This window comes from Microtus oregoni, unplaced genomic scaffold (assembly GCF_018167655.1).
Source record: "Microtus oregoni isolate MIOR12 unplaced genomic scaffold, Mior012 000033F_ref0000390, whole genome shotgun sequence".
Lineage (NCBI taxonomy): Eukaryota > Metazoa > Chordata > Mammalia > Rodentia > Cricetidae > Microtus > Microtus oregoni.
In genome coordinates, this window is record NW_024543092.1 from 8691836 (window position 1) to 8836014 (window position 144179).

Sequence of the window (144179 nt, forward strand, 5' to 3'; positions counted from 1 at the left end):
GCATACCTGTCTGTATTTTAGCAGGAAACTTCACAAATAAAGTAATGAGCTACAAGTACCTTCAAACGCCATTAGACAGATCTGAGAGGGATAAATGAGCAAAATCTGAGACAGCTTTTTTAGCTACACAGGCAATCCCAAATCCTCTCCTTGGTCCTTGGAAAACACCAGTCTTAGAAGCAGTGCTTTGCCATCAACTGCTGAGTACAAGAGGCCCAAAGAGTTTTCCTGTGGGGAGGGGAGATTTAGTCTACCTGTCTTGACAGGATGGGAAGATTGATTCCTCGAGTGAAGCATCCAGGAAACTGAAGAGGTGGAAAGCCACGTTTTTCCTGTGTGGGTGGCTGCCAAACCCAAAGGTAAAGCCAGAGGCAGAAGGAACCATACCTCTTCTTGGAAGAGCTAAAGGGTGCTGCTCTTGGAAGAGCTAAAGGGTGCTGTGGAAGCTGGCGTGTCTGTGTTAGAAGCTCTTTTGTTAAAATACCATACTCTTAGATCTGTAAGGCACTTGAGAGTCAAGGTACCATTACCTGTTATTTTAAACTGGGCATATAAGCTAAATTTAGGTGTGTATTTTATCCAATTAGTTATAGTTTATCAATGCTAGTAGATGCAAGAAGATGAAAATGCATATTTTAATAAGTCAAAGAATACTAGCATGTGTGGGTACTCTTACCAAACATGGCAGACTAGCACATGTGGGTACCCTTATCAAAGATGGCAGACTAGCACATGTGTACCCTTACCAAAGATGGTGGCTGTGAAAACTGAATGGCAGGCATCCCTGGTCACACAATCTTCACCTCAGTGAAAGCCTGGCTTCCACTGCACGAGTCAGGCTTTTGGTGCATGACGCGACATCAGTGAAAGCACTAAAATCAAATGGGTCACCCCAGGAACCATATCAGCTATGCTCTTTAAAAGGGGAACTCACCAAGTGAAGCTGTTCTTGCCTGGCAGAGAGGGCACGTGGGAAGGTGTTGTTCAATACGCGGCCCTGAGCCCTGGGCCCATGGGGAAAATGGACCCTTTTGATGGGAATCCTCCATCTATTAGGAAAAAATTCTTAAGAAGAGCCTCTCCGCCCATGCAAAATAACTCCAATTAGACCAGATTAGGCCAAATCAAAAATGCCCACGTTTAATAAATGCAGCGCTCTTGGGTGGCTGGGAGCATGAGTGGGGTAGACAGAGAGGGAGAGCACATGCAAACCCGAAACCACATGTTCCTTCTTCTATGTGTGAGCCTAAATAGCCTGGAGTGGTCAGCATTTGGTGGGATTTCCCGGAGGTTGAGTCCGACCCTAGGCAACTGGGGGGGGGGGGGGGGGGGGAGAACCTGAGATGGAGCTTTCCACTCTATTGTCGCTCCATTGGTGCCCCAAGGATGACTGCAGGGGCTGGGGTGACGCCCCCAACTTAATATTACAGTACACAAATATTGATTTTAGTAAAAAGGAAAACTTTAGCTTCTTAGTTTATACTTACTGTGCAGTTTGAAAATATTTTTCAATAAATATAATACATTGTACATGATTTTTAAGTCAAGAAATATTGAATGAAGGGACATATTTTAATTAAAAACCACATTCATGAGATAGCAATACTTCTGCTCGATATTTTTCTTACTATATTGGTTTTTGCCTATTGTTAAAAGATTCAATTTGTGTGATAATATGTTGAATTTTGGAAATGATTACCTTATATTTCATGATATGATTGTCAGTTTACTCCGCTTTATCTGAAAATAAACATCATTTAAGTGTCAAAAAAAAGTCATTGATAAGGGAAGGGAAAAAGCAAGCAATATCAGGGGATTTTAAGGGATTGTCTTAATTTTCCATTGTTAGGGAAAGTTACCAAACAAAACCAAAAAAAATCCTGAAACCAAAATGAGTACACAAAGTTGGGAGGAAGAAGTGGTGGGCAGTGTATAAGAAGCTGAAGAGGAAGAAGTAAAGGATGAGTGGAACGAATTTGATTAAAACACATTGTATATACACATGAAATTCTCAAATGAAAAATGGATCAAAAACTTTCTGATAAAATTGGAAAGTATATTAATACATCTCTCAGTAGTGAATTACAAAAAAAAAAAAGTCCTAAAGCTGGGTTCTTAGAATGAAAAGAAGCTGGTTCACTCATACTTTTAGAGGTGGAAAGTCCAAAATCAGTGACCCTATTGTTCAGCCTCCAATGGGGTGCTCTGGCAGGGGTACATGCAAGATGGATGATAAAACAAAAATGCAAACTAGGAACTATCTTTTATCATGACCCACTATTGTGAGAACTAACTGGATTTTATCAGAACCACATTAACTCCACCAAGGCCAGTTACCACAACAACCTCAACAATGCTTCCTCCAAGTCCCTACTACCTCTGTACCCCAATTCTGCCACACAGAACCAAGACACACACACACACACACACACACACACGATCATTGTGGGACAAACTATATGCAAATATACCTAGAATTAGTTCATAGTTAACTCTGGTGTTTTGTGATAAGTTGGGTCCTGTTCTAGGTTTCTCTGAAAATAAGTGTCACGCCTTAGGAAGACATTTTTGTTGGAGTAAAACATGCGATTTTAAAGTTAGAAGGACATAATTTTAGATCAAGATTCTTGTGCTTGCCAGACATGGTGGCTCACACCTTTAATCCCAGCACTCAGGAAGCAGAGACAGGTGGATCTCTGTGAGTTCCAAGCCAGCCTAGTTTGTAAACAGTGAGTTCCAGGCCAGCCAGGGTCACACAGTGAGACTCTGCCTCAAGAAACAAAGAAAGCAGCAGTAACAAAAGAATCTACTACTTACTCCATGTGTGATCTCAAATCAGTCACCTAACCTCTTCAATTTGTTTGTCGATTAGGATTGTAAGAGTTCCCTATTTAGCCAAAAAAATAATTAAAATAGTGAATATGTTTTTACAAAGTCTAGGCCACATAAAAGCGGTTTTCTTATTTTAGCAGCAAATACCATAAGCTATCATTTTCTCCCACGTGACAAAATTTAAGAAACTTTAAGATAATCCCAGCTACAGGGGCTAATTCCATAACTGCCTAGGTGCATTCTTTCAACCTCTGCTGTTTTTGAATTTAGAAAAGAAAATGAAAAGCCCTTTGCTACATTCCTATCAATCATAACTTTCTACTGAACATTGGATTAAAATATCTCAGATCTCACGCCAAATGAGGATGGGGTTAATTTTTATTCCTCGGCTGTACAATTGTTAACATTTTTATACATTTCATATTTAGCAGAAAATGAAAAGCATTACAGTGGAGGAGAAAACTATGTTAAGAATCTGAATCCAGTGGAAATATTTCCTCCGAGAGCCCAGCACTGGTTTGAAGTATTTGATGCTGGTCAAGAGATGCTAACGATTATGTTAGTGTGTGTTGGTCAGTTCCAGCTTATAGCATTCACAGCAGGAATGTAGTGAGCCTGAGAGTGTGACAAAATCAACGTTATTCTGCTCCCAGGTGTCTGGGCTACATAAAAATTCAGGCTCTGAATACAGACAGAAGGGTTTCTTACTATTTTTTTGAGTTTTGAATCTAGGCATAAATAAAAAGAAACCCGGATCATGCTAAAAGTTGTTAACTGTGGACGGACCTCCTTTTCCAGTGAGTCCAAATAAGAGCCCATTCTAAAATACCCATCGATTAGTGATAGTTAATTAATCCTGTTGAATATTAAGCTCATACAATGGGTATGTGATTCTAGGGTCTAAAATGTCCCATTTCCCTGGAATCAAAGCAAGAATATATGGATAAGACAGACACGCTCAATTTCAGGCATGAGGTGGTATGGTTGGCGTAGGTCTTGACTGTCCAGTTTAGTCTACCAATAACCCTGGCTTTGAGCCAAGCACTGCAGTCTCCACACAGGTAAACCAGGAGAATTGAATAAAACAGCCCTTGAAATCTCCCCCAGGTATGAGATCTGACAGTTCTGTAGCTGTTTTAAAATTCAATATAACCCTCTAAGTAGATTGTTGTAATCACTCTCTTCTCTTCAGCCTTCTCCTGACTGGATGCTAATCTTTGAGACTAGCTTGATTCGACATAGCAGAGTTTTGCTTTGTTTTGTTCCAGGTCTGGCCCTGGAACCATCTTTTATCTACTGCCACCACCCTCCCCTGTGGTTAAAAGGTAGACCCAATGTTAGTGTGTGAGAACAGACCCTAAGGAGGCAATGGCAGGAACTTTTAACTTACCTACCAGAGAATGTTCCTCTGCTGAAGAGCCTATTTCGTAAGGATTCCATGGGTAAGAAGGAAGGTAGAGTCCACCACCACCATCAGCATGCATGTTCTACCAATATGTCCTACCCAGCTGTTGTATTTCTGGTGTGGGTCTTCGTTCACGTGGGTTCCAGAAAGAAGTACAGAGGCCCCTCGAGGATGATTTTAGCCTTTTCCACCTGCAGTGTAGATTTCTCTTTGTGAACTGAACCCCGAACTGAGCTAGACAGGCTTCCTTATAGCTCTCCACTTTACACATTTAGCAGGCTGATTTCCATATCCCCAAAACATCCCGAAGGATCTTCCAAAGGGATGATACGAAATGCAAATTCTCGATTAGGGACTATCACAGTGTGCAGGATTTTTCCCAACCAAGTTTTGCATAGGTTTTATGCCCTTGGGAAACTCTCTGGCAAGGTTCACCAAGAGGGCAACAAGAGAAACAAAAGGTAACTGCTAAACATGAGGTAGATTTAAGGTTCAGTGCTAGCCCTCTGGAGCCAGATCTGGTGCAATTCAGGGGAATTCTCCCATCGTCCCAGTAATATAAAGGTTTCACCTCAGTAGTTCTGGTATCATGTTAATCACAGCTGATTCTTCAGCCCCAGCTAACCAGAACCACAAAATCTTAAATCAAAATGCAAATGGCCCAGATAGAGGTTTTAATCTTCCCTCTGAAATTTCACAAGCCAGGCCTCTATATTCTGCACCACTTTCAACGTTTTTATCTTCCAAGCTCCCACAGAATAGCCCACTGAGCTCTCAACACTCAATAGCTTCTCTAGCCTCAAATTCCAAAGGCCTTCAACCATTCACCCAAAAACATGGTCAGATCTGTCATGGCAATACCTCACTACGCTGGTACCAATTTGTCTTAGGGTTTCCATCACTGCAATAAAACACCATGACCAAAAGAGCAAGTAGGGAGGAAAGAGTTTATTTTTCTTATACTTCTACATTGCTGTTCATCACTGAAGTCAGGACCATAACTCCAGGATCCTGGATGCAGAAGTTGATGCAGAGGTCATTGAGGAGTGCTGCTTACCAGCTTGCTCCCCCTGGCTTAATTAGTCTACTTTCTAATAGAACCCACGAGTTCTAGCCCAGGGATGGTACCACCCACCATGGCCTGGGGGCTCTCATCTTAATCGTTAATCAAGAAAATGCCTCCACAGACTTACACTCGGGCCAATCTGACAGAATCAATTCATCAACTGAGGTTCCCTCTTCCTAGATAACACTAGCTTGTGTCAGGTTAACAGAAACTAACCAGCATATATGATATATAGTACAACTAAACATTGAAGAAATTGGGGAGTTTTGTTGCTGTTGTTATTGTCTTCATCCTTGTAGCTGTAGTAATGGGGGCAGCGGGCTGCGGCCTGGCTCCTGGCCGCCTGGCTAGCTTATGCCCCGAAATAACAACACACAAATTGTATTCTTTTAAACACTGCCTGGCCCATTAGTTTCAGCCTCTTATTGGCTAACTCTCACATCTTGATTAACCAATTTCTATTAATGTGTGTAGCACCACGAGGTGGTGGCTTACCGGGAAGGATTCTAGCCTACATCTGTCTTGGGTCGGAGAATCATGGCCACTGCCTCACTTCCCTTCTTCCCAGCATTCTGTTCTGTCTACTCCACCCACCTATGTTCTGACCGATCAGGCCAAGCAATTTCTTTATTAATTAACCAATGAAAGCAATGCATAGAAAGAAGACCCACCTACATCATGTAGCCATTGGTTTTTGTTGTTTGTTGTTTTGTTTGTTTTGTTGTTTGGATTTTGAGACAGGGTTTCTCTGTAGCTTTGGAGCCTGTCCTGGAACTCGCTCTGTAGACCACGCTGGCCTCTATAGGATCCAGCCATGACAAGCTCAAAAAAGGCCTGAGTCTCAGTAGTTTACCCTAAGGCAATACCTGGTTCCAAGGAAGACCATGAGCATTCTAACCATTGTGGATAGGATCACCTGCCAACACACACCCATTGCTTTTCACCAAGACACCCCTAGACAAATGTTAGCCAATCATGGGTTCTGAACCTTAGAAATCCCTCTCCCCAACCTCTGCTATAATAAAACCCAACCCCAACTGAGTTTGGAGCTCTCCGATCATGCCAATATGTCAGATACGTGGAGAGTTCAAGTTCAAACTTGAACTTTTACTTACTTTGCTTTTACATACAGGACTCAGTCTCCTAGTTGGTTGAGGGGGCTCCATGATCTTGGCATAACAGTCTCAAACTCACAAGGATCTGCCTGTCTCTGCCTCCTGAGTGCTGGGATTAAAGGCATGCGCCACCACCACTCAGCTTGTTTTTGTTTTTCCCTTTTGAACTTTGTCTAAACAACTTAGCAGTTTGGATCTTAGTTTGAAACTGCTTAGGAGTTCGTGGCTCAATGTGTTTAGCTATCATATATTATGCATTATTATATATGTTATTCTATATCAAATATATTCTGCCTCATTAGGTAGCTTTGTTCAGGGTTCTTTCATTACAACTTTCCCGTCTACCAACTTAGATAGTAGATGGTGGGCTGAATTGAGCCAAGGAAATATTATCTAAGGTTTCTAAACTTGTTTTTCTAACTATACACTGTTATTTTATAAAAAGAAAAATTTCATTCTCTTTAAAGATGTTTTGGAGCCAGGAGGTAGTAATGAACACCTTTAATTCCAGCACTCTGGAAGCAGAGACAGGAGGATCTCTGTGAGTTCGAGGCCAGCCCAGTCTACAGAGTGAGTTCCAGCACAGGTTCCAAAGCTACAGTGAAACCCTGTCTCAGTCTCCCTCCCCAAAAAAGATGGTTTTGGAGTGACTGTAGCTCCATTGTTACTGATGGGCAGAGTTGATTTTTCCAGATCACCAAGTTTCTCACAGGTTTTCCCTGTTCTTCCAGTCACAAAAGTCTTTCCATTCAATCTGTTCAAAAGGTCCATGTTCATTGGATCAGCTCTCTTTCTGGAGATTCAGAAGTGGGGTATGCCCAGGGTCACCAGGGGAGGGTGCATTGTGGGATAAGTCACATTCTAATAGGCAAAAGAAGGAATGGCAGGAAAAGAGTAGAGGGCCAATGACAAGCTAGTTGATGCTGCAGATGTGTAACAGACACGTGATAGGTCCACGGTCTGCACGGGTTACACCATGATAATCCCACTCCCCTGTCTAACATACCTTATCAGTGTACTCCGCAAGTCTGAAAACCTTCTTTGAAAAATGGAGAGAACGAATTTTAGCCAAAAATAGGATGTCTCAGAGCTATTGAGATGGTTGTTCAGGCAAGGCCAATTGCATCTATGCCTGAGAACCTGAGTTTGATTCCTGGGACCCACTTGGTGGCAGGAGATGTCTGTTTCAAATTGTCCTCTGACCCCACAAGCATGCTGTGGCATATATGCACACATAGAACGATGATAGGTAGATAGATAGATAGATAGATAGATAGATAGATAGATGATAGATAGATAGATAGTAGGTAGATATCTTCTTGTTCAAATGTCTTTCTGAAACACTGATTTTAAGTGGAGTAGGTATGGGGTGAGAATTTTCATTACTCACATAATCTACTGTCAAATTCGGCTACGTGAACTCATTATGTAACTTGGCTCACCCCAGTCTTAGAATTCAAATATTGCCATAATTGTCACTATGAATATGTTTCCTTTTCTGAGGTCCTATTCAATCTCACAAGACTGCTGAGATTCGGGAGCTCTTAAATATAGAAAACCTGCTCTAATCGTGTCCTTAAATCTCCTGCCTGCTCTTTGCTGTTAACAGAGAAAATGTTAGAAATCAAAACCCAGGAGGTCATCATAAGGAGAGAAAAGCCGTTCAAAGGAAACCGAAACCATAGAACACAGAGTTCCTTGCTGCCGCTGACTTTGAGCGAGACATAGACAAAACAGTTATTCATAAATCTGAGGTAACATCCTTTTCAATTTTATTTAACGAAATGCTATAGTTGCTGAAACCGGAGTCTACCAGTATTCCTATAACATGTCATTTTTCCTCCAGTTCAGATACATAGACTTATGATTATAAAATTCTTCAGGACTCATAAACTTTTCCATGTTACAATAGCAAACATGAAAGAAAAAAAAAGATGTTTAGAAAAGTTTGTGAATTTTTCTAGTAAGTAAACCAACAATTAGGTCTAGACATATGAAAATTATCTAGTGTCTCTCTCTCTGATCCCACCTCCAGCACCGCAACAATGTCTGTTTTCAAATTCACATTGGGATTTTATTCTAAGAGAAATAAGAAGAATGAGAGTAGAGGTTCCTCTATAGATCTATAGACATGGAACTAGCCAGTCTTATGGAACACACACTTCTGGGATGGCCAGAGCAGGCAAATGACAGGAAGGGTTGGTGGGAGAAAGCGCACCATGGACACACAAGCATGCAATTCACCATGCACAGTGGGTTATCCCCATTCTGTACTTTGTAAACGTTTTTGAGAATAAGAGCTCCCTTTTGTGGGTCCTCACACTGCAATTGCGCCATTGTCTATTTAGGTTGGGGCCCATAGGAAACCGTAGGTTATTTACAATAATGCCACAGTCCCCAGAGCCTACTTCCTGCCCGGGGGCCCCAAGATCTGAGGCATAACTGCTAACCCTTTTGTGGACTGGTAGCATTGTGGGTCACCGAACAGTTCTGTCTGAAATATGATAGACATGCTTTAGGCCCCCGAGTCTCACAAGAAAAGAGCTGGGGTGGGGGGAGGGCGTTGAGTTGGGGAATTTTTCTGCCAATAGCATTTGTAGATCCCCCAGATCAGTTCTACATCTAGTTCAGTCCGGCAATGCTGGGAGGAAAGTAATGGGGAAGAGTTGTTGCTCTCTGGGACCCTAAGGCCTGGTGTATTTTGAAATGCCTGCTGTCTGGGAACAGCAATTTGGTGGCAGTCACCTCAGTTCTCTTCCAATCCTCCCACCCAGCCCCCTCCAGGGAATAGACTTTGAAGCCAGCGTTGCTCAGAATTCTTGTCCCCTATCCTGCCAGGGTTTCTTTCCCTTCGGCTCTTTTTTAACCATCTTGGAAATGAGGTTAGTACTCTGTGATTGTCATTTTGTTCTAAATTCTTGGGATATTTTATGATTTCCAAAGGTTTCCCTTCTGACTCAGGACAGGGAGAAATACGGATGTGTGAAGCTCAAAGTCTTAGTGAAAACCTTTAGCATCCCGGTTTTGGTTAAGCAAAGGCCATGGAGTCGGTGGAGGGAGAGGGGAGGAAATAAAAAACAACTTTTGGATTGTTTTGCTCTGCTAATTGACCTATACATAATCTTATTCATCACTAAAAACTGAGAAAATGCCATTTTATTAAAAGGGGGGGGTATAAAAATAAGGATTACCACTGGACAGCACACACCTTTAATCCCAGCACTGAAAAGGCAGAAGTAGGCGGATCTCTGTGAGTTCGAAGCCAGCCTAATCTACAGAGCTAGTTCCAGGACAGCCAGGATTGTTACACAGAGAAACCCTGTCTCGAAAAAACAAGAAATAAATAATTAAATAAAAAATTTTAAAAAAGGATTACTCCCAAAATGCCCTTACCCAAAGACAGTCTCTTTGCTGTTTTAGAATCTGTCTTTTCAGACTTTTCCATGCATATTCCCATTCAACATAGTCATCTCTCGAAGGCGACCGAAGGATGTCGTTTTGTTTTTTTGCCATGCATTGTGACGTTTACCTAACTTGTTCACTCACTCACGATGTGCCATCTTTTCCCGCCATTGTGTATAGCTCGACATTATCCTTTTTAACCACTGTATCGTATCCCATCACATCAATGGGCCTTACCTTAACCCATCGCCTGATTATACCCATAATCTTCTTTCTTATCTTTCAACGATTACAAGCAATGTTGAGGTTTATATCGTCAAATACATATCCACTTCTTTTTCCTTCCTTCCTAGGAAGAGATCTGTTGGGTCGAACTGTTGCATATTTTAAATTCCAACGTGTGTTGCTAAACTGCCTTGCCGGAAACTGATGCCAATCACACTTCCCCGACCAGGACGTAAGACTGCCCATGTTTCCACCATGCTGGCACCAAGGCTTGTCTTTACCTACAAACAAATCTCCTCTGATTTCGCTTCAGTGAAAGTGATTCTGCAGCAGAATTTATTTTCTGTATTTGTTGGCCATTAGCAATGTTTTCTTGTTTTTTATTCTGATTTTTTTAAAAGCCCTCTGGCTGATTAGATTTAGGATCTGAGAGATGGGGGAGTGAATTCTTTCTTAATATTTATTTACTTTTCATTTATGTGCATGTGTGTGCATTTGATTGTATGTGCATGCTCGTGTCCTCAGAGCCCAGGGCAGAAAGTCTGCACTCCTGGAGCTGAGGTTACAGCTGGTTTGCAAGCCACCCAGTTTGGGTGCTGGCAACCAAACCCAGGTCCTCTGAAAGCACCATTAGCATTTTTAAATGCTGACCCATTTCTCCAGCTCAGCAATTCTTTTCTTTCAGTTTCTTATTGGCCTGTGAATTCTTTTTTCTTATTACTTCAATAATCTTTATAATTTGGGATCTGACTCAATCTCTGTTCAATATAATTTCCACAAAGGCCCAAAATCACCTTCTTTATCACAACATGGGCAGCCTTCAGCCCGGTGGTTCTCAGCCTTCCTAATGCTGTGACCCTTTAATACAGTTCCTCATGTTGTGGTGACCCCCAACCATAAAATCATTTCATTGCTAGTTCATAACTGTAATTTTGCTTCTATTAGGAATTTTAGTATAAATATCTGATACATGTCCCCTGTGGGGAGTCGTGACTCACAGGTTGAGAACCATTGCTTTAGCATGATGCCTAACCTGAGGAAGATACTGAGAACATGTGTAGAATGACTGACCCTGCCATTGCACATGTTCTATTTTCCCAGCGCTTTGTGTAACTTTTAAGCTTATTCTAAATCTGTCATTAATATTATTATTGCTGTGAGTGTAACTGATGTGGGAAGAGGGTGTATGTGGTAGTCAGTCAGGGGACAACTTTGGGGAGCTGGTCCTCTCCATCTGCATTGACATGGATCCTGAAGAGAGCACCTTTACCTGATGGGCCACCTTGCTAGATTTCACCTTATTCTTAAAGATGTACACACACACACACACACACAATGGCTCATGCTTGTAACCTCAGTACTTGGGAAGCTGAGGAAAGAAAATTGTTGGGCCATCCTGTGCTACATAATGAGCCTCAGATCATCTTAGGCTACAGCGTGAGACCCTGTCTCAAATACAAACACAAGCAAAAAAACACCAAAATTGCCCCTTACAACAGTTTTGAAATATCACTAGTTATCAATATATTCCTTATTGCAGATCAGGTCATATAGTTCCCATGTGAAGATTATGAAATTACAACAGATATCCAATGCATACTTGTGACACTTATGCATGTCCATTCATTTCGTCCTCCTAATAGAATCTTCGTCTGGTAGAGCTTGTCATGCCAATCCCCAGCTATTTCTTCTTTAAAAGCCTATTTGTTGTTGTTGTGTTTTTACTCTTTACTCTTTTGAGGGGTCCACCACCCAACTCCCAAATAAATCACATACACAGAGGCTTGTTATTAAATGTCCAGTCTGAGCTTGACTTGTTTCTAACCAGCTTTTCTTAATTTATCCCCTCTACCTTTTGTCTCTGGGCCTTTACCATTCTCTAGTTCTGCATTTCTTTCTCTTCTTTTCTTTTCTTTTCTTTTCTTCTTATTCCGTGTTGGCTGTGTGCATGTGTGGCTGACCCTTCTTTTCTTGCTCCTTGATCTCTTTTGCTTCTTCTTCTCTCCTCCCAGATTTCTCCTTCCAGTTATTTTCTCTGCCTGCCAGCCCCCACATCCTTTCTCCTGCTTCACTCTTTATTAGACCTTCAGATGTTTTAGACCAGCAAAGAATCACAGCTTCACAGAGTTAAACAAATGCAACATAAAAGAATACAAGACATCTTTGCTTCACTAAAACAAATGTTTCACAGCATGTTTTAAACAAATGTAACACACCTTAAAATAATATTCTACAACACCTCTTCTCGGTATAACTCTGTGATAGAGTGTTTGCCTAACATGCACAAGGGCCAAACCTCAGCACAACCTGACAACAACAAAACTCCGAACAACAGCAATAGCAAAATCTGTTCTTTGTTCTGTGTTAATAGTTTACTTTATTAATTTGAATATACAGTACCTTTGTTACTTTTCTATTGCCATGATAAAACACTATGACCAAAGCAACTCAGAGCGAAGAATCTAGTTGGGCTACGTAGTCTTGAACTGGGGAAGCTCTGCATCTTCAAGACCCTAGATTCTATCTGCAAGCCCTCAAAAAAAAAAACCTGTTGTTGTTGTTACTGGTAGTTTTTCGAGACAAGACCTCACTCACAATGCAGGCCAGGCTAATCTCAAATTCTCCACTTCCCTGTTGGAGCTCCCCTAGTACTGGTTTTAATGCACAAACATGAAAGGAACTGAGTGCATGCAATATTTACAAATTATACACCAATTACTACCACTAATGCCAATAATTGGAACCACTTCCAGTCTGAAACTAAAGACCCCGAGGTTCAGGAAGTTGTCTTGCCCAATCAATGCAAGCACAAATATTCGGCACTTGAGTCTAGCTTTCAGATGGTTAACAAAACCTGTAGGCCATTGCTTTCCCCACTAGAAACCATTACAAATGATGTCGAAGGCCTTTTGGAGAAGACAGACCAGAATGAAAACACAAATTAATGTGTTTTCAAGTCTATTCCCAATACAACTGGCAGCTGACAGGCAAAAGGGACTGTTGACTTCCCATAGACGTAGTTTAATTATTCTCTAGAGGTTTTAAACTCATTTAGTACACAACTTCTGGTACCCCCCTCCATAGTGACATCACAAAATATACATACACTGTGTCCTCATTGATTTTCTTATTGGTTGATTGATTGATTGATTGATTGCCAACTTGACACCGCTACAGTAATGGACAAATGAACCTTGAGAAAAAGCCTTGGTAATATTGCCCACCAGCCAAGTCTGCAGACCATTTTCTTGAGTAAGAATTAACATCCAAGGGATGACAGCTCACTGTGATGGGTGCCACCTCTGGGCAGACAGTCCTGGGGTGGATAAGAGATAGTCCTGGGTAAGACACAAGGAGCTAGACAGTAAACAGCACTCCTCCATGGCCCCTACACAAGTTCCTGCCTCCAGGTTCCTGCCTTGAGTTCCTGATATGACTTCCCTGGATTGTGGACTACACGCTATCCTCAATAAAATAAACCCTTTCTTCCCCAAGTTGCTTTGGTCATAATGTTTTATCACAGCAATAGAAGCTCTCACTAAGATGTGCCTTATTGTGTACACCCAAGAGAATGGGCACACCAGACACCTGCTCTATTCTAAAGAGCAGAACAGGGGTGAACGGGTACTTCTCTGCCTTCACATCATTTTCTTCTCTCCATATATTCTAATCCCTTTCCTAAGAGAAGATGGTGGCCCCCAAGATCTTTATCCTTTTTGTTTCTTTGGGTGTTTTTTTTTGTGGGTTTGTTGTTGCTGTTGTTGTTGTTGTTTTTCAAGATAAGACTTCTCTGTGTAGCCCTGACAGTCTGGGAACTCACTCCATAGATCAGACTGGCCTCAAACTCAGAGATCCACCTGCCTCTGCCTCGTTTGTACTAGGATTAAAGGTATGTGCTACCACTACCTGGATCACTCCTCTTTTTCTAAGCTTAACTATTCTGTTACTATATGTATTCATTCTTACTAAAATACGAAATAAATTTAGTAAATTTACTTGCCTTTAAAGGTATAACTCAATCAACTTTTGCATATATGTAAACATAAATCACTGGTCAGATGGAGTGATAGAACATGTCTGTACGCCAGTTAGCTCCCTCATGACACTCCTTGATCCACACTTCTCATCCTGCTCCCCATAGAGGGGACCACTCTTGTAGCTTACGTCATCATGGTTAATTTAATCCATTCTTGAACTTCAAACAGAGAGAATTGCGGAAGTTTGAATGAGAATAGCACCCCCCCATAGGCCCATACATTTTCATGCTTAGTCTTCAGTTGATAAAATATTTAGAAAGGGTTAGGAGGTATGACTTTGTTGGAGAAGGTATGTCACTGGGGCTTTGATGTTACAAAAGCCCACACCAGGTGCAGTCTCAGTCTCTCTCTAGGATATAGCTATCAGCTACTTCTCTAGCACCATACCTGCCTGCCTGTACACTCCCACACTCCCTGCCCTGATGCTGATGCACAAGCCCTCTGAAGCTGTAAGCCAGACTCCAGTTGAATGCTTCCTTTTATAAGAGTTGCCTTGGTCATGGTGTCTCTTCACAGCAGCAGGACAGTATTGGGATCATGTTCCTGTTCATACCTTATTCATATCTTCCCACCTTCTCACAATGTCTAAATGAATTCATTTATTTTGTTGAATATCTTACTAATTTGTTTTTAATGTGGAACCATTTATGATATAATTCTTTTGGGGGGTGGGGATTCGAGACAGGGTTTCTTTCTGTAATAATCCTGGTTGAGATCCGCCTGCCTCTGCCTCCCAAGTGCTAGGATTAAAGGTGTGTGCCACCACAAACTGACTAAGATATAATTCTTGTAATTGTAAAAACCACCTTTTTAAAGTGTAAAATTAAGAGGTATTTTTTAGTACACACATAGCTGTAAAGCCATATCCAGCATACAATTCTAGGAATTTTCATCAACCAAAAAAGAAAAAAAAAAGGAAAGAAAATCAGTACAAATGAACAGTCATACTAGCATTTCTTTCTTGTCTAGCTCCTGGTCACTACTAATCCGTGTGTGTGTGTGTGTGTGTGTGTGTGTGTGTGCACGTGCGTGTTGACCTATTATGGACAATTCTTGTAAATATGATCATTCAATATTTGTATTTCAATATGTAATTTTTAACATGACTGAGTTTTTTCTTTGAGTCAAATGTGTTATCCAAATTTGTTTATGATGTAATACCTCATTTCTCTTATTATTAAATAATAGTTTACTGATGGATGTGACACATTTTATTATCCACTCATCAGCTGATGAATTTTTGAGTTATTTCTACTTCTTGACGTTATGAGTAAAAATACTACAAACAATTGTGTTCAGATTTTTGTGTGGATCTATACTATCTTGATTATTAAGGAGTTTAAATTTTTGATAAAAATCCAACCTATCTGGTTTTCTTATTAGTTTATGTTTTTATGGAATAGCCAAGAGACCATTGCTAAGTCCAGGAAAGATTTCTATGTTTTTATAAGAATTTTATCTTTTTATCTCTAAGGTTTAGGTCTATGACCCATTTCAAGTTAATTTTTGTATCTAGTACAAACGCATTGTTTCAGATACAAATACTAAGTTTTAGATGCATCCTTTTGCACCTGAAAACCCAGTTGTCCCAGTCCCTGTTTAAAAAAAAAGTTTTCTACTACTCCCTTGAATTTTCTTGGCAGTCTTTTTGAAAGATCAATTTATCATTAATAAAGGAATTAGTTAATTCTTTTTGATTGCTGATTAGTATTTTACTGTATAAATGTCTATTTATTCATCTTTGTCTTTTGAAATACTTATGTCATTGCTATTAAAAATATTGCTATGAAGAATAAGGATGCTGGGCAAGACGGTTCAGTGTTTAAAGTACTTCCAGTGTTTAAAGTACATAACTAACTATGTCTTTATTTTTTAATGCTGCAATGAAATACCAGACCAAACAGCAAGTTGGGGAGCAAAGAGTTTATTTGACTTACACTTCTATGTTGCTGTTCATCACTGAAGGAACTCAGGACAGGAATTCAAACAGGACAGGAACCTAGAGGCAGGAGCAGGTACAAACAGAGGCCATGGAGCGGTGCTGCTTACTGGCTTGCTTTCCCATGGCTTGCTCAGTCTGCTTTCTTATAGAACCCAGGACCACCAGACCAGGGATGGCACCACCCACCAAGGGCTGGGCCCTTCCCCATTGATCACTAATTGAGAAAATGCCTTACAGCTGGATCTTATGGAGATATTTCCTCAACTGAGGCTCCTTCCTCTCTGACGAGTCTAGCTTGTATCAAGTTGACACACAAGACAAGTCAGCACACTGTGTAAGTCTATTAATGACCTGAGTTGAATCCCCATAACTCATGCAAAGATTAAAGTTGGAAAACTATTCATTGTCTCTTAATCATCCCTGTTGTACCATGTGTACACACACACACACACACACACACACAATTTGTTTTAAAGAGTAAAAATATAGCTAGCAAGATGGTTCCGCAGGTAAGGATGCTATGAACATTTTGGGTTTACTGTTATAAATAAATGTTTTATGAATATTCGTGCATGTGTTTTTAATGCACAAATGACAGCCAGATGTATTAGAGTCCTCTGGAGAAACAAAGCCAATAGTTTGGGCTGTTCCATGTCTTTCACTGTCATTTTCATCATGATTTTCATTTCTCTCATATTAAGACGTTATATTGAGCATTTCCCCAGTATTTATTGGCCATTTAGGAACCATCTTTGTAGTGTTCTTGTTCTAGAGTCTTCCTTAGACAGGCACAAGGATGTCTATCTGCAATCCCAGCATGTAAAAGAGAGGCAAGAAGACCAGGAGTTCAAGGATAGCCTTGACTGCATAGTGAATTCAAGGCCAGATCACACTACAATAACACCCTGTCTCAAAATTAGAAAAAGCAAAGCCTCCAATAACAACAACAGCCTTTCTCACTTTAAAATCTGATCTGCTTGGCTTTTCTTATTGATTTACAAAATTCTTTTGCTGGTTCTGGATACGAGTCCATTGCCCAGATGTGTGTTTTAAAATACAGTCTCTCTTCCCAATCCACTCTTTTGATCATATCTTTTGATTAATACAAGCTTATTTGAAACTTTCCCGCTTAGGTCCGTGATCATCTTGAATTAATTAGTGTATATGGAGTGAGGTAGGAGTCAAATATCCTTTTTTTCCAGATGAGTAGCCAATTGCTCCAGTACCATTTGTTCAAAATATTATCCTTTCCTCGCTGCACTGTGGCAGGGACTTTGCTGTAAATCAAGCTCCCTCGTTCTATTTCTGGATTCTCTATTATATTCCTTTGGTATATTCATCTAGCCCTCTGCCAATACCACACTGTCTCAATTACTGAGCCTCATAATGAACTTTGAAATTTTGTTGGGTAAGCCTTCCAGCTTTGTTCTTCAGAATGGTTTTGTTATTCTAGGCCTTCGCACATCTATATAAATCTTGGTGACCACTTTCAGTTTGTATATGCATACACACACACATGCACACGCACGCACATACATACTTTACAGTTTTCTTCCTTCCTTACATTTGCCTCCTAAAAGGCAAGCATTCCTGTGCCTTCCATGTTTTTTTTATATATTTCTCTTACATGGTCAAGACTCATTATTTCTTTCCCTTTCCCCTCTTGCCACCATCTCCAAACCAGAGCTGTTCCAAGAGTCACGATCTGCTCCTTTTTCTGTTTCTGAGTTATTCAGCTCAAACCTTCAGAGCATCTTTGACCCTGACCTCTCCATCTTTACTCTTCAAAACTTATTTCACCATGGGAAGCAGAGACTGGTATATGGTTCAAATATGGTCCAAGGGAAGGGAAGAGAAGTATTTGGAGAGAAGACCTATATTCGTTACTTTCCTTATTGTCATAACAAAATATTTGACAAAAGCCACTTAAGGGAAGAGGGGGTTTTGGTTAAAGTTTGGTTTGAGTGTCTAGTCCATCACCCCAAGCAATGCATAGCTGGTCCTGTTGCAGCCACGGTCAGGAAGCAGGGAGAGATGAATGCTGGTACTCAGCCTGCCTTCTCACTTAGATTGTCTGGAACTGCAGCCCAGGAGATGGAGATGGTGCCACCCACATTGAGGTAGATGTTTCCACCTCAGTCAATGTCCCATAGAGATGTCCAGAGGTGCCTCATAGGTGATTCTAAGTTCCATCAAGTTGACAATCAAGATTAATCTTCACAGGAGGAAAACGGAGAGCAGTTTTGGAAAACATTTTCCCTCTCCTTCCTTCTTCTAGATATTAGCATTCCAGATGCCTGGAACTACTAGGTCCATCTTGTTACGAGCCTGAGAATGATTTGAAAGCCCAAAGCCGCAGAGCAGAAATGGAAAGAGCCCAGACCTTGACGACATTATTGTACTTTTATGCCTTTCAGACTGAGGTCTGAAATCTCCAGATCACTGGGGTATAAGTTTTTATTTTATTTAATAAGATATTTTAGGTTAGACTGTCCTCTAACCTACTCCAGAACTGAGGATGACTTTGAACGCCTGGCTCGTCTGCCTGTGCCTCTCACAGGTGCTAGGATTATAGGTGTACAGCAACATGTCTCACTACTTAAGCCATTTTAAATTAAGATTTGTCAAATGCCATTCAAAACAATTTTACTAATAGTCCACACTAGAGCGGCTTCTTAGTGTCTCCCATTTGGGCTACTGCAATGCTGTATGATCTATGACTTCACTCCTAATCCAATGTCCCCAGGGGGAGGGGGTGGGAAAGAGTGTGGGGGGGGACACACAGAGGTCAACATCTTGACGAGCTTGCCAGCAAACTCCAGGGATCAGTACATCTCTGATTCCCCAATGCTGAGATTAGAGGCACAAGCTGTCTTGCCTTGACTTTATTGTGTGGGGTCTGAGAATCAAACTCAGGTCTTCACGTTTGTCCAACAAGCGCTTTACCCACCGAGGCATCTTGACAGCCTTAAGAGCACCCTTCTTAAAGAACCATTTGCTTAATCTCATCTTCTCTTCTTATCTAAACACAAGTCGCTTCTCATTGCCCGAAGAGCGGGTTAGGCTCAGCGCTTGTGGTTTTATGCCGCCCTGCCTTCCTTTACAACTTTTATGCTACAGATGTGCAGAATTAAGTGCCTCTCTCACACAAGTCTCTCTAGCTTTGTTCAGTTGTCACTGCCTGAAACCCTCTAGCTTCACCTGCTAATATGCAATCTTCCTCTTGAGACTCGCCCTGCTTTTCCTACTTCCACGCCCTGCAAAGCAATCTCACCTCAGCTGCTGTGGTGACTGTCACCCTCTTCCTTGCAGATGCTGTTCATACAGTGTAATCTCTTCCACTACCGGTTCTGTTGAACAGCATTTTCTGTGAAGATGGAGCACGCCGGTTATTGCACACTTGAACAGTGCAACTGAGCCTATGAATTTTAATTTGGTTTAAATAATCACAGGCAACTAGTGTTACTGTGTCTGAGAGCACAAAACCACACTAACATGCTCTTGAATGCTAAATGGGATTTTAGCCAGGTTCCTGTAGCCACTATGGAGAACAGCTGGAAGACTGTCCTCTTTATTTCTATCAGGCTTGTAGACAGAGATGACTATTCACCAACTCCATAAACACAGAAATCGCACTTATCAAATACATAAAAGCATCCCTCACTATTTATATTACAAATCAAATAGATTGAAAACTGAAGAAGAAATACCCAGATGAGCCAGATTTCCAGTGTTAGTGGGGAAAACAAAGAGGCCAATCATGTATCTCTAGTTCTAATCACGTGCCTTCCCTTGCCGAGGTCAGGAAACTCCTAGGAGTTCACCCAAGTTCTCTTATTTTGTTCTGCTATTGCTGTGCTGAGGATCACGCCCAGGGACTCACACCACACGGGCGTATGCTCTATCTCTGAGCAAAGCATCTCCAGCCTAGTTTTCAAAAAGTGAATATTGCAAAAATGTCAACCCTATCAAAAATGCAAGATTGGGGGGGGGGGGGCTTGACAAATGAGAGACTGTTTGAGCTGGAGAGATGGCTCGCCTTTTAAAGGCTAGGCTCATAAGCAACCTTTCAAAAAAATTGCAAAATAACACAAATGGTCTAGAGTCATCCAAACTAACTCTAAAAATATCTCTGATAGTCCAAGATTTAAATTTTACCATCACCTTTTCTGTATGTGCATGGCAGAAGTGACATATACACGTATACATATACGATGTACATGCTCATTTTTTTCTTGGAAAAAGTTTTATGCATTATGTCCTCTTCCCCCATCAGTACTTCGATGTGTTTAATAATACTACCCATCAGAACAGATTCAGGAAAGTTAACAAAAACCCAGTACTTAATGTTGCACCTGTAGTTCATACCCAACTTCACCAATTATCTCATTGATATACTTTGTAACTTTTTCTCTTCCAATAAGGGAATCAACTTCTGGTCTGTGCTACAATGCATTTAGATGTCACGTCCCTTTAGTTTCCTTTAATCTGAGGTCTTTGTTTCTTACAACATTGCCATGCTGTTTAAAATAGGTTGTTTCTTTCATAACATTTTCTTCTCACAGCTGCCTGAAGCCTGCTCATTATCAGACAGAGGCCCGAGCCCTTCAGACTTTGTGCAAATGTCCTATTACATTCCACACATCTCTTCCTTTACTGGTCCTTAGACCAGACCTATTGACATCCATTAAAGTTTATATAGAACACATTAGTTTCTATTAAAACATGTACATGTACATTTCGTAAAACAAATTTCTAACAGAAACTATTTTTTACTTAAAGCACCTAATTCTATTATTTTAAAAGTATATGTTGGCGTGGTGCCTTAGTTTATTAATTGACTTAAAACTGATTCAATTTATCTAAAATCATTGCTTCAGCTATACGGAATGTGAAAATAATTCCTCAGGGAACTTCTGTGACATATTAGGGTTTGATGACTCCTATTACTGTGAATTAATGTAAATATCATCTATTATGTAAATCATAATTTACTTTTACTTCACACACACAAATAATTTTTTAAATCATATACTTCTTTGTCATCTCCAACAGAGAGAAAAAAATGGAAGCTCCAAAGTTGTAAAACATTAGCACTTGTGACTTCTGAAGGGCTAAAGGTTTTTAATTGTAGCTAAACCCCAATACTTCAGGGATTGTTTGTTTGTTTCGGGTTTTTCGAGACAGAGTTTCTCTGTGTAGTCCTGGCTGTCCTCGAACTCACAGAGATCCTCCTGTCTCTGCTTCCAGCATAAAGACCTGTGCCATCGCCACCCCAGGCTGTTTTTTTAAAAAATTAGTATGAAAAAGGAAGTGGAAGGGTTATATTTAAATGTTAAGAAAGAGTTTTTAAAACAATAAACTCTCACACCCGTGGAGTTTATACTGGAAATGGAATAATAAAAACAGTCCTTCGGGATTTTTCTTGGGAGTAAGAATTTCTTCAAGGAAGAAACTGGCAGCGATATGCACGTTTTGGACAGGGTCAGAAAAAAATGCCTTTTTTTTTTTGACATATGAAAGCGCCAGGAGTTTTAAATAAATTTATCTTACTTTGTGAGAAACATCTGAACGTTAAACATCCCCCCCACCCCCGAGGGAAAATTAATCCCATATATCTTTAAGAAGATAGAAACTCGAAGTGTCCCCCTCTCCCCTCCAAGCTAAAGTGTCTTTGGCTCGGCTTCTAGGACTTCTAGGAACGCGCAATTAAAATCGAAACGACTCCCTTGCACTAGTGAGATCCTTTGTTTTTTCTCCCCTCCACACAGCGGCTCAAGAAAACTCCAGAACCCGATCCAAACTCCGCGGCTTCCAGGACGCGTCCCGCAACGCCCGGGCTCCGTCCCCGCGCGCGGTCCCTCCCGGCTGAGCCGCGGCCTCGGCGCGGCCGGGCTCCAAGGGGGTGTGTCCGGCTCGCAGGCCCGGAGGTCCCGCAGGCCCGGCGCTCGCCTCCGCCGCGGGCCCACCTGCTCCGCGGCGCACCCCGCCTTCGGAGACACCCCCGTGCGTGGCCGCCGACCCACCCGGGCGGCCTGTCACCCGCTTCCGGCCCCGCGCGCGAGAGCCCCTCGGCGGCGAAGGCGGCGGCGCGCGCGCGGGTCGGGGCACAGTGCCTCCCTCTCCCGCCCGAGTCCGAGGGAAGCCGCGCTCGTCTCCCCAGCCCGCGCGCGCCCCGGCTCGTCGTTCCCCCACCCCCGCCGCCCCACTCAGCCACGGCGAGACAGACGGGCGTGGGGACCGCAAGCGAGCGCCGGAGGTGGGGCGGGGAAAAGAGAGCATCCCCGCCACCCGGCGGAGGGAGGCCTCGTCACAGCCGCCGCCTGGGCCGCGGCCGCAGATCTCGCGGTGTTTGCCGGCCGCCGCGCCGCCATATTGTGTGGCCGTATTTTGATGCGGACTGGGCTGGCGGAGCCGCGGCGGCGAGAGCGAGCGAGAGCTGGGGGGGTGGGGGGAGGGCAGGCGAGCGGCCGGGGGGTGGGGGCGGAGGGAGTCAGGGCGGCCGTGCGAGCCGGAGCCGAGCAGCGGGCCGCGGCCACGGCGCCCCGGCCATCGCTTTGATCCGCGGCAGGCGCCCCAGGCCGACCCCCTCCCCTCCCCCTCAGCCGCGACCAGCGGCAGCGGCCGGAGGGAGTTGGCGGCGGCAGCGGCGGCGGCCGGACGGAGGGGGCTGAGCGGGGAGGGAGGGAGGGCTGAGGTGTCCCCCCTGCCGGGTGGAATCGGCGCTGGCGGCGGCCGTGGTGGCGGAGGCGGCGGCGGCGACGACGGGGGAGACGGCTGCCCAAGTGGGAGAGGCGGCGGCGGCGGACGAGGAGGAGGGGGAAGCCGCGGCGGCGGCGAAGGGTAAGCGGACGGCGCTGCGGGGCCTCGGCGGGATCCCCAGCCAGCTTCCCGTGTCTGCTCCGGGTAGGAGACCGGCTCTCCCCGGCGCGCGAGGCCCTTGTGGGGGCGTCCGCGCCTTCCTCGCCTTCTTCCTCGCTCCGCCCGGGTCCTGCCCGCGGTGGCGAGGCGCCGGGAGGCCCCCAAGTCCTGCAGGGCGGGTGGGGGCGGGGAGCACAGGGCCTGGCCTGGGCTCCGGGGCGTCGGGGGAGGGGGACCGAACGGGCCTGTCCTGGAGCTCAGCGTCGGGGAGAGCCGGGGTGGAGGTGCCTTGCCCCCGGCCCGCCCCCAGGCCTGTGATCTGGAAGCGGGAGAGAGGGAGCCAGACTACTTTTTTTTGGGGGGGGGGGCCCAGTCTGGATAAAGCTGACCCTAGGGGCCCAAGAGTTGAGGGAGAACCAGGGAAGTTATGTGTGTGTGGGCTGAAGAGGAAGCACATCGCTCCCTTTCCTTTCCGATTTTGCTTTCCTGCCGCCTTTCTCGAAGTGGGGAGCGCGCCCCGCTGTGACTAGGTGGCCCCCTTAGAGTCACCAGCCCCACCGTGAGACTGTGGTTAAAAGCGGGAGACTGGCGAGGGTCTCTGGGCGTAGCTGACAGGTGACAGGTGGATCTGTCTGTTGCAGATGCTGTAGAATTGTCCCCTGCAGGGTTGTAGACCAAAAGTGTCAGGGAGCGTGTGAGTTTGTATTTACGTGTTTGGCCAAGTTTCATTCCATATATAGTATATTTGAGATGCTGAGTTTCCATTCAAGTCAGCTTAATTGTTAAAGAGGAATTCTTCAAATGTTTCTGATAAGAGGGGTTTCCAGGAGACTGTAGGGGATGTGCAGCCACACAGCGCTTTTCTTCTGGTCTCTTGAAATTTGGGTTCCTCGAAGCATAGGAGGCTGTTGGTAGATGGGCTTTTATTCATTGGAAAGTTCTCAGACATTAACGTTGTATTCAAGGCAACAGCCAGGCAGTATGGTTTTGCATCCATTTTGTCGGTTCTAGGTAAGTTAGTAAAGCGCCAAATTTTAGGGTCAGGTTGATTGACATTTTATATTAGAAGTTCGTTTCTGTCGTAGCATACTCAAAGATGTTGCTCATTATGCAATTTTAGATTTCGCTGGGAATTTTGGTGGGTACAATTTAGACTCTTTTGGCTTTCGGTTACCACTGTTTAACGCTCTTGGTACAATAGCAGATTTTTGACACCTTTTCAAGAATACTCTTAATAAGTTTCTGTGAAGGTGACTCCGGAGTACTTTTTGAACGTGACAATTTGAAACTTTTTTGAAGACATAGGCGTTTCTAATAAGTGAAGAGTTGCTTTTTATATTACTGTGTATGCTTTAGCTGTCTAATTTGACTCCTTAGGGAGAATTAGATTCATGAGTTAAGAGCCGAGTTAGTAGCCAGATAGTCCAGGAAGGGTTCTGTAGCTTTTAAGATGTGTGTGGAATGAGTGTATTGAATGGTGGGACTATCCGTGTATTAACAGGAAATAGAACAAAAATTCCAGTGATTCAGAACTTCGGTTTGCCGCCCCCCCACCAGTTTGTAATAGAGAGGGCTTTATGTTTTCAATCTTAAAGAATCTAACTGAAAGTTGAATATGTTAATTATTATGTTATCCACTGAACATACACCATCACTTCATTTTTATTTGTTTCATGAGGTATCTTTTTCTGAGTTAGAAATGGTTTCCAAAGGACACTATGAAACATCACTATTCAAAACCTTCTGTGAACTCTCACAATAGAACCTGTGTTTGTGTAATTCATTTAATTAATAATAATAAGTGGATGAAATGATCAGAGGTGCAAATGACATGCTTCCTGAAAAGCAAATTTTAAATCAAACCCATTTAATTGAGGGAGCCACCTGTGTTTGGTATTCCATGGAAAGAAGCCCTTGCCTTTAGCTAAGAAGGCTATGGTAAGTTATGACACCTAGTAAAATGAGGGAAATTCTGCATAGTTAGGTGGGTACTACATAGACCCTAATTAAGTCATTATTGAGTGTTTTCTACTCTGGCAAAAGTGAACATGATTGGTTTTTTGCCTCAACAGAAATAAAAGCTTTATTCTACTTCTATGTAAGGAAAATTACAAAGAACTGTGTAGATAGCTGTTAAGCACCAGTGAGCTGCATACATTTTGTTAGATAGGCGTAAGGTATATAGATTGCATGATTTTATGAGTTATGTGCTAGCAAAGCCCCTGTAGGATGAATTTTCTAAAACTGAAGTTATACACATACACATTAAATGTTTATTTTTATGAATATCAGAATACTTTTGAAAAGAAACTTTGCTTTACTCTAGTTTTTTAAGTTCCTAGAAATATTTATAATATATGAAGTTCATAGATTTAAGTTTTATTTCATATCTGCTTAGCCGGATTCACATGCCCCAGGAACAGCAACAATGGTTTTTTGTTTTGACTGACTTTTGCCATCTTTCTTTAGTAAGAACTCTTTAAATCAGGGGTTATGCTATGATAGAGACAAGTGTGAAGAGAAGTACGGCGGGAATAGGAAGATGCTAGGAGAGGATTGGATTCACAGTTTGCAGAAGTGTAGAAAGGTGGGTAGCGATGGCTGCAAGCACAGGAAAGTGACGCCTGGACTAGAAGTTCCTTTCTGACGGGCTCTCACAAGCTGTGTTTGTCCTCATTTGCCACTGTATTCAGATGCTAACAAATTTGGAGATACTGGCATTAAATAAAAATTAAATATATGTTCTTATTGCTGACTTCTGGCTTATGTTTCCCAAGTATTTAAAAATATTTTAATATTTTATGTCCCAATTCTGATTTTTAAAAAGTCAAGAACACACACTTTCTCAGAAAGGCAAAATCCCTAAGGAAATGCTCTTGGAGTTCCTAGGGACTCTACCCTGCGTTCTTTGGTTAATCTCATCTGTGACTGTTAAAAGTTGGAGACCAGCATTAAGGGGAAGGCTCTGTCTTTCATTTTCTAAGTATCCTCATCTTTCAAAACAGCCTGTTTCTTATAAGTGGTGCTTTACCTTCTAGTTTCTGTTTTTCAAAGGAAATGGGAGGGGGTTACATATTTCACTTAAATTCTCTTGATTCTTTGCAGTGTTTCTGATTGTATCCTGAGCATGATGAGAATTGATAGCTGATAAGTTGTTGAAGATTTCTGTGAGATAGTTTTAGGTCTTGGCAGTTAAGTTTATTAATTCAAAACTTAATTTATGTAGATCCCCACCTCCATCTTCCAGTGGTGTTTGATAAGTAAGGCTTAATGTGACTGCTTTATTGAGCCCATTCATTTTATTTGTTTGAGATGGTGGTCTTCATTTGAGCCCACGCTGGCCTCAGTCTCCTACTGCAGTACTTACAGGTGTATAGTTGGCCTGTCTCATATTTTTAATCATAAGTTCCATTTCAGAATTTGGTACAACACACATGGTATCCTGGTTAGCAAAGAGAATGATACTAATGATCATTGAATTCCCACTGTGTACCCAGTTTTCCTTCACTTTTTGTGTATTTGGTAAGCCCTAGTAGTATCTGGGACTCCTATAGATCCTAGATATGCAGTACTAAATAACAGACAAAATCTTCTGTTCTCATGTAGTTTACATGTTAGTGGTAGAAGATACAATAAATGAATAAAATGTGTCTGGGGGCAAACACTGGAGAAAGAAAACAGGGAAGCTGAACGATGCTTGTTTGGTCTGAGATCTGCAATGAACACCAGTTTTGATTTCAGAAAATAGAACTATCCAGTGACCTTCCTTCTTAGAAGAAGAATATCCTTTAAATCTTGGAAACAAAATTATATTTGTGCTTCAGTATTACAAATTGTTACAGAGCTTCAATTAGTAGGGATTGCCTATTGTTAGTATTTTAAAAAGCTACTTTGTGACTCAGTAGAAAATTCTGGAATTTACCATCCTTGTTTGAACCCTACTTTTGGCCACTTACCACTTTGCCACTGTATTTAGGGCCAGTTATGATTTCTTAGGTTCTCTGAGCCCATTTTCTAACCAACAAATTGTCTAAGGTTTCTATGGTGATTAAGTGGGACATTTTATATGCAAGTCATAAGCAGTAGAGTGTGGGTAAATTGTACCATTTTTGTTTGTTGTCTTTCTGGAACTCTGAGTTGGTGACTGCAGCTCTCCCAGCACTATTGGACATTGTCAAATCTACATTTCATTGGCCACTTAAGGCAGCCTCACCTGTAGTATAATGTTAATTAAAGAACAGTCTGTCCCTGGTGCTTTCTGGAGAGTTGATGTATGTCATGTATGTAGTCATTGTAACAGAGGAGTACCATTATAGCCTTCAGTGGAGGAGCATTGTGGACCTGGCATCTAGGTTGATAAGCTGTATCTAAACACTTTGACAAATGGACAGCAAGTACTGTATAAAATTCCAAATCATGTAGTCACTTGACATTTAGCACAGTGCTTGCGTGGCACATAGAAAAAGTTCAGTAAAATGTTCACCTGTCAGTTTTTCCTTTATTTCAAAGACTTCACAAAGTATTAAAGAAAACATTTACAAACGTGAAATGTACCACTTGTGAATGATATTTTGAAGAAAAACTGAATAGCCATTCAAACTGCAAATCTTTATAACACTGGGAGATCATTAAACTGAGCTCCTGGGGTAGAGCATGTCTTCCTTTCATTGTCTCCTTTGTCCACGCTGGACAGTGCTTGCCCTGTAACTAGTTCAGCACGATGTATCTTGAGTGGTTTGTAATGGACATCTTTTGTTCCACCACTACTATTTTTGTGTTTTTGAGACAGGTTCTACTGTGTAGACTGGACTGGCCTTGAACACACAGGGATCTGCCTGCCTCTGCTGCCAGAGTGCTAAGATTAAAGACATGCTTTGCACCACTACTCTTTTTATAGTAAACTCCTGCGTTTGAAAGGGTAGATGTTACACTAGATTTTGTTTTGAAGCAGGGGTTTGCTGTGTACCCCAAGCTGGCCTAGAATTCAGTGTCATCCTTCTGCTTCTCCTTCTGCTCTGATTATGGATGTAAGCCTGGTTGAACTTCTAATCCTAAGCATAGCCTAAATTGTTAAGTAAAATTTTTTAACTGTCATGTTTTTAAACCTAGCAAAACTTTTGAGAAAGAAAAATCCTGGAAATCTCAAGGAATGGCTTAATTATTTGCATCAAGGCAATTGTTTATAAACTGTTCCTATGCTGTTGGCATGAACGTGAAAAGGGTAACAATGCTTCTTCCTACATGGAGGACCAAACCGTGCATGCTAAGCAAGTACTCTACCATTAAGATGGAGCCCCCATCCTTCTTTCTTTTTTAGTTTGGTACAAGGTCTGGCCAAGTTGTACAGGCTGACCTCTAACTTATACTTCTGCCCCAACCTTAGGTGTAGCTGGGATGGAGGCATGTCTACCACATGATGTAGGATGTAGCAGCTTTTAAAGACAAAACAAAACTAATTCATGGATAATTATATACCTTAACTAACTTAAAGTTCAAGCTTATTTAATCTCTTTGAGGTAGTTTCAGTGGTATTGTTGATCTGTATTGAGTTTATGAATTTAAATGGCCCAGTCATTTACTTCAATTCCTGAAACTGAAGATAATGGTGTTTCCTCAGAAACAAGAGAAACATCCCAGCACTTTTCTTAGCAGCGACCGTTCTTTGTATGTTTAAATGTTCACACTGGTCAGCTTTTTCCTGTTCTGATACAACCTACCCTCTACCTGATGGATAACAACTGGATTTCCTAAAACTTAAACCTGTCTAGGTCAATGACCCTTGAGCCATTTCCACAAAACATTTCTTGGATTAAGAAAAGGGGAAAATTCACTGGGCTGGAGAGATGGTTCAGCAGGTGAAAGCACCTATGTGTAGACAAGCTTAACAACCTGAGTTTGAGCCCATGGACCAACATGGTAGGAGAGAACCGAATCCTACATGTGTCCTCTGTCTTCTACAAATGTACTGTCGCAGGTGCGTGCACATGAGTGCCCTCAGACACACCCAATAGTGATAAAGCAAACAACAACCGAAAAAACACCCTCACAAACCATGTACACACTGCTGTCTGCTCGAATCTGAATACCAGATGAAGTGCCAGTTGACTGGCTATGATTCCGTGGTTGTTACTCGTCTGCTAATCAGCTGTGGAAAGAAAAAAGCACGAGGTGTCAGTCAGCTGCTGAGGCTCTGGGAAGAAAGTCTGGTTCACACACAGGTACAACAGAAGAGGGCAGAAATAAAAAAATTTGTACTAGTTTATTTGCCTTTTTTTTTAAAAAAAAAAGTGACATTCTTGTTGCACTTAAGGAAAATACGTGTGTTAAACCCAGGTGTCCTAGTTGAAGTCCCAAAAGCTAAATACTAATGTACAGGTGGAAAGGTCCTTGGAGGAGAGAAAGAGGTGAGACAAGAATGTAATAAGAATTTTAGTAGAATTGTGTGGATACTGATCACATGAATCCATTATAGACTAGTTTTGATTAGTGAATTTTTACTTCCCAGTTTATTAATTACTGTGAGTTATTAAATATGACTAATTTTGAGTGTTAACATTTTACTAACCTTTATTTGCATTAATGAAATTTTCACTTGACCTTGTATATATTAATGTTAGCTTTATAGTGTTAGCAGAATTGAGCACATCATGGTGGTTTCTTGACTGTTAAGTCAGGTGGTCCAGTGATCCTGTAGGTCATATCAGTGCAAGGCCTATGACAGCTCAGCGAGATGCGAGAAAATATTTGTAAATACAGATGAAAATTTCAGCTGGACAATTTGATAGTGCAAATCCAGGTAGGGAGTGTTTTCAGCAGAGAAACCAGTGAAGTCTGAATTCTAAAGAACTGGGGCTATGGGTTTAGAAAATTCACCTGATTTTGTACCCCTTAGAAACTGGGTTAACACTGCTTTTGAGTTAATCTTTTTGTTAATCTGTCAGATTGTCAGTCTCTGTCATATCAATTAAATTCCTTAATTTTAGTGTATTGGAGGCTTGATAAGAAAAGATCTGGCATTAAAAATCACTTGAATCAATTTCAAATTACTTAGTTATTAAATAACTTGTTCTATTATCATTGGAGTTTGTGTGCTAAATTGTCATTCAGACTTTTATTTAAAGTTTTTTAATTATGTATTCAAAATTTTTTAAGAATTATTTGTACACTTGAGTGAGTCAGAAGCTTGGGAGCTGGAGTTAGAGCCACTGGTTGAGAGTCATGTGATGTGGGTATTGGGAACCAAGCTCAGGTGCTCTCCAAGACAAAATGTGCTCTTAATGGCTTAAGCCATTCCTTCAGCCCCTCTTTCAAACTTGTCTTAAGAAAATGAATATTGTATTACCTAATTTACTTAGTAACTATATTTTCTGTATTTCTTATTTTACCTAACAAAGTATCTATCTACCTGGAACCCAGTAGGCATCAATGAGTAACACCAAAATTGTAAAATGAATCCTATACTTTTTAAAAATAATATTTAACTGTACATATAAAGCTTCTTGTATAGATAAGTATTTGCTTTTATATTCTCTTTGCAGGGGGAGGGGGAGAGTAAAGCATGTTGTGAGCCTAGTCTTGAAGGGTTGAACCATCTTTCCAATCCTACTTCCTTATTCTTGACATTCTGTGGACTGTTTGTATCTCCACTTTTACTTTATACTAACCTTTATAGATTATAGGTTTTTATGGTGCTTATCATAAGTAGACATAGAGAAGTAGACAATGCAGGCACAAACAGTTTTGATTTTAAAAAAGGGATTTAAGAGTACCTGTAATCCCGGTACTGGGGCAGCAGGCATCAAGGAGGCTCAAGGTTATCTGTAGGTTCGTGGTGAGTTTGAGTTCAGCTTGGAATGCATAAGACTGTCTCAAAAAAGGAGAGAGAGAGAATTCAGAACAGACTGCATGTTCAGTTTAAAGCCACTGAGCACAAACACCAGTATTCTTTCTATGCACTAAGGTAATGTTCACACTGTGACTGGCATGTTGCAGAGGACTTGATAAAGTATTACTCTGCTATTATTCTGATAATTTCCCAGAAAAGGGGGGGTGGGGAACAACATGTATACATGCACACGTGGAAATGGGGATTTCAAAAGAAAATTCCCACTTCCACATATGGTGACTCTACTTACATAGAAAAGTGTACTTGCATGCTTAGAGATTTTCAGACTGTAGTGATTGGTTGGCCCGAGTGAGACACTCATTCTCTTCATGAACAGTGACATACATGCAGAGGATGACTGTCAAGGGCCAGTGTTGCAGTTTTGAAAGTGGAACAAGTACCTTTTGAGGGAGATAACTAGTCCATGGGAAAGTTAAGCTAATGATCATAACTAAACCTAGGTACTAATTAGTATTTCAGTATGTTTATTGTGTCACATTAAAAGAACACCAGGATTACAGCACAGTCTGTTGGCTATCCACTTATTATTACAGCTAACTCAGAAGTTTTGGATTCCTGCTGTGCATCAGGTACTTACTAGGTAAAGGGGATGGTCAGATTACTAAAATGTTCTTGTTCTAGAGATGTGTGCAGAAGAGTGTGATACATTGTGATAAATGCTCTAGCCTGGTTCAGCAAAGCCCTTTAGGAATCTACTGGAGGGATCGCCTGATTCAGTAAGCAATAAAACAACACAAAAAGACTGCACTTAATCTCAGAGTGAGTAAGACGAGGGTATGCCATTTCACGCATAAAGAAACATGCCTAAAACGTGGAGGTTGGAAGGTCTGTAAATTGTGAATAGTTCCATGATACACAGAACCCTGGTGGTGTTGGAAATGGAAAGTGAGGGAGAAAACAACATAAAGATCCTTGTGTACTCTGTAAAGAAGACTGGCTTCATCTTGTTACTGATGGACACAAGTACTGAACATTCTAAAAAGCCTGGCTGCAGTGGAGCTGGGTTAGAATTGACAGGGATGGGATCGGAATCCAGGCTGTTAAATTAAGGAGGGAGTTAATAATGGACTTGAGGGAATACTAAGTGGGAAGTAGAGGTAAAGATCACACATCCCTGGCTTGTGTTCCTGGTAAATTCTGACAAAGTTCACCAGTACAGAACAGACCAAGGGAACAGTGAATTTTGGAAGTTGTTTGAATTTTCTGTATTGAATTCAAGATTCTTTTGTAGGGGGAAAAGAGAGCATGATTTCTATGTACATGGAAGAAAATGGGAATTTTTGTGTAGATAGTTTTTGAGCAAGTATTTGCATAAGAAATGATGATGATAAGTGTTACCAAATATAAGAAGTAGCAAATGCAGAAACCTATGCACGGGAGCCTATTTGCTATCTCCCAGGAACTTGGGGGTGTGGAAAATAGGAAATGATATATGAGTATGTACTTTCCATGTAGATTTTGATTGTGCTAAGGACTTCAGATTTTATTCAAGATGAACTAGGAAGCCAACAAGAGTCTTAAGATAAAACTTAGTTTGCATTTCCCTTATTTCGTATAACTATTAATTGGTGTTTCTATATTAATCTTTCTATAATGTATACAGATTTTGTAGTCATAATTAGACTGCTGTCAGTACTTTATAATCGTCACTAAGAAACTCTTTTGTCTTCCTTTATAGTCTAGCTATTTCCTTCAACCTTAATCCTAGCAAACACCAATTTGTTTCCTTACCACACTATAATTTTATCATGGAAAATTGCATAAATGGAATTATACATTGTTACCTTTTGAGATTTGCTTTTTATTTTGACTTTACCTAGTACCCTTGATCCATGCAAATTGTTGTATGAATCAATAGTCATTCCTTACTGAGAAGCATACTATTGTTAGGGTGTTCTACAGTTTACTGAAGCATTTATTAGTTTGAAGGACTCTGGGGTCTCCAATTTGTCATTATAAAAATAAAGCTTGGGATTATGTGTTGAGTGTGCACATGAATGTACCAAGGTGGGAAGTGAAGAATCAGTCTGGACTTCCTCATTCATGAGGAGGATCCCAAGTTTTCCTTACTGTTCTCTGTATTGTTGGATGAAGTACCACTTTTTACAAAAGACACATTGTCTATTTCAGCAGAAAAGACCAACTATTGGAAAAGGTTTATTCTTGAAAAGAAGCTGAATTGTGTGCAGTTTCTTTGGTGAGCTGGTCAGGCAGGACTTTGAATGAGACAAGTGAAAGGAAGGGAGGGAGGAAAAAAAAACTTATTTTCCGTAACAATAAATGAGATCAGGGGACAGCGAAGTGTACCAAATAGTCAGTATTCATCGGAAAACAGCATGATACAGAAAATCAGGGTTCCAGCTAGGCCTCAGAGATGTGGCATATCAATATGTAAAAGTCAAATACATGTGGAAAGGCAAATAGATTGGTGAATACATGGACAAAAAGAGTATGAGGCAGTAGCAATAATCGAGGCTTTAACATTGAATTTCTGTGTGAAATACAAACACAACTCCCAGCTTAAGTTTATAACCCCAAATTAGAGAACCCAGTCCTTCAGATTAGCATATGATTAAACTGTGGTATACCCAACAACAGTATAGTTTTCAACATTAACGAGAAATGAACTATTGATACTTGTAACAATTTAGTTGGACCAAGGGCATTAGAAAAGGCAAACCTCTGTTTGTACAAGCTCCTCTCCAAATCATGTTTATAGCCTTTAGTTCCCAAAGGTTGATGTGTATATATATGTGTGTGTGTGTGTGTGTGTGTGTGTGTGTGTGTGTGTAGATAAGGAGATTTATAGTCAACAGTTTTGTACATGTTTTCATGTGAAAATACATTATTATAAGAAACAATTAGACCTTTCCAGAGTTATTGTCATTTTACATTGCATTTAGTAATGTATGAGAGATCTGGTTTCTTTGCATTTTCACCAGCACTTGGTACTGTCAGTATTTTTCATCTCAGCCAATCTAATAGTTGACATCACATAGCTTACTTTGTATTTCCTAATAGCTGGTGGTATAATAACTGTTTTCATGTGCTTCTTTGCTGTCTGTGTGTCCTTGGTTTGGTATGGTGCCTATATTCTAACTGGGTTGTTTTCTTCTGCTGAGGTTAAGAGATTCTTTATGCCATCTAGATCCTTGTCTCTTATTAGTGATTTGCAGACATTTTCTCCTAGCATGGGACTTCTCTCTATGTCTTCTTAGCAGTGTCTTTACATAGAGGAACTTTTGATTTGGATGAAGTCTAGCTGTTCATTGTTTCTGTTCATTTTATCTTTTTGGATTGTGCCTTTCTTGCCACCCCTCAGAACTCATCTGTTCTCAAAGATTTTCTCCTGTTACGAAAGTTTTCTAAAAGCTTTATATATAACAATAGAGATGTATCATCTATTTTGATTTAATTTTTATATTAAAATCTGATGTTCAGGTTGAGTTTTTTGACTCGTGAATGACTATTTGTTCCAACATTATCGGCTTTTAAAACTATTCTTCATTGACTTGCTTTGACAAAAATCACATGGCTGTAATTGCAAGGGTCCATTTCTGTTTTTTTCTCATCTTTTGCTCTTTGGATCTGTCCTTCCCACTAGTATTATACTATCTTGATTGCTATAACTACATGGTAACTTGTCAGATTTCTCTAATTTTATTCTTTTTTAAAATTTATTTTGACTATTGTTTCCTTTTTATATTTAAAACACACATACACACACACACATACCCCACTGGGATTTTGTTAAGAATCACATTACATTGTGGTCAGTTTTGGAGAAAATTTAGATTCCTACTCTATTGACGCAGTTCATGAATGTAGTATCTTTAGCCTTTTAAAAACGTTTTTTATGTCTTTCCTCAGCATTTTGTAGTTTCCAGAATGTAATTCATACACATTTTGTTAGATTTATTCCTAGACTGTAAAGCAATTAACTGTTATGTTTCAAATTTTGACTTTTAATTGTTCATATGCTAACAAATATCAATATAGCTGATGGCTGTGGATGTACATTGTGTTCTGAGACTTTTGAACTGTTTTTAAGTAGATTTTGTGAGCACAGACTATTTTAATTGCTTCTCAGTTTTTGTGCTTTTTATTTCTTTTCTTGCCTCACAGCTCTGGCTAACTTTTTTGGGGTCTTAGGATATATTCAGTCTTTGACCACAAAGGATGTGTTGGCTACATTGTTTTTGTAGGTGCTATTTATCAGTTTTCTTTCTAGTTATAGTTTGATTAAAAGTTTTTATCGTTTTTATCATGACTGGGTCTTGGACAATATCAGATACTTTTTATATATCAGTAACTGGTTTTATGGTCTTTTTTTTCTTTAAACAGGTTACTTCCTTTTTTAAACATTTACTCTGAAATATATGGAATAGATAATGAGACTAGAACAAAGATGTAAGAAAAAAGACTATATTGAAAATGATTGCAGTGATCCAGATGAGAGGCTGTGGTGGCTGGAACTGGGGTAGTAACAGTAAAGGGTGAGAAAAGGTCAGATTTTGGATGTGTTTCAAGCCCTGTGTAGGCAGGAATTGCTGATGAATTATATGTGGAGAATGAGAGGGAATTCAAGAATGACTCCCAAGAGTTTTGGCCTAAGCAGTTGGAAGCATGGAATTGCTGTTGACTGAGTTGGGAAGAGTGGGGAAATGGCAAGTTTAGACTGGGCTAGGTAGTCAGGAGCTTGCTTTTGAACACATTAGCTCTGAAATGTTTTCTAGACTTACAATTTATAAAATCAAGTAGGCAATTCATTCAATACTTAAAATGGAATTAGGTGAGGAATTCAGGCTAGAAATAAAAATTTATCGGTGAGGTAAAATAGATAGAGTTGTTACGGATTGTAATTCCTTTCTGTTTAGTACATTTAGTCTGTTAACAAACTAAAAAAATTCGTGAAAGTGTGAACTGGTTCTGTTTACCAACAGACAGTTGAATATCCGATGTTAAGAACACCAGAAATTATATGGTTGGGAAAGAATTTTGAGGATAGATATTTTGAAGATTACATTTGTCTTGAACCATACTTAATTGGTAGATGACTATTGTACTATTACTCATCTAACAGTTTTTACTACTAATTGGGAGCTTTGTCCTAAGCCTTTATAAACTGAAGGAGCCCTGTACCTATTGTGAAGAGCTTGACATTGCTATTCAGTTCCCAGGTGGCATTCCCTGACAGCAGTTCTTGTATATGAAGCCACCCAGAGAGATAGGAGAAACCAGGATGTGAAACAGCTGACAAGGAGAAGTGCAGCTCAGAATCAGCTGGCGAAGTGATTCTGGGTCCCACCCAGATTTCTGCACATTGAACCTTAGGCAGTATTTTTAAAACACCATCATTTTTTTTCTTTCTATAACTAATCAGTAGCTCTAGCATAGCATTTTCTCATTGGTGATTTGTATATTGTTAGCATTGCTTTATTTACTTCTATTTGCACAATTTACCATCTTGTATTGATAATTATCTGCTAATTTTTCAGTGTTTTGTACTAAGTTGTTTTAAATGTTTCTTTTTCTTTTGGAAAAAAGAAAGTTCACAGAGTATACTGCAAGGATACAGCTGGTGTGGCAGTAACAGCTACCTGTCCCAATAGTCCTTTAGCACATGGACAATTAATAAATATTTGCGAATGAGTGATGCACACATCCTACCAAAAGTTTAAAGCTAGTTCATTAAACTTTGACTTTGAAAACAAATGCATTTACAATTCAGGTTACAATTGCATGTCTTTTAGGAAATTTCTGTGCTCTATTTTCTATCTACTCCTCTCCATTTTCAGGTAAATAGCAGAAGTAGGTATAGAACAAAATTTTCTTTGTTAGTTATTATGCTTATAAAACATTACCATACACTTTTTTATTTTGAGCTATATGAGGCAAACTGTGAGCTTTTACTGTTCTATCATACGTTTAAATAGCAAGGAAGTTAGTAATTTCTAAGTACTACTTATACATGGGTACACATGCATGTGGAGGCCAGAGGATCACCTCCAGTGATCCTTATTCCTCAGGAATTAGTCACTGTGTTTTTTGAGACAAAAATCTCTCACTGGCCTGAAACTTACCAATTCAACTAGGCTGACTGGACATAAAGACCAAGGGATCTGCTAGTCCCTGCCTCCTAAAGGCTGGGATTGCAAAGTCCCATCACCATGCCTGGCTTTTCCAAGACATCTATCTATACTGGGGATCAAGTTTGAGTGCTTTTAAATGAGCTGTCTAATAGCACTAAAATATCTTTATTTGCAGTTGTATAGTGTGTTGTGTGTAGGTGTGCATGTGTACATATCTATACACATTACAGATAGTCAATCTGTGACAAACTAATAGAATATATATGGTGCCCTCTGATACTGTTGACACCAAGATAAAGATATTTAGTGACCTTATTTAAGCATTTTTTTAACATTTAACTTTATTTTATGTGTATTTGGTATGAAGGTGCCAGATACCCTGGAACTGGAGTTATAGACAGTTGTGAGCTGCCATGTGAGTGCTGGGGATTGAACCCAGGTCCTCTGGGAGAGCAGCCAGTGCTCTTGACCGCTGAGCCATCTCTCCAGCCCCATTAAGCATCCTGAATAAGGGAAAATAGTTGCATATTCATATTTATTTTAATGATGTGAATGAAACAATATATATGCTCAACTGAATGATTATGTGGAGCATTAAATGAGCAAACACATTATAAGACATTTGGCTATGTACCTGACACTTGTTATCAAAAGCTTTAAACTTGTTTTCCTTGGCCTTCTTGATACTTTAAAAAACAAAACAAAGAAACAAAGTGGTCTTATATAGCCTAAGCTGGCCTTGTATTTTACAAGTGTTGGAAGGCGGGCATGAACCGGTACAATGAGCTTGATACCAATTCTTTCTTGCTTTCATGGAGCTAACTTTCTTGGCTTTGTTTTTCAAAGTTTCCTTCTTAGCTTTCTTCTTTTGCATTTCTTACTTAGGTCAAATCAACTTTAAAATCCCTTGCTTCTCATAGGAAAGATATGATGTGACCCAGTTTGTATTTTAGGCAATTAGGCTTGTTGCAGTTGTAAAGTACAGCCTAGGAAAGCTGTTCAGTAGGACAGGGTATCAGATAGGAAGCTGTTAATTGGTTATCAAGGTGCAACTGAATCCCCTGAATGGAGGGAATGGGAGTGGATACAAGGCCTTGGGAGTGATGAGTGAAACTTTTGCCATTGGTTATATGAAGATAGCAAAGAATCAGAGATAGGATGCTGGGGTTGCTGACTTCAGAGCCTCACAGTTATACCTAATAGAAATGCATTGTTGAGCAAGAGGTAGAGTTGTAGTTGAGTTGTTTAGGATGGTGGTGTGTATTGTGGGGATGTTGGTTTACTTGTTCCAGACCCACCCTTTCTCCCTCACTGTCTGAATTCCATTGCTGTTAGTCGAAGAGCTTCCTTTAGGAAAAACTATGTTCTTTTTAGTCATAGCCAGCAGCAGAGCTTATTACATGTGGAGAGAAATGTATTTCCTACCCTCATTCCTAGTCTCTTGAGATCTCTGTGCCCTGTGTGAAGATGACTTAAGAGACTGTACCATCGTTGTCACCCCACTTACAGGCCGTAGATAGATTGGTTTTATTTCACTTAAGTGAAATAAGTGAAGCAAATTGTTAGAGCTATTTGAAGAAAGCTGCAACTATATGCTGTGTTTACAACCAAAGAGTAATCAGTCCCAGTAAATGAAGCATGATTCATCTCATATCACTAGGTAAGACCTACTTGCATAAAGTAATTAAAACTTAACCCCCAAATCTGTATTTATAGATTTTCTATAGAATTTTGTTTAAATCTCCATCATGTATGTTATATAAATCTAATTAATAAATATGTTTTATTCCAAGTCTATTTGTTTATATTTCATGTTTCTCTGCCATCTGAAATAGGGACCCTTATATACATGTACCTATTTTGCATACTAAATCTTTTTGTAGAAGATAGTGTTTGCTTCATAGCTTCAGAATGAATCAGAAACCCAGATTTTAATCCAAGGCCTGCCACTAAACCATGTGAGAACTTAGTTCATAGAATCTAGGTGCATGTTATAGGTGCTTAGCGGACACTGTAGAATGAAACATTTTATTACTACTTTTAAGGTATCTCTTCCCTAATTTACTAAGTTAATAACTCATGAAAGTTCTTACTGCCCAGTAAATAAGCTTGTCAGGGTTTTGTTTGTTTGTTTGTTTTTTGGCCTGTCCTGTCCTGGAACTTGTTCTATAGATCAGGCTGACCTTGAACTCACAAGAGATCTACCTGCTTCTACCTCCTGAGTGATGGGATTAAAGGTGCCTGCCACCACCAGACAGCCTAAGGTTGTCGATTCTTTAGTAGTGCTACCTAGGTCCTCATTGGGTGTTAGAATATCTCCTTTATCTACTCAGTGGAAATTTGGCCTTTCAATATATTTTCTAGTATTTGAAGTTGCAAAACAAGTCTTAATATTGATTTATTGAGTGTGTTTTACTTATTTTGTATACATTATGTGTCTATATTGTATATAGGCAGTATTCTATATTTAAGCACATAGTCCATGTCTCCAGAAGAGCAGAACAATAAGAGAAAAAAATGATGAATCATGGTGTTTATTGGTTCACAGGAGCATTAGTAATTCTGAGTGTAGAGCCCCTGTGGACTGAATCAAGGGAAAGATTCAAGGTCAAACTAGAGCTGTTTTTGAAGAAGTGGTTTTAGTGTCAGTGTGGAGAAATCGCATTCTAAGCAAAAGCATTGGTCATTGAGGGGGGAAAAAAGGAGGTTGAATATGTTCACCAAGCCTGAATGGATACCTACCTATATAGGGGCTGATGGGCAGTAAAAGTAGGTAGATTTTAAGTAAATAGATAAAAATGAATGCTGGTGAAGATATGAACAAAAGGAAACCCTTATATATACTGCTAGTGAGAATGTAAGGTAGTCTGGAAACTGAAAATCAGTATAAAAGCCTCTCAAAAACCTAAAACTAGATCTACCATAGGATGCAGCCAATACTGCTCCAGTGTTTGCCCAGAGACGTCCAAGTCAACAGTCACAGAGGTAAAGAGGCATGGATAAAGAAAATGCAGAATATGTACACAAATGGAATGTTTTCAACCTAAAAGAACAAAGTTACATGATTTGCAGGAAAATGAGTGTAACTGGAAGTTATCTTAGTTACTCAATCCAGATTCAGAAAGACAAATACCATTTGTCTTACATATATCCTCATTTTCAGTTTCTGGATTTTATAAAGATACATAAAAACCACGTGTTTCTCCTCTTTTTTTGTTTTTTGTTTTTTGTTTGTTTCTCTGTGTAATTATGGAGCCTGTCCTAGAACTGTGTAGACCATGTTGGCCTTGAACTCACAGAGATCCACCTGTCTCTGCCCCCACCCCTCATGCTAGAATTAAAGGCGTGCATAACCACTGCCTGGCAAAACCATATATTCTATGTAACATAAAAGTAGATGTGAAACATTGTAGGAGGACAAAAGGGCTGTTTTCTTTTTGTGCTGGTGAGAGGAGAGGGTAAAGAGGGGAGATAAGGAATGTGCTCAATGTTCAGAATGGACTTGTATGAAAATGTCCCTCTCTAACAGGACCATGTATGATGAATATGCTCAAGGATTTTTTTTTTTGAAATATAAAGGAATATATTTCAAATAGGTAAATATTTAGGGCTGAGTGTGTGTGTGTGTGTGTGTGTGTGTGTGTGTGTGTGTGTCTGTCTGTCTGTCTGTCTGTCTCAGTAGGTAGAATGTTTACCTAGCATGTCTGAGGCCCAGAGTTCAGTCACAGCACAACATAAGCCATGCATGGTGATGCCCACCTGTTATTATGCAACTGAGGAGGTGGAAGCAAGAGGATCAGCTACCAGAATTTGACCCAGCCTGGAATATATGAGATTCTGCCTTTCCTTTTTAGATTAGAGTCAGTAGAGAGATTTTAATCTAAATTATATGTTCCTAAAGAAACTGAGGGTAGAACTTGAGGGAGAGGTGCATGTGGCGGTGAAAAGGGTTCAGTTTTTATTGAGTTCTAATGTAACTTTCCCATTTCTATCTGTTAGGGTTTTAGAAGAAGCAGAGCACAGCAGCATCAGCAACACCTTTTTCTTTAGCACTGTGAGACACTTCTCATGTTATGCTCTAGATGTGGATGTGTAGTTATACATATTATCACCTTGGAATTTAGGTATATAATTGTTCGGGGCTCCTGCTAGGACTTCTTTTTTTTTGTTTGGTATTAATTTTTTAAAAATCACAAATAAGCCTAGGCTAGTCATGGTGACTCTTGCCTTTGATCCCAGCACTCTGGGGGCAGAGACAAGCAGATCTCTGTGAGTTCAAGTCCAGCGTGGTCTACATACAGTGAGACCCTGTCTTTGGGGGAAAAAAGGTAGCTGTGTTTCACTTATCATTCTCCCTTCTTGTCATTTATCTTGTGCTTTTGAAACCTTGTTTTCACACACCACCACCAACTCTTCTTCTCATTGGTCTACTGGATCAGCCTCTGGTGTGATTGCTATTCCCAACTCCAGTATTAAGCCTGTATCCATGTTTGGACACGTCACATTGTAGCTGATAATATGACCATATTTCAATAAATTTAGCTATCTTTATAATCATGAGTATTTTACGCATTCAAAACCACTCTGAGGGAATCTGTAACTTCCTTGAGACAACGAAAGGGCCCATGACCTCTGATAGTAGACCCAAACTGGAGAAGGGATAGGAATAGGTTTTAGTGGGAGTGGCAAGCAGGACAGGAGCCTAGTGAATATGGTTTCTTATTCATGTCTTTTCAGTTGTGGTTTCTTCCATGATTCTTGCCTTCTTCCTACTAGATAGACTAGGGTGTAGAGGGCAAAACCTGTGTCAGCAATTTGGATAACTAGCTTTGTGGATTAATATTTGCTAAATAGCTTTAAGACTTAACTGGCAGCTTTGGTGTATGAACGTGACAGTGTGTTTAAGATGATGAAGACTCCACACATGTTCACAAGTTAAGGGGAGATACTGAAAAGCGAGATGGGGGAGCGGGGGAGCTTCCTCAAGGGAAGTATGAAGGAATAGGGTCTGGTCTCACATAAGATGCAAATGATGAGAGACATTCCCTTACAAAGAGTAACAGACCTTAGAGATTTTAAATTCTTTTTTGAATTTATAATTCTTTTAAAACTTTTAGCTTCAGGTAACTATTTCAGAACATAAAGAAGAAAAGGTGAACTTTGAGTTCTTTTTTACAAAGCCAAGCATACAAGGATAGTAAAATAGATTTAAAAACTGCAGACCGTCTTAGGAAAGTTGATGGAAAAATGCTTATAATGAACTTATCAAATGGACTCCAGCATTATATCACTGGAATAATACTGTAGATTAATTCACATTAATGGTAAGCATGGGTGTGGATATCTTGAGGGATGCCATAAGGTGGAATAGGAGAATTTCAGCATTTATTTTGACAAGAGTTCTTAGTAAAACAAGAATAGAGAGATATTCCTAAATTTTCACATCTCAGACCAGAAATCACCATTTTGTTACTAGAAATGGTAAGATGCTAGAATTCTCATTTTCTTTCGTCTTTAGTAAAAAGCTAAATAACTAGTAAAAAGTCACGAATCAAAGCCTGTTGGGATGTTACTTATAATTGCACAGGAGGCTGAGGCAGACTAACACATTTCAGGCCAGCCTGGCTATGTAATGAGACTGCCTCAAACCTCCCTGCTGTCCTCCTTAGCCCAGCGTTACTGTTACATAACATTGTCATGGAAGTACTGAGTAAATACAGTTAGACCAGAAAAATAAAATAAAATTGGGTATTATTTACTACTATTAACATTATATATATGGAAATAAGCAAAGGAAATAACTGAAATGTTACTACTAGTAATGAGATTTCAATGTGATAGCTAGTTATGAAATTAAAAATACATAATGTTGCTGAGAGGTGGTGGCACTCTGGAGGCCTTGAGGCAAGTTGGTCGCTGTGAGTCTAGGGCCAATCTGGTCTACAAAGTGAGTTCTAGAACAGCCAGAACTGTCCCACAAAGAAACCCTGTCTCAAAAAAACAAACAAACAATACTGATTCGTTTACAGAATTTTCCTTGGTAGTCTTTAAAGTGAAAGCCCTCCATGAGAGTTAGTGACAGAGACTATACAAATAGAATTTTATCTCTCCATTTTGAGTGGTATATTTTCATTTTAAGTTTTTAAACTATTTTGAAAGAAAGTTGTAATGAATACATTTTGAGTAACTGTATGTTTTTTTTTTCCTTAAATTCCTTGTGGCTTGTGACACTTTATACTTGGTAAATGGCAGAGAAGTTGTAATCTGATCTTCAAGCCATATTTGGTAAATAATAATTTTCTGTGGAGCCCGCTGTTCTATCAGTAAGAGGGAAATTATTGCCCATATGTAGTAGAAGGCTTTTCTTTGCCTTAACTGCAAAAAGACCAAGTTATGTCATGGACTAATTACTTTCCTGGGGTTTTGGTGATGGTGGTTTTGGTATTTAAGCTCAATATCCCAGAGGTACGTTTAACAAGACTGTTGTTGTACCTATATTCTACTTTACTGGGAGAGAAATTTTTGTTCTTGTTTACTACAGACTATCTTTGTATCCTAAATGTAAATTTTTACATCTCTGAGAATTGAACTGTCTTCTAGTTATTCTGAAAACAGTGTCAATCGATTACTTCTCTTAGAATGTGATGCAGTTTAATTACACATAAAGCTTATTAAACATGCCTGTTACTTTAGCACTTGTGAAAATAAGCTTAAGTATACCTATGTATTCAGAGCATACATAAAGCAAACAGGAAAAGAATGTGTTTCATCCTTTAGTAATGCAGAAGGATGTGTTGGAAACCTGATATGCAGCAGACTTTAGGTGCTTATGTCCACAGTGAAGTTGCATGGCAGCCCAGTGAAATGAGCAACTCTCTGCAGTTTGATAAAAAAGGGACTTAGGGTGGAAGCCATATTGAAGTGAGATTTGAACCAAGGTTCCTATCTTCCAGGATTCTTTTCTCTACAGCATGCCATCACAAAACATGAAAAGCTTACACACGCACACCCGCCACCACCAAAGTTACTTTGACTGTGTTTTTGCTGTGTTGGTATGCACAGAAATGCACAGAGTTTACTTGTTAGTAGTATTTATCCATCCTGTTTCGTCTGTGTCCCATCACAGTCCTCGTGTTTGATAGAACAGAGATTTCAGTTTACTACTGTGGGGTTCATTTTTAGAGGAATTCCTAAAGGTGCCAGCCTACTGAAAATCAAGTATAAGGATGTCATTTGAGGTTTCTGGAAAGCTAATTAGTACATTGTCTACCACTGGCCTCCCATTTCTCTAACTTTGTAGTTGCCAGTTCGTTTTTGTTTTAATATTGGCCTAAGAATTTATTTTAATGAATGAATCTATTTTGGTAGTGGGAAAATAATTTCCAGTGGGTTAGAAAGCACATCTTATAAATTGTTCTTTGCCACCTTCTTTAGGCATTACCATTATTTTTGAGCCAGATGGGGTGGCGCATGCCTTTAATTCCAGCACTCCGGAGGCAGAGGCAGGTGTAGCTAGCTCTGCATTCGAGGCCAGGCCAGCCTGGTCTACTGAGCGAATTCCAGGACAGCTAGGGCTGTTAGAGAGAAACCCTATGGAACTTGGAATTGAGTTTGTTGCCTGAATCTATCTAAAACATTCCTAGGAAGCCTCTGCAGCATCTCTGACCAAGGAAATAAAGAGAGCAGTTAAAAGATGACAGCGAGGGAGGAGTAAAATAACCTGAGAGTGAAGGGTTTCTAGTTCCAGTTTTATCGCTCAAAATGGGTATTGCTGCTCCTGTGTTACAGTTGCACTGACCTCTGGCAGGCAGGCTTCTATCCAGAATCGTGGGAGATTTCCCAAAGGTTACTTTTCACTTCCTGGAAGTGAACTAACTGGGCAGGTGAAGAGTATGTCTCTCTGAAGTAGTTTCTCCTTTGTGTTTCGGGAACCTTGTCCTGCTTGAGAAAGGCTTCAGGAAAACAGCCAAACACCTCCCCCATCCCACCCCTGTGCGCGCTTTCGGATCTCAGAGTGTTGTCTACTCACATTCCTTATTCTGCCTACCTCTAGTTTTACTGTAGTTTTTCTTCTGCTTTCAAGGCTCCAGACCGAGTTCCTGGACCTGCCCTGGAAAAGAAGTATCCAGTAGAGATGAGCTCACTGCAGTTACTTAATTAAACATTTGTAAGCTGCAAATGAGCCAACCAAGGACAGCTACAGTTTGAATTTTTCTATTTCCAGGTATGCGAAAGTTGGGGCACTCAAGCATAGACTGTGTGATCTGTAACAACACACAGTTCACAACTTAACAGTTCTCTGGCTTTAAAACCGAGTGACACAGTAACCGCCCTAACATCTAGTAACACGTGGCTAGCATCGACTTGTAGCTTAACTTTTGCCTGAGTAGTTCTAGTTTAATTTGTTTGCTAATTGTGACAAACTAATGTAAAAACATTTTAAGAGAAATAATGCTGAAGTACTATGTAGTCAAGCCCTGCAGATGTGCAGAATGGTGCTCTGGTCTCCACTGAAAGTGACCATTGACAGCACCATCCTGCTCTAAGGTCACGTGTGTGGCAAGCAATTTTGGAAATTACATGAATGAAGCAGGTTTTCCTTTCCAGTGTCCTTAACTGTTATAACTGATACATTTATGAAAGTTAGCACATTCTCCAGTCACTGGAAAGATAGGCTTTGTTTACAGATTAGACCAAATACTGTATTTACATGGTATTTACCAAAATTTAATTGTATTTCAATGTAATATTTCATATATATGCAAATATATATACATACACACATATATTACTTGATTGCTTGAAAGGAATCAAATGGGAAAGTGAAAAATGATGATTGTCCCAGAGTATAACTAAAAAGGTGAAAATAGAGGTTTCCTTGTGCATTAGATTCTAATCAGGAAAAGCATTAGGGAGTCAAGTCAGTTGGGTTTGAGACTTTTAAGGGCTTTAATTAATTTCACCTGTTTATAGAGATTTGAAACAGTATTTATAAAACATTTACTTAATGAGTATATAGCCGTGCATATCTTTTGATTTTTAACTTCATCTAAGCCAAAGATAATCCAAAATTGAAGAAGGGGATTTTGTATCCCAGCTGTGGGTAACCAGTGATCCTAGTGCTCCAGCATGTATTTGACTCCTTCTTCTCCAGTGTTAATGCATAGTGAGTTACTATAGGAGATTATAGAACTGGTATTGACAGAACCGTGGCTCAGTGATGTTGAATTACAACTATAGCAGCTATATGAATGTCATTACCCTATTAAGTCAACTAAAGGGGAAATTAAGGAAGGAAATGTTCATAAGTACCAAGTCTTGCCATTTTCAGAGATGTTATTAATAACAGTGAAATTTTCTCTGCTGTTGAATACGCATTGTGTATAAGACACTGCCATGGTACAGTAGAGATAGAAATAAATGACCATTGCTTTCAGTGAGCTTACAGACAGATAAAGTGGGCTCTCCACTATCTCCAATACTGTACCAACCATGGATCAGAAATTTGTTAGGACTGTATAAGTTGCCTATGTGCTTTACCATATAGAGGTTGTTGAAGAATATTATTCCCTAAACAATAGACTGACAAATATTTGCCTGGGGTTTACATTGTATTTGGGTATTAGAAGTAATCTAGGGTGTGTGTAGGTCATATACAAAAACATGTTCCTTTTTTGTAAGATATTTAAGCATCTGCTCATTCCAGTATCTTAGAGGGACGGGAGGGGGCGAGTCTTGAACTAATCTTCCTTGGATATTGAGGAAGAAATTATAATATAAAATATCAGAATAGAGATATAAACCACATGCTTGGTAGTGCCCTAGAGAATCGCCTTTGTGAAGAAGGCTTTCTGCTGAGCATTGGAAGATTAGATTTTAGCAAGAATATTTCTTAGTACAGATGTTCTAAAAACTGTAAGTAGTAGTTCAGTGTACTTAGAGAATAGTTGAGATCTGGTGAGAAACAGAGCTACATTATACATGTTTCAACTTGCAGTGCAAAGAGTTTGGACTTGATTTAATAGGCAGTGGAAAGTCTTCGTTGAAGACTTCTTAGAGCTGCATAAAAGTCGGTGAGTGCTTTGGAAAGGCTGGAGTAGAGTGTTATTAATGTTGAAGATTGTGCAGTAGTGAGCCTTTGTCCACCTTTGCATATGATAGTTTTCTATAAGGGAGTTGTATACAACTTAACAAAAGGGATGGGTCGTAGTTTTTCACCAAAGGCTGTCTTAAGGTGAACTGTTTACTCGAACCCTGAAACTCAGTAAGTTGTACTCATCTACTTATTAGTTTAATTGGTTAAAAGAAAGGTAAAGAGTAATAAAGAGTTCCCCCAGTGAAAACTGCTGAAGCTTTGTTCAGAGACCTGAGGTGGCCAGCTGGTACTATGGCCATTTGGAGACTTCATTAAGATCACATTCGTAGCCGGGCGGTGGTGGCGCACGCCTTTAATCCCAGCACTTGGGAGGCAGAGGCAGGCAGATCTCTGTGAGTTCGAGACCAGCCTGGTCTACAGAGCTAGTTCCAGGACAGGCTCCAAAACCACAGAGAAACCCTGTCTCGAAAAAAAAACCAAAAAAAAAAAAAAAGATCACATTTGTATATTTTAGGAAGTTTCTATTGCACTAGGTTTCCATACCACTCCACAAATGCCCTCGTTCTAGCTGCCTGTCCTCAAGTTCCTTGCCCTCCCTACCTGATCCTCCCATTCCAGCCCCATGTCCCCTGCCCCCAGTCCACTCAAAATCTGTTTCCCCCTTCCCAGGGAGATCCATGTCATTTTCACCCACTGCCTCCCACCCCACCCCTGTCCCTTCCTCTATACCTAACCTCTCTGGATCTACAGATTGTAAATCGATTACAATTTACTTAATAGCTAATATCCACTTATAAGCAAATATATACCATATTTATCTTTCAGGATCTGGGTTACCTCAGTATGATTTTTTTTCTAGTTCACCGATTTGCCTGTAAATTTCATGATTTCATTTTTTTTAACAGATAGATAACACTCCATTGTATAAACATACCACATTTTCTTTATCTATTTTTGTGTTGAGGGACATCTAGGTTGTTTCCAGTTTCTGGCTATTGTGAATAGAGCATCAGTAATCATTGTTGAGCAATTGTCCTTGTGGCAGGGTGAATCGTCTTTTGGCTATATGCCCAAGAGTGAAGGGAAAAAAAAAGAAGAGGAGGAGGAGAAAAGAAACGAACCTAGGCAACTGGGTATGGTGTCCTATCCTGTAATCAGAACCGTTGGAGACTGAGACAGTAGGGTCATGAGTTTGATGATGCCAACCTGGGCTACATGGAGAAACTCTTTATCTTCCAAAATGAAAGCAAGCAAGAAAGATTATAGAATTGAAACCATATCTTTTAAAATTACCTTCAAAACCTTTTTTATGTATTTATTTTTTAAATCTCTTTAGTGGATATATTTTGGACTTATATATTGAAGGCTTTATAATATGTGTGGGTTCTGTGTCTTGATATTTTCCATCAGTTTCTTATATATAGTAATTTGGATGTCTTACTCCACTAAGAAAAAGACTGATGATTTTCCTTAATGTGGCTATGAAAAATTACTTTCTCCTTGAAAGTAATTGTTGTTTGGGGTGAAGGGGAGGAGAATTAAGATGGCTCTGTAGTTAAAGGCAGGCTCTTGTCACCAAACCTGATGACAGGAGTTTGATCACAGAGATCCAAACAGTATAAGGAGCAGCCCAACTCCCAAAAGTCAACCTCTGACAGTAATGTGTTAATAAATATTTAACTGTATTATCATAGTTTTCATGTATCAGGTTAATTCATTTCTTACAAATGTTTATGGTTAGAAGACCAAAACATGAGTTTTCCCAAATATTCTGGTTTTATTTTCTCCTCTTTTTATCATAAATAAGAATTCGTTAACATGCTTTAGTCCTTGTTTTCTTTTAGATGATACTTATGAACCGTATAGATTATCTGAAAAATTGCAGTGAAAGGAAGCACTGGAAAATAACTTTGTTTCAATACTTAAATGCTAAAGAATAGGAAAAATAATAAGATACGAAGTGGAAAATACACACAAGGTAGTCAATTATATAATATGTTTGTCTCAGATTTCTTGCACTTTTCTTAATCCATAGAAAATGGCAGCGTCCACCACAAAACCACAGAACACCAATTGCCAAGTGTGGCTGACTTGCACATTCCTTTAAGAAAAACTTGTAACTTAACTACTGAGGCATAAGAAATAGTCAGCATTTATATCCTTAAGGCAGTGCATTAAATGAAGAAATTGGAAAGGTTTTTTTCCCTTTTTTTTCCTTTCTCCATCCCACCCCCTCCCCAGCCTCATTTTTTAAGATTAGGTTTCTCTAAGTAGCCCTGACTATCTTGGAACTTGCTCTGTAAATCAGGCTGCCCTCGAACTCAGATCTGCCTGTCTCTCGCTTTCCAAGTGATAAGATTATATAGGAAGTTTGTTTTTAAAACAGAGAGGGCATGAGTCATTCTGCACGACTATTGGTGTCTATTCTTTTTCTTTGGAAAGTTAATTCTGGGCTTGTAAAGTTGTCCAGTTTTTGGTAATACTTAATTTCTCTCTTCAAGTTATTAAATATATTGGGTTAGGCCATAATAGCTAACTTAAAATAATTAGCATTTGGATGACTGGTTTGGTGTATTGTTGTCTTAACAGTTAATTGATTTTACAATGTGACTCCATGCAAATTCTGTGATAAAGTTAATGCTGAAGATTGTTTATAATCTTTTCTTATGTTTTTTTTTTGTTGTTGTTGTTGTTGTTGCTTAATTTTTTTTTCTTTGAGACAGGGTCTCTTTACATAGCTCTGGTTGTCCTAGAACTCAATACACAGACCAGGCTGGCCTCCAGCTCACAGAGATCTGCCTGCCTCTTTCTCCCAAGGACTAGGATTAAAGGCGTGTCTGTCAATTATTTTTATATTAAGTGGTGATAATATTTGAATTTCAGATTTTTAGTTGAATAGCTATAATTTTATTTCTTTAATAGAAAAATATTGACAGATATTTTGATATTATGTTCCTAAAATTGTAACATTATACTTGAAGAAATAAAATTCCAATATTTGTTAGAAAAATAATGTTGATAACCCAGACATGGTGGTTCACCCCTTTAATCCTAGCACTTGGGAGGCAGAACCAGATGAAGTGAATTGGAAGCCAGCCCGGTCTATATAGAGAGTTCCAGGCGAGACAGAGTGATGTAGTGAGGCCTGTCTAGATGAGAAGAGGAAAAAGAAGAATGTTGACTTTTTTAGGCTGATTAATGACATTTGTAAATTCTTTAAAAATGCATCAAATATCAGTTGTTACCTATCTGGCCTATACTATTGCAACAATGTAAAAAATATTTGAATAGAGTCTGTGCTTAGATAATATGATTCTGTCTTAAATTGGAAATCTTCATTGAGATGAAAAGATTTTATAACTTCCTTTAACTTTAAAAGCTGGTAACATCATCTAGCTATTCCGGCTGCACATGAGTCTTTTTTATGGTTAAAGACATTATTTATTTCAGAATAACTCACTGAAGCCTGCTAATGTCAGCCAGTCCACAGAAGCAGCATGGAACTGCTGACAGGGAGAGAGCAGCTTTCTGCCTTTCTTTGGACACCTGGAGGTTACTGTTTCAACAGCTGGTAAAGTCAGAGGAGTTTTGACAAGTATCTAGTTCTGTTAACTTTTGATGCTCGTGTTCCTAAAAATCACTATGAATTATAAAAGTATCCCTCCCTAAAACAGCACAGAATGATAGGGGGAAGTGAGAGTAGAGATACAGCTCTCAGAAACTTTAGTCATAAACATTTTTAAAAGCTAAGAACCTTTTTTAAAGATAGTACAGTTTTATTCATGTTAAAGTCAAGAAATGTGTATAAATATTACAATAAATAATTATACTTTATCTCGAACAAGATCTGAAATTTGCCTGTGGAAGTGAGCTTTATGAAATAGTGAATTTTGAAACCAAAGAAAACTCTTGACACAGGATGTGACTGGTGTAGTTAATAACACACAGAGGCAAAAGCTGGTAAATGTTAGGGCTGTGTTTTTGTGTTCTTGTGTGCAGCTTTTCTCAGCCAGAGGTTGTTTGAGTTTTTTTAACCTTGTGCTTCTCCCAAATGAAATTGTAGAAAAACACACTTAATGTTCAAATAATTGTCTAATAAGTCAATTATGTTAGAACAGATTTATCACTTCAAAATAGATGTTACAACCAAGCTGATTTCTAGCTGAAGGGAAGGGAAACATTGAACTTGAAAGATTAGGTACTGTTTTAGTAGCCTTCAAAATTGGGTGTAGCACAATCTTTAGAGATTTACTGCAAAGTGTGTGTGTGTGTGTGTGTAAGTGCAGTGCCCAAAGAGGTGTCACATCCTCTTGAGCTAGAGTTACAGGTTGTTATAAAATGGACTTGGGTCCTCTGAGTTAGCAGTACATATTCTTAAACAATAGCCATCTCTACATCCCCTCTATATACTTTAAAGTATTTCATATAGAGCAGTTAATATGATAGTGTCACTACTATGAAACAGTGAAACTGATGTTTTTATGTATACAGTGTTGTTAGCAATTGGGGATTGGTTCTAAATGGAATTGGATTGTGGGTAGCACAAGCCCACTGTGATTTTTCTGACCTCTTAAATCCACTCCTTTCATCCAGTAGCTTCCCAGGACTCTGTCCATGTCAGCATTTCGTGCTTTATAGAAAGTCATCCCAGAGTCAATTTTAGAATATAATCTCCTCACCTTCTTACTCATAAACTGAGGGAGAATCCTAATGTGATTGAGAAGTGAGATTTGTGTATTTCTTTATATTATTGTTTTGTATTCAACAGAAATATGTTTTTCTTTTTAAAATAATTAAAATTGTTCCAATTAAACTCATTGTTATGTAAGAATAGAACAAAGATAAACCCTGCACTTGGAAATTTGAGGCAGGTGGATCCTGAGTTCAAAGTCAGGCTGGGAATATATAGCAAAATCTTGTCTCAAAATGATATATGTATATTTTTATGTAATAATATTAAAACTGTACTGTAGGTGTATCTCAGGGTCTCTAAGAGAAACCACCCTACAGATGAAGTTTTCCTTCTGTCGTAACAACTCCACACCCATGTGCCCTCTTCCTAGCCCCCTTCTTTCTTCAACTACCCTTTCTCCCTTTCTTACTCTTCTCACACATCATCATCCCAGAATCCACCTACTATTTGGTCTTCCTTCATCTCTATCATTATTTACATAGCTGTCCTTTAAGACCCAACTCCCTCAGTTGAGATCTGTTTAAATACACATAGCATAGTTTATACTACTCCAGCACCTGGACACAGGCTTTTGAATAGTGATGGGGTCTTCATTTAGCCATCTCTGTTTCTAACATACACTAACTTGTTCCATGAACACTGAAAAGGAACTCTTTGAAAATTAAGTCAGCTTCAATATTCTGCAGCCAGGGTAGCATGAAACCCTGTTTACTAAAAGTTTGGTCCTTTCTACTTTAATAATATAATTAATGTACACCGTGTAATCTTGGAACTCTTGCTTTTTATTCCATTGTGTTAAAAAGAAAATTGTAGTATCACTGTCTCATTGATACTTTCCTGTGTGTTTTTGCTGTCATTGTCATCTTAACATGAATTACCCGTTTGATTCTCATGACAGTTGAATGACGTCTTATAGAGGAGGAAACTGAAGGATTGAAAAAGAGGAAATCTCAGGAATCCTCAGATTTCTACTTAGCAACTGCTATGTGTCAAATATGTGTTCAAGTATACATTATTACTTCATTTAGTTTGAGATAAGATGGTGTTGGTTGCTTCCATTTTTAACTATTAACATTTTTCTTTTTATTTCTTTACCCCTTTTAACTAAAAAAAGAATCCTCTAGAAACAAACATGGCTATTGTTTCTTGTACTCTTAGGAAAGTTTGTTCTTGTCACAGCTGATACTTGTCATGTTTGAATTATGTGAATCTCTTAAGAAGCTTATAGAAGGTACCTTACCAGTTTCTTTTATTTTAAAAGATGACTTTGGGAGCTCAGTAGATGGCTCAGTGTGAGTTCAGTACTCAGAACACATGTAAACATGCTAGGCATGGTGGTGTGTCTTAGAATTCCAGCAATGGGGAAGCAGACAGATGGCTCCTGTGGCTTACTGGCCAGCCATTCTAGTTTAATGGGTAAGTTCCACGCTAATGAAGACTCTTTTAATTGCCATATCTATAGGACAGTATTTTCCTCAGGTGTTTGTACGTAAGATATTTACCAATATATGGCAGGATGCTCCAATGATTGGGATATTTGGCGTTTTCTTTACCGCCTGTAGTTTACACTGCATCTTAAAGCACTAAAGAAACCATTAACTATATCGATATATCAAACATATTGCCACCAAAAAACTTACTTTCTGTATAACAGTAACATTCCTTGAAATGTACTTAAATGGTAATAACAAAATGAGTGACACAGTCTTCAAATAGATAACTTAAAATTGGAATTGTTAAATTTGTTCTTGTTTCTTATAAACTTGATCATAGTACCTTTCGATGTCTTAAGAATTCTGTGTGCTTATTTCCTGCTAACCAGAGACCATAGTAGCTCTTTACAGCACTGCAGTTCTCTGTGTGCTTAGTGTGGCTTTATTAGAAACAGGCATCCGGCTGTGTTGTATTTAGCACCTGAAGGTCCATCACAAATATGGTTTACCTTTGATATCAGTTAAAGAAACTTCAGAAAAGATATGTTGTAGCTGCTATGAACTGGGTAGCAGTAGCATCTTACCTTAGGAAGTAGTCTCTATTTGCTGTGAGAGGTAATCTTCCAGAAGAAGGTTATTAGAATGTATCTTGTTTTTCTATACTGAAATTCAGTGAATGCCATTAGTTTGGGTTTTCTTTATAGTTTAATTTTTCTACAAGGGCTTTAAAATGGTTACCTGGTTATTTATTCGCTTGTTTAAGGCAAGAAGATTTTGAGTTTCAGGGTAGGCTAGGGCTGCATAGTGAGTTCAGCACCAGCCTGGGTCTCAAAAACTAAAACAAAGAACATTATATTATTTAATTATTTATCTGCTGGCCTCCACTATTACTAGTAAGTCAGTAGTCAGATGGACGTGGTAACTTAACTCCTGTAATACCAGAACTCAGAATGCTGAGGCAAGAGGATTGCACCAAGTTCAGACCACCTTGGGCTAGAGAGTGAGCCTTGTCTATAAACATACTGTTCCTCTGGCTATAGGTGTCATTTCTTGGGTGTGTTCCATGGTTTATAGCAGTTAAACATATTGGGCCTCTGTATGATTTTCCTTTTAGTCACAATTCCATCACGTTTATTTTTTTGTCTTTATCCCCAGCTGATGTACCCTGTGTTTTGGTCTCTAGCCATAAGTACATGAAAGCTTTTGTTACTAGCTGCTGGACCCTGAGGAGCTGGATGTCCCACTCCTACTTGTCACTCACCGTCTTCCAGATTGCTTTAGCTTCAAGTTCACTGGCTTCTTTCCTACTGTAGATAAGTATGTCCAGTGAGGTTTTTGTTTCAAGATGTTCTAGTTCTTAAACAGAAAATTATTATATGCAAATTTCATATATATGAATACATAAATATAATTCTGTTTATTTCCTGAGAAGTCCAAGTATATTTGCCCCTACATTCATGAGTGTAGTTAAGTAGCTACTTTTAAGTTCATTTTGCTAATTCCAGTAGCCAAGTTTGGGGCTTATTCTCCTTTGGTTGCCTTTTTCTTGAATATGGATTGGGTTTTCCTGTTTGATTTTAATTGTTTGGGATGTGATTAAAGACAGAAATGACAAGTAGAAAGTCTGGATTCTTTTGTGTTTCCCCAATGGATAAGCATGTTGTTGTGAAGACAGTTAACGTGACTGAACCCAAACCCTGGAATCTCAGATGGGTTATTTGAACTTGATCCTGTCTCTCATGTGTGGAGTCCAGAGATCTAACTAGTGGGCAGAGTGTACGCAATTGGGCTTCTGACTTGTGGTCCTCGTTTTTCATGAACCTCTCTGTCCTACTGGGGAGTGTAGTTGTGCATTTGAGTAATGTTTCTCATTTGATGTGGGAAGGTCATGTTTCTATCTGTTGCTTTCATTGGTCAATTAAAGAAAACTGCTTGACCCTGATAGGGCAGAGTTTAGATAGGCGGGGTAAACAGAACAGAATGCTGGGAGGAAGAGGAAGTGAGGTAAGACGCCTCAGACAGACGCCATGCTCCCCTCTCCCGGGCAGACGCGATGAAGCTCCCACCCAGGATGGAAGTAGGCTAGAATCTTCTCGGTAAGCGCACCTTGGGGTGCTACACACATTATTAGAAATGGGCTAGTCCAGGTGCAAGAGTTAGCCGAGAAGAGGCTAGATATAATGGGCCAAGCAGTGATTAAAAGAATACAGTTTGTGTGTTGTTATCTCGGGTAAAGCTAGCCAGTGGCAGGAGCTGGGTGGCGGAATGCAACCCGCAGCTCCCACTACACTCATTATCTAGAAAAGCAAGTCAGTAGTAACATGACTGCACACTTTAATAATGGAATAAATTAGAATTTGTTTTCATTCATCTTTTTAATTAATGAAGGTGTTTCTCATTTGCATATTTATTTGCCCATTTCTAATGTTGTGTGTAAATTATTTTTTCTACGTCTAAATTATTTGAAATGTTTTAGAAACTAATGTGAAAGAAGCTTCACAATAAAATTTCCATCCAACAAATGTTGCCTGCTGTGTGAGCCTAGAGTGAGCTAATCTCAGGAATACGATGGTGAACTTCAGAGTTCTTGTCCTCAAGAGGTCACTTATAAATGTGACAATGGAAAAAGTAGTGTGCAGATGGGATTTTTTTTTTTTCTTTAACATAGGCAGAGTGGTCAGGAACTGTCTTTTAAGTGAGTGGCATTTGATGAGTGACTTTCAGGAAGTAAAAAAGAGCCTTCAAATAGCTGAGATAGAAAATGTCAGAAGCAAGAACCTTAAAGGAAAAACATGGTTGACTTCTTTGAAAAGATACCAGAAGCCCATTAGCAACTGAGGAAAAGGAATGTGGTAGGAAGTGAAATTAAAGGGTTAACAAGAGGCTTTGTGGTGTGCCGTTGTTTGAGCTATAGGAATAAGGTGGATACTTCCTGTATTTTTCACAAAGGCTGCGAACAGGGAAAGACCATTGGTGTGAAAGGCATGGATATTGAATCATAGAATGGAGGCGGAGAAGAGACCAATAGGAGACTTTTGCAGTAATAACTAAGGTGGATTAAGGTAGCTCAGACAGAAGCCGTACAGGTGAGAAAAAATTGTCAAATAAAAATAGTTTTGCAGTTAAAGACAGCCAAGCTTAGTGGTAGATAACCATGGAACAAGAGGAAGAACACCTATGTGTGTGATACAGTGGAAAACTGAAGTAGAAAAGACTTATTTTGCATAGTGGAGTTGATTGTGCATTTAAGAACTGAGTATAAAGCAAGATACAGACTGGAGTATCAAGTTTTAGAGAAAAAAAAAACATAGTCTTCTATGGAGCCACATTTTCAGAATTTTTGTTTGTTTTTTTGGTTTTTCGAGACCAGATTTCTCTAGCTTTGGAGCCTGTCCTGGAACTAGCTTTTGTAGACCAGGCTGGCCGCGAACTCACAGAGATCCACCTGCTTCTGCCTCCCGAGTGCTGGGATTAAAGGTGTGCATTTCAGATTTTTAAGGGTTTTAAGTAAACAAGGTTTTGTGCCCAAGGCTCTTCTGTGGTTCTGGCTTCTCCTTAGAATGAGAAAAGACATCCTCGCCGCAGCTTCTTCATCTAAGGCACTGGACACTGCCGCTGTAGAGCCTGTGGACAGAGAGGAAGTAGAGATCATTCCAGAGTTTGCTATTAGAAATGGTAGTTTGTATAGCTATGTGGAAATCATTAAGCCTAAATAATCCTTTCATGGTCTATATTGTTAGGCACTAAGGCACAGACCCTTTCATACTGTAATTATAAAGTCACAGCAGTATTCATTCTAAAATGAGTTCTCATTTGAAAAAAATTTTTTTTCTTTTACAGAAAATGCTTGGCCAGAAGAGATGAGTACTAATTCCACTCAGGCCTAGAATTGCCTATTAAGACAGGTCCTGAGCAGGTGACACACGAATGGCCCAAGGAAGCCACCAAATTGATTTTCAGGTTTTACATGACCTGCGACAAAAATTCCCTGAAGTGCCTGAAGTTGTTGTATCCAGGTGCATGTTACAGGTTAGTGTTCAATGATTTCTAGATTTATTGATAAAAAATTACTAACTATAAATTATTAAGCTGATTTTTTTTATATATATCAGGAAAACTCTTTGTCATTACTGTGCTGTAATGAAAAGAAATGATCTTTGGTGTCTCATAGTAATGTGGCCTGTGGCAAAATGGGGCTCTCAGTACCTACCTCTGATGTAGACATTGTCTGTGGTGTAGATAAGAGAGCCAGATGTGTGCTTATATGCTGTCATCTCGCTCTTGTTTCCTCAGTCTTGTGAGATTTTTAAGATCCCAGATTGTTGTGTAAGAATGAGGAAAAAAATCATTAAGGAGTCAAAAAACCTTGTTCTTCTATTGATTTGGTACTTAAAGCATTTGTCACCCCTGTTTGTGTGTCCGTTTCTTATCTCTGCCATGAGGGATTTGTATGAACAGTGCATAGTTCCCAATTGTAAAGAAAAAGGTGTTTTATATTTCTGAGTTTACTTTAGATGTTTTCCAATTAATCTCTTCAATTTCTACATTGTTATTAGTATACAAAAATTCTAGAAATCCTAATTCTAAATATTACTGAATATTTAGTAATGGTTCCAGTGGGCCATTTATTTAACCTGGAAATTTTTTCTAATAAAGGTATTCTGGGATCCTTCATATATATTTACAAATTTGACAAGTTATTTTTAAAATTTGATCAGTATGAAAATTTTTAGCAAGTCTGTATTTTATAGTGACTATATATGCTTTGTCCACACCCTTATCTTTTATCTGTACTTTTAATTGGTCTTGTATGCCTTTAGCCTTAACTTAGTTTGGGTTTCACCAATCTAGCTTACTTTCTAGATGAAGATATTGCTGTTTCTTGGCCTTTTAGCTAAGATCAAGTATAAATATAGATTGCTGTATATTTCCTTAAATTTTTCCATGTTCTTCAGGATGAATGTTGGGTGTCTTGACTGAAGTACACTAGTCTGTGGTCTGGAATCCCAGCTTACTGATGTCTTACCTTATACTTTACACTGTTATTATCTCGGGTACATGGGATTCTTCAGACTTACTTAGTTAAGTGTGTGTTTTGGAGTCTTAAAACAAGCAGACTTGAGTTCAGGTTTTGATGGTTACCAACAATAGCATCTTTCACCCTTATTTTTAACCTCATTTCTTTGCTGTTCAGTGAGAATAACAATCGCCACAGAGAAGTATAACCCAGGTAAATTCACTAGTAGGATATATGTATGACTTACTACTAAAAAGAGAAACAGTAGTGAAAGTTCCCCCATTATAAATATTTAGTGAATGAATCAGTAGTTCATATTTGTCAATATAGAATGTAATGGGGAAAAGAAAGTGTCTTAGTTAGGTCTGTTGCTGTGGTGAAGACCAAGACCAAAAGTAACTTGAGGAGGAAAGGATTTAATTTCATCTTACACTTCCAGGTCATAGTCCATCACTGGGGGAACTCATAACTCTAGGCAGGAACTAGAAGCCATGAAGAGGAGTGTTGCTAACTGACTTGTTCAGTCGCTTTCTTAAGCACCTTAAGTACCTACCTGCCCAGGGCTGGTACCAACTTCAGTCATTAATCAAGAAATGCCCAATGGACTTGTCTATAGGCCCATCTGATAGATGCAGTTCCTCAGTGGATATATCCCCCCTCCAGATATGTCTAGGTTTGTGTCAGGTTGACAAAACCAAACTGCATAAAGAGTAACAAGGTAGAAGTCAAAGTTTTAAGAAGGTGGGGAAAGATTTAGGTAGCGAGGGATAAACCTTCCCTTAGAAACCAAGACTAGCTTCAAATAAAGTAGAAGGAAAATAAAGCTATACTACGGGTGCTCTGAGAGCCATTGAAAAGCAATAGGAAAATAATGTTGGTTAACAAACTTCATGACTTTATGCTGGAAGAACCGTCCAGAATACTTCACTTGCTCATAGCACAGTGCCCTCCATCCCCAGTTTTTTGTTTTGTTTGTTTTTCTTGAGATGAGGTTTCTCTGTGGAGTCTACCTGGCCTCCACTTGCCTCTGCCTCCTGAGTGCTGTGATTAAATGCATGAGCCACCACTGCCTGGTGCTCAGTAATGTTTTAAAATCTAGCCGGGCGGTGGTGGCGCACACCTTTAATCCCAGCACTCGGGAGGCAGAGGCAGGCAGATCTCTGTGAGTTCGAGGCCAGCCTGGTCTACAAGAGCTAGTTCCAGGACAGGAACCAAAAGCTACGGAGAAACCCTGTCTCGAAAAATCAAAAAAAAAAGAAACAATAAAAATCTATTAGCTGGGAATGAAACATAAAGTCCTTTATAGAACTGCTTAAGGTATTTTCAAAAGATAAAAAATACCTCTAATGTATACTTCAGTGTAATATTGATGTATTGAGAAAACAAACCAAGCATTCCGGAGGCAGAGCACTGGGGGATAAATCAACCATTTTTCACTTCTTGTTTGTTCATTTCTTGTTCAAATGGTGTAGACTATCCTTTTTTCCTTCCTTCCTCCTTCTTCCTTCCTTTCTTGTTTTTTCTGTTTTACATCCCAGCGCAGTTTTCTCTCCTCCCAGCCCCTCCTCCACACCCTCCCCTCTGTTTCCACCCCCCCCCCCCCATCCACTCCTGTTTCTGTTCTGGAAAGGGCAGGTCTTCCATAGATATCAACAGAACATGGCACATGAAGTTGCAGGAAGACTAAGCACCTCAGGGACTGTTGTTTCTTAACGAGAGTTCTGGGGTGATTTTTATCAGACTGGAGACATTTTAACGCCATTGCTTTTTCTCTGACTCCTAATCCTCCAGTTCTCTGAAGTTTTCCTCTGGTGTTGAGTTGTGTTGTTTGGTCTCTTGTTACTCGTTAGCAGATGTTTATTATTGCCCATCTTCTGATTGGCCCCTTGCCAAAAGAGTATTCGTCCCCTTGCTTCTTAAGTATGAACAGAATTGTCATCCCAAAGTATTCTTTTGTTTGTTTCTTTGTTTGTTTTCTTTTTTTTTTTTTTTTTTTTTTTTTGGTTTTTCGAGACAGGGTCTCTCTGTGGCTTTGGAGCCTGTCCTGGAACTAGCTCTGTAGACCAGGCTGGTTTCGAACTCACAGAGTCTTTGTTTTCGAGACAGTGTTTCTCTGTGTAGCTTTGGCGCCTGTCCTGGAACTTGCTCTGAAGACCAGGCTGGCCTCAAAGTCATAGAGATCTGCCTGTCTGCCTCCTTAGTGCTGAGATTAAAGGCGTGCACTACCACTGCCGGGTCCCAAAATACTCTTGTCTTTACTTCTCTGTTGTCTCTGTTCAGTAGCCTTCCCACTTAATAAAGACCAAACTGTAGTGTTGTTTATTTTTTTAATCCTCCACTACTTAATCCCAGTCTTCATGTGTTTCACGAAGTTCCCAAATGTGAGCCTTCACTTTAGTGACGTGGCTCAGCTAATTGTCAGTTATGCCATTCTATTCACATAGAACTCGGGGCGAAGGGTTGTCTGTTTTCTACTCATTTAAATTTTATGTGCCCTGTGGATCATCATGCTATACCTACCTCGTTAATCTAGTCTCGTGTGTGTGTGTGTTAATGTGTCTCTCCATGTGTCTTTGACCATGTGTATACATGTGCACATGTATAGGCTGAGAGAAGCCTCGAGTATTGTTTCTCTGGAGCTTTCTATGCTGTTTTTTGAGAAAGGGTCACTGTAATTGTTCTAATGTGCATGTGTTTAGGGCTGAACACGTAGAATTGGGGGGCTCATCTCTGGAGAAAACTGGTTCTCCCTCTCAGCAGCCATCTAGTGCCTATAGCTCCTCCTCTAGGGGTGGCCTTAAGGAGTTTTCCCTGTCCACATTGGCGTGTTGTTTGATATCCCATGTCTTATTTAGGTAGCCATATTGTTTTGATTTCATGGGTGTAGCTTCCCTGTCATGTCCAGAAGACACTCACAGCAGGCATCCTGGTCCTCTGGCTCTTACAGTCTTATCATCCATCCCCTCTCTATGGTGTAGGGGCTGTATTGTAGATGTACCGATTGGTGCTGGGCACCTCAGATTGTTCTATGCACCACTTATAGATTTCTGTAATGGCCTCTGTCTGTTGCAAAAAGAAACTGCTTTGATAAGGGGTGAGACCTCTCCCTCTTTGTGGCTTTTAGTATAAATATTTAGAATTTAGCTGGGGTATTATAAACCTAGCTAACTGTCCTTGGCTAGAGAGATTGTAGACCCTAGAGAACTGACTACTGCCATTTTCCAAAACTGTCTACCTGATTGAGTGACTTGTTCTTTGACGGGTGAAAAGCTTTCTTTTCTTTGTCATTAAGTCTTCCACGGGCTCAAAGATTAGTGTGTGTGTGTGTGTGTGTGTGTGTGTGTGTGTGTGTGTGTGTGTGTGTTTGGTATTTAGTAAGCATATGTGGATGATTTATGACTAATGATGTAGCACTTTATTTTAAAACAAATGTTTTTGGGTTTTGCTTTTTTGTTTTGTTCTCTGGAATGGGTTTTTGTGGTGCTCTGTTGAAGACAGAGACATGAACTTGTTCTTTAGGTAGCTGCCATGTGCTTGCATGTCATTTGTAGATACATGTTTTATAAAAGAGGAAGCATAGTGGAATTGATGACTTGGTACTAACTTTAAATTTTTTTTAAAACTTTTAAGCACTAAAAATTCACTTGCTAAATGATTTTTAGTTTAAAAGAATTTGTGTAACGATTGACTATATAAATACTTATTTTTCTAAGTAGTTTGAGGAACTTTGTATTTTATCATTTCACTTTAAAAAGAAATTTAATTATACCATATTATATTCTTAAGTTGATTATGTTGTTCAGCATAAAAATTGTATTTTTAATTAGGCTGTACTTATACTGTATTTGGATGGGTTTATTTTACTAAGTAGCTTCTAAGACAATGGTTTTTATTTATCGATTGCTGCCCAGTTTTTCCATTATACTAATAGTAAGAATTAATAGTTCATATCCATAAAGTAGTTTTCAAATCAGAAGATTTAAGTCTCTTACAATTGTATTACAAATTCACGTGTTAATTGTATAGTATTTCTGTGGTAATGATAGTCTTTGTGTTCACTTCTGGTGACTAAGAGTGACCTGTTTTTATTTTGCCCTGTAGAATAATAACAACCTGGATGCCTGCTGTGCTGTTCTCTCCCAGGAGAGTACAAGGTATCTTTATGGTGAAGGAGACCTGAATTTTTCAGATGAGTCTGGAATTTCTGGTCTGCGCAATCACATGACTTCTCTGAACTTGGACTTGCAATCACAGAATGTTTACCACCATGGAAGAGAAGGAAGTCGAGTGAATGGAAGCAGGACTCTAACACACAGTGTTAGTGATGGGCAGCTTCAAGGTGGGCAGTCCAATAGCGAACTGTTTCAGCAGGAGCCACAGACAGCACCAGCTCAAGTGCCTCAAGGCTTTAATGTTTTTGGAATGCCCAGTACATCTGGTGCTTCAAATTCAACACCACATCTTGGATTTCACCTAGGCAGCAAAGGGACATCAAACCTCTCTCAACAAACTCCCAGGTTTAATCCTATTATGGTAACTTTAGCCCCAAACATACAGACTGGTCGTAGTACTCCTACGTCTTTGCACATACATGGTGTACCTCCGCCTGTACTTAACAGTCCACAGGGAAATTCTATCTATATTAGGCCTTATATTACAACTCCTAGTGGTACAGCTCGGCAGACACAACAGCATTCTGGCTGGGTATCTCAGTTTAATCCCATAAACCCTCAGCAAGCCTATCAACCTTCGCAGCCTGGTCCTTGGACTACTTATCCTACGTCCAGTCCTTTGCCACATACCTCAACCCAACAGCCAAATCAGCAGGGCCATCAGACCTCTCATGTCTACATGCCTATCAGTTCTCCAACTACTCCACAACCGCCAACAATTCATTCGTCTGGTAGCTCACAGTCTTCTGCCCATAGCCAATATAACATTCAGAATATCTCAACAGGACCTCGAAAAAACCAGATCGAAATCAAACTTGAGCCCCCACAAAGAAACAGTTCTTCAAAATTACGTTCTTCTGGACCTCGAACTGCCAGCACTTCCTCGTTGGTCAACAGCCAGACCTTAAATAGAAATCAACCCACTGTTTACATAGCTGCCAGTCCTCCAAGTACTGATGAGATGATCTCCCGTAGTCAACCTAAGGTCTATATTTCAGCCAATGCCACCACAGGAGATGAGCAGGGCATGCGGAATCAACCTACACTCTTCATATCCACAAACCCTGGGGCATCTGCAGCCTCCAGGAGTATGGCTGGGCAAGTGAGCATGGGTCCTGCCTTCATCCATCACCACCCTCCCAAAAGCCGAGTAATAGGCAGTAACTCTGCAACATCTCCTCGAGTGGTGGTCACTCAACCCAACACAAAATATACTTTCAAAATTACCGTTTCTCCCAATAAACCCCCTGCAGTTTCCCCAGGGGTGGTGTCCCCTACCTTTGAACTTACAAATCTTCTAAATCATCCTGACCATTATGTAGAAACTGAGAATATTCAGCACCTCACGGACCCTTTATTAGCACATGTGGATAGAATAAGTGAAGCCCGGAAATTGAGTATGGGATCTGATGATGCTGCCTACACGCAAGGTAATGCTAATGTTAAAGAAGATAATGTTCCATGCTACATTTATTGTCCATGTGGTTTCCCAAAAGAAATGGGCATCAGTGTGCCTTCTGTTCTGTTTTGTAGTACTTGCCATGCTAAACTAAGTGCTCTTCCAATGGGACTGTCTCCCTGACCCAACTTCCATCTTTAAATGTCCCAAATAATATTATTTTAATATTTGAACATATTCATATAAATTTTAATTTCAATTTTATGATCATATAATCTGGAGTGAAGTTTTGTAGTTATTAGCTCTTCAGAATATCAACTTAGGCTTGTTTGTCTTAAAATACTTTTTAAAGATTATTTGTTTTTTATATATGAATAGTGTTTTGCCTGTGTGTGTAGCACGTGCTTACCTGGTGCCCAAAGAGGTCTGTAGAGGGCATCAGATCTCTGTAACTGGAGTTAAGGATGCTTGTAAGTTACCACTTGGGTGCTGGGAACTGAACCCAGGTCCATTGCAAGAACAAGAAGTGCTCTTACCCATTGAGCCATCTCTCTAGCCCCTCATCCTGTTCTGATACACTGACTTTATGACTAAGTTTCTTAGAGGAGTCTGACTCTTCCATCTCATTGTGTTTTCTAATTCCATAATCATCTACAGAGATGTCAAAACATCAGGTACCCAGGACCCGGTTAGCATCTTGGTATAGTGAGTCAATACATATGTATATTTTAGATGATTCTGTTTACACTAGAAATTATTTTAAAACAGATAGCTCCCAATACCTGTGATTAACTGAAGCTGTTTTTCTTTGCTTTCAGTACTGTCTGAGTTTCTGTAGATTACTAACTTTTCCACCAACACTAAATTATTCTTCAGTCAGTCCTGGAGAATGGCAGACTAGTATTTGCTGATTCTTAAATGTAGAGCAAAATTTCTATGAAGATAAGATACAATAATGGATTTTTTTTAACAAAGTAGATATTCATTCTTATTAGGCTGGACATCATAAATATTAAAGTTATTTGTATTTAACTTAAGTAAGAAAGCAAAACTGTTCCTTAAATGCACTGTCTCCATATTTTTTCTTCCCATTCTCTAGAGACATTTGTATTCAAATTTACTGAATCTGAAAACAGCTTCTGGCCTTCCCTCCAGCCTATTTCTTCCCTTAGGCAGTTACTGGCAACTTAATTTTCTAAAACACTCTTGATTCCTTTATAATACATCTTATTTGGCTGAAAATCCTATCAGGTTATCCTTCCAAGTCTATCCAGAATTTTGTCCTCCCGCCCACGTGGTCTCTTTTCTCATCTAATCACCACTCGAATGAGTGCAGTAGCTCACCCGCTGTCACCTGTGCCTCCTTGTGGCCCCCATGCAGCTCAGCAGCCAGAGGGGTGCTGTTCAGAACTGCATCGGGTCCTGTCACTGTGCAAGTGACAGCTGTGGAGTAAGTCTCTTCACATGCCTGCCATCCCTGCTCACCTACCTTTTGACTTTTATTTTTAATGTTTTTTTACATTTATTTAGAGAATGAGTACGTGTGTTTGTGTGTGTTTATGTTCACGCATTCATGCATGTAACATGGTATGAATGTATATGCTTCAGCATTTGAGTGGAGCTCAGAGGACACACTCGAAGTTGTTTTTCTCCTTCTACCTTTATGTGGCTTAGGGGCTCAGTCTCAGGTCACCAAGTTATCATGTCAAGTGGTTTCCCCACGGAGCCACCCTGCTGGCCATGCTTTTTCCTTTCAGTACTACCTTGCTTGCTTGACCCAGCCCTGCTGGCCTCCGTAGGCTCCATAAACATGGAAGAAAGGCATCCCTTGGGCCTTTGTAGATGCTGTTCCCACTGTTCAGATGTTCCTGGGGATATCACTGAGTTGTAAGCTATATTCTTCTTCCCTCCTGATTGAAACCAGAGAGAGAGCAGCTTCTGGAAAGCAGAGACACCTCCTGGTCCTCTCCCCATAGTGGCATACTCTTAGTAGGGATGGCCACTCAGATAGATGGAGAGAATAAACACTTCGGTTATTTAGACCAGTTTTCATGATGAAAGAAAAAATACATATTGTATGTGTTAGAAAAGCCAGGCTCAGCAGAGTTGCACAGCTGCCAAAATGACTTACCGATATTTCTTCTCCAGAAACATCTCTAAGAGAGTTTAGATGGCAAACTGCTTTTGTTGTTTACAAACACACATACATAAGTTGTTCTTTTAATAATACTTTAGTGTCTTGTCTCTGGTTATACTTGTGATTCTATTTTCCTATTAATATTAACAGAAGTTTTGATTTTGTTAAGCAATAGCCTTGACTTTGAACCTAAAATAGAAATCCAAGCTAAAAAAAAAAATTGGGAATTAAAAATAAGTTTATTGATTTTTATGTTTCTCATTCCTTGTCATTTTTCACCAGTGTTTCATTATAAATCATAGCACTTCTATTTGAGACTTAATAAAATTCTAGTTGTGATACAAATTAAGTGATTTTTTTTCAAAAGGAAATATAATTCAAATTAGTTATAATTTTTAAGTTGGTACTTAATTTTATGAGTTGCTGTTTAGAAGTCTCCTATAGAACTTTGTTTTGTTATTGTAATAATGTTATTAAATAATCACCTCAATAATTACAAATTGACATCAAACTGCTTATGGTTTGGTTTTTCTATTTGTTTTTTCAAATAAGTCTTCTACCCGTCAGCCCCTCCCACTCTTTACAGGAACCATTTTTTTAATTTGACATCAGTCTTAGAGAATTCCTATAGAATTCTCTACCCGGGGTCATCTAGAGCACTTGCTCATCCAGCACCGTCTACAGCAGCTGCAAGTCCATTCTCCAGCTGCCGCCTGAGGCAGCATATCCCATCCTTGGAGAGCTTGCCTTAGCAACTGGTATCTTAAAGGATATGCAAATCATTAAAAGGTCTGACCAAAATAGAAGATAAAGTAAATATGCCTCCACATCTAACCATTTAACTGTTAAATACAATTTTTATTAACATTTTAGTCTTTCTCCTTAGAGTCACTCATATATATAAATATACATACATATAAGCACATTTTTAGTATATACTATATGCATACGGATATCTGTAAGTACACGGGGGGGATCAGATAATCACATCTAATCACAGATTGATAAATTTGACCTGTCAGGATTACATCTATATTACAGAATATAGCTATATATGTAATGTTTACATGATATTAGGTATTATCACAAATAATCCAGAGCCTCTTTAAAGTATAAGATGTGCTTCTGTGAAAATAATTAACTTTTTTTTTTTTTTGAGACAAGGCCTTTCTCTATGATGCCCAAATAAGCTTTGACTTCATGTTCTCCCTGCCTCACACTCTATAATATGTCCTTACAGATGAGCTGGTGGGCTCTGTTCTGCATCACCCCACCCAAGAACCAGATAGTAAAAAAATCCCATCTCTACCCCATGACAGGAGAAATGCTAGCAGACCAGCCACAGCCCTAGTTTCTGCAGAGAGACATCTGTGGGTAAAGCAGGTCTTAGAGCCATACCTAGTTCAAAGTAAACTGCAGTTCTGCATCCCGCTGTGCTGCACAGTAAATGGGGCCGGTTTCTGCATGGAGCTTCCGAGACCTCTTGTGCTCGTCTGTGCTCCCCGTTTATGAGCAGAGAGCACTTTGACAATGATCACGAGATCTTTCCTCCCCTTTTGTGGAGGGAATAAGTGATTGGGTAAAGAAAATACTTCTTTGTTCTGAGACATACAAACGTATTGTTTGGAATTTTTTTCTTTTTATGAGTGAAGATGAATATCTTGAAGACACTAATATTTCTTACTTCATGAACATGCCTGTTTTTGAAGGGTGCTGAGTCTACTTTCCTAACTTGCAGTAACAGGGCTCACTTAATGTTTTTAAATGCTTTACTTTTACATATTTAGATTTGCCGGTCTTTTTCCCTTCTTGTTTTTGGGGTTTGTATCATAATTAGAAAACCTTTCCATGTTCATTATTTGGAAAAGCAGACAGCAGAGATCTTGTGCTGTGTTTCTCTTTACTTACGATGATGATACTCCTTGAAACCACATTGAACTGGCCTCATGACATCCCATCACTAACTTGAAGACTGCCGCCCTGTCTGCTTCTAAAGGGGAGATCTGTCTGAAGTAAGCTTTAGACAGTTTCTGGACCTAATGCTGTAAATTGTACGCAATTTTAGATACAAAGAATATCAACAAGGTAGTGCCCGGCACTGGCCTCTTCAGTACGGATATAAATGACGTGGATGTCTTAGGTACAGAGATCCGCAGTAGCCTCAGTTTTCTTGTGTCTGTTCTTTGAATTACAGGCCCTACTGCAAGATCTGATTTCAGCTAGCCTTAAAAATGGCAAAATAGATGAAGAGAGGATGCTTTAAAAAGCTGCCATCTTTGAATTTTTGCTATTCAGTCACCAAATAAATGTCTAGTAGTAATACAGCAATATATAAAACAGATACAGTCTCTGCTGCCAACACAATTGAAGTCTAGAATAATTTAGATTTATTTTAAAAGCTGACTTAGACATATGCCTAATTTAGGCACATTAAATCATATAAATTTAAGACTTGAAAAATAAATACCCATTACCTTTTAGTGGCAAAAATTACCTTTTTTTTTTTTTGAAGAATTCTAAAACCTTTATATCCATCAATACTTGGGACATTTTACAATGGATTGTCTTAAAGTGCATTCTCTTCTAATAGTTTTGAGTTATATGTTTCTAGAAGAATTAGGCATTATTTAAAGTGCCTAAAATTATTAAAACTAACACCATCTAGAATTTGAAGTGTCTTTTTACGGTTTCCAATAAAATTAAGAAACATTGGTGTCCACCAGAAGCTGGCAGTTGTTGAGCCAAGGCAGCTTTCTCTGAGATGCGCATACGCCAGAAGCAGTGCTGGTCATTAACTTCTCCCATTTGTGGTTGTCCCAGCAACAGAAAGGGGTTGCATACCTAAATTACTTTTATCCATTAATTTAATTTTGGAAAAAAGAGGGCTTAAATGACGCTTACTGAGTTCTGTAATTCCCCATTTCTATCTGTATACGGTTCCTTCAAAGAGTCCTGGTCTTACTGTCTTGTCTTACCCTATTCTCTCTGTTTCTGTGAACTCACAGGGCCTCTTTGTTTATTCTGTCCCTGCATTGCCTCCGATGTAGTAGCCTCTCTGCTCATTGAAAGAATGGATGAGTGGAATGTTTTGTTATAAACAACATATATCTGAATTATTTAAACTGCTTTGTGGAGTAGAGAGATTGCCCAGAAGTGGTTTTACTACAGACTTGGACTCAGTTACTAGCGCCCACAGAGGCTCACAACCATCTATAACTCCAGTTCCAGATGATCCTCTTCCCTCTCCTGACCTCTGCAGGCACAAGGAATACACATATGTGCAGGCAAAACATATACATAGTAAATAAAAAATATTTTTAAGAATCTTTTTTTGTGTATCTCTGTCCCAACAAATACATTTAAGATTGCATTTATTGTGGTCACTAATAATAGTTTAAATTATTGCCAAATTTTTGTTTTCTATGTTTTTCATGTTCTTCCCTGCCCACTTGGTTTAAACCATATGTTCTTTATTTTTCTTTTTGTTATTTTAATTTAGAAATTGAGTATTTCATTTAGAAATTGCACCTTTGTTCCTTTCATTAGTAATTTCTAAACAGTTAGCATGTTAACATTTAAGAATAGGTTTTCATGTAAATATAAGCATAGCCCTTAAGGAGAAACACAGATGTTCTTGGGTCATTCTTTCCAAGACCCAGGCATACTTCTCAGATTTTGTACTTCCTAAATCTTTTTTATTTTCTAGAATTTTAAACACCTGGCTTCCAGCCATCTCTGCCATCCTCACACACTCACCATAGTTGACCTGCGTGGTTGTTATACTCAGCTCTTGGTAGTTTGTCATCATGTGCCATCCTTTTCTTCATTTTCCTGTTTAAAAAATTATTGCAGCAGCTACCTGTCATTGATAAATTCTCCCAAACTTTGAAAGTGTTTCTACTTCTGTACTCTTGATAATTTAGTTAGGTGAACAAATTGTTCCTTTATCTTCTAGTATTATAATTTTATTTTCTTCAGTTTGGGTACACTTTTAAGCATTGTCCTTCAAATCCTAACTTTCTCCATACTCTATCTTTCCCTGGAATTCAATTTTAAATGTACAGATATACAACACTTAGCAAGTGATTCTGTCTGAAAATTGTGCCATGTAGCTATCCCACTCATGCAATTACCATGGAGTTCCCAGGCCTGAATAGTAATGTTACTGCATCCCTAGCCTCTGGTATAACCTGTACAGCATGTCACTGTACAGCATGGACACTTCAGGCAGTTGTAATACCATGGTAAGTATTTGTGTATTCAAACATTTCTAAACATGTGGGCTTAAGGTATTTTCTTATCTTCTCAGGGTAGCAGCATCCCAAGGTGTCTTTTCAGTCAGCTGTCCTAAACGACAAAGCTCCCATTCACAGGGCTGGCTCCCGTCAGCATACACCTTTTGACAGTTTGATAAGCTTTCCCAGCAGCTCAGCATGTATGCTGCGAGATTTATTGCTTATAGAAATTCTGCTAAAGTAGTTTCACAAAATGTAGTCTGAGAATGAGAAAATAGAGTGTTTATCTAAATGAGTTTTTAATGTGCATTTTGACAAATTTGTTAATATTTGTGATTTTCTTGTTTGTTACATATGTCAAAGTGTATTTTTTTATTCCTTTACATACTCCCTTAGAAAATATCTGTAAAATTGTCGTGTTAGAATATCTCATGCAGTGTGTCACGCAAGTGGAAAGAGACTTGATCTTCCCAAGAGTCAGATGTGAACTATAGAACAGCGAATGGATTAGTTGACTGTGCTAGAACTGTTTAAAAAATACGAGACTACAGACATTGTCTTCAGCGGTGCAGTTTAAGTGTACGGTATTTGCTTAAATGATTAAGACGGTTTCCAGATTAAGATTTTTGAAATTGTAAGTGCTTAACAATACTTTGTTTTAATGTAGCTCTGGGGTTCTTTTAAACTCACACAGAAATGTTTGTTGGATTCCTTTGCCACGTTTGCTCGGGGTCGCTGCTGGAGTGGGCGGGTGCTCATGCTTGTCATCGTGTTGCAGCTCTGCTGGTGCACCAGAAGGCCAGGATGGAACGGCTTCAAAGAGAGCTCGAGATGCAGAAGAAAAAGCTGGATAAACTCAAATCTGAGGTCAATGAAATGGAAAACAATCTAACTCGAAGGCGCCTGAAGAGATCAAATTCCATATCCCAAATACCTTCAGTAAGTCTTGCACAACCGCTATGGCCTCTGCGCTTACACAGGAGAGTAAGCTGGCTGCCGTAGTGTAAAGGCTTGCTCTAGTTTGCTGCAAATGCTCTTAATTCCTACTTGGTTCTCTGTCGTTACCTCCCCTGCCAAACTCCATTCTTTCTTAACTAATGACATGATAATTCAATACAAACCTTTTTTACATGGAATTATTTTTCAGCTCGAAGAAATGCAGCAGCTGAGAAGTTGTAATAGACAACTCCAGATTGACATTGACTGCTTAACCAAAGAAATTGATCTTTTTCAAGCCCGAGGTAAAGTTCAGTGCATACTCAGCTGACATTCATTGAATTGATCTGCTGGCTCTTTTCCTGTCCCTGAGAACAGACTTACCAGTCACGGTCTCAGAGGATTCTCCTTTGAGCCAGATAGTGATGAAGAACAATTGGCTTTTTAGCACCCCCTTCCCCCCAATAAGTATGCAGTTCATTCAAGAAGCCAGATATACTAAGTAACCTTTAGATCTGTAGCCTTCTTGCTTAGCCCTGTGGTAAGGGAAGACAAGGATTGTGTGTCTGGCTGCATGGTCAGCAGTTTGGCTTCTGTGTGTAGAGAGTCTGTTAACAGGATTTATTACTATGGATATATCCATGTAACTTTATTTTACCTTTCAAGAATTGTGTATCCTCATTTCACTGAGACTATCTTTAATTGATAAAATAGAAAGAACATAAAAGTAGAGTTATATCTTCTTAGGACCATGATAGGGCTTTATACTTTTTTGAGCAATTAGTAACCATCAATAATTTCTTATTGTAGTAAAACATACTTATATTTAAGTCAGTTCCATTAAAAAACCTAAATAAAATTTTATCACTGAAATCTAATTCTGAAGTTGGGGAAATAATAGAAATATAGAAATTTAAAAAGAGACAAGGAAACGTAACAAAGAAGTCTTGAGTTACACTTCTGTATATAGTCCAGCATCCATTAAACTAAAAGATGGTGGATTTTGCTTAAACTGATTTTAAAATGTTAATAAGATATCATTTTAACTTGTCACATAGAACCAGGGGTCTGCTTCTAATTCTTTCTTACAAGCATTAATTTCACTTCTTCTCAGTTTACCACTTGCCTCTGTTTATGAGTATTATCTTATACCTATATCTTGAGATATGGTTTTGAAATTAAGAGGGTATAATTTAAAGCATTTCTTCTGTTCATTTTTAGAAAGAAATGCTTGCTTTAAAAAATAAATTTAAGGATTTTTATATATCAAAAGTAATATTGATATATTTACTTTTTATATATTTCAGGACCACATTTTAACCCCAGCGCTATTCATAACTTTTATGACAATATTGGATTTGTAGGTCCTGTGCCACCAAAACCCAAAGGTTAGTGTATCCAATAAGTGTGAAAACTGTTACATTTTGAAAAGCAAAATCTTAGGAAATTTTAATTCTTTTTTCAACCTTCCACTTCAGAAGTGCTTCCAACTTTGGCATTCTGGAGTGGATTTAGGAAGATGTTTGTTTATTTCATTTACATTCTGGTGTTTGGGTTAGGGGATGCAAAAGTGTAATGTATTTAACTTTAAGAGTAATTAATGTTTGAGACCTGCGTAACCACTGTGTACTCCCAAAACAGAAAGTTTGAGTTTAAAACAAAGTATAAAAGTTTATTTTCTTTAAATTTTTAAACAATGATAAGGAAGTCACCTTACAAAATTTCATTTTTCAAAAACATTGTTCTGTATAATTCTGAGTAATATATCCTGAATTCCAGATAAATTTCAAAAAGTATCATATAGTAACATTTTGTAGCATTGACAGTCACAGAATATGTGTGCGCCAAACTAAAACATATTGAAATAAGTCTGTATTTGAGCCAGGCGTTAGAATATGTGTACAAATGGAATTATGTGCATAAATCTGACTGATCAAAGTAAAGTATGTAGGTGTGTGCATTTAGGACACTATGACACTGGTATCATAGTGCATATATCATAGTGCATAGTGGTATCCGTGGTGCATAATTTGCTTTTAGCCCTAAGTTAAATTTAAAAAAATGAAAATAGACATACAGTATTAAGAGAACAGTATTAAGAGAAATTTTGACTCCAAGAACATATAATAGGCAAGGTAGAGTTGGTGAACATGGAATTGAAATTAAGTCTTCAGCCAACTTAAAATAGAAAGATAGAACTGAAGAATATCGATGCAACCACAAAGAAGGGGAAACATACTCTTAACAAGTCTAGATGGTTTAAAAAACAGAGGAAACAAAAGAATCATCAGATAGCAAGGAAGACAGTTGGAAAGGAGAGAGGGGGAGAAGTTGCTAAGTCAGCACACTTTGCAACCAGTGCCTTCCGTGGGAATACTCACCAACTGATGGAGCAAATGGGTGAATTTTAATAAGCAGCATTCAGCAATACGCTGAATCAAGAGACTCATTGTGATAAAGACATAAAAAGTGAAAAGATACAAAAACCTATTTTATAAAGTGGTAATAAGTGGAAATCATGAATGGCTATAATTAATCAGACAGATTTTTTTAATCTAAAGTTGTCTTGAAGGACAAAGAATGATTTTATGTATATGATACACTCAATAAGAAGACACAAGCATTTACAGTACTATCTTACCTTAAAGTGTGTTTTAACAAGCCTAAGGTCAGAATTATTTCAACCATCTTTCAACCTCAGTCTAATGAAACCAGAAAATTCATGGACAATAAGCAATACCCTCTTGACTATCCACTGGGTCTTGAGGAAATGAGCATGAGCTGGAAATATGTAGCTCACTGATGTAAATCTACCTAGCAAGTCTAAGGCCTAAAGTTTGATCCCAGGACCCCACTTTTGACACAGAAGTATCTAATAGAAAACAAAAACCAGACACACCAAAACCTGAGAGGCAACAAAAACCACACAAATGTTCAGTTTATAGAGAGAAAGTCTGCATTAGAAACATAACTCAACCCTAATTACACACCACAGGACCTAGCATAAGAAAGTAGACCCAGGGCTGGAGAGATGGCTCAGCGGTTAAGAACACTGACTGTTCTTCCAGAGGTCCTGAGTTCAATTCCCAGCAACCACATGGTGGCTCACAACCATCTACAATGAGATCTGGTGCCCTCTTCTGGGGTGCAGGTATGCACACAGGCAGAACACTGTATACATAATTAATAAATAAATCTTTAAAAAAAAAAAAGAAAGTAGACCCAAAGTTAATAGAAGGAAAATATAATGAAGGGTAAACATAAATCATTTGAAACAGTAGAAAATGAATTAAAATACTTTAAAAAAGTAAAATTACAAACCCTTAGCTAGACAGATTAAGGAGAGGGAAAATTCAAATAGAAATTGAAAGAGAAGCCATGACAACCTTGAGAATCCTCAAAAAAGGAAAAAAAAAAACTCTTAAGGGACCAATGTCAACAAACTAATAACTTCTAAGAAATAAATTCCAAGAAATTCTATCCAACTGAATCAAGAAATGCAAGCCTGCTGATTGAATCCATAATGAAAATATCTCTTTGAAAGGTGCAAAGACTTAGATAGCTTTTTGAGTGAATTCTGTGAGGTATTCAGAGAATTAGTATGAATTCTTTTCCCCCTGAAAACTGAAAAGGAACACTTGCAAATCTTGATGAGATCAAAACTGGCCAAAGACTCAAGTAATGGGAGGCTCTAGGCTCAGATTCTAGTGAGCACGTGTTTGCGTTCTTACTGTAGTTTTAACATTACCCTAGAAAGACCATCACCAGGGCCAAGTGGCTTTACCCTTGATAAATAAGAACTGCTCGACATAGACAGATTAGATTAGTCAGTGGTATACAAGTAGAAACAAAGAAGAAGCAATGCCATGTCAGTAGGCACTTACAGGGCATTTGATGAAAATTCATCCGTTCCTGATTAAAGCATAAAATACAAGATGCTATAACCCAGAAGGGTTCCTCCTGTGAAACCCGATGACCTGGATTCAGTCACTGGAGCCATATAATAGAGAGAATGTGCTCCTGGGGTTGTCCTCTAAACTCTGTACATGTGCCCTGGCGTGCATGGATTCCCTCACACACGTGCACCCACACAACAAAGGGGGATCTGACCTCAGCACAAGAAAGGCCATTTGTTAAAAACACACAGATCATGTCTTAGTGGGGGAAACTTAAAAGCCTTAGGAGTGCTCACCATCTCTACTTCTTTTAGGAAAATATAAAAATCAGAAAATCAGATTTTTTTCCAAATCAGGAAAGAGGAAACAGAATTCCCCCTAGTTGCAGAAACTGATCATGTGCTTATCTCCAGCTGTAGTTTCTCTTAATTGGTAGCCAGTTACTCACATTCTAAAATACCATGTGGAATATCCCAGAAATAATTTATAACGTTTAGATGGAATTTACTAGAATAGTATTAGAATCTGTTTATAATTTATGTAATTTATAATCTGTTTATTATTTATAACTATGAAATGCTACTCTTTTAATGTGCCTAATTTATAGATTGTTTTATAGGTATTTGTATGTTAAGAAAAATTATAGCATGTATCAGGATCAGTATTAGCCATGGTTTCAAGCATCCACTGTTAAACCTACTTAGTGAATTCACTAATGTTGCAGTATATAAAGTCAGCCTTCAAAAATCAGTTGTTTCTTTCTACAACTATGCAAAAGAAATTCATAGGTATCAAGAAAACAATTCATTTTTATTCACAGTGACAATCAAAAAGATAAAATACTTAAGAGAGGCAGAAGAATTTTATACCAAAATTATAAATACTGAAGAAGGAAATTAGCAGAAAAATTTATGTTCATGGATTGGAAAAATTGTACTATTCACTTATCTAAGATAACCAAGATGATTTACAGATGTATTTTTTTAATGTACATTAGTGTTTTACTTCCATGTATCTGTGTGAGAGTATTGGATCCCCTGGAACTAGAGTTACAGACAGTTGTGAGCCACCATGTAGATGCTGAGAATTGAACCTGGGTCCTGTGAAAGAGTAGCCAGGGCTCGTTAACTGCTGAGCCATTTTCAGCCCCAATCCATAGATTATGTAGTAACTATCAAAATTCTAATGTCATTCTTTGGAAAAATATCCTAAAATTTATACAAAAAAGACTCTAAATTGCCAGAGCAATCTCAAGTGAGGACAAAGCTGAAGATAACATACTCTTATTTCAAAATAGATGACAGAGCTGCAGTAATCAAAACAGTACAGTGCTGGGTAGACAACATGATAGCCAAGCTGGAGGAAGAGAACAGAAACAAGCAAGGTGCATTGGTAGCCGCCTTATCTTTAATAAGGGGCCAGAAACGCGCAGTGGGTGTTTCAGTAAATGAAACTGGCGAATAGTGGGATTGGCCCCCTACCTCACTTCATATACAAACATCAATCAGCTCAAGTGGAGCTGGTAGGATGTTTGAATGGTAAGGATACCAACCCACGATGAGCTGTGTTCAGTCCTCAGGGTCTGCGTGGTAGAAGGAACAAACCAACTCCCACAAGTTGTCCTCTGACCTCTACATGCATGTACTCAACACATGTACATATGCAAAGTGCATACATGTTTAAAACAATTGACTAGATTATAATTTAAGTCTAAGATGAAACATGTTAGATGAAGACCTCATTGTTGAGGGTGGTGACTCGGTTATGGCAGCTAAAGAGCGACATCTTTAAGGATCTTTAAGGAACACAGTGCAAAAGCTCCCTGCTGTTAATAAACCAGATTCAGTGCTCTCCCATACCATGCTTGATTTTAAAAAATAAAACTGGAAAATGTGATGATTTTTTGACACCAGCTTACTTTTTCAGCATTCATTATTGACCTAAGTGTAAACAGTTTAAAAGTAGTTAGACAGTGGTGGCGCACACCTTTATCCAAGCAGAGGCCAGCCTGGGCTACAGAACAAGTTCCAAGACAGACTCCAAAGCTACACAAAGGAACCCTGTCTCGAAGGGGGGTAGTGGGAAGGAGCGGGGAAACTTAACTCTTTAAAAACAAGTTTTATATCACACACTTAAAATCCCAGTACTCAGGAGATTAAAATGGCAGGCGGATTGCTAAAATTTAAGGCCAGCCTGGGTTACGTGGGCTGACGCAGTCTCAAAAAACAGTTAATAAAGATTTGTTTGTTTGTTTTCAGTAAATTTAAGAAAAAATACATTTAATTGAAACTTCCATTCCTAGTAAGAAACAAACATAAACCCTACTGGAATGGGTAGTGAAACTCAAGATCACACTTACAGTCTAAAGTGAGGTTCGGGCGTGGTGGAGAGTGGCTCCCCTTCTGTCACATTGAGTGGCTCTTCTCAGAGGAGAAGCAGCAGACTGAAGGAGGCTGGGAAAACGCGTGTCTGCTGACAGCTGCCTTCCTGCCACCTTAGTCACCAGTAATTTGATAGACTGGGTTTTTCCTACTTCTTTAGCTTTTCTCTTCCTCTTGCCTCCTTACAGATCAAAGGCCCACCATCAAAGCACCAAAGACTCAAGACACCGAGGATGAGGAGGGGGCTCAGTGGAATTGCACTGCCTGTACTTTTTTGAATCACCCAGCCTTAATCCGCTGTGAACAGTGCGAGATGCCTAGGCATTTCTGAGCCAAAGGCCCTGTGTCTCCTCTAAAACCACATCTGAAATTCAAGAAAGTCCTCTGTCATCGGGAAATGTTTCACTGCTACATAGGATTTAGTCCAGTGGAAGGTGTGTGTGACAGGACAGTGGCGTGCCGTGTTCAGTGTCAGTCCACAGAGCTAGTAATACCTCAGTCTAATGTCACGTGAACCATGATCTGAGAGACTGGGCTGCCTGCTGCCTGACCACGCACAGTGTCGCTGTCCCACCATGGACCATCCTCACCCTGTCAATGCCTAAGCATCCCCAGTACTTCCCCTTCATGTCACTACTGATTCTGACAGGAGGAAGGAATAGGATGATAGCTTTTTTGTGTTTTTAAAGTTTTTGGTGAAACACTACATACACGAAGAGAAGGAACAAGGTTTAACTATTTAAAAGCTCTGCTACCGCATAGTGCCAGTGGATGCGGGCAGACTTCACAAATCTGTGGTACTCTTGGCCTTGTCTTTTGTCTTCCCTGAAGACGTCTCTGTGAAGCCAGCATCTAGGGTCTAATGATGAGAAGGAAAGCAGTATGCATTGTCTGTACAAATCCGCAGTGATTTGTACTCCCCACAGCCTTCCCTACTGTACAGATCTCTCACGTCTGCTTTAAGTGACTTCTTCATTATTTTCTTATATTTCTATATGTATAGTGTAATAGACTTCTGTTACTAATGTTCTTTTCCCTTTTAGTAGGCAACATCATGTTCCTTTCTAAGCCGTACTGAGAAAAGCAATGCCGTAAGATAAAAAAGCATTAATGAAATGAAACTGTGCACAAATAACGTCCCTCTCCTGCTCCTGTCCTTTGTCCCGTTGTGTGCCGATGCTCTGAGGAGACATGCAGGCGCTGCATGTGAGTTGCAGGAACGCTGCAGACATGTCAGTAGGTCATGCTGTACACTGACTTCAGCAGTGGGTGACCAACGTGTCGTTTTGTCTTCTACAGCAGCTTAAAGCAAAAAGTATTTAAGCCCACTTACATCTTGCCCCATGTATGGTGTCCCAGAGAACTTCATGGAAGTTCTCACTGGGAACATTCAGTTTCAGAAGCAGCCACAGCAGCAGTACCAACAGCCTTTTTTCTTGTTGGAAAGAAGTGTAGTTGCTGTACTGTTGGGACAGTCCATTTCTAAACCTGACTTGGTGACATTCATGTGTATTTATAAAACATAGTCATCTTTAGGACAACTGAAGAAAAGCTGGAAAAAAGAAAGAAAACAAGCAGACTTGAACACTGAAACAACCTCAGACATCTCTTTATTTTGATGATATATTTTTGTAAGGAAAATAAATATTCATATGATCAGGAATGTATATAACTAAATGAAATCAAGAAAAAGAAACAGTATGCGTTTAAAAAGAATTATGAAATTGTCTATCAGTGCTTAGAGTGGGGCTAAGGGAGTGCTGAAATCTAGCAAAGACAGGAAATACTGTGGGTTGCCCCACTGCAGATGTTCACAAGTGGCTATGTTTAAATAAACAGGATTATTACAGGTGAGCCTGGTGAAGGCCAGAGCCTTGGCCTCCAGGCTTTGCATCATGAGTATGGAAAGAAATATGGCAATCATCGGTCACTAGACAACAGACCCCAAACCTCGTATGTTTGATGCATTTTGTTTTAAAAGTAGGCCTTGTTTTTCAGCTTCCTCTGCAGTTCTATGTGAAGATTGGTAAATCAGTTTTTACTTGTTTTATTAATAAAATGTAATTTGGATATCTTGAGTTGATGGTTTTGTGATTTAGCTGGGTAAACTATCTTTGTAACAGATAAGTTATTTATAAAAATTAAAAAACTTATATTCTAATGTGGATTTTGTGACTTGTTTTTGATGTTTGTGGGACAGTTTGTGCCCAGCATGTTGCATACCTAACTGGAGTCTGGAGAGTGCAGCACCGCATTCTCTCGAGTCTTCTCAGAAGCTTCCAGCTTCCCTCTGGTCATGGATTTTTTTAATTTTATTTTATTGTCAGTTTCTTTTGGGTGTCTTGATTGCTTGGCTGGCTAGTTTGTTTTTGCAGGCAGGGTCTCACTACATAGACCAGACTAGCATCAAATTTGCAGTCCGTCTGCCTCATCCTCCCGAGTCCCATTATTCTAAGCTTGCACCATTTCTGGCTTCAGGCTGCTTTCTAACTGATGAAAGCAACCAGATTATAACTGAGGGAGAAAGCGGATAGTGGCTTCTTTTTATGGTATATATTTTTCTCTGTTCCCCTCCCCTCTCCCATGGTCCCCATTTCATGTTACATTTTAACTGTTCATTTCATTTATATTTTTTAAAATTGTACCCCATTGTACAAAACAAATGTGACTTCTTGGATCCTTTGGCCAATTTATGTTTACTAAGCCTATGGTGCATTGGTGCTGAGTGTGCGGTGGTGCTTCTCCTCAAGAAAACTCATCGTCACACTTTTCAGAAGTTAGGACTCATCTTTTCTGAGCTTGAAAAGTAAAACCGTGTTTCCTGGTGTCTTTGACATGGTCTATGCACTAAGGCCCTCCAGTGAGTCTTTGAGACCTGGTGGGAGAGAAATATTCTTTGCCAAAAAATAGGAGGCCTGAACACAAGACAGTGGTCTGGACACCAACTGTTGAAATGGAACCGCACACTTGAGAGCCTTCCAAAGGATGTGCTACATCCTTAGACACTAACACACTGTATTCCCTGATGGGGTGGGGACTTCATAGAAACTGAACATGGGGACATTCACTGAAACTTAGCCAGGGCTAGAGAGATGGCTCAGCTGGTAGCTCTCAGTACCCAGAGTCACATGGTGGGGAAGAGACAAGCAACTCCCACAAGTTCTCTACCTGCTGTGTGTGTATGGTGTGCAAGCACACAAATGTACACACATAAAACATCAGTCGGCATCTGTTACTATATATATACATAGACCCAGGCTGTGGGTTTCGTGAAGAAAATGATTTTCTTAAGTTACCATTTCTACGTTTTAGGCGTTTTGTACAAGGTTTTGCTTGCCTAGGCTAGCCCTCCAGGTGCAGTGATTCCGGGTTTCTATGTCACCATACCCGGCCATTTACTTTCTTGGTGTGGGTGTGTACATGTGAGTAGTGCCCTCAGAGGCCCGGGTTAGTAGGTCCCCCAATGTGAGCTCCCTGATATGAGTGTTGGGAATCAAACTTGGTCCTCTGCAAGAGCAGTATATTCTTACCTGTTGAGCCTGCTCTATGGCCCCTCTTTTTAAAAAATAATAATAATAATAATCAAACAGCAAATATATTGTATAAAATTAATTTTGTATTGGAAAGTTGAAATCATAAAATTGTACTAGCATAGTCCAAAACTGTTTTAGCTACTGTAAATGATAAAACCTTTACAAACACCAAAATTAACTGACATTTTGTGAGTTTCCTCTTCCTCAACTTAATGCTAGTGGGAAATTTTAGTAATGGAAGACTCAGAGGTGAAGAATGTTCAGTCCATGGCCTTGAAAGTGGCCGACTTAGCCTTGAAAAATAAGTATTTATACCAGAGACCATTGCCAGAATTAATGTCTGCTCACCATTTGCATAACTCCCCGATACATTAGAAAACATACTCCTTTACAGGTGAACATACTTGGGGCTCCAGTTTATGGTTTATTTATTGTGTGTGTCTAGTTTACTACTTTCCTATTGCTGTGATAAAACACCATGACCAAAAGCTACTTAAGAAAGGAGTTTCTTTGACTTACACTCCAGAGGAATGAATCTAGCATGGTGGCAGACACGGGCATCGTGGCAGAAGCATGAAACCGTGAACTGGAGGTGCCAACTCGAAAGCCACCTCTCACCCCACTCCATGACTGACTTCCTCCAACAAGACTTCATCCCCTAAACCTTTCCAAAACCATGCCACTTCCTGGGGACCAGTTCTGCAAGTCCCCAACACTGTAGAGACCCTTCTCATTCAAATTACCACATGTGGTAAGTAGAGGACCCCTTGCTGGAGTTGGTTCTCACATGGTTTCTGAGGTTGGAGCTCCTGGGCCATTTCCCCAGTAGCCCTGACTCTAGCTTTTGTTTTACTTGAAGCTACAATTTTCTGTCCATTTTACTTGAAGATTCAGCAGTACTACTGCATTTTAATTGTTGCTTCCACCTGAAAACCGTTGAGCAGCTAAGAAAACAGCATTTGGGGGCTGGGGAAGTGGCTCAGTGGTGAAGAGCACTGGCTGCTCTTCCAGAAGATTCCCATCACCTAAATGGTAGCTCACAACTGTCTCTAACTCCAGTTCCAGGGGATCTGATGCCTTCACATGCAGGCAAAATATCAATGCACATGGAAAAGCAAACAGCGTTTCTAGCTGGTTAACTTCCATGCCGGAGCCTATTTCAGAAGAATATGGTAGAGGACTCAAAGTCCACCCCAGGGGTGTGCGACTGAGCCAGGGCCTTTTCCTTACTAGGAGCTATAGTGTCTCAAAATCCTAAGTCTTTTCTCATGTATTCATTCAAAGCCTTCATCTCCCCTGGGTAATTAACAGGTGAGATGCTCACTCTGTTCTCAGTTGCTCTAAGGACGTCTCCGTGGAGCTGACTTTCATGGCGACTGAAGTCCCCTGTGTCAAAGTTGTGGTACTTTACAGTGACATGTATGGAGGAGTGCGCATGTGCAGGTGGGCATGCGCGTGGAGGCCAGGGCACCTCTGCCTCCCTAGCGGATTGGGGGCCTCATGGTTCCAGAGAAACCCTGACCAACAACTATTTCCCCCAGCCTGCTTTACAAAGATTTTTGTCAAAGGCTGGTCTAAAGAGCAAGTGTATATTTCTGTTGCTTGTCCTGCTAAGACGTGTGTCTTTTATTATGAAGTATAACAAATTATGTCTCCAGGACAGCAAAAGACCTAAACTAAACCCACTGAGCACTCCAGTGCCTCTGAAGATCTCTTCACCTCCATCCTCTTGTTACACCACCTTCACCCCTTCCTGATCTCTGCTCCAACAGCGTGTTGTCCCCATGGCTCAGTGACTAAGCACTAGGATTTTCTCCATGGGCATTTTCAGAAAGAACTCCCACCCAGGAACCCAGCCGCCATTGGTTAGGCGGGTAATCGGTTCCCTACCCCGCTTCCTGGTCCCTACTCTGCTCCAACATTGAAATGTTACAGAACACAGGGAGAGAACGCCTCACCTGCAGGCTCCTGTCCAGGCCCTTCCTGTGCTCAGGTGTCCACTATGCTCACCTTGGTGGCCCTGCAGAGTCTGTTCCATAGATGCCTCTGACATCTGAACTGGCCTGATCATGTCCCAGAGAGACCTTGCGCATGCCTTCCAGTAGACTCTTGGCCACCCTGTTTGCCCTGTGTCTCTAAGCGGTTTAGCCTAGCAGGGATAAAGGCCAAGATTATTAAGCCCTTGGGCTAGCCAGATGGCTCAGCAGGTAAAAGCACCTGCTGCCAAGCCTGAGGATTTAACCTCAATCCTTGGGACCTGGATTAGGGTTGAAGGAGAGACCAGCCCCCAGATTTTCCTGACATCCACATGTGCACTGCCATGCACGCCCTGTGCATGTGTGCGCACGCACACACGACATAAAATATTTTTAATTTCTAAAGGGCGGTGAGGCCCTTGCACACCGCACTTTCCCTCGCCCCAGTGCTTCCTGCCAACTCGGTCCCTATTGCTGCTCCCTGTTGTTTGCTCTATTGCTCTGGTCTCCTTTTCCATGTGCTCCGACAGAGCACCCATCCCGCCTCCTCACAACTGGAAATGTAGCTCAGCGATGAGTGGTTGCCCACCATGCGGAAGACCCTAGACTTGTTCCCTGGAACCGTGGGGTGGGGGAAGGGACGTAGAGATTGGCAATTATTGATGGTGATGGTTTGGTTTTTTTTTTTTTTTTTTTGCAAACAAGCCTCAGTCTCTTATTTTTTCATTTTTTTAGGGGTGTACCCTTTATTGAAAACTTGAAATATTCTTCAGCTAGAACATCACATTTTCTATCAAGGCTCTCAGCCTACACAGAAAACTGAGTTTTTCTGTTTTTTTTAAATTATTTTTATTGAGCTATACATTTTTCTCGGCTTCTCTTCCTTCCTCCCCTCTCCCTGTCTACCCTCTCCTGTGACCCCCGTGTTTCCAATTTACTCAGGAGATCTTGTCTTTTTCACCTTCCTATGTAGACCCATGTATATCTCTCTTAGGGTCCTCTTTGTTGACTAGTTTCTCAGAAAATTAGGAAACAATGTACCTAAAGATCCAGCAATACCACTGTTGGGATACCCAAAAGATGTTTAACCATACCACAAGGACATGTGCTCAACTATGTTCATAGCAGCATTATTTGTTAATAGTCAGAACCCAGAAACAACCTAAATACCCCTCAACCGAAGAGTAAATAAAGAAAATGTGGTTCATTTACACAATGAAGTACTACAGTATTAACAAAAAAAAAAAGACAACTTGAAATTTGTAGGCAAATAAATGCATCTAGAAAACATCATACTGCATGAGGTAACCCAGACCTATAAAGACAAATATATCTACTCACTCATAAGTAGCTTTTATTTATTTTTTTTTTTCGAGACAGGGTTTCTCTGCGGCTTTGGAGCCTGTCCTGGAACTAGCTCTTGTAGACCAGGCTGGTCTCGAACTCACAGAGATCCGCCTGCCTCTGCCTCCCGAGTGCTGGGATTAAAGGCGTGCGCCACCATCGCCCGGCTATAAGTAGCTTTTAGACATAAAGAAAAACCAGCCTACAATTCACAATCCCATATAGTGATGATTATCCAAGCCAAGTAATGCTTCTGACGTCTGTCCAGCCTCACCAGTGAGTGCAGCCTTTTGGAACTTTATGGGTTTTCCCATAGTAGCAATTTTATAAAAGATAGTTTCCCAGGCTAGACCACTAATGGAATGCTGAAATAAAACAAGCACTACTGGGGTGGCTAAATGTAACAATGCCGTTAACGAATAGTGTGTTGTCTTGTACTGGTGGGGGATGGAGAAGTGGGTATTCTAAAACACTCAAAAATTGGCATTTGAAATCAAGGTCCCTGATTTTCGTTACATCTAATTTTTATGTCAAAGCTGAAATTTTGCTTTTTTTGTGGATATGCTTTTGAGTGGTTTCTTAAATTTTGGATATGATTAGGTATGTGTGTGTGTGAGAGAGAGATCAGAGAGGGATGTGAGAGAATATATTTTTCCAAAGAAAACTGGTCAAGGAAAGAGGAAAGAAAAAGAAACGAATGCCTGCCTTCCTGTGCCCCAGGGAAAGCAGAAAGACAGGTTTCAGACAAGAGCAGCAACCACGCATGTATTTGTAAGTTGAGTCCATGTAACCAAGACTCAATGTAATAAGTGACATGAAACAGGCCTACGTCTCATTATAGGAGTTGGCTTGAAGTCTTAATTACTACCTTTGTGGTTTTAATAAGTCTTTCCCATGGCCTTGTGCGAAACTGCCAAAGTCATCTGAGAACAGAGCAGCGCCTATGCGTTAGACACTTGCTCGTCCAGACAGACAAACTTTCCTGAGCTAGTGAGAGGCATGCCTGGCTTCACCACAGCAAAGAGTGAGTAAGTTCTGAGATGGACCCAAAAGACCCCGAATGTGAGCTACTGAGTTTCTGATGGCCAGAACGTGGCCATTTTTAAGGCTTCCCTCGTATTAGACACTGCTGGCTTCTCTCTCCACCCCGAGTCATTAATACACTTGCAGGCGTGTGTGCCGGCTTCCTGTTTGGGTTCCGAAAACCCAGCTGCATTTCTCTAGCACGGAAACCACAACTCCTAGAATTAGACATGGGTAAAGCTTCAGTGGTCCTAGCTTCCCCCATTCCGTGAGTGGGATGTTCTGTATGCAATGGCTCATTGGCTGTGCTCTGGGTTCTCATAGGCAGGGTACTGAGAGTCCAAGAAAAAAAATCCCTTTCGTTCTTGAAGGTAATTTTGTGGTAGCCTTTGCCCTCTGTCTTCTCTAGACAAAGGAACTGTGTCTTCTCTAACACAATCTCTGCATTTCTGCAGGCCCAGCTGCCACTGTCATGGTGTATAAATTACCAGTCAGCGAGGGATTTGGGGTGTCCTGGTTCGCTAGGGAAACAGGCTACTACTTTCTGGACCTGTCACTGTGTGCCTCTGAATCCATGCTAGGATACACTGGAGCGGTTTCCCACCAAGGGGTCATCAAATAGTGTTCTGCCTGGCTTCCACTGGGGTACTGTGAGCCCAGCTGACTTCCAGTTATCCTGTCCAGTGGTTTTCTTTTCCTGGTTCATATTCTCTCTCTCTCTCTCTCTCTCTCTCTCTCTCTCTCTCTCTCTCTCTCTCTCTCTGTGTGTGTGTCTCTCTCTCTGTTTCTGTCTCTGTCTCCCATCTGTCTCTCTCTGTCTCTCTCTGTTTCTCTGTCTCTCTGTGTGTCTGTCTGTCTATCTATCTATCTATCTATCTGAGAATTTACCTCAAGGCTATTTAATCATGTGCCTAATGTTTTCAGCTCAACTTTGTTCTTCTTGCTGTGGCTGTTCCACCCTGCAGAGGATCTCGTCAACATGCTAGAGCATGTATGTCCTCCCTGCATCAGTTCCTGAACAGAGTGGCAGTGCTTCCTTCCCATGTCATGCGCAGTGAGCGACACTCTTGAGACTGATGCCCAATAGCTCTGCCTCTGAGTTCACTGTGGGGCCGCTCACCTTTCACACATGTCCATCCTGGGCCTGCAGGCTGCATGAGCCCCGGGATAACTATCAATGCCACCCAGCACAAATTGTAAAGTTACTCAAAGCATAGAGTGGTTGTTTTGTAACTCAATTTTGAAGTAAGTTCTCCAGCGTGACCTTTGTAGATGACTTCGGGTCTAGAGGCTTCACTTACTAAGTGGCTACAATCTTGTTTGCCTAGCTTGGTAGTGAAAATGCCAAACAGAGGTGACCCTCCCTGCATCGCACAAACCCCTCTCTCCCCCAAAGGCAATCACACTGGCCTAAGCAGGTCACAGCAGATGAGCTCAGCCTGACTGGAACGGTGTCCCCTGCTGTCTTAGTTAGGGCTGCTATTGCTGTGAAGAGACACCGTGACCGCAACAACTCTTATAAAGGGAAACTTCCAAGTGGGGCTGGCTCGCAGGTCCACAGGTTTAGTCCATTACCAGGGGGAGAGGCATGGCAGGGAGCAAGGCCGCACACAGGCAGACACAGTGCTGGGGAAGAAGCTGAGAGTTCTACATATGGATCAGCAGACAGCAGGAAACAAATGTCATACGAGACCTGGTTTGAGCATGTGAGACCTCAAAGCCTGCCCCCAGTGACACACTTATTCCAACAAAGCCACACCTACTCCAACAAGGCCACGCCTCCTAATAGTGCCACTCCCTGTGAACCTATGGGGGCCATTTTCCTTCAGTCCACCACAGGTACTGATGCATACGCCTCACAAGTATCAGCTCATGCAGTCCTCAGAACTCACAGTAGACAGAGTTGAAGGAAAGAAAGGCTACAGACACACAACAGGCCCACAGTCACACAACTTAGAGGATTCAAAATCAGGAGGCTTCTTACAGTCAAGCTTTCAACTGCTGTCCCCTGGCTACAGTGAATGAGAGGGCACAGCCCAAGAGAGATCAGCTCGACACAGATGTTAGCAACTCATAGTTCGAAGCTAGTGTTGAATCAAATGTCATCAAGAGGTGGGCAGGAGCCAGGCGGTGGTGGCACACACCTTTAATCCCAGCACTTGGGAGGCAGAGGCAGGCGGATCTCTGTGAGTTCGAGGCCAGCCTGGTCTACAAGAGCTAGTTCCAGGACAGGTTCCAAAACTACAGAGAAACCCTGTCTCAAAAACCAAAATAAATAAATAAATAAAAGGAAGAAGGAAGAAGAGGATGAAGACAAAGAAGATAAAAAGGAAGAAGGAGGAGGAGAAGGAAAAGGAGAAAGGGACATGGAGAGGGTGGCTCAGAATCGTACAAGTCACCAAACAGAGACCCCATAAGAATCAGCAAATACAAAATAAGGCCCCATCACAGAGGCAACTAGAGAGCACAGCCATCCTCCTGCCTGAGTACAGCCATGATCTTTCCTGATGCTAGCATGTCTTCCTTTACCAGTGTTAATAGTATATAATAGTATATAAGCCAGGCCCTTCCCTGTTTCCCTGCTTGTCTGTCCTAGCTGTATGATGGCTCTGAAGTTCTCTGCAGGAATACTGCAGTGGGCAGCCAGACCCCTGCTCTCCTGGTTTCTCAGGCTTCTACTCCTCCAGGCTCTCTCTTTTGCATGGGGCACAGAGCCCCATTGCTCTGTTATGCTCAGAGTCCCACATAGCCAGCCTTGGTGATCTCCTAAGGGATGCCAACATCCGTGATGTTGGGGGCCAGGCATCAGGCATCCTCAAAACTTGAATTTTGTGGTATGAGCATTTTCTTCACGAAGCCATTCCTCACCTTTGGTTGTTCTGTTTCCAAGGGCCTTCCATTAAAACACAAAAATCTGGCAATTCTGCAGCTAAAATGCCACCAGCTACACTCACTAAATAGTAGCATGAAGCCTGTCTATCAGGTCCCCAACCATGATCAGATGGTTACTAGATGTTACTAGATGTCACTAGACTTAAACCCTCACTTAGAATCTCCATTGCAGATTTATTCAGAGTTACCATCTCTGGAGGGTGGGGTCCAGGGTTGTGACACTAAACACATAGCCACTTCCTGAGTTTACCCCTCTTGGCCCAGGGTTGATCTTATGCCACCTGTCTCATGAGATTCCTCCTCTCTGAATTGCCAGATGTGAAAATGGCGCTGTAATACAGCCATGCTGGGGGATGCCTGTAATCCCAGCACTGGAGATACAGAGGCTAGAAGATCAAGAGTTCAAAGTCAGCCTTGGCTACTTAAGGAGTTTAGGGCCACTCTAGATTACATGTGGCCCTGTCTCTGAAAAGAAGCCTAATATCTTCATCTCGGTTCTCTCTTTAGTAGCATATGTTCAAATTCGGAGAACAAATGGAATTCTAAGTGTGTGTCCTTTAAAAAACAAAAGATAAAACCAGAAATGTTGGGACCATTTGGAGTCCTGGCCTCCAGCTGCTCTTCCCTGCTAGAGATCTTTACTTTCCTTCTGATTTGAGTTACTGAAAGCTGTGTCAAAGTTGTTTACCAGCTCTGCTGCATGAGTGCATGTTGCCTTGGCCTTGAGGATCAGAGGATAGGGTTTTCACCTGTTGGCCCACCTGACTGTTGGGTATATAAGCCTCCAGGGTGCTACTGAATAAGGGGCTTCTTACCAGTGACTAGGGGTCCGTGTCTCTGTCTGTGGGTCTGTGTGTGTTTCAATCTCCAGCCCCTTACCCGAAGCTCACTGACTGTATGGTAGCGCATAGAGCGCAGACAGGCGTTGTGCGCTGCACAGAAACACTTCCATAATTTTCTGGTTTCTATTTTTTGTGCTATGGAGAGACCCTTGTGCTCATAGCTAAATGCTCACATATTCTGTCTTCGTCACCTTGGCACTGGTTTAAGCAGGATGCTCCTGCAGTTGCTGCTGCTGCTCCTGCAGTTGCTGCTGCTGCTCCTGCAGTTGCTGCTGCTGCTTCTGTAGTTGAGGTGGGCTGGGAAGAGGCATAAGCAAGTCCAAAGTTGGGGGTGTCTCAGTACCCTGAGGGCTGGAAGCTTTACCCCGGTTCTTGCATTGGCGCCTCTTTCTTTGTGGTCTGCTCACCAGATCCTGTTCACCTTCTTCCTTGTGTGTAAGTTGAATGGATTCCTACAGCTGACACCGCTTCTTGCTTCTCCCTCTTCCACGCTGACTGAATGCCCTCTAACAGGGGAGGAGGAGAAGAAGGCACCTCAAGAACACAATCCCCTTCCACAGTAAACCCAGTGACGGGGAGGGGATGGTGCCTGGGTTTTTCCTCCAGACTCTTAAGCCCTTGCTACACACACACACACACACACACACACACACACACACACTCGATACTGTCTTCAGTCAGTGGCTTGATATGTGGCCTGGGCCCCGAACTGCTGACTAAACAGAACTGAAGTCAAGGGGGGGGGGGTACAAATACAGACAGCATAATTACAAGGGAACATTTTATGTTGAAAACATCGTTCAGCCAGAAAAACTCAAAGAAAAAAAGCTTGAGCAAGCTCTTCTCCGTCTAGCCTCCAGAAACATTGTCTTACGGGGTCGACCTTGCCATGGTCCAAAAGAAACCATCAGAGCAGAGGATTTCCACACTGGTCCACCCCAAAAGACAATATCCGCTGAGTCTAGGAGATCCCCGGAGAGAGGACTGTGGCTCCCCTGTGCATTCCAGGGAGGGAAGTGATCAGAGTCTATTCTCTCCTTCTGCTTTCAAGATGCATCCTTATCACCTCCGCTCATCTCCCACTCCCCTTTCCTTGGAACTCTCCTGCTCCTCTCATAGCCCCCTTCCCAACATATAAATGCATGGGTCCTACATACATGGGTGCTGGGAACCAACTTGCGTCCCCTGAAGAGCATCAAGCACTCTTGTTGGTGTTGTTGTTTTGTTAGTGGATGGGTGTTTGCCTGCAGGTTTATGCACCAGTAGTGGCCTGGTGCCTGCAGAGGTGAGAAGAGGCCATCAAATCCCCCTGGAACTGGAGTTAGAGACAGCTCTGAGCTACTTTGTGGGTGCTGTGACCTCTTGGAAGAGCATCAGTGCTCTTAACCACTGAGCCATCTCTGCAGCCCCTGGTTTTATTCTTTTATTGGTGACTCTCCAGTTTCCTTGGCATGGCTTACTGAAGAGACTGTCTGTTCTCTAGCGTGTGCTCCCGGCAAGGTCAGGTGCCCATAGCTGTTGATTTCCAGATCTACCTCTATTTCCATTGCTCTGCATGTCTTCCCGTCCAAGGCTTAATAACCGCTTTACAAATGGCGAAGGCGGGTTGACGGGCACAGTCAGCAGCCTGCGCAGTGCTATGACTTGGAGAGCGTTCAAGAAGCTGCAACAGGAAGCTCGCTATGGCTTCCTCTACTCTGGACCCCCCAGCGTCACAGCTCATTCCTGCATGAGGTATTTACTAAACTCTGTTTCTCCCTCACACTGATTCTTCCCCTGTCCGCTAAGATCATGTCCTGCCCGCTATCAACTGCTCCGTCCTTGCTCTACCTGAGAGAAAGGAGCAGTCGAGAGGTTTTCTGGAACAATATGGTCCCAGTGTCTAAGAGCAATGAACGTGGCCCGCAGACCAGCGGGGCACAGAGTGCAGATTGTTGCAGACTTCCTGACAGAAGTGCGCCTCAGTGGCGTCAAGACCAGCCCACCCCTGCAGGTGAGCTCCGAAGTGTCAACAGAAGAATGCAGGACACAGGAACCACCTCAGCTGGAACTCCTGGTTTATCTGAAGCTGCCATCAAAGACTCTGAGCTCACTTCCGGCAGAGCCAGCACCACAGCCTGACACAGAGCCCCTCGCTCTGCTCACGGTTTTGCCTGTCTTTACAATATGCTGAGAAACTGTGGGGAGAAAACTCAGCGAGCATCCTTGGGAGCAGGCATGGAGGTTAGGACTCAAGATGGCCACAGTGTTGTTTATATCCTGATCATGGTTTCCCTTCCTCCCAGGTCCTCCCCACCTCCACACTCATTCAATTTCATATCTTCTTCCTCTAACTCTTTAGAAAACAAACAGGCAAATTTTAAAAAATAGTAATAGCACAGTTTTTTTTTAAAAAAGCACAAGAAACACAAAGACACACACACCCCAAAACAATACCCATAAAAACATAAAATCAGAAGCCGTAATATACTAACAGAAGACCAATAATATTTTTAATGGTTAAATAAAGCAATATGAGACAAAAATCTACAAAAATAGCATTGAGTTTGTTTGTGTTGGTCATCTATCACTACGCATGGGGTCTGCCCTTTAGTGTGGTTTATATACTCAGTAAGATTATATTGGAGAAAACTAATTTTTCTTTTGCAATGGGATATCAGTTGGCGATAACTTCAGGGTTAGGGAAGGAGCTCGTGTCTGCTCCCCATCCCAGCACTGAACACTGTCTGGCTTTAACCTGTGCAAGTCCTGAGATTTCTCTGTGTAGCCCAGGCTGTCCTTGAACTCACAGAGATCTGCCTGACTCTGCCCCAGGAGTACTGGGATTAAAGGTGTGCACTCCTGTCCCTGGTACTGCAGTATTTCTTGAACTTTGTAAATTAACTTCCTGTGCCGCTACATAATAACTCCAGGTCCACTTAGCAGACAGATTTAGACTTCAGCCAGTCAGAGCAGAAGCCCCTGCTAAGAAGTCTGCCCTTTTGTAAATTGTGTCTTTGGTTAGAAATCTGTATTTAGCAAGATAGGAGGTGCTGGCCAGGTTTGACCAACAGCAGTGGTTTTCAATATATTCCTAGCAACAGAACTATTCCTAAACAAATCTTAGCCTTCAGCATATATAACAGCTGGGAGGGGACTTGCTAGGATCAGCATGAGGGACACCAGGGCCCTGTCTGCCCAGCCTTCTCCTCACCCCCCATGAAAGGCTGGGAGCTCTGACTCCAGTCAATTCTATTGTTGTAGAGTTTTGAGGCTGTTTGCCAGCCTCATCTCCATTCTCTAAAAGTGATGTGGGAGGTCCTTCTGTATATGTGTTGCTTTTATTGGTTAATGAATAAAGAAGCTGCTTGGGTCTATGGCAGGGCAAAATAGAGCAGAATGGGGGGGGGACTAACCTGAATGCTGGGAGAAAGTGGGTGAAGTCAGGGAAAAGCCGTGTATCTGCCAAAGGAGATAGATGCCAGAAGGACAGAAGCTTACTGGTAGGCCAAAGCCACATGACAACACACAGGTTAATAGAAATGGGTTAATTTAAGATGTAAGAGCTAGCTAGAAATATGCTTAAGCTATTGGCCAAATAGTATTCCAATTTATATAGTTTCTGTGTGATTATTTTGGGTCTGGGCAGCCAGGAACAAACAAGCAGCCTCTGCCAACATAAAAGGGTTTCTTCTTCAGGTGATACCAGGCCCATTTGGTCAAGACACTTGGAAATTGGTGGGTGGAGGAGTGAGTGGGGTGGGTGAACAAGACATTTGGGGCTGGGAATTTGAAGGAGCTGTGAGGGTTTGTGGGGAAGATGCTCTGGGGAGACCAGTAGCAAGACTCAGAGGACTTCCCTGGTCAAGAAACCCGTACACATACATTTTTAAACTAAATTTTGCTGTGGAATAATTCTCTTGTATACTATAAATATTTGCCACTCAAATTGGTTTAATAAAATGCAGATTGTCCTGCAGTAGCCAAGGCAGGAAGTATAGGCAGGAAAACAAACTGAGAATGTTGGGATGAAGAAGGGCAGAGTCAAGAGAGTTATAAGGAGACACAGAGAAGCAAGATGGGCATTCTGTACTGAGAAAGGAATATGAGTTAACTTGGAATGTAAGAGCTAATTAGTAATAAGCCTGAGCTATTGGCTGGGCATTTATAATTAATATAAGCCACAGTGTGTTTATCTGAGAGTAACTGCAGGACAGGAAAACTCTGACTCAAAACTTTTAATTTTTTTCTTGTCTATGAAATTGATGGTGTGATGCTGATGGCAGTTTGGGGTTTCTTTTTGATATATTCCTGCTGATGAAATGCAGGGACAGCAAAATTTACATGCTGCTAAGTAGTTTTGTAATAGCATCAGAGGCTGTAAAATACGAGTTACTTTGCTATATCTAATAATTTTCTTTGGGTGAATTTCAGTAAAAGTCTTAGGTCAAGATATTCTTATGTCTCTAAATGCCTTGACCAAAAGAAGGAGAAATAGATAGTGTGCAGCAAATCAGGTAGATTTCTGCCTCACCAATGGGAAGATAGAGTTGTAGCCATATTGTATTTACCATCTCTGTAGGATGAAGATATACTCATATATTATTACAAGAAAAAACAGTTTTTAAATTTTACCTGCAGAATGATTTCAACCACATATCAGAAAATGAAGCACTCATATCCTAAAATATTAAAAGAAAATGCATCGAATTTTGTCAGATTCTTTCTATTGTTGCTTTGTTTCTTGGGTTTTCTCCCTAAAACACGTTAAGTTGTTATGCTCATTTGACAATCAATTCATTTGTTGCATGCCACAGTATGTGTGTGGAAGTCAGAGAACAACTTCCTTCCACCATTTGAGATTCAAGGATCGAACTCTGGTCATCCCACTTGGTGGCACACACCTTTATGCGTGAAGCCATCTTGCTGGTCATAGTATTTCTTTGATAGTCAAATGCATGTGTTTTTTTTTTTTTCTCAAGACAAGTAAGTACTGAAGCTTTTTCACTCAGAGTGTAACTGTGCTGTGTATGGCTACAGGAACACAGACAGGGAGGGTATAACTTCTCTTAGAAAAGGAGCAGGAAGCAGACTAGAAACAGTGGATGCTCAACACCCAACACGTGATAGAAGCCCTGAGCCATCTTCACCAAATCGAAATCCCCAGCATGGTGGCACGCAGCTCAGCGTGCAGTACACAGCTGGGCTTTCTTTGCAGGGACAGTCACTGTCAGACAGAGCAACCACGAGTGGCATGTGGCTGTTGATGTGTATAATTAATTAAAATTAAATAAAAAGTCAAGTTCAGTCCCTCAGTCACACTAACCACATGTATCCGTGGCGTCCCCCAGGGAACAGGGTGGGACATTCCTTCCCTGCTGAAATGTTTGTTGTCGGTGCCAATGGAGGAGCTGAAGCGGCATAGCTCATATGCAAAGATGGCTCAGCGCTTTAAAATTATGAGGCCTTGTGGGGTGCCCCATGCCTGGAATCCAAGCACTGGGGAGGCGTGGGTAAGGCTTTCTGCAAGGGCAAAACAATCTGGTCTCCATAGTAAGGTCCAGGCTAGCCAAGAGACCTAGAGAGACCCTGTCTCAAAAGAAGGGAGGGAGGGAGGAAGAGGGAGGGAGGGAGGAAGGAATATATACATACATATGAAATAAAATTCATCCTGAAGGAAGAAAGAAATGTATCTGTCTTAGTTTGCTTTCTGTTGCTGTAATAAACACCCTGACCCAAAAGCAACTTGGGTAAGGAATGAATTTATTTCATCTCATCTTTCCAGTCCACCAAGAGAAGCCAGGCCCTGAGCTGAGGCAGAGACCAGGGAAGCGAGCTGTTTACTGCCTCACCCCCTGCTTTCCTCCACAGCCCTGGACCACCTGCCCAAAGGTGGCACCACCCACCGTGGGCCAGACCCTTCCACATCAATCAGCAATTGAGAAGAAGCTCCACAGACATGCCTGCAGGCCAATCTGATAGAGGCCTCGATGAGATTCCTCTTTCGAGTTGACAGCCAAGATTAGTCTCAGCAATGATTGACGGAGCCTGGAATCCTAGATTTGTTCAAGCAAAATAGACCCCTGGAAGGTGTGCAGGAAACAGACACATTTTTAGTAATGATACAAACAACCATAGTAATAAAAGCTGCAGGGTGCCCAAGAATAATTCCACTAAAATATGGATCAATATCTGTTTAGAGAAAAATTATAAATTATTGTCAAATGAAATAACTGAACCAAGCATGGACGATAATAAGATTCCATTAAAGCGCTTAACAATATTCTCTGGAATTTTCAATATGTTTGAAATACATAACTTGGCTTTTAAAACATAAAATGAAGACATATCCAATTTGCCTTTCTGTGATCCATGATATCTACACTCTTACTATACCTGCCAAATGGCAGATGCGGCTTTACCTATAAAGTGCAGTCATCAACGGCTTTAGATCAAAGGTGCAGGAAGTTTAAGCCAGTTGATCAAATCCGTAGTGTCGCGCCCCAGGGTAATGAGTCGTGCTGCAACAGTGACACCTAGTGGTCTCAGTGGGGACGCACATGGGTTTGGGAGCAAGGAGACCACCCCACCAAATGCTAAATGTCCGGTTGGTGGCCTGCGGACCTGAACTGCAAGGTGATGGGTTTCTTCCTCAGCCATAGCAGACTTGCCCCCACTCCCTAAGAGTGGCATCGTTTTAGAGAATCTTCTAGACTATGGTTTTCTCTTTCCTTTTGGAGGTCGGCACTCTGCATAAAACAATCCGGGACCGCGCATTTAATGTGAGAACTGAGGCAGGAAACTAGTTCTGGAGCTTGAAGGAAGAGTCTGCATGGGACGGCGGTCATCTTTCTCTTTTTCCATTTCCGAGTGAGACTAGCTGGGACTCACAGGGAATGAACCGGACTTAAGTCAGGGTTGGTGTTCATGTGACCAACTCCCCACAAGGCATCAGGTGTTTCAAACTGTCCTGGAGAGCACCCGTACCTCACTAGAACTGGCCCTTCTAGTCCTCCACTCAGGACAAATGCGTCGTCCTAAGTCAATACAGCATGTGACAAGGTAGCCTTTCTGCTTCCATAGCCCCTTATGAACTGACCTCTGTGATGGACCGTGACCTGGAAGTTAACTGGAACACACACTTCCTTTCCCTAGGTTGCTTTTGGTCATGTTTATCACAGCAACAGAGAGAAAACTAGAACACTGCGCGAAGGGAATATAGCTCTGAAGCGGAAGCCCAGGATGAAGGCTGCCTGCTGCTTGCTCACTGGTTTATATTCTACTGGCTTTCTTAAACACAGGTCCACCGACCTAAGGATGGTGCTGCCTTCGGTAGACTGGGCCCCTCAACATCAGTTAGCAGTTAAAGCGATGGCCCAAGACGTGCCCACAGGCCAATCTCATTTGTTCATCAGTTCAGATGCCCCTTGTAGTGGAATATTCCTAACACTGTGTGAAGATGAGTCCCTGTGATTGGTTTAATAAAGAGCTAAAGCTCTGGGAAGAAGCTGTCAGCCAGACACAGAGGGAGCAAGACTTGCAGGAGGAGAGGCAAAAGTCACCGGTCACGCGGCAACACGTAGATCCGGTCACGTGACAACACGTAGCTGAATAGAAATGAGTTCATTTAAGTTATAAGAGCTAGTGGACAAGCCTAAGCTATAGGCTGAGCTTTCGTAGTTAATGAGAAGTCTCCATGTTGGCCGGGCGATGGTGGCGCACGCCTTTAATCCCAGCACTCGGGAGGCAGAGGCAGGCGGATCTCTGTGAGTTCGAGACCAGCCTGGTCTACAAGAGCTAGTTCCAGGACAGGCTCCAAAACCACAGAGAAACCCTGTCTCGAAAAAAAAAAAAAAAAAAAAAAAAAAAAAAAACAACTCCATGTTGTATTCTGTGAGCTGGCAGCCCAAAGAAAAATCTGTCTGCAGCCCTTCCCAGATGACTCTAGGTTGGGTCAAGTTAACAATAATGTTAACAGGAGGACCAGTGAATTCTCTTTTAACAAATTGAATAGGAGTGTTCTGGAGAGGTGCCCAGCAACGGTAAAAAGTGTTTGCACAGGAACAGGGTACCGCACCCAGTACCCACATGTCAGCTCCCAACTGTCTGTGACTCCAGTAACGCCTTCTTCTGGACTCGTGGGTGGGCTCACGTGGCACACTTGCCACAGGTGAAACATTCATGCACATAAAAATAAACCGAGTATTTTATAAACTAAATAGGGCTGGCAAGATGGTTGAGAAAGTAATGGTTGCTGATGCCAAACCTGAGAACTTGAGTTCGATCCTAGGGGACCCACAGCATAAAAAGACAGAACTGATTCCTGCCAAGTTGTCTGACCGTCACATGTGCACTGTGGCATGCTCGCTCACACACGTGTGTGTGTGTGTGTGTGTGTGTGTGTGTGTGTAGGGGGGTTGAACAGATCCAACTGCTAAGTAAAAGTCAGATGTTGGCTCGTGTTTCTGCATGGAGGCAGAAAATGGTTGCAAAAAAAATCTTTTTTTAATTGTTTTTATTGAGCTATATGTTTTTCTCTGCTCCCCTCCCTTTCTCCCCTCTCCCATGATCTCCACACTCCCAATTTACTCAGGAGATCTTGTCTTTTTCTACTTCCATGTAGATTATATCCATGTATGTCTCTCTTAGGATCCTCATTGTTGTCTAGGTTCTCTGGGATTGTGAATTGTAGGCTGGTTTTTCTTTGCTTTATGTCTAAAAGCCACTTATGAGTGAGTACATATTATATTTGTCTTTTGGGGTCTGGGTTACCTCACTCAATATGATGTTTTCTAGATCCATTCATTTGCCCACAAATTTCAAGATGTCATTTTTTTCCCTGTGTACAATAGTGTAGTACTCTATTGTATAAATGTACCAAATCTTCTTTATCCATTCTTCAGTCGAAGGATATTTAGGTTGTTTCCAGATTCTGGCTATGACAAATAATGCTGCTATGAACATAGCTGAGCACATGTCCTTGTGGTGTGATTGAGCATCCTTTGGGTATATACCCAAAAGTATTGAGGTAAATTGTTTCCTAATTTTCTGAGAAATCACCACACTGACATCCACAGGGGTTGTACCAGCTTGCATTCCCACCAGCAATGTACCCCACAACCTCTCCAGCATAAGTTGCCATCAGTGGTTTTGAACTTGGCCATTCTTACAGGTGTAAAATGGAATCTCAGAGTTGTTTTGATTTGCATTTCTCTGACGGCTAAGGATGTTGAGCATTTCCTTAAGCGTCTTTCAGCCATTTTAGATGCATCTGGATTTGTTCTTCTGATGAGCAATTTCTTGAGTTCTTTTTATGTTTTGGAGATTAGCCCTTTGTATGATGTGGAGTTGGTGAAAATCTTTTTCTATTCTATAGTCTGTGTCTTTTGCTTTACAGAAGCTTCTCAGTTTCAGGAGGTCCCAATTATTAATTATTTCTCTCAGTGTAGATACAAGCTCTGTGTATTCTGCATTGTGTGTGTTCTATGTGACTGGGGTTATATTTAGGAAGTGGTCTCCTGTGACAATTCAGTCAAATGTGCTTCCCACTTTCTCTTCTACGAGGTTCAGTGTGGTTGTTTTATGTTGAGGCCTTTGATTCATTTGGATTTGAGGTTGGTGTATGACGATAGATAAGGATCTATTTTCATTCTTCTACATGTTGATATCCAGGTATGCCAGCACAATTTGTTGAATATGCTTTCTTCTTTCCATATTTTTTGTTTCTTTGTCAAAAATCAGGTGTTCATAGGTGTGTGGATCAATATCTGGGTCTTCAATTCAGTTACATTGGTCCTCCTGTTTGTTCTTATACCAATACCAGTCTGTTTTCAGTACTGTGGCTCTGCGATACAGCTTGAAGTCAGGGATTGTGATGCCTCCAGAAGTTCCTTTATTGTATAGGATTGTTTCGGCTATCCTGGTTTTTGTTTGTTTGTTTTCTATATGAAGTTGAGTATTGTTCTTTCAAGGTCTGTGAAGAATTTGCAGCAAGAGCTCTTAAGCACTGATCACCTCCCTCCTCCAGTATCTTTTAAAATAAGTCTACCCATATTTTAGTTCATTTAATTATTTTCAGTGGTCCTCTGTGTGTTCTGTACGTGGGTCCATTGTGGATACAAGCTCTGTGTGTTCTATACATGTATCCTCTTGTGGATACAAGTTCTGTGTATTCAGCATGTGTGTCCTCTTGTGAGTACAAGCTCTGTGTGTTCTCTATGTGTGTCCTCTTGCGGATACAAGCTTTGCAAATGCTTTTCCTATCGGCAGCTTGTCTTATTCTCTTCACTCTGTCTTTCAGAGAACAGGCCAGGTCAATTTTTGTTTTCTAGCATACTGTTGGTATCATATTTTAAAATCTTAAACTCGAGGTCGTCACATTCTATGCCTTTCTTGAGCTTATATAGTCTTAGGTTTCACATCTGATCCATTTTGATTAGATTTTATGGTGTTAAATTTTTAAAAATCAACAGCAGACTAGGGCAGGTGAGTGTGCATTAACTCAGAGGCTGATCTGTCTCTGGGGCTTTTCTAACTTCTCCCTTCCCCACACCCAGCTCCATAGGAGGCAGGAGAGGGGCTGGGGATGGAAGAGGATGTCAATCCTCTACTTGGTCTTAATAACAAATAAATAATAATAAATAATTTGTAAATAATAAATCACCTCTATCCACAACTCCACATCGCATCGGCTTCTACGTGGACTCAGGGTAGTCATTGCCGCATCTGGTTTTGCAAAGTACTAGGTGCCCTAAGGCAGTGGCTCCCGACCTATGGGTCACAACCCCCTTGGCAAAACTCTATCTTGTAAAAAATATTGGCATTGCAATTCCTAACAGTAGCAAAATTACAGTTAGGAAGTAGCAACAAAAATAATTTTATGGTTGGTCAAGGGAGAAAGTCACCAAAACATGAGGAACTGTATTGAAGGGTCGCAGCAGCAGGGAGGTTGAGAACCACTGTCCTAAGGTATGCTGCCGTGAGGAAAGCAAAAATGGGCTTAGGAGGGGTTTCTGTTGTACTGAGGGAGGGAAATCTGGGACAGTCTAAGTTCTGCAGCCCTCAGCCCTGCCTCCTGAACCCCCAGCAAAGGGAAGAGCTGAGAATCACCAGCAGGATTTGGAAAAAGCTCGCGGCCTGAGGTTTGCCAGAGCTGAGCACTTTGGACAATAAGCAATCATTCCTAGTATTCTCTCTGGGGACTGGATGGCCCTGGCTTGTGCTCCTGTGACAATCATTAAAGCTTCTGAGGTACGAACTCCGCAGAGAGAATTCCCATCCAGACCCTCAAATGCTAACCCAGCCATCTCTGAGTGAGATTAAGTGCACATACTATCATTTACAGTTTACTGGATTTGAGTAAAGGTGATCGAGCCATGTAAAAGAACATAGAACAAAAGACATGGGTTAATGTAAGTTATAAGAGCTAGCTACAAGCAAACCTAAACTATTGACCCATCTTTTATAATTAATAAGTCTCTATGTGGTTATTGGGGAGCTGACTGGTGGACAGAAAAACCTGCCTATAGGCATCCTCCTGCCTCTGCCTCCCAAGTGCTGGGATTAAAGGTGTGCGCCACTGAGTCTCGCTCATTTAATTGTCTTTAAAGGAAGAAAACATTTATAAAATCATAGTTGACATTCGGCAAGCTGCTTCTCTGTGCTTCCATCTCCTCCCCTGGAACTCGCAGCAGGCCTCCCAAGTGACAGTGGTTGATGGTAAATGGTTGGCAGGGAATAGCAGGTGACGGGTAGGATGGCCACCACGTGGTGCACGTTAGCTTTGCCCTCACCTAGAAGGCTTTGTGAAGGGAAGACCGTCCACTCAGGCACACAGCTGAGGTCGCGAATGAGAAACATCCTGGATAACTAGATAAAATGGGTGGAGTGTTGCTTTACAGAGCCCCCAAGAAACGAAGAGGCTCTGGGGGTCACAAGCTCCCTCTGTGACTTGAGCAATTACTTTGGGTCTCCTGAATGGGAGTCTCCATGGGACCTCAGAGTTGCCTTCCACTCCAACATGACATGAAAGTACTAAGTCACACAGTCCCTTTGAGGCCCAAAGAATGACCCCTGGGGTTACTCAGAGCTCCCTCACGATGCCATGAACTCCCTTGCCTCATGAACCAGCCCAGCTTCCCAGGGTACCATCGGGCACGCTGATGAAGCTAATCCATCAATAACAACTATTAAAAGAAATAACCCTGCATTCTGGTCACCCTCAGCCACTCAGCAGTAGAGGGGCAGTGCCCTAACAGGAAGGAAGAAGCCAGAGTATAGGCCACAGAGAACAACATCTCTGGGGGTCTCTTTGAGGGACTCCTAAATGGGTCACAAGAGCCCCACCCTAAATTGAGGGCAAGTCCCAGGAATTGGGTCTCTAGTGAGAGAAACATGGAGCCCCTTGGCACCAAAGCTCCGAAATCACTCTGGTAAACAAGTAAACGAAAAGCTCCCAGGGCTCCAGGCAGAGTGTGGCCAGTATCAGAGTTCCACAATACCAAAAATAACTGCATTTGCAACAAAGAGATCATGAAGGATTATTTTGAAAACAACTCCCTCCGTGAAGAATTGTGTTGGGATTTTGATGGGGATTGCATTGAATCTATAGATTGCTTTTGGTAGGATTGCCATTTTTACTATGTTGATCCACAAGGATGACCCCAGCTAAAACCCTAAGCAATAGAAGAGAGGGTGCCAGAACTGGCCTTGCCCTGTAGTCAAACTGATGATTATCTTAAATATCACCATAGAACCTTCATCCAGCAACTGATGGAAACAGAGGCAGAGACCCACATCGGAGCACTGGACTGAGCTTCCAGGGTGCAGCTGAAGAGTGGGAGGAATGAGAATGTGAACAAAGAGGTCAAGACCATGATGGGTTCACCCACTGAAACAGTCTACCTGAGCTAGTGGGAACTCACCAACTCCAGCTGGACTGGGAAGGGACAAGCATAGGTCCAAACTAGTCCCTCTGAATGTGGTTGACAGTTGTGTGGCTGGGGCAGACTGAGGGGCCACTGGCAGTGGCACTGGGATTTATCTCTACTGCATGTACTGGCTTTTCGGGATCCTAGTCTCTAATCAGAACTCTTCCCCAGGATCTTGTCAAGCTGCCTCATTCTTTATCTGAAAGGATATGTGCTCGAGCCTGCCTGCAGAATGGTTCTCACTCAAAAAAAGAAATCAAAGAAGCAGATCCAAAAGGAAACCGGCAAGAGACACCTGGCGGAGCTTGCAGCCTCAAATGCTGCCTCCACCTCTGGCCTCCTGCCATTTGGTTTTGGAGGCTGCCAAAGAACGTTGCTTAATACAGCGTTATTGCCAGGTGTGGGTATCGCTTGCCCATTGGGAAGTAGGTGATTCCCTGTGTGTTTGCTCAAGTCCCTTGACTTTTGCCCTCTAGCATCTTACAGCAGGAGTGGGCTGGGGCCACCTGGGACCACCCCTGACCCTCAAGCATAAGCCTGGAGTAGCATCTGCTCTGGATGTCCACAGACGTCTTTGATTGATTTGCTAAAAGGTGTGTGTGTGTGTGTGTGTGTGTGTGTGTGTACTCACACGCATGCACGCACGCGTGTGTTGGGCACTGTTTTGCTGTGAGCTCACTCTGGATTCTTGGTGTGAGAATGTTCTCCTCATTCTTGTCTTCTTTCTAGTTTCATAGAGGGTGCCCTGTGCTATACACAGGGCCCTGGACTTAGAGGAATCTATGTGCTTGGTTTAATGCTATGCTGTCACCATTTTGAAATTCATGGTCCTTTAGAACAAGAGACCCTATATTTTTTTAATTTTTTTTTAATTTATTTATTTATTAAAGATTTCTGCCTCTTCCCCGCCACCGCCTCCTATTTCCCACCCCCTCCCCCGATCAAGTTCCCCTCTCTCATCAGCTCGAAGAGCAATCAGGGTTCCCTGACCTGTGGGAAGTCCAAGGACCACCCACCTCCATCCAGGTCTAGTAAGGTGAGCATCCAAACTGCCTAGGTTCCCCCAAATCCAGTATGTGCAGTAGGATCAAAAACCCATTGCCATTGTTCTTGAATTCTCAGTAGTCCTCATTGTCCGCTATGTTCAGCAAGTCCAGTTTTATTGTGCACAAGACCCCACAAATTACATACCTAATGCTGCCTCCTTGCAGCCCCTTGTGGTGGGATTTGTGATGCCAATGAACTCTCCAACTCCCTAAATCCCCTGCCCTCTTCTGGTATCTTCCTTATTCTTCAACATCCTTTCCCCTCCCTAAGATCTCCTTTCCTTCCACCCCCATAGGGGACTTTTCTCCTGGAGGACGCCAGTCCTTGTGACCTCTTCCAAACCACCCATGGCAGACAACAGCTGTTTTATTACGCTCCATCTGACTTTACATCAAACCAGAGCTGGGATTCACTTTATTTAGAACAATGCCAAAAGCAGCAGCTTTCTTTTTTCTCCTACTCAACACTTAAATTCTGTGATTTGACCTCAAATCTCCCTCCAGATGGAACTTCCAGGGGAAAGTGCAGCCTGGGCCTCTCTGTAGGGAGATACTGAAAACTCCCTCTGCTTTGGGGCTGAACAGAAAAAGCCAAGCACCGGAGAGTCTGCCGTGGATCTAGAATGGAGATCGGGGTCCAGCAAACTGGTGGGCAGCCTGTGGTCGTGGGAACCGCCTGCCCCCTCAACTGGTGAAGGCATCTGCTTGTGTGGTTCTAGCTACTTCTGGGGAAAAGGTGGGCTCTGGCCCTCACATCTTCCCCCAAGGGAGGGAGAACACTGGACGGCAACTGTCAAAACTAGACATTATCCAAGACTTCTCGCCCATCCTGTTCAACTTGAATTTAAAAAAAAAAGTGGAGGAGAGAGGCGCTGACCAGAGAAATGGATGTACAGTTGACCCGGAGTCCACGTGTGGCCAAGGAGTTTATTTCTGGAGCATGGTAACAGCTGTGCCATCAGGGACGGTCCTCATATGCTTTTCACCTGTGTGTTTGTGTCGCAAAGACATACGAAGACTTTGGAAAATTTCCAAATACTTGTGTTGGGGTTCCCCCTAACACACACTTTTTTCTCCCCTTGTACCTGTTTTAACCACAGTCAACCAAACAAAAAAAGCTTTACAGCCTACTAAAACTCAGAAGTTGTCCTCAGAGGAAGCAGGTAAATATTTCCAACTGTAAATTTGCATTGATAAGCAGCAGGAAACAGGGCCTGGGAACCAAACAGCGGCTCTAACACTGGTGAGCCTGTCTTGTGGAAAGGAAACACACACACACACGCACACACGCGCACACACACGGAGAAAAAGTCTAGATGACCTAGAAAGAGTAGACCCTCTTCAGGACAGGAGCCTCAAAAATCAAAAGTATCCCTTGAGAGCAGTGTCAGCTTTGAAAAGGGGCAAGGAACAGATCTACAAGAAGCCATGCTAAGAATGTGGTTTCAGTAGAGGGAGAACTTGCAGGAAGTCACATGGCTGCCCTGGTACCAAGGAGTCGTGTTTACCATAAACCCCGCAACAGCATTCTCCCTGAGGCGTATCTTTCTTTGCTGTGCCAACAACAAGGCGACCTCTTTAAAAAGTGGCGATTCCCCAGTGCACCAACCACACCGCAGGGACTCGGAAGTGTTTCAGACAGATGCCATTGGCAGGCTCTTCCTAATCTCCCTGGCAAGCTGAAATAGCATGAACAACCTGGCAGGCTACCCTGTAACCGGAATATGTGAGTGCTGCCTAGAGATGCCAGGATCCCTAAGAATGCTGGGTCCATGCTCCGCATCGCTGTCTCCTCTCGTGCCCCCTGCAAATGGATGAGTTTCTTCTCCCCCAAACCCAGAGCCAAGGTTGTCTAGAAGACACAACCAAATAAAAGTTACTATAACCTCCACCAGAACCCAACTCTATGCCACCCCTGCTGGAGGCTGTTGTGTTGTTGGAGTGGCAGGCAGACTGAACTCTTAATTCCGAAATGTGTGATTTACAAGTTTGCTTTTGTAGATTCACCACAAGGGAAGGCCGATTAAAAAAAACAAGCCGTGTGTGGTAGCGCATGCCTTTGATCCCAGCACTCAGGAGGCAGAGGCAGGTGGGTCTGAAAGACAAAGCGAGTTCTAAAACAACCAGGGCTATGCAGAGAAACCCTATCTTGAAAAACAAGCAAACGAAACAGGCTGATTCTTGAGCAAGGCTCTGTGTGTGTGTGTGTGTGCGTGTGTGTGTGTGTGTGTGTGTGTGTTATTGCATGTACAAATGGCGCAAAGGACGGGTGAGAAGACCCTTAGGATCAAGTACTGTCGGGACACTCACAACACCTCACAGCCCCACAGTAAAAATGTACAGAAGCCTGGGTTCCCTTATGAGTGAGCTTAGCAATAGTGGCATGAAACCCCAGGCATCAACCCCTTCCTTCCCATGTCACACGAATACATTTTAAAACATTATTTGATACCACAAAAGTCAAGATTGTCTATGAGTCTTTTTCAAACTTTCAACCAGGACCCACATTCTCATGGCTTCCTAGAGTCTTAAACACACACACACAAATAAACACACACACTCTTACACAGCAAGAGTTTGGATCAAACTCAGCTCAATTACTTGGGCATCCTTTTTGATTTGCAGTGATGGCCCACTGAAACATTTTGTGGTTGGCACTCAGAGCCAGACACGGATGTGTTCTGAACATATCAGAAATCGTCTGTCCACTCAGCAGGCCCTGGGAGCAACACTGAGATCCCCATGGGTATCCACCACCGAGGATGAGAAGGAAGTCTCCTGCTGACAGGGTCCAAAAACAGTGACTTAGATCCAGGTTGGCAACCGTCTTGTATCCCACAATTCAAGTTGCAAGTCAAGACTCTTTGCAAAGTTGTGAACCTATCCCTTAAGGGTCCCCCAATCGCTCACCAGGCCCTTGGGATCTCTGCCGGAGGGTGAGCAGAGCCAGATTGGAGAGGGCAGAATCCGAGGCCATCCCCCGGTCCTCTTGATCAGCTGGGAAGACACTGCAGAAAGCAGTGCGTGCTCCCCCACCATTGACTGCTGGCTGCGCTGATCCCGAAGGTTCTCTAAAGGTGTCCTCACCCCAAGCAGACTTGGCCCAGGCCGAGTGACCCAGATAAAGGTAGGAGCTGGGTAAGAGGGTCCATGGATCTTCCAGAGGTCTGCGCTGGGGAGGCAAATCACTGTGCATGTCCCTGGAAAGGCGTCGATCTGGCGGTTGGACCTGAGGGCAGTTTGGTGACCCAGAATCACCCGAGGAGAGAGCGCTGTTCGGAGTCCCGAGGCATCGCAGACCCGGCGACCTTGGTGTGGCAGCGCTGCCTGCGCGAGGAGTTGTCAAGGCCCAGGACGTGGGCATCCAGTCTGGCTCAAGCGTCTTGGACGCGACGCCGCCGCTAGTCGGGGTTTCGCTGAAGGTCAGCCGCGAGAGGCTCCGGCTCAGGGAGACCAGGGTCGCGGGCTGCGGTGGCGGTGGGAGGCTGTGTGCACTGGGCTCCCGGAGAAGCGGCCTGGCTGCAGCGGGGCTGCTCCGGACGCTCAGTGGCCGCTGCTCCTCGGCGCCACCGCCCGGCCAAGTCCGCGTCTTGGCGCGGAGTTCGTCGGCCACCGGCAGCTGAGCATGGTGTGGCCTCTCGGGGTGGTAGAATCTGCACTTGACCCCATAGGTGCATTTCTTGCCTAGAAATGGTACAGGGTGGAGAGGGCGCGGGATGAGACCTGGGATGAGCAGAGGCTTCCAATACCTGGCCAAATACCCTTCCCCGGGCCGCTGCCTCCCCTGCCTTCCGCCCCGTGAAAAGACCACAGATTTGGAAGGTGACCCAGGTGGCAAGGGTTCTAGGATGGATAGGAGAGCGTGCTCAGAGCTCCAGGACCCCCAAGGCCAGCAGAGTAAGTCTCCATCCAGGCACTTCCTTTAAGCAGAGTCTGAAGTCAAAAGAGTCTGGTCACCCTTAGTCTCCTCTGCCCCAGAGACAAGGCTGACCTTCGGGATGGAGCCCGCAGTAGAGATGCTGATGGTACAAGATCATGTCTCCAGAAATGCCTGTTTTCACTAATGGCCACATCCAACCCTGCCTAACCATTGCCTTCTCTCTATACCTGTTCTAACCGGGATGAACAAACGACCAAATAATTGACCATTTAAAACCCAACACTTCACAGAGTGAACCTCAACAATTTGGGCCAGCCTGGAAGGATAGTTACATTAATTCTAACGAGAAGTGATTTCGAATGTCACCCGTGTCTTAATGAACTTCTTTAAGCACAAAGGCCAGGAGCATTTAAATAACTTAACAAAGCAAGTTAATCAAAGAACTAGGTAGACCGCTAGGATGAAACCCTTAACTCTGGATCGATAGCATGGACCAAGTTGGTGAGGTTGGAGGTGGAGGGGGCAGGATGAAAACATGTGCCAGGGATGGGAAGGGCTGAGAACAAGAGCTGAGGGAAGGGCTGAGAACAAGAGCTGGAGCATGCATGGTCTGCCCCTCCCCCTGCAAGTGTGGCTCTACCTCCAGCCTTCATGGCTATCAGTTCATCCTTAGAGCTGTTGGCAAGCTACCATCCAGAAATGTTAGGCTTGCCGGGCAGTGGTGGTGCATGCCTTTAATCCCAGCACTTGGAAGGCAGAGGCAGGCAGATCTCTGTGAGTTCGAGACCAGCCTGGTCTACAAGAGCTAGTTCCAGGACAGGCTCTCAAAACCACAAAGAAACCCTGACTCGAAAAAACAACAACAAAAATAAAATTCAGAAATGCTAGGCTTCTCACCAGGGGCAGGTAACTGGTTGAGGGCAGAGCTTGCTTGGGCAGGAACCCAAGTTGCTGTCCTCCAGGCTAGGGCTTCCCGCTGTACCCCTATGCAATCTGTACCAATTCCAAGACAAACACACAACGCCTGGCTGCTACCCACCGTAGGGACAGTGTTGCCAGGATGGCTCTGGGGGCCTTGGCTTCTTGCTTAGGAAATTGCTCAGGGTTGGTCCACGGCGGCCCAGGGGGTCATCAGGAGGCATGAACCTGAAAAATTACCGTAGAGCGGTCACTTCAAGAGTGAATGGGACTTACTTACCACTGGAACCTATGTGGAGGCTCAGGAGAGGAGGCCTTAGCCTTCTGGAGAATACCAGATGGCGTGGACCATGTCCTCAAGAAGATTCGCGTACCACAGCACAACCCTCCCTTCACACCAGCCCTCCCAGCGTGGTACTGGCAGCAGGTTCAGAATCACCTCAGAACTTGTTACATAAATGCAGTCTGAAGCTTTGCACTGTCCCGGTTAGGGAGAATTGGAGTGTGTGTGTGTGTGTGTGTGTGTGTGTGTGTGTGTGTTGCCATTGTTGTGTTTTAGGAATCTAAATATTAACAACTTCCTAGGTGTTTTTTATGCAGGATGAGAAAAGCTTAACTGCTAGGACTTCCCACCTCACAAAAGCCTAACAAAGTTCTTTCATTAACAGACCGCTCCCAGGAGGCTTGGGAACTGTGTGAACACCTTGGAGGCTTAGGTCTTGTGATGTTCATCTGAACTGTCAGTTTGATGATAATAACCCGGGGGACGGCCCCTGGGCATGCCTGTGAGAGGGTATCTCTATCAGGCTAAATGAGGTGGGAAGATGTACCCCTTGTAGGCAGTGCCATTCCCTAAGCTGGGGTCCTCGACTAGGTAAAGAGAGGACAAGGTGGACTGAGCCTATGCAGTCACGGCTCTGTTCCTCGACTGCAGAAGCTGCTTCAGGTTCCTGCCGCTGTGACTTGCTCACTATGAAGGGTTGTAACCCAGAACCAGGAATCAAAATATGCCCGTAAGTTGTTTTTATCAGGCAGGGTATTTTATCAAAGCAACAGACCAAGAAATCCCTTCCACCCACTCGCCTTACACCAGGCCTCTCAACTCTGGCATATGCAAATGAAGGGTCAATATTGACCATCTAAAATACCAGCAGGTAAGCCGAATGAGGCACAGACCCCTGCTCACAGCACCTCTGCCAGGTCCAGCCCCGCCCTTTGCAAACTCTGGGTATGAAGGAACCTCTGGGCTTGGCCTCAGCTTCGGGGGTTGCCCTGCCTCTGCACACATGGTCCTCTGATGCCCGTCTGGCTCCTGCCTGCTCCTCCTCTCTGGCAAAGAGCCTCATCACAGAAGGGGATGGGTGTTCCAGATGTTTGGGGCAAAAAAAGAAATGCTGCAAAAGCTGGGCATTAGTCACTGTAACCCCATTCTCGGGGAGGCTGAAGCAGGAGGATTGAAAGTTCGAGCCAGCCTGAGTAACTTAATAACATTTACAAAAGGGTCTCCAATGTGCCTTTGATAGGGTACTTGCCAAGTATATGCACAAAGCCTTGGGTCCAGCACCACAAAAGCAAAATGCTTCTGAAAGTAAGTAAGTAAATAAAAACCAAAAATCCTCCCATTTACTAAGATCCTGTATTTCTTATCAATCCTTTTGTTTCCAGGAGCCCCTTTCAATTCATACAAAAGTTCTAGAGGAGGGTTAAAAGGGGAGATGTCTTTGCCATCACCCACAAGTTGAGCGAGTCCCATCCTGCAGAGAACTGAGTGATCCCTGACCCAGTGCGGACTCCAGGGCTCAGCTCCAGCCACACAGCTGGCTTCTTCTCGGAGCTGGAATCTGGCCAAGAATCTGAGGAACTGCCCACTGCAGTTATTAAAAGTTCTCAAAGGCATTACCTTCCCCCCCCCCCGCCCGCACCCTCTCTCTCTCTCTCTCTCTCTCTCTCTCTCTCTCTCTGGAGCAAGAGCTGTGCCAAGAGGGCCCTGTGGACATGCCTGGGGCACTGAGGCAGGCGCCCTCACTCACAGGCAGTCAGGCCCTGACTTCTGACCCTCCACCCCCTTAGCAGAGGGCCAGGCATTAGAAGTACTTGGCCAGGGCCTCTGGTTGTCACCAGGCCAGAGGCAGCCATGACCTGTCAACCCACAGCGAGGATTTCTAGCTTGACAGATTCATCTAGACCAAAGCTGAACAGAGGAAACCCACGAGATGGAAAAGACCATGGGGGTTACCGCAGGGCAGTTGCTGAAGCAGCTATCCTGGTACCCAGAAGGGCATCTCTTCTTGGGTTCAGGATCAGGTGGCAGTGCAGGGTGGAGGCATGCCAGACCTGTTCCCTGGAATAACTGCAACTCCTTATAGGATACAGTTGTTTGTAATCATCACACCACTTCAGCAGGGCCTCTGAGGAAACCACTGTGAATGGCCCAAAGCCTTAGCTTTTTCCCTGCCCTGCACCATCTCTCTTGGCCTTTGGGGTCAGGCTCTGTCCTCTTCTGGGCTAGTGAACCTGGAGTGCCTCTTCTCTCCTCTCATCTGCTCTTCGCCTGGCCCATAGTCATGCATTCATTCCTTCGCGGACTCCTCCACCCCCGTGTCACTGGTAAGTGTGTGTCTCCTATGTGCCAAGCGTGCTGGGAACATGGCGACTCAGTGGGCAATCTGGGTTATTATGGAGTCAGAGAGTTTGCTCAAAGGCCAGTCAGAAGTCCCAGAGCAAGAGTTGATGGACTGCCGCCTAGGAGGGCTGGGGTTGTAGCCCAGATGGTAGAATCTATGTGTAGGATACATAAAGCCCTGCATTGGTTCGATCCTCAGCATGGTATGAACTGGGCACGGTGCCCACGTCTATAATTGCGATACTCGGGAGATGGAGGCAGGAGGACCAGAAGTTCAAGGTTACCCTTAACTACTGAGTTTGAAGCCAGCCTGAGATATAGAAGAGTGTCTTCGATCAGTATTCTTTAAAGTTTATTTGTATTATTTTTAATCATGTGTAGGTATATATGTCTGCATGTAAGTCTATATATGCGAGTGTAGGTGCATTTGGAAGCCAGGGGTACTGGGTTCCCCGGAGCCCGAGTTATAGACGGTTGTGAGCTGGCTGAGATGGGTGCTAAGAACCGAACTCTGGTCCCCTGGAAAAGCAGCAAGTGTTCTTAACCCCTGAGTCATCTTCCCAGCCCCAGTAAACATTTTTAAAAAGACAAAAACTTGAAAGAAAATACAAAAAAAAAAAAGTTGAAATCCCCCTTCCATGATAACTTTTTTCTAATTTCAATTTCTAGATTTATTTTTCTTTTATGTATATGGGTGTTTTGTCTCTCTATCTCTATCTCTGTGTGTGAGTGTGTGTGTGTGTGTGTGTGTGTGAGAGAGAGAGAGAGAGAGAGAGAGAGAGAGAGAGAGTGTGTATGTGTGCCACATGTATGCCTGGTACCTGTGGGATCCAAAAATGGGCATCAGATCCCCTAGAACTGCAGTTATGGATGTCTGCAAGCCACCACGTCGGTGCTGGGACTCAAACCTGGGTTCTCTGCAAGAGCAGCAGTGCCCTTGACCACTGAGTTGTCTCTGCAGCCTCGCCTTTCATGATGACTATCTTATGGACTTTACTTGGACAGAAAATGGAGTTTGTGATGTGCTAAACACACTGGCCCACCTGCTGGGACAGCCTCGCAGGGAGTCAGTTCAATGGGCCGTGAAAACCAAATGGTCGCAGGCAGAACTGCTTTCAGGGAAACCAGTCACAGAATAGAGGGGATACGAGGGACAGAGATGGCCCCTGGCCTGCAGGGGCCTGGTTCCGGCAAGCAGGCTTCCATTCCTTACCTGTCATTCACAAAGGAGAACATGAGCAGTCGCTGCTCGATGAACCATTTCCACTCTGGGTTTTCACTCTGCAGGTCCCGGTAGTTGTCGTTGGAGACAATGATGCCGTCCTTCTCGTAGGCCACCTTCACAATGTAGCGGTCATCGTAGCACACGACTCGCTTGCCGTTGACCTTGCGGGACGGGGTGTACACCAACACAGCTTGCCGTTCCAGCTCTTCCAGCACGTGCTGCTCTGAGGCCACAGGTGGAGACTTGAGTCGGGGCTCCAGAGAAGGGCGCGCCTCCCAACCCAGGAACGCCCCCCCAAAGCATCTGCCTCCGTACCCGGCTACAGACAATCAGACCTGGGCAGGTTTGAAGGGACTATTACCGTCTAGATAGTTTCTTCCTATAAAGTCTAGACTGGTCTCAACTTCACAATCCTCCCCCTTCTGCCTCCTGAGTTTTGGGATTATCGCCTGCACCACCAAGGCTCTTTAATGCCTATAATCCCGGCATTGGGAAGTAGAAGCAGAGGGACAAGGAGTGCGGGGTTACATAAGCCCCGGCCTCAAACAACACAGTTCGGCAAAAGTGCATAGTACACCTAAGCTACTTGTGATAAACACCACGGCGAACTCGGTGAACTTTGAGAATGAGGTGCGCCAGGCCTGGAAAGTCCCTGCTGCCCATCCCAATCCAAAAGCCTCACTTCACTTCCCCTTGAGATAATGTGTCATAAAACAGTGTTGACAGTCCCCTTGCTTTTATTTTCACAAGTACACAGATGAGGATCATTTTCAGAGTGGCTCTGCCTTGGACTTTACCCAATGAACCTACCCACACTCATTTACCAGTTTCTTTTCCCGGTTACCGTATGGTGACATGGTCTGGCTGTGCCCACGTTGGCTACTGTCACCAAGTGAGTCTCTGGCATGTACATCCGGGGAACCCCCTGGGGGGTAGCTCTCTAAAATATTTTGGGGCTTGCCAGGTATAACATGGTCCCTTACAGGGGGTTATTTTGCATTTATTTCTGGTTATTAAAGGAACTGAGCATCTTTGTCTATTTTTACTGTTTTCTTCTATAAAAGGCTTATTTGTGATCCTGGAGAGATGGCTCAGAGGTTAAGAGCCCTGGCTGTTCTTCCAGAGGACCCTTGTTCAATTCCCAGCACTTGCATGGCAGCTCACAGCTGTCTTTAACACCAGTTCCAGAGGATGTGAGGCACTCACACAGACATACATATGTGCATACTTTAAAATAAATCTTTAAAAAAGGCTTATTTATGAAATAGCTCATCTTTCTGTAGGTTCTTGTCCTTGCTTCATTCATTTGGAGATGAACCCCTTCAGCAGTAAAATGTAAGCTATAGGGTTGAAGATGTGACCAGTCTGGCCAAGTGTCTCCCTGTGATGCAGGAAGCCTGGGTTTCAACCCCATCACCCCATAAAATAGGCCTGCATTGCCCGCCCTTAGCCCTGGAAGGAGAAGCAGGCAGGTCAGACGTTTAAGAAGGTAGATCTTGCTACAGTCCAGACTCTTCTCTCTGTTCTCTCGGTCCTGTTCTTGTTTGTTTGTTTTGCTTGCTTGCTTGCTTGCTTGCTTGCTTGCTTGGCTGGTTGGCCGGTTGGTTGGTTAGTTGGTGTTTTGGGTTTTGTTGTTGTTCTTTTTTTTTTTTTGATGCACTGCTATCTGCTTCTGAGCCAAAGCTCCCAACGTGCCCAATTTTATTCATTTTTTTCTGCACAGGACTGACTGTCCCTTTGTGGTTTATTTTAAAATCCCAAGCCAAGTATGTTGGCACACACAGCACTTGGGAGACTAAGGCAGGAGAATCGCCATGGTCTTAGGCTATAAAGTGAGTTTCTGGCCAGCTAGGGCCATATAGCAGGACTCTGTCATTATAGATAAATATATAGAGGTCAGAGAACAACCCTTGAAGACAGAAATCCGAGAAAACCGTACTGACTCTACAGTGTGGAGGGAGTCGCAGCCCAGCAAATGCCTGGAAAGCCAAGCAGAGGTGGGAACAGCCCTCCCTGGAGGCAGCAAAATGTTCCAGGCAGAGGCAAAGAGCTATTGCTGGGCCTGGGCCTCTTCTTATCCCCCATCGCTGTCTCTGAGAAAAAGAGGAAGGCATGGCTAGCCAGGAGAACGGCCCCAATGTGCTGTTCTCTGGGAAGAAAGCCCTCGTTGTCCTCCCGTTGGTGTGTGTGGGCCCAGCAGCCTTACTTCCTATCTGCCTCAAGGAGATGTGGGAGGAAAACTGTGAATGAATGCCCGGGAAAAACCCTCGTTCTAGGAGAGAAACCCATGGCACTTAAATAGGCGTTTGTCTGATCAGACTGACTCCGGTGAGAGATGCTCGCAGCTAAGCCTGGCAATTCATGAAGCATGAGTGCATGCGTGTATACGTGCACGCTTGTGTGTGTGTGCGCGCACACACACACAAATATAAAAGTAAAATAAATAAATGTGCCTTTTAACCAGGCTTCCCAATAAACAAAAGGGGCTGATAAACAAATCAACAGACTTTAGGGAAGAAAACCTAAGAGCAAGAGAGACTAAAATGAGCAAAGAGAACTAATCTCAGAAAAAATAATACAACTAAGGAAAAAAAAAATAGAAATCAAGGTAATGTTTTAAAAATCTACATTGGCATAGAAATATCCAAGAGGATATGGCATCCATAAGAATAGCAGTTTACTTTAGAAAACAAATAATTAAAAAGAGAAGGGGACGAGAAGCAACTGTAGCCGTGCATGGCATTTAAAACAAACTAAAGGGCTGGAGAGGTGGCTCCATGGGTGGAGTGCTTGTCTAGCACGCATGAACCCCGGGCTTAAGCAGGAGCACCACTAAACCAAGCCTGATGCTGCGTGTCTGTAATCCCAGCACTGTGGAGGCAGGTGTAGAAGGATCAGAAGTTCAAGGTCACTCTCAGCTACTCGGGCATTCAAGGCCAGTGTGGGCTGTGTGAGACAGGACATTCTCTGTCGTCTCTGTCTCTGTCTCTCTCTCTCTCTCTCTCTGTCTCTCTCACACACACACATACACACACACACACACACAGAGACAGAGAGACAGAGACAGAGGAGTGGGGACAGATACCTTTGGCAACTCTTCCAAATAACCCAGGGGTAACCACTCCTGTTGTTGACTTGGCTGGATTGATGGCAGTGAAGGTTTAGCACCCACCTCTGGTATAAGAAAGCAGAATAGAAAACAAGCAAGGCCTGGGGACTTAGCTCTGTAGTGGAGCCCGGGCCTAGCACTTGCAGGCTCTGTGTTCAAGGCTCTGGACAACAAAACAACAAAACTGTTTATCTCCCTCACAGTGTCTGACTAGACTAATTGTAGCTTAGAATATCAACTATGTTAAGAATGAAAATGGGGGTGGGGCTCTTTCATCCGGTCTCCCCAGAGTCACTCTCGGGACACCCCCCGTTCCCTAGAGACTTTTCTCCTGGTGCAGACCCAGGGTCCCCTCAGGTCTTTCTCAATGACCCTCTCAGCCTTCCCTTCCAGCTCCTCTCCACTCCTCTGTGTCAGTACCAACACAGAGAAACATTTTGTACCAGGGACTCCCAGTGGCACACGGGGCTGGATGCAGGTGGGAAGTTTTCACTGTCCTTCCTGTCCTCCACTATGGTCTCTCCAGAATCACTACTGATTCTATAGTCGCCTGAAGACAGGAGTCCCTCTTCCCACACCTTCACTGCCTGGGAACTCCACCTCTTGATGTGCGCCTCAGTGGCCCTGGCTCTGACTTTTCAGTGGAGACTGAAAGCCAGAAAGACCTGGACAGATGTTCTGCAAACTCCACGAGACCACAGAAGGCATCCCAGACCACTATACTCAGCAAAATTATCAATCACAATTGACTAAGAAAGAAAAACATTTTAAGATTACGTACAATTTTAAGCAATTTCTATTTACCAATCTAGATCTATGGAAGGCAATAGGGAAAAAAAAAAACTTCACTCAAAGAGAAAGTTGTTCATACCCAGGAAGATACAAGGAATGAGTAATACCAAAAATGCTAATAAAAAGGGAGGAAACACACAATAACAACAACAAAATAAAAAGAACTAATAAGCATTGCTCATTGATATCTCTCAATATTAATGGGCTCAATTCATCAATATAAGCAGATTAGAAAAAATAAGATCCATATTTCTGCTGTATCTAAGAAACATCAAGGATAGCCATTACCCCTGGGGAAAAGGATGGGAAAAGGTATTCTAAGCAAATGGACCCAAGAAGCTAGCTGGTGCAGTCATTTTAATATCTGACAAAATAAAATTCAAACCAAAAATTACCAGAATAGATAAGCAGGATACTACACATTCGTTAAAGGAAAATCTATCAAGAGGAAATTGCTATTCTAAACATTTAGTCATTAAACTCAGGGCTCCCAAGTTTATAAAAGAAAGACTACTATAGCTCCAATCACAGATTGACCGTCACAGTGATGGTGAGTAGCTTCAATACCCCACACTTGACAACAGACAGGCCATCCTGACAAAACTAAACTGTTAAATAGCATCACAAATAAATGAACCTAGCAGATATCTACAGAACATTTCACCTGAACACGAAGGAATGTATTTTCTTTTCAGCACTCATAAAATGTTCTCCAAAATTAGTCATATACTAGAACACAAAGAAAGTCTCATCAGATACAAGAAAATTGAAATAACACCCTATATCTTATCTGACCACTACAGATTGAAATTGGGCATCAAAAAAACAGAAATAGCAGAAAGTACACAAACTCATGGAAACTGAGCAACTTACTCCTGTGAAAACTGGGTCAAGATAGAAATTGAATGAAAATGAAAACACAGCCCACCCAAACCTATGGGACACAATAAAAGTAGTTCTAAAAGACAAGGTCATAGACTAAGTTCCTATGTAAACAAAACGAAAGAAGCTGGGTGGTGGTGGCGGCGGCGCACGCCTTTAATCCCAGCTCTCTGGAGGCAGAGGCAGGTGGATCTCTGTGAGTTTGAGGCCAGCCTGGTCTACAAGAGCTAGTTCAAGGACAGCTAGGACTGTTACTCGGAGGAAACTGTCTCAAAAAGAAAGAAAGAAAGAAAGAAAGAAAGAAAGAAAGAAAGAAGGAAGGAAGGAACAAAAACCAAACAAACAAACAAAAAACCTGGAGATACCTCATATTAGTAATTTAGTGGCACACTGAAAGTTCTAGAACAACCAGAAAAATATAATACACAAAAAGAGTAAGTGACAAGAAATAAACCTGGGACTGAAATCAATGAAGTAGAAACAAACCACAAAAATACAAAGAATCAATGAAATGGAGCGCTGATTCTGTGAGAAAATCAACCATATTGACAAACCCTGAGTCAAACTAACTAAAAGCCACAGAGAGAAGACCCAAATTAATAAAGGTAGAGATGGAAGTGGAGACATTGCACAGACACAAAAGAAATTCACATAAGGATGTGCTTTAAAAACCTGTACTCCACCAGGCTGGAAAACCAGAGAGAAATGGATGAATTTCTTGGTATACATTGCCTATCAAAGGTAAATCAAGATCCAACATGCAATTTAAACACACCCACTAGTCAAGTGAAATAGAAACAGCATTTTAAAGTCTCCAAACTTAAAAAAGCCCAGGGCCAAATGGACACAGCACAGAATTATTTCAGACCTTCAAAGAATAATTAACACTAATACTCCTCAAATTATTCTGCAAAATAGAAACAGAATGGTCATTGCCAAATTGTTTCTACGAGACAAACTCAAAGCGTTTTCACTGAACTCAGGAATAAAACAAGGGTGTCCACTTTCTCCATACCTACTCAGTATAGTATCTGAAGTCCTAGCTAGAGCAATAAGAGACCGGAAGGAGATCAATGGGATGCACATAGGAAAGGAAGAAATTAAAGTATCTTTATTTGTAGATGATACAATTTTGCACAAAAATGACCATAAAAATCCCACCAAGAAATTTTCTACAGTTGATAAACATCTTTAGCAAAGTAGCAGGTTACAAAATTAGCAAAAGAAATCATTAGTCTTCCTGTATACAAATGGCAGACAGATAAAGAAATCAGGGAAACAATAGCCTTTTATAACAGCCTCAAAAAAAAAATCTTGGGGTAACTAGCCGAACAAGTAAAAAAACATGTATAATAAAAACTTTTAGACATTTAAGCAAGAAATTAAAGAAAACATAGAAAGATCTCATGTTTATGGATCAGTAGGATTAATATTGTAAAAAACGATCATCAAAATATCAAAACAATTCTTCACGGAAATTAAAAGGATAATTTTGGAAACACAAAAACCCCATGGGTAGCTTAAACAACCCTGAATAATAAAAAACCGCTAGAGAGACATCACTATCCCCAATCTCAAATTGTACTACAAAGCTATAGTAATAAAACAACAACAACAAAAACCATGGTATTGTCAATGAAAAGAGACACATTGATCAATGGAACATCATTAAAGAGGCAGGTAAATCCACACACCTATGCACACCTGATTTTTGACAAAGAAGCCAGGCATACACACTGGATGAAACCTATGGTGCTGGCCAAACTGGATGGCTACGTGTACAAAAATCCAAATAGATCCGTACTTATTACTTTACATAAAATTCAACTCCAAATGGATCGAGGACCTCAATAAAAGGCCAGATACTCCGAATCTTATAGAAGAAAAAGTAGAGAATAACCTTGAATTCATTGGCATAGGAAAAGACCTTCTGAAGAGACTACCATTAGCACAGCACCAAGATCAACAATTAATAAATGGGACCTCATGAAACTGAGAATCTTTGCACAGTAAAGGACACCATCATTAGAACAATGTAGCATCCCATCGCATAGAAAAAGATCTTTACTAAATACACATTCAGTAGAGGGTTAGTATCTAAAATATATAAAGAACTAAGAAAAAAATTGAACATCAAGAAAACAACCCAATTTAAAAATGGGGTACAGAACATCTTCTCAGAAGATAAAACTCAAATGGCTGAGAAACACTTGAAATGTTAAACATTTTTAGTCAACAGGGAAATGAAAATCGAAACCACTTTCAAATTTGATCTTACACTCTCAAGAATGGCCAACATCAGCAAAATAAATGACAGCTCATGCTGGTGAGGATGTGGGGTCAAGAGAATACTCATCCATTGCTTGTACAGTCACTATGAAAATCCTTGTGGTAGTTCTTCAGGAAGATGGGAATAGATATACCTTAAGATCCAGGCATACCACTCTTGGGCGTATACGCAAAGGACTCTACATCCTACTACAGAGACACGTGCTCAATCATGTTTGTTGATGCTCTGTTCATAATAGCCAGAAATTGGAAACAGCCTATAGACCATCAGCTGACGCAGTGGTTCTCAGCCTTCCTAACACTGGGACCTCCAACCATAAAATTATTTTGTTGCTACTTCATAGCTGCAATTTTGCTACTGATATGAATTGTGTTGTAAATATCTGATACACAAGATACTTGATATGTGGCCCCTATGAAAGGGTTGCCCGATTTCCCCCCACCTCCGAAAGGGTAGCAACCCACAGGTTGAAAACCACTGAACTGATGAATAGATAAAGAAAACGTGGTACATTTACTCAATAAAATATTATTCATCTGTTAAGAAAAATAAAATTTTAAAATCTACAGGTAAATGGGAAGAGCTAGAAAAAAAATCATCCCGTGTGAGGTAACCCAGACCCAGAAAGACGAACCGTCTGTGTTTTCTCTTATATGTGGATGTTAGCTTTTAAGCTTTCGATATGCATGTTAGTAATCACCGAGGTTCCGTATCCAGTAAGGGGCTAGCAAGGAGAAGAGGACTGGCCAAGGAGGAGGAAGTAGGATATATTTTTATGTAGCGACAAAAGGGAAACTAGGAGGATTAAGTATGTGGGGGACGGGAGAGAAGGGTAAAGGAGGAATATGGAGAGGAGCAGCTAAGACGAAAGCTCATTTGAAAAACCATAGGAAAACATACTGCTGAGAAGCTTCCTAAAATACACACATACATAAAAAGGATCTAATTGGAGTCACCAAATAATAGCAATGCCCCAACTAGACATCTTATGCCACCAAGTAAAATCCCCAGTGCCGGGAGTTTTTGTTTTTATTTTGTTGAGTCATTGGCCGAAGGGCTCCTTGGAAACCCCCAAACACCGGAGGTCATTGCCAAAGCTATTGGTTCTCTCCATAAATTGATGGTGCCACTCTCCTGCTGAAGATGCTACTTATTTGCGTCATCCAACAGGAGAAATCGAGCTGGTGCCTAACCGGAAGCTTCTCCTCTACTGACTAGCATTCATGATACTAGAAGGTATTCTTTTGTTGTTGTTTTTTTTTTTTTTTTTTTTTTTTTTTTTTTTGAGTCAGGGTTTCTCTGTGTAGTCCTGGCTGTCCTGGAACTCACTCTGAAGACCAGGCCGACCTCGAACTCACAGAGATCCGCCTGCCTCTGCCTCCCTGGTGCTGAGATTAAGGGTGTGTGCCACCACCGCCCGACCCTAGAAGGTACTCTTAATGTCCCCCAGCTACAAGCCTTACAGCCTACAACAGTGACCTGCCTGTAAGTGGAAACAACAGAGGCACAACTTCGCGGGAGTAGCCAGCCACTTTCTGATGGGATTTAAGGGTGACTCTGGGAGACACTGCCGAAGCGGAGAAGAAGCTCCAATTAGACAGGGCATGGGCCTACGGGGAAGCCTGCGACTATTCTTCTGCTAAGGGAACACGGCAGTAAAATGGATTCCAATGAGCTACTGCTGCGCTCCCAGATCGGGTCACCACGCAAGTTGCACAAGAGGATCTTCTTCTTGCAGAAGATGGGAATGAACAGAGACCCTCAGCTGGACCAAGAACGGAAAGTCAGACTTCAGAGCACTCAGTCTGAAGTAGTATGTCTTCACCGAACTCCTCCCCAAGGCTCCTGGGTCCAAGCTAAAGACGTACAAAGATTCCAGGAGGAAACCTGTCTTCTAGGCACAACAGGACCGGTGCCTGTATGAACTCATGGAGACCGTGGCAGCACACACAAGACCCACAGGTTCAAGCCAGATGCTACCTGTCCCAGGACTGAGACCGGAAAGTGGACACAGGCTCCCACCCCCAACCAGGAAGTTATCTGCCAATGATAGCAGCTGGAAGAGGAAAATCAGTTTCCCCAACAGACACCTCAGGGCAAGACCCACGTCCAGAAGTGGTTGACTAATGGCAAAATAAACACAGTGTTATTTTGTGGGCTTTTTAATTTTGCTATGTTTGGGCCCTTTTTTATGTTATTGGTATTTTGCTTGTTTATTTTGATTTTCATTTTTGTATATGTGGGTTGCTGCTTCTTTTTTGGTCATTTTTTTCTCTTTGGTTTTTGTTTTTTCTTTCTTTTTGGGTTGGTTTTGTATTGTTTGCTTTTTTGTGGGGTTTTTGGGAAGGGGAGTTGTTCTTGTTTTTCAAGACAGGGTTTTTCTGTGTAACAGTACTGGATGTCCTATAACTTACTTTTTTTTTTTTTTTGGTTTTTTCGAGACAGGGTTTCTCTGTGGCTTTGGAACCTGTCCTGGAACTAGCTCTGTAGACCAGGCTGGTCTCGAACTCCCAGAGATCCGCCTGCCTCTGCCTCCCGAGTGCTGGGATTAAAGGCATGCGCCACCACCGCACGGCCCTGGAACTTACTTTTTAGACAAGGCTGGCCTCGGATTTACAGAGATCCTTCTGCCTCTGCCTCCTGAGTGCGGGGATTAAAGGCATGTGCCACCACCACCAGCTGTCTTGACTTTTTTTGAAAGAGAGAAAGAATAGAAAGTTGGGTAGGTAGTGAGGCAGGGAGGATCTGGGAAGATTTGGGGGAGAAGAAAACATGATATTTCTAGTTTAAAAAAAAAGAAAAGAAAATGGGACTGGGAATCAGAAAAATGGCTCAATGGTTAAACACATGGGCTGTACTTTTACAGAGGACCACAGTAAGTTATGGGTGCCTCAAAACCATTAGTATCTCCAGCTCAAGTAATTCAGCACCCTCTTCAAGCTTTTGAGGGTGCATGCACATGCGCACGCACACACACTATGCATATATTATACATAAATAAAACAAATTAAATAAGATACGTCTGGGACTGTAACCTGGTAGTAATGTACTTATCTAACATGTGCAAAACTCTTGTTTGACTTACAGCACTAAAAGAAAACAAAAACACTAAAAATAATTTCTGGGTCTCCATTTCCATTTCTTTAGGTGAAATTATTGAAGAGGTATTTGACAAACAGTAAATATTACCTGACAGAATGACTGTCTGCAAGAGAGCCTATTAGGTGTGAAGTGTGGATCCGATTTCAGAGGGTTAAATGTTGTAAGACACAATGTTTTACACTATAAATCATTCACAAGAAATGATAAGCAATGTGCTTGTCTACAAATGAGAAAGGAAGAGCTGCAGCTTGTATACTCTACAGGTTTTCATGACATTGCTGCTCTGAGGAAGGGCTGAGAGCTAGGACGCTGGGTGTTCACAGTCAGGAACTTTCGGTGCAGGGAGAAAGACCATTAACCAGTACTAAACAGGTAGCTGACCACCACGGGGGCTGACACTACCACAGGACAGGGTGCGGCATACCTCTGATAGGGGTATCAGATCTTGATGGTTCTTTCCTCCAGGACGGGACAAAAACTTTGATGTAGGTGTGTCCTCTGTCCCTGAACCAGTCCACAGCCAGACGAATTCCCCGGCAAGAGAAGGCTTCCTTATTTCCATGGCTACAATGGAAGACAAAGAAATCTGAGGAGAAACAAAAAGGGACTTTCTCTGGGTCACAGTCTAAAACTGAGAGGGAAATGGGCAAAGAGAATCTTAAACAAGGTCCATTCTTCCCACAGACCACAGCGGCAGGCAGCTTTTGAGGAAAACACAGAGGTTCTCCTCAAAACTCAGGCTCCTCTGGGTGGGAGGGGACGGATTTCAAGGGAAGCTATTAAGAGCCAACATCGAAGAAAAAAAAATAAAAAGAATCGTAAAATACACAAAATCAGCCTTCTGCAGAATTGCACTCCCTTTGAGAGATGATGGCACCGGCTCTACCAAGATTCCCAAGTCCAAGCAAGGGACCAGTGCTCCACAAATCCCACAGAAGACATCAATGCCGCAGAAAAAGAAGGGCTGCGTGAGACCTTGCTGCTTCTTTTAGGCCTCTTAAAAATCATCATCTTAGCCAGGCACCGTGGTATACATCTTTAATCCCAGCACTTAGGAGGCAGAGGAAAGTAATCTCTGTGAGTTTCGGGTCAGCCTGGACTACGTAATGACTTCCAGGCCAGCCAGGGATACACAGTGAGGCTCTGTCTCAAGAAAAAACAAAATTATCTTCCTCAAGTAGGGGATGATGGCATATTCCTTTAATCCTTGTATCTTGGAGGTAGAAACAGGAGGATCAAAAGTCTAAGGTCATCCTTGGCTATACATTGAGGCTAGCTTGAGCTACACAAGACCTTGCTATGGAAGAAAGGGTGTGGGGGTTTATCTTCCTGCATCTTAGGAGGGCTGAGAGATGGAGATATGAGAATATGGCAGACACGGTGTGTGGCTCACAGAGAAGGGTGAGTCAGGCAGGAGGCGTGAGACAAGAAGCTGTAGGGTCATCAAACAGTGGTTAGGTGTGAGCTGCTACGGCTGAGTAAGCGAGAACAGAAAGTGGATTTGGGGGACATTTAGAAGGTGCCAGAGCTCAGGAAGTGACTGAGAAGAAGGTATCAGGCTCTTCCAGGTTCCTTGTGGGCCTTGCATGGACAGGAACTCTGGAAGAGCTCTGAGTAGAGGGAAAGAGCCATTCATAAGTTTGGCATTGGATATAAGTCTTGTGACTATAAAGTCGACATGTTAAGTGAATAGCAAGGGGTCAGAGGGGAGGGCTGAGTAGTAAAGGCTGTAGGTCACCCTTGCTTAACCCAGAGTTGAAACCGCAGTGTGGACAGATTGCCAGAGAGGAAGTTAGAGGTCGTAAACTTAACTTGGAATGAGTTTGGGATGCAGTCGCTGGTTTTAGGCAAGGGGAGGGGGTCTCTTACAAAAGAGACAGAAGGGATCTCTCCAGGGGATAGGAAGACAAACAGCCAGGGGTGCTGCTGTCTGGAAGCCAGGGAAAGAGGCAGCTAAGTGCCCTCTGGAGGACTGGGCTTGGGCTGGATCAATCCAGGTCACTGGTGCTGGAGACAGAGACAAGTGGACGGATCTGGGACAGTGTGAAGGCAAAATCAACAGGCTGAGCCATGGATGTGGCAGAGCCGGACCTCCAGATGAGGTCATCTTCTGCTCCCCGCTTCTCCAGTCTGTTTTTCCTCCAGCTGTGTATTCAACCATGCACCTTGCTGGATGCCGTCAGTGAGTCTTTGCCGCAGCTATCCCTGCCCTGTCACGGGATTCACTCCTCTCCCTTCTCTTCTAGTTCTCTGCTAAATCCTTGCTTCCTCAAGAAGCAGCCCTTGACTGCTTAGACTCCATCACACAGACGCTTCCTAGCAGTTAAGAACGTTTACCCAGCCAGACCCACTGATGCACACTTGTAATCTCAGCACTCAGGAGGCTGAGGCTGAAGAATTGCCTGGAGTTGGGAGGTAGACTGGCTGCTTACATAGCAAGCTCTTGTCAAAACAGAAAACAAAAGAAGCCACAACAACACACACGCACGTGCAAACACACACATGCACATGCACAACCCCAAAAGATTCTGCATGACCACCAAGATTCCAAGGACTAACCATGGTCCCTGATTATTGGTGAAGGCTTAGTAAAAACTTGTTGAGTAGCTCCATGACTGAAAAGCTACCTGCCTCAGCCTCCTTGCCAGCAGGAAGAAAAACAATACAGGCAAAAGGGGAGGGTTGCCTGGAAAGACCTACAGTCCTATTTTGGGGACCGAAGGTACAGCAATGTGGCCACAAATCACAGAATAAATACAAGAGACAATGAGACTAGACAGGTTCATCTCCCACCCCTCACCCCACCCCCCCCAAAAAACAAGAATACACAAGAGAGGATGCTAGAGGGAGGCAGAGGCGTCATATCCGTCTAGAGCCGGCGTTGACAGGTGCTTGTGAGCTGCCTGACCTGGGACCTGAATGAGTGTCCTCTGAAAGATTCTGCATGGCTGAACCCTGAACTCTAAACTCCAGCCCTGAGACAAGTTCCCAGAAGCCTGGCTAGAAGCAGCCAGCTCACACCCTGGTACAGACCACGCTGAGTTCCCCTTGCTGTGCTGACTCTGTCGTGTGATTGTCCCTGCCGTTTTCTTGGAACGGAGATAGACACAGGTCTCCAGACTAAGAGCAGGAGTCCAGGGAAGCAAGGAACCTGTGGAACTTGGAGTGGGTATAAACTGCCTCTGGGAGCTCCTTCAGCTTTAGTAACCATGAGGATCGTGGCTACGCAGGCTGGCGTTTTTTCTCTTCGGCCTCAGAGGCTGCTCTGGGAGCCTTGTGCAAACAGCAGGAAGAAGGTGGCAGCCATACACAGTGGGAAAGGAGGAGGAAGCGAAACATGAACCCCTCCCACACACGAATACAGGTTGAAAGAAGAGGGGAGAGAGGTAAGGGCTGTTCCTGGCCCCTCCTTCTTCTGAAAAGCCCTGGGAGTAGCAGAGACACAGAAACTTGCCTCAAACAAGAGGCTGAAGCCTTGTGGCCCAGCACGTCTGGGCAGGCTGCACACCCTCAGAAAAATTCTGGCCTGCAGGCTGCATGGTTTGGAAGTGTCTCATAGGGGTGCAGGAAACATCTCCCTAGACCTCTTACAGGCCCTAGGCCTGGTGTTGTTAGAGACCTACAGACAGAACAGGTCCCTGCTGGAGGAGACTATTTTAAGCAGGCATAAGGAAAAGCCAAACGACACTCCTGCCACAAGCCTTAGAAGCTCTTTTTCCCAAAAACACTGAGTCTCACTTGGTCCCACCAGGCTTCCTAAGACAGCACAGGCCACCTCTGCAGTGAGAACATTATCCAGAATGAAGATCATCTTTGACTACATTATGAGTTTGGGGATAGCCTGGTCTTTGCAAGATCCTGTCTTGAACTCTTTTTAGGGGAATGGGTACTGTCAGAAAGGCTTAAAGCTCGTTTTATTAACTGTAGAGAGTTCTGTTTTCCAGGTGAGGGGGCTCATTTCATCATTACATTACGCCCATAAAGAAATGACTTTCACCCCCATTTTACCTTTACCAAAGCAAAGAAACATGCCCAGTTCCCAGATCTGATGGTAACTCTACAGGCCTAACTGCCACTATGAACCCTTCCTTTCCCCAAAATCGCTGAGGTCCAGAGAGCAAGTCTTGTGCAATGGGAGTCCTCCCACTTGGAGGCCCTCCCGTGGAGAGGTTGACAGACATTGAGAACCAGTTGCCAGGAGGCCATGGGAAGGGAAGTGAGGGCCTAGAGGTTTTGAATATTGGGAGGGTTGAAAAGGGAAGTGGTTGGTGTCTGAAGCAAATTTTGCCTACAGGACAAGTGTGCCAATGGCAACCAGTTAAGGGGACTGTCGTTTGCACAAACTAGACAATATAATTTTACACGCTGCATTCTGACTAGTGTCCAAGAAATCCTTCCCTGTAGAAGCGGGGGTCATAGGATGACCCATGGGGTACAAGGTCACAGTCAGGCAGTGCAATGAACAAAGATGTCTCGGGGCTCTGAGATGGAAAGGCTGTGCTCTTTCTGCCCAGTTTCTTATTGGGGGCTCAAATGTCGGTGTTCTGAACCTGCCCAGTGGGAAGTCTAACCCAACCCAGGTCGTGGAAGGAAATGAACAAGGATGTACAGGAGTTGCCCTGGTTGCCTCTTCCCCACCCCCCAGAGACAGAGTTTCTCTCTGTGTAACAATCCTGGCTGATCTGAAACTCTGACTTTAGACTCAAAGAGATTCACCTGCCTCTGCCTCCTAAATGCTGGGATTAAAGGTGTGCGCCACCACTATCCAACCTGCCCTCTTCTTATGAGGCAGAAATAGGGCAGATTTGTGTAGGAACCCAAGACCCCAGCCTAGAAGTAAAATAGCACCTAATCCCAGGCATGGCGGTTAACATCTATAATCCTAGTACTCAGCAGGCTGAGGCAGGAACATGAAATGCAGTTTAGGCTATATAGCAAGACTTTGTGGTGGCTGTTTTGGAAGAAGAGGGAGAAGGGTAAACGGTGGGGGTGTGGCTCACTGGTGGATACTAGCCTAGGATCCACAGAGTCTTGGGTTCCATTCCCAGCACCACATAAAACCAAGCACAGTGGTGTCTGTCTGCATTCCCAGCACTTCAGCACTGGAATCAGGGGAATTGGAAGTTCAGGGTCATCCTCTGCTACAGAGAGAGGCCAGCCTTGGCTACATGACCTGTATCTATAGAAAGAAATGAAGGGCATTGTTGGACATTTACCTTGAGGTCAGGTGTCTAGAGAACGGTTATACAGCTAACAGGCTTACATTCCCCCCTCCTTTATATGAACACACACACACACACACACACACACACACGTATGTGCCCCTTCATGTAATGGAAAGGATTCTCTGGCCTGTGCATCTATCAGAACCACCATTCGATGTGCATATGATATGTGAGGGACCCCAATACTGGCAGTAGCAGGAATTTCCTAGTACTGGCCCTTCAAATCCCTCTCAAAGGGAATAGGGACTGGATACATCCTGTCCACAGCTGGCACCCTATCCAGAGGGCTGTACTCCACACAGGAGGGTTTTAACACCAGGGCAAAGGCCTGTGGGAACATGGTTGCCTGGCTTGCAGTCATTTCACAGGTCAGATTTAGGGAGAGGGGAGACTGCAGGGATGAGAACTAGTAGGGGTGATGAGAGCTGCAGGGAGGGGAAGGGGTGATGAGAGCTGCAGGGAGGGGAAGGGGTGATGAGAGCTGCAGGGAGGGGAAGGGGTGATGAGAGCTGCAGGGAGGGGAAGGGGTGATGCAGGGAGGGGAAGGTGGTGATGGCTGGCTTTGGAAAGAGTACAAGCCCAGAGCTGGTGTTTTCCTGCTCTATGACCTCAGGTGAGTCACCAAGTCTCAGCCTCCAAAGAAGAGCAGTCACCTTATGAGGTGAATGCCCTCATCTCTTTCTAGAATTTGTAAAATAAGTGCTTTAAATCTTAGCATGTCAGAGACTTTTTAAAAAAATCTTCTGAAGTTACTTAGCCAAACTTCTTAATTGTATAAATAAATCTCGGGGAAAAAAAAAAAAAGACTAAAGTCTGGAACTCGTGGAGGCTCCTCAGTTGGCCAAATTGAAAAGCTGGACAAGCAGTCAGCTTGTACAGCCATTACAGTTCATTCAGATGAATGAAAAGAAAATTGCTTTTAACGCTCAGGTCCTCTGTGCTGTTAGCCACCTTCCAAGGGTTCAACGCCACATGTAGCAAGTAACCTCCACAGTAGGAAAACAACCCCAAGCTTTCCACCCTCTCAACTGCTTTGGACAAGTGGTCAGAATATGAGCTTTCAGGCAAAGATACATGGGGTCCTCTGCAGCTGGTTTTCTGTTTTCCTGTGTGGACATGAGGCCTGCAGAAAGACTGTGGAGTGCGTGTGAGATCTGGCTTCCCGGGGCCTGCAGGGAGATTGGAATACATGTGAGATCTGGCTTCCCGGGGCCTGCAGGGAGATTGGAATACATGTGAGATCTGGCTTCCCGGGGCCTGCAGGGAGATTGGAATACATGTGAGATCTGGCTTCCCGGGGCCTGCAGGGAGATTGGAATACATGTGAGATCTGGCTTCCCGGGGCCTGCAGGGAGACTGGAATACATGTGAGATCTGGCTTCCCGGGGCCTGGTATGGTGCTCATCCTACTTCACAACTTAGGATTCTCATTTATTTGACTTGCTCCTTAAAGAATGACAGAATGTGAGTTACCAGACCCGTCTAGAACCCACGGAACTTTTGGGGCCACTCAAATGAGGAGGCTGCAGGCTTTTCGAGCTGGTTATGGGGTAGTTCCGCACATTCAGCTCCCTTCTGTGCGAATGAGTCATGGTCAGAATGTGTCTCCTAAATCTCAAAGCCCAGTGTGTCCTGAGCAAATGCGTCCTTGCTCATAAAATAAAAAGCCTTCAATTCAGGACCCAGTCCAGCCCATCTGGGTTCAACCATCACCAAAGGCTTTGGCCTAAACAGCCTAAAGGACTCAGGAGAGAAAGCCACAGAAACTTCTATAAAAAGCGGCACAGTTGGGGACACAACACTGGAATCTGGGTCTAACTTGAGCCAAGTGCTGACCTCAGAACCATCAGGTCCCTTCCTCAGCAGCTGGAAGGTTCAGGTACCAGGACAGATGGCCCTACTCAGACATTCTGTATGGATATGGGGTGGGTGTCTTGGTGCATTATCCATAACGTCTCATTGTATGTCAGTGGTCCCTAATAATTTATTAAAATCTATACACCTTCTCAGTAGAGAGGCAGTGCTGTGCACACAAACATGTCACACTGCATATCGTCTCAAGCCATTGATGGCTTTGAAGGTCAGTGGGCCCAGACCCAGCCACACAGGAAACAGAAAAGAGGTTCTCCCTTAAGGCTTCCAAAGAGGAACTCAGCTCTGCACACACCTGGGTTTTAATCCAAAAGCTCCATTCAGATGTCTGTCTTTCAGAAACAGAACCTCATGAAGATATGTTATCCTAAGCCATCAAATGACAACAGGTGTTGGCCTGCGGGGAACTTCCCGATGATTGGGCAGTGGGGGTGAAGGAATTCCAGCAGGCCTGAGCATGACAAACATGGCAGACAGGTTCTGCCCTTTTACCCCCTGCTAAAAACATGCATTCCAAAAGCTAGCCCCCAAGGTCTATCTAGTCCCTTATTTGGCCACTGACACATTCCAGAGACAAAACATCAAAGTCCAACCATCAAGATTCATTATTTGGTTAATATGTCCAGTTAGGATTCCCAACTCATCCTAGCATAGACGGTCCCCCACTTCCCCCTTAAGAACCCATTCCCACAAAAACACCAGCGTTTGCTCTCTTGCTTGCTGCTGCTGCAGCCTTTGCAGCCCCCCCTCCCCCACCCCCCCCCCCCCCCCCCCCCCCGCTCCACTTGTTCCTCCAGGGTAATAAGTCTCCTTTGTTGTCTGGGTATGTCCTGTCCTGACCTCTCCTTCAGGGGGAGCAAGCATTGCTATCAAAAGTCAAGCTGTTGATCCCTGTAAGCAAAAGCCTTGGACACCCCAAGCACCAGGGATGGAGGGACAGCCAGCTGTGGAAGATGCCCCTGCCAACAGGAGTTCCACTTCTCATATGTTAGCGGGAAGAGACACACGTCCCACCCAGGCTTTAATTCCCCCCATTTCCCCAGGACCAGGCAGCAGCCTTGCTTCCCAAAGCAATTTGGGATCATATAAGGCTCAGAGAAGAAAGACCTCCTAAAAGTATCTTTCTGGCATTACCAAAATTCTGTGCTCAGTAGGTAATGAACCACCATTTTGGATTCCCACGCTCCGTTCCCCATAAAGGGGTCCTCTCTGTGGACCACTCTTTTGTGGCTGAGGATCTGTCTGGCCCTGGGAACACAGGCCTTGTCCAGACTCCCACTGGAGGGGACAGTAGAGGAACAGAGGATGGACACACGCCCCCTGCATGCTCTTAGAACTTCCCTCTGGAGGAAATCACTGAAGATGTACAGTCATAGGATTATTATAGAGTTTGTGCTTTCCCCTGGGACCCAAGGGGCAAAGAGGTGTGTGTATGTGTACGTGCGTGTGTGTGTGTGTGCGTACGTGCGTGTGTGTGTGTGTGTGTGTGTGTCTCACTGAAAGTATATGAAAACCCGTAGACTTTGACGCATTCTTTGCAGTAAGTCAGTGTAACGGTTTCCATTCTCCACCCACACAGATTGATCATGGAAAGACATAATTGATCATGGCTGGAAGTCCGGGGGTGGCAGTGGTGTTACTGAATGCATTGACCTAGGACACTTCGTAGTCATGTACAAACAGAGGATGTGGTTTTGGTTTGAATTCCCGGCTACACAGAGAGTCTCATCCAAAGAGTGCCCTCCACCACGAGCACCCTAACATCATTCTGATCCCAAGAGAAAACCCCGTCCTGAAGTAGTCTGTTTGCCCTGTGACCTTTCTGCTATTTTCACCCCAACTCAGGGAACTCATTCCGGAAATCTGGGGGCTTTGATTTGTGCAGTAACAACTTCCACCCAATCCTCTCTCAGTTACCGCCAGCCTGCTTTGTCCAGATCCCAAAGAGGCCAGGCGCCTCTTCCCTCTGCAGCTCCTAGGGCTGCTAGAGCACACTGGACTCATTTTGAAAGTCATTTACATTCACTGATTGGTGGGGTCGTACGGGAGAAGGTCAGAGGATAGTTAACATGAATTTTCACCCTGTGAGTCCCAGGAGGGAGCTCAGGTCATCAGATTTGGCAACAAGTGGCTTTAACAGCCGGGTCATCTCACTGGCCTTTGGATTCTTTCAAGGCCCTGTCCTGGCTAGTTTACGGTCAACTTGGTACAGGTTAGAGTTGCCCCACAAGAAGGAAACATAATTGAGAAAATGCCTCCCTAAAACTGGTCTATAAGCAAGTTTGTGGGGCATTTTCTTCATTAGAGATTCATGTGGCAGCTCCAGGCCATTGTGGGTAGCGCCACTGCTGGGCAGGTGATCCTGGCGCATGTGAAAAAGCAGGCTGAGGAAGCCATGAGGAGCAGGCCAGTGAATCACACTCCTCCTTGGCCTCTCTTTCAGTTCCTGCCTTCGGGTTCCTGACCGAGTTTCTACCTTGGCTTCTCTTGATGTGGAACCTGGAGGCTAACTAAAGCCTTTCCTTCCCAGGTTACTTTTGGTCAGGATATTTCATCACAGCAATAGAAACCCCCTTAGTAAACACCCTAGAGAGCAAGATGTTGCAGTTTCCCTTCTGCTGCCAGAAGAGGGCGTAGGTGAGATCGTGAGAGCGAGAGCACAACAGTTTTAAGTCCCAGGGAGCAGCAGGGACTCCACCATCCCTTGATACTATCGCTGCTATGGGCAAGCCTAGCAGATGGCCTTAGTAGGCACCATGCTGGGTGCCTGGGGACAGCCCCAAGACTGGGCCACACTGAGCGGGACCATTCCAAACTTCTGTCCTACTATGCCAAATTCAAAGTGAGCTCAAATCCGCGAGGGGGAGCTTCGGAAGCTTGTCGACACATTTGGAGCGGCTGATAACTGCTTTTCGGAATCCCTACTCTGCTTTTAAAAAGGGAAGCAGAAGTATTACAGCCACGCGTGAACAGTTTCCTACGGCTCTGCCCTCTGCCCGGCTGTAGCTCGGCCAAGTTTGCGCAATGCCCTCCTCACCCAGCACTGAGCGTGGCAGACTGGGCCACAGCGGAGCTTAGCCGAGTCAGGCTCAATAACCACACGCGCCATTGTGCTGGAATCCCCAAACACACAGAGAAGCCAAGTTACAGACTGACCTGGCACTATCTGCAACTCAAGGCGGGAGCAGCAAGGCCACAGACCCTCCTTTCAGCCTGAATGGGAACTGCAGCCTGGCCTCCCCGCCAGCCCCCAGCAGAGGGCTTTGCATTTCGCATGGCATTCTGGTTCTGAAGCCCTGAGGGAGACAATGGAGACCTACTGGCATGCTCTGCACAGAGAGGAACCGATACTCTCGGCTTCCCAGAATAACACAGCTGCCTAGGGACAGACTCCAGAGGAGACATATCTGCCAACACCTAACCCTGGGCTCCTGCCCAGCACTTGCTCCCTTCCTTCAGAAGAAGGCTGTGCCTACGGTGAGCGAGGTCACTGCACCGACTTGCTGAGCGGACTACAGCTGACACCTTTTGTAGCTCAGATTGTTACAACTCCCCTCAAGGGAGGGTTGACTCTATGTCACAGAATGGGAAACTGAGGCAGCTTGCCTCATTCCCACAACTACTAAGATGTACATAGAAGAGGAATTCTGAGAGAGAGAGAGAGAGAGAGAGAGAGAGAGAGAGAAGGAAAATGAAAGAAAAGAAAAAAACTCAACCAATTAAAATTAGAACTACCACTGATTTATCTACACCACTTCTTGGTTTATACCCAGAAGAAGCTAAATCAAACCTGGCACCAAGACACTTTCCCATCCATGTTTACCGGAACCCTATTCACAATATTTGAGTTACAGAATCAGTCCAGATACCCACCACCAGATAAAGAGATACTAAAAGGAAACAGAGTATGTGTACACAATGGAGCATAAAAATATATGCTATAAAAAAATGATTGTGCCATTTGCAGGAAAGCAGATGGAACTTGAGATTCATCTTCCTAAGAATTATAAGCCAGGCTCAGAAAGTCAAAGACGGCATCTATATGGAATCGAGATTTATGTATATGCATACATATGTAAGGCAGAGAAACAGAAGGGAGCTGTTGTTGAGGAGGAAGGGTCCAGTGGAAGGAGAGCAGGAGAGATGAAAGGGAGTCATGGAAAGTGACTATGGGCAAAGCATGCGATATGCATGTGTGACTTTGTCATCCGAAAACCTAAAACCTCATCCATTGTGCCCAAAACTCTTTGGAGAGGAAAATGGTTCCCTGGACTCCTGAGATCAAAGTCCCAGGCCCCAGCACCCAACAGCAGGATGAAGGAAAGCAAGGACACTACCTCATGGCCACATTGCTGCCATCGATCACTATGGGCCGCAGGGAGCTGCCTGGGTCTCCACCAGCTTCTTCCAGTCCTGGCCCCAGGCCCTGTGGGGCAGAGTCCCGGGTCCCACAGCATCCCCGGGGCATCAGCACTACTCCGGTGCTGTTGACGGGATCCTCCTGGGCCCTCGGGCGGCTACCGGTCTGGATCAACTCCTGCAGTATGTCGTTGACCAGTGCAGTGTCACCCAGCTTGCCCAGCACCCTGACCACGTCGTCCTGGCTGTAGCCCAGTTTCTGGAAGAACTCCATCTTGTTCCGACGCTCCATATCGTGCCAACGGTTGCCTGGCACGGCTCCTGCCCTGGGCTTCCTCCTGGCAGAACTGCACAGGCGTAAGCTAAAAGGAAAAAGGCAGGAGTCAGGTGTTTGCTAAGCAGCCTGGCATCCAGGCCACTGGGTGAGGAGGGCATGCTGTGTGTGTGCTCCTCCCTCCCCGTGTTATCTGTCAGGAAATCACGCCTAGCCTGGTCCCCTTGAGGATTTTCAGTTGTTTGGTGTGGCTGCCGAGCCACAAATGCAATCACACCTCTGTTACCAGTGCGTTCTCTGAGCCCTTTGCTCCTGAGTGCCAGGGCCCAAGGTGGCAGGGGCTGAGTAAGGCACCAAGCCAAGGGAATCTTTTTACAGACTGTTAGAAGTGAAACGGTATCTACCCAGACTTCTGCACCAATACCTCAGGGTGTTACTGTATTTAGAGACAGGGCCTTTCAAATCAGGTCCTTGGGGGCACACCTTCACCCTGCAATAGCTGTTCCACAAGAAGAGGTAAGGCACTTGAGACACAGATGTGTCACCTCAGAGCTGTGAAGGGACCGCTTAGATAGTAAGGCCTGGGAAGGAATCAACATTGTTGACTCTTTGATCCTGAACACATAGCCGCCAGAACCCAGTGACTTTCGATTGTGCCAGCCTTCATCTGCCAAGACAGCTGGAGCAGTCCTGGCAGGCAGCAGAGGCTGCAGGTCTATCCAGGGAAGAACCCTCCCAGGAGAGGGCCCCTCCTGGAAAGGCAGAGTTACCCAGGAATTCAATTCTGCACTCTGGCTCAGATGATATTCAGATCACCCTGGACCTTGTAAAGAAGAGGTCCTGACCCAAATTTGGCTCTTCCTGTGGGGCACCCAGCATAGCCCCCCTGTGTGGGGGGTGACAAGGAAGGGACTATGCTTGACAGTTGTTTTCAAAAGGGGAAAATGGGAATATTCAGGACACGCTGGGTCTCTGTGCTACTCACAAATAAAGCTTGACACCCTCCAAAGGTGTCTTAAAATGCAGAAATAAACTTGAAGACATAGCTACTGTAAAATATTCAAACAGCGCAGAAGTAGAGGGATGATACAATACATGGCCCACACCCCACTCTCCCAAGCCCCACTCCGGCCCCTTCCCCCTCCCCCACTCTCCTGGTGCCTCTAGTGCTGATGGCTGCCAGCATCTCTCCAGAACTTTCTCTGTACACCTATTAGCATATTAACAAAGGATTGCTTCTGGTTTATTTTTGCATATACAATGACATGTTATGCATATTGGCAGTCAGCAGCTTGCTTTTCTCCTTTAAAACACATCTTAAGAGCCAAGCCGTGGTGGTACACACCTTTAATCCCAGCTCTCATGACGTAGAGGCCAGCCTGGCCTACAAGAGCTAGTTCCAGGACAGGCTCCAAAGCTACAGAGAAACCCTGTCTCGAAAAACTAAAACAACAACAAAAAGAAAACAACAACAACAAAAACCATGTCTTGAGCAACTTTTCCAGCCAGCTTCCGGGACCTGCCTGCTGTACAGCCCGCCCCCAGCATCAAATTTGGTGGTGAATCTATGGGTTCTTCACGTTCTGATTCCGTTCTCCTGTAGGAATCCAGTACAACGTATGTGTTTCCGGGCTAGCCTCCTGCCCTGACTCCACACACTTCTGCAGACCTCTCCAACTAGGGCAGGAGAAAGAATAGAACTAACAAGGCCAGAGCCTGCCCGGGCCTGAGCATTCCAAATTCAACCTTCCAGACAGCACAGCCTCTGCTGCTGCCCCGACATGCTCAGCTCCACAGCTCCACTCTGCCTCTGCCCAAGCTCATCTGGCTTGGACCCAGCACTGCATTTTGAACACAAATCTGACCATATTTCCCCTGCTTTAAAGAATGCTCTACCGCAGCCCCTGGTGACTCTAGAAGAAAACCCCAAGTTCCTGGGTATGCAGAAGAGCTATGTCACCCCGTGGCTCTGAGCTTGACCACCCCACCACCCACCAGTGCCTCACCTAGTCCTTAGAGTGAAATGAATGTCCTCCTCATATCTAACCGCTCCAGGATGCTCTCTCTCTCTGTCTCTCTCTCTGTCTCTGTCTCTGTCTCTCTCTCTCTCTCTCTCTCTCTCTCTCACACACACACACACACACACACACACACACACACACACACGCGCGCGCGCGCGCTTGTCTCTTTGGGGGGGTTTCAAGCTTTAAATTTCAATTTGCACATCACTCAGAGGGATCGTCCTGGACTCTTCAGACCTAAGAGAGCTCGGTCATACCACCTACCATGTGGGATCAGCGCACATGAGTTATCACGTTTCTCAAGAGACCCGATGTTCTGACCTGTCCACCTCGGGGTCCCACCCTTTAGTATGGGAGAGCTGAGGAGCTCCACAGATATTTTTTAAATGGATCCTGGAGTTTTCCTCTTTTCCCACGTTTTTCCTTGAGTTTCAAATCTCGAAGACCAGCATCCTTCAGAGACCCCCTTTGACTCCACACTTCCACATCCGGCGAGTTCTGTCTCCTGAATGTTTTGCACACCCAACTGCCCTCCACACTCACCCCGACATTGCTCCACCCTCTCACTCCTCGCTGGAACAAAGTCACTGGTTGCCTTCTTCACACTGGCTCCACAGAAACAAAAAAAAAAAATATCCAATCTCCACTAACTCATCATCTGCTCTGGAAAACAGACCAAAAAATCTAAGTAACAAGTCATAAATCCAAAATAAGCACTATTGGTTTTTTAGAGTTTGGCTTTTTGTTCGTTTTCTTTAAAAGTTATTTGGGGGGGGGGTGTGCACGCACGCACACATGCATGCACACGTACGTGCACATGCATGCTTGTATTTGTTTGGTGTGCCAGAGTGCTCATGTGGAGGTCAGAGGAGAACTTGTCAGATCCTATTCTCCCCTTCCACCCACTGGGTCCTGGGGATGGAACTCAGGTTGCCCAGCTTCGCAGCAAGTGCCTTCACTGGCTGAGCCATCTCACTAGACCAGAACAATTGCTTTGATTAGAAAAAAAAAATGTGCTTTTGGGAGCTGGAAAGATGGCTCACCAGTTAAGAGCACTTGCTGTTCTTACAAAGGATCTGAGTCAGGTTCTCAGCAGTCACAAGTGGCTCACAACCATCTGGAACTCCAGTTCCAGGCAATCCTGCCTTCTTCTGGCCTCTAAAGACACCAGGCACACACTCAGTGTACATACAGACCTGCAGGCAAAACACTCAAACACACACAGTAAGTAAATCTAGAATAATATTTTAAAGAAAGAGAAAGAAAAGTGTGCTCTCAAGGCCCATGTGGGGATTGACTTATCTCCTTTAGAAGGGTGTGGAGGGGTCATCCAGGCTCGTCTGGTAAAGGCACCTGCCGCCAAGTCCAGTGAGCTGAGTTCAAGTCCCTGAGATAATCAACTCATGGGACTTGTTGATACACAGTAGAGAAGTAAACATAAAACTGGTGCCAGGAAAGGCCAGGGAGGTCCTCAGAGGACCCAAGGTCTCGGGATGCAGTTTGTCCCCATCCCCCCCCCCCAGTGACGCTAATGTCCAGTCACACTCCAAGACAAATAGCCCAGAAGATTAGCAAAGAAATCGTCTAGATCTCCTCATGAGACCTTGTGACGGTCAGCATCCCGACCCTTAGGACTGAAAGCAGAGGCAACTGTCCTGTGGGAAGACCCCTTCCAGAAGCAGCAAACCCAGGTTGGCCACCCCCTCAAGTCGAAGGCCTGTAACCTCTGCCTGGAAGAGCCTCTGGGAAAATTGAGGAGAGAAAGAAAAGGAAAGGTCGGGGGTAACGATACCAGAGAAACAGAGTTTGATAGACCTTTGTTTTTTGTTTTTTTTTAAATAGGCAACCTAAGGTCTAAGTTGAAGTTTTCCTCTTTTCTCCAAACTCCACAGCCCTCCATCCTGCACAGATTAAAGGACAAAACTCATCCACATGAGAGTCGGGGCCTCACGGTCAGCCCTGTTCTACCTCCCTTCTCTTAACTGCAAGTCTCTGGTCCAGCCTCACCTTCTCTCTGTGTCTAGTGAGCAATCCTCCTCTCACAGAAGCTTTGGCCTCTAGGACTAGGGTCCAACTCTGGACCAAATTTCACATAAAAAGAGGACACTCACAAACCTGATGGGTCACGTCACACTGTGAGGCGAGGGGTGTCACTTACTTACCCACGAGACTCCCCCTACCTGGGACATCTGTTTTCTCCATAGGTTAAGCCTACTATTACATTTTCCAGAAGCTTCCAAAATTTTGATGTTCCGTGAGCCCTCCTCCCTGCACTGCCGGTGCACGCACCTCTGCACTTATTTCAGAGAGCAGGGAAGAACAGAAAGACAGCAGCAGAAACAACAACATACATGTCCCTACTACTGCGGCTTTTCATGGTTTCCGTATCATTTTTATGAACTCTTAACTAAACTTCCTGTTTCTCTCGGTGGGAAAACAGTCTAAATGGGCACATTCTCTCCTTTCGGCACTGAGGAAACGGAGGCTATAGAGCTGGTACACGGCAGAGCGTGACAATCAGCGCCTTCCAAAAATAACTTGTTATTTTGAGTCATGTGCTCAGCACAGGGGCAGCGTCTTACCATTGCAGAAAGGGAGACATTAAAATTACAACTGAGTGGCTTCCCCTTCCGTCTCAAAGGAACAGCTCTGTGAAGAGGTCCGAGTTTCCACCTGCTGCCCGGTGGGACAGAAGCAAGAGCAGCTAAAATGAGATTTGTGTCTGATGGCGGTGGGGAGAGTAAGCAGGCAGCCGGCGGTATGAGGGCCTGCCCTGTGACTGCTTCTTTCCGTGGGGTAGAGTGTCGTTACCCTGAGAACACTCTCAGAAGGCATGGGTGCCACCAGACAGCTGCTTTTTATACAAAACTAACAGAATTCACCTACTTCGGAAAACAATCCCCCTCGGGACCTTAACAGCAACTTTCGCTCCTTTTAAAAACAAATGTCTTCTAAATAAGGGTAGGGGCCTGCCCCCCAGAACCCTCTCCCCGACACCCCGATGAGATGCTCTTCACGCGCTAATACGCGGCCGCTTAAGTGTGACCTCGCTATTTTTAAAACCCGAGAGTCCACACAGCTTCACCTCAGTTTTCTTCCTCAATCTTGACTGGAAGTCACAAATAGTCCAGAAGATTAGCAACAAAATCGTCTAGATTTCCTCATGAGACCTTGTGGCTGCCAGCATCCTGACCCTCAGGACTGAGACCCCTTCTAGAAGCAGCAAACCCAGGTTGGAGACCCCCTCAAGCCGAAGGCCTGTAGCCTCTGCCTCAAAGAGCCTCTGGGAAAATCGAGGAAAGAAGGAGAAAAAGTGAGGGGTAACCATACCAGAGACACAGCCACCTCCCTGTACAGAACTGCCTAATTACGAGCTGCTGCCCCCTCCACTGTCTGTGGAAGCCCCAACCTCCTTTTGAAGTGGGACAAGCTAGCCCATTCCTCCTGTGGCAGTTTCTGTGAGGGAACTGAGGGAAAAAGTCTTTGGTGACTTGCCCAGGGTCCCAGAGCTACTCAATGGGCCACCAGCCTGCCAAGGGAGGTGATATTTGTCTCCCAGGCCAGAGAGCGCCCTCCAGTGGTCGGCCGCCTGCAGTGCACACCCACGGAACTGAACCCCAGATTACATTCAGTATCCTGACCTGACCCCTAAAGCCACTTGAATGGGATTCCACCCACAATAGTTGGAAGAGTGTCAGCCCGGCCCCATCTCTCAACAACTCCGTGAAAACTTGTAGTGGTCGGCCCAGACCTCCAGCCAGCCCCTCGGCGGAGCTAATTGTCAGTCACGCTCCTTTTGTTTTTGTCAGTTAAGAGTTTGAGGAAGTCACGGAGGATCTAAGATTTCATCCCACAGGACTGAAGACCTGATTTTTAAAAAAAAAAAAAAAAAAAATTTACTCACCTCTGACTTCTTAAAGAAAATTTGTAATTTAAAAAATACTATAGGGGGCTGGGCCTGTAGCTTAGTGGTGGCTGCTTGCCTGGCATGCACAAGGCCCTGTTGTAACCGGTCCAAGCACACAGTCCTGTACTGACGAGTTGTTCACACGCTGGAGAGCTATTCACACCAGCCATCTGTAAACTCCCCACCCAGCAGAACTCATTCTCCCCATCCCAGGTAGCAGCCACCTTCCCACTGCCCCTCAGCACACCCCCATGAGTGGGGTCGTACAGCCTGTGTTCTTCTGTTACCATTTGCTTCAACTCCAGGTCCACCCATGCTGTGGTATATATCAGCATGCCCTTCCTCTTTGAGGCAGAGTAAGACTCCACCTGAGGTGTGTTCCACGGGTTGTGTCTGTTCACTCCTCCAGCTGTGGAGAACTTTGGCTGCTTCTAGCTCTTGGCTACTGTCACTCAAACTGCTGTGAACATGGGCATGCAGGCCTGGACTTCTGTTTCCCCCTCGGACTTACCCCCTCCCTCCTCTGTTGCTATAGGTAACTTACAGGTATATCTGAAGCCTTTACAGGCATGACCCGTAGTCCTACCCATGTTCCAGGCTCACACAGTCCATTGTAGCATCACGTTCAAGTTTCCAGAGCTGCAAAGACTGGGCCAAACCAGATTAAGGGCCGTCAATCTCCTCAGCAGCCCCGAGACTGCTGCAGAAGCTCCTCAGCTGCATCAGCTAGGAAACTCGCCAAAGAACCAGAGTCTAGCCTGGCAGACGCTCTGGGAGTCTGGAGACGGGGTAAAGCCATGCCCACTCTTCACTTCGCAGCACGCAGCTTGCTACAAAGCCCATAGACAGAGGCTTTACTTCAGTTGGGAAGATCACCCTGACACCCACCCACCCTACCCCCCCACACACTTTTACCCCTTGCTAAAAGTGAGCAGACATTGCATCTAAGGGCAGTTAAAGATGCTTACCTTGTTTCTACAATTTGAACATCTGAAAGAATTCCAGGTGTTCAGGGCAGTCCACACACACACACACACACACACACACACACACACACCCATCAAACATGTCCTTCTCCCTTCCTCTTGACTGAATGAAGTCTGTCCTGGGACTGCCCTGTTAACCGAGAGCAGGGTACAGACACTCACCAGCAGGGTGTGTCCCTCGGGTTCTCACGGCTGCCCAGCTTCCTTGAGCCTTTCCGTTGAAGGCGAGGGAGTGCTCAGTCCCTCAGGAGCTCCTGGAGTCCAAGGAGGGCAGAAAACCCAGGCCACTCCCCTGCTAGAAACTGATCCATGCCTACGCTCCACTTCCTGCACAAGTCACACTCAGCTACAAAAGGTACTTAAACTTCGCGTTAAAAAGAAAAGGAAGAAAGCAGCCCGAGGTAGGAAGTTCGCGCCTCTGCCTGAGTCAACGAATCAAAGTACAGCAGCCATGCAAAACAGGCTCTCCTGAGGGCTGCAGCAGCAGCCTCCTCCCCGAAGAGCCAAGCATCCAAGAGAAGAAGCATCAGGAATAGGAGGGTCTGAATGGCTGCTAAGTTTCCACTCCTGGTGCCTGGGAAACCAGCATGCTTGAAGATGTTCCTAGGGGAAGTTGATGCCCAGTTAAAGAGGGCCACAGCCAGCAAGATGGAAGTCTCCGCAAGGGAGAGAACAGAGGTCACTACAAGTTGCACAGGGAACTTGGGCTTGGAGAAGAATTCTGCTCTTGATTCATGAAGCTAGAAGTCCTAACAAGTCCTGAATCCCCTTGGGATAGGGGGAGCACGGGGTGTGGCTCTCTTGCTGCTGTCCCGCATGGTGACTGCTTCCCAAATTGAGGAGGTCTTGACCCCAGGCCTCTACAGGACAACATTCTGCTGTTATGCAGAAAGCAGACGCTGGATTTTGTTTCCTGAATTTGGGGTGTTTCACAGCAATGCCGGCAACTGTACAGCAACCCACCTTCCACTGGACATAGTCGGGGAGTCAAGCTGAGTTTAGAATACAAGAGTTGGTACTGAGGGAGTAAGGAGGCCTGTCTTTCACGCGAGTGATGGAGATTAAAACTCGGGCCCCAATGTTTGCACAGCAAACACTCTCACCCATGAGTTATTGCTCTCATCCTTTATTTATGTCTTTTGAAACATAGCCTTTGGATGTACTTGAGGTTGTCCTGAAACACCCTCTGTCCAGGCTAGCCTTGAACTCAGTCCTTTGGCCTTGGCCTCCCCAGGGCCGAGATTAAAGGTGTGAACTTACCATGCCCAGCCTCAAAAGCTATTCTCTTAGATAAAATAGATCATCGAAGCCCTAGGAAGATTATCAAGATGGACCCAGGACGTGGGATATAAAAAGCTTGATTTGTGGGCCATCAAGATGACTCAGCAGGTGACTGATAACCTGAATCTGATTCCTTGGACTCACAGTGGAAGGAGAGAATCCACTCCTGCAAGCTGTCCCCTGACCTCCACACTGTGTCAAGTCACATACATACATATACATATACACACATATGCATATGCATACACATATGTACACACACATACACAAACAACAAATAAATAAGCGCAACAGACATTTAAAAAAGAATCCTGATTTGTGTCCAGCCCTGCAGAGGATGGGACCAAGTGGAAAGCATCAAATTATTTCTCAAAAAAAAAAAAAAAGAAAGAAAGAAAAAAGAGGTCTGTGGGTAGCAAGATGGCTCAGCAGGCAAAGGTTCTTACTGCCAAACCTGATGACCGGAGTTCTAGTCCCAGGACCAGCAAAATGGAAAGAGAACCAGCTCCTTCAGACTGTACTCTGACCTCCACACTTGTGACATGACACAGTGTTCTCACGTACATACATGTACACATACAAATGCACACAATACACATATGCACACACACTACATTTTAAATTGTTTGAGTGAACAGTGCCTGGGAATGACACCTAAGATCCTCTGACCTCCTCCACAGTGCGCGCCCTCTCACACAGATACATGCGCATGCACAAAAATGATGGCGTCTGGTCAGTTGTCAGACTACAAGGTGATTGGTGGAGGCCAAAAGACTTCCGTGTCTTAATTCCTGGAGACATCATTTCGACCAGAAACCTCGATTATCACTTGTCTTTGTTAGGAGAGCCACCGTATTTTCTCTTTACTGGTCCCCTCCAGTATCTGATCTAGAGAAAACTTGGCTGGGCTCACCTACAGTGGCTTGTTTCAGTTGTCATGACTGCGGGCTGCTGGGCTGGGAAAGAAATCGGTCCTGCTTAGGTGACTTGTTACCCACTGGAAGGGGAACCTGTTACAATGTTACTCACGCCAAACTGAGTTCTGCCTAGAAGAGGAGGGGGCAGGGCAGCAGCTTGCATGGGAAGAGTCCCTGGACTCCATCTCCAACCCCACAAGAATCAATCAAATAAGAAAAAGAAGGGGGACTGCAATCTCGCAGCTGTGACAGACATAGGGCGACACCTCAGAAATGCTGTTAAGTCCTGCGCAGGGCAGGGTAGAAGCAGGTGGCAAGCCTCCTTCCTTTTCCTCTTTTGCTTGGTCAACCCCAAAGCTACTTCTGCCTTCTCCCCTCCTTTTTGGTAACGCTGGGGTCTGTGCCATCAGGAAGTGGCCCAGAAGGGCACAGGCATGTGGGGACAGACTCTCACCACAGAAAGAGGACAACATGCAGGCAGGTAACATGCACAGAGACCTGGAAGCTCTGGATGTTCAAGGACCAGAAAGGCTGCCTCCTTCTGTCTACAGTACCCGTAGACACCACCAGTCTACCTCACTGGCTTGAGGCTGCAAAGCTGATAGATTCAGTAAAGTAAACTTTAGATTATTGTTAAAAGTCTTACTTAAATAACAAAAAAGCAGGGCCAGTAAGATGGCTCGGCTGGGAAATGTGCCTACTGCCACGCCTGACATCTGAGTGAGTTCGAATCCTGAGACCCACGTGGTCGGAGAGAATAGTTTGTGCAAGTTGTCCTGTGACTTCCATACATGTTACTCTGATGACCGGAGTTCTAGTCACAGGACCAGCAAAATGGAAAGAGAACCAGCTCCTTCAGACTGTCCTCTGACCTCCACACTTGTGACATGACACAGTGTACTCACATACATACATGTACATATATGTATGCACACAATACACATATGCACACAGACTACATTTTAAATTGTTTGAGTGGACAGTGCGCGCGTGCACACACACACACACACACACACACACACACACACACACCAAAAAAAAATGTAATAATAAGACCCATTACAGCTTGAGAGAAAATGTCTTTTCAATCCCAGGATGGAGAGTTGTTTGTTTTAAGCAAGATTCAAACAGCATAGATTATGAAGGAAAAACCAATACATTTAACTGTAGACCTCCAAACATTGTAAACAAAGTTAAAAGTTGCATATAAAACTGAACAAATACTTAGGACATACTGAAAACACACAATGTCTCAATTCATGAAAGATAATGCAAACCAAAAAGAAAAGGGCACAAAAATGTGCCATGGTGTGGACAATCCTAGCGGCCAGGGAACAAAAGCCGAAATGGCCTTGGTGAACCCATCCTCACATACAGGTTTGCCGAAAAGCAGAATGGCTCAGAAACCCGGATGTTGGCAGGATTTGGAGACTGAGGACTCCCACCTGCCTCTGGTGAACACATTAATAGAAAAGCCAAGGAGAACTCTCCTGACCAAGCGTGTGCATGACTTCTCCCCACTGTGCAAGGCCGCAGGTTCAGTCCTTAGCACCACACCATAAAGATGCTTAAAAAATACTTTAAAAATAAACACACGTGGGCTGGAGAGATGGCTCAGAGGTTAAGAGCATTGCTTGCTCTTCCAAAGGTCCTGAGTTCAATTCCCAGCAACCA

The 144179-nt window shown here is 42.9% G+C and overlaps 2 protein-coding genes across 4 annotated transcripts; one reads left to right on the forward strand and one right to left on the reverse strand.

Moving 5' to 3' along the window:
• The first annotated feature begins 22512 nt into the window (after positions 1-22512).
• On the forward strand, positions 22513-79348 carry Tab2 (TGF-beta activated kinase 1 (MAP3K7) binding protein 2). 3 transcript variants are annotated; one of them, XM_041680115.1, is made up of 8 exons: positions 22513-22867; positions 44967-45107; positions 56946-57134; positions 62224-63724; positions 70844-71004; positions 71213-71306; positions 72309-72389; positions 77467-79348. In XM_041680115.1, exons 3-8 carry the CDS (start codon positions 57033-57035, stop codon positions 77607-77609), a joined length of 2082 nt encoding a protein of 693 aa, XP_041536049.1. In that variant the 5' UTR covers positions 22513-22867; positions 44967-45107; positions 56946-57032; the 3' UTR covers positions 77610-79348. The 3 variants fall into 3 exon arrangements, with proteins under 3 accessions (XP_041536049.1, XP_041536050.1, XP_041536051.1); XM_041680116.1 differs by lacking the exon at positions 44967-45107; XM_041680117.1 differs by lacking the exons at positions 22513-22867; positions 44967-45107 and adding an exon at positions 54279-54422.
• A 23512-nt stretch (positions 79349-102860) lies between these two features.
• On the reverse strand, positions 102861-140631 carry Zc3h12d (zinc finger CCCH-type containing 12D). The gene is made up of 6 exons (XM_041680176.1): positions 140470-140631; positions 133098-133481; positions 122088-122227; positions 111477-111711; positions 107762-107868; positions 102861-106526 (listed from the first exon to the last, which is right to left on the reverse strand). The coding sequence occupies exons 2-6, from the start codon at positions 133409-133411 to the stop codon at positions 105730-105732; spliced, it is 1593 nt and encodes a 530-aa protein (XP_041536110.1). The 5' UTR covers positions 133412-133481; positions 140470-140631; the 3' UTR covers positions 102861-105729.
• Positions 140632-144179: the final 3548 nt, after the last annotated feature.

Excerpts from the sequence above, each read along its gene's own strand:
- Tab2 (XM_041680115.1), top strand. The coding sequence starts at position 57,033 with ATGGCCCAAGGAAGCCACCAAATTGATTTTCAGGTTTTACATGACCTG. Across the intron at positions 63,725-70,843 it reads TGATGCTGCCTACACGCAAG|CTCTGCTGGTGCACCAGAAG; the intron begins GTAATGCTAATG and ends ATCGTGTTGCAG. Across the intron at positions 72,390-77,466 it reads TGTGCCACCAAAACCCAAAG|ATCAAAGGCCCACCATCAAA; the intron begins GTTAGTGTATCC and ends GCCTCCTTACAG.
- Zc3h12d (XM_041680176.1), bottom strand. The coding sequence starts at position 133,411 with ATGGAGCGTCGGAACAAGATGGAGTTCTTCCAGAAACTGGGCTACAGC. Across the intron at positions 122,228-133,097 it reads GGCAGCAATGTGGCCATGAG|CCATGGAAATAAGGAAGCCT; the intron begins GTAGTGTCCTTG and ends CTTCCATTGTAG. Across the intron at positions 111,712-122,087 it reads ATCTGATACCCCTATCAGAG|AGCAGCACGTGCTGGAAGAG; the intron begins GTATGCCGCACC and ends CTGTGGCCTCAG.